This window comes from Coregonus lavaretus (genome assembly GCF_964263955.1).
Source record: "Coregonus lavaretus genome assembly, chromosome: 30".
Lineage (NCBI taxonomy): Eukaryota > Metazoa > Chordata > Actinopteri > Salmoniformes > Salmonidae > Coregonus > Coregonus lavaretus.
Window position 1 is genome coordinate 14,662,874 of NC_140017.1, and position 141,601 is coordinate 14,804,474.

Here is a 141,601-nt window from a genome sequence, read left to right on the forward strand (position 1 = left end):
CATACATCTAACTTATACTCCACAAATGAAACACTTTTATTCTCCAAATATTCTGCTTCACAGTGCCCCGAAAGGGCTGGTATGCACGTTGCCAGTTGAAAGACGTACCGGCTGCTCATCCTCTGATATGTTATCCTGGTCATCCTCGAACCCAGGCAGAGAGAAAGCCACACGCTCCTCCTGTCGCCTTCCCAGTAGGCTGGACCCGAGGCTTGAGAGAGGACCCTTAGGGAGGGGAGGGAGGGAGGGGAGAGAGAGAGAGAGAGAGAATTAAGGACTCTCAACAGCACACTATAAGCATAAGGGTAATAAAGTACAGGTAATGAACTATCATTCTTTTTCATCAAGGTGAAAGCTCTTACCCCAAGGGGACTCTTCAGGGGCTCCAGCCCTCCAGAGCTGCCCAGGGATCCCCTCAAGGACGGGCCATCAAGACCCCGTAGAGGAGCAAGGCTCCCCAGGCTCCCCAACGGGGCCTGCAGGGGCCCAAGGGCCAAGCTCAATGGCTGAGAGAGAGACACATGTGAACAAATATGTTGTGTAGAGAGAGGTCAGGTTAATAGTAATCATCATGATATTCAAGGATCTTATCGAAACAGAGCAAAATTTGGTATACTGCTCCTATCATTTACCTGCTTCTACCAATCCTTCTCCTATGACTACAACAGTTCCTTTACGCTCTGAGCCCATGTCTTACTATTGCCTGTCTGTAATCTGTGGTCCTACCTGCCGACTCCCTGTAATGCCCTGCCCTGCAGGATCGACCATGCTCTCTCCCATCCTGTCTCTCGGCTGAGAGGTAGGGGGACATGGGGCCAGGGGAGAGACAGAGAGGGGCCAGGTAGGGGGATGAGGCCCTGCTCACTGTCCCTGGCATCAAGTAAGTGAACTCCTGGGATGAACTTTCCCTTCTGCTTGGCTTGGCCTTCTCTTCCCTCATACATTTCCGTCATCACTGCCCCAGGTGTAGAATGACCATATGAAGGCATTTGGGGTTCAATAGCCATTCCTTCCTCCACTTCTAAACAGACCACCTTGTCGCTGAAATCACTACTGCTCTCCCTGCCCTCTTCTGCTGCCCCCCTCCATTCCACCACCTCCTCAGTGACAAAGCCCTCTGCTCCCCCCTCGAGACTACCATGACTAACTGCACCAGCTCGGCTCTGTGTTTCATCAGTGGGCCTTAGGCCAAACCCCACTGCCCTGTCCCATTCCTCATTGTATGGCGCTAGCCTCCATGTTTGTTTGAACCCCCTACCAGGGAACCTTTCACTGTTCCCAGGGGTATTGGGAGGATGTGAAGGGGCAGGTGGAGGCTGAGTCTCTGGGTCAGGGAAGGCTCTGGAGAAGCCAGGAGAAAGGCCCAGGATCTCTTGGGCATCCGCTAGGGCCTTACTGCAGCGGACAGACCCACCCAGGGGCGAGAGAGGAGATACAGCCCAGTTGAGAGGAGGGAGGGTGGACAGGTGGGATAGTGGAGCCAAGCTGGGGAGTGCTGTATTAGAGAAGACAGCAAAGCTGACGTTCAAGGGGGAGAGAGGGGGCTGGGTGGGTGCAGAGGATCCCTGTGATCTGAGTAGCCTTCCCTGTTTCTGTCTGGGTCTCCTTCAATGCACGACTTTCCCCTTTGCTAACAGACTGTTAAGAAAGGATACACATAGGAAATGGCAAATGACTTAGGACAATGACTTGTTTATAACTCTATAATCACTACGATAATCACTATATCGGTATAACTGTATCACCTAGTAACTCGGGGGCATGAAGCAACCAAGCATAAGTATGTGACTGCTGTGTTGATGACCAAGACAATATAATAATGTATTGGTTCAGCCAAATCCCTCTAAAGGTCTCATCTTTGTACTTTGTTTCCTTTCTACTATTTACAGTATTTTCTGCTACACCTCAGTGACTAAGTGTAATAGCTGTGCTTCTTTGACATTATTTAGAGTTCAAGTTATTTCCAGACCAATAAATCTACACACAACAGCACTGCAGTGTTCTGAGACATTTGTGAGTCACTTCATGTACATGGTGTATTTCAGAACATAACAACGCCAACTCACTCCTGGTGGTTTCAGGAGCTCTTGGTCTTTCTCCTTCTTCTTTTTCTCCTTCTTGTCTTTTTTCTTCTTCTTCTCCTTTTTAGCGGCGGTGGTGGGGGGCCCGTGGGGCTGGGTGCCGGCTCGTTCGCGCTCCTGTTTTACCAGGCTGCGGTATTGCTCGTCACACGGGTGGTCCCAGGTGGACTGGCCCGAGGAGAAGTTGAAGTAGTACACGTCCCCCGTCACGTCCTGACTGCGAGAGGAGGGAGAGGAGGGGGTCACTTCAGCACCTCAGAGCTCAGCGAAGGGAGAAGAGACCAGTGAACATTAAAATAACAGTGACACTGACAGGTGTGATTTGAGAAACCATTGACTGAACTAGGCCAGCTAGGAAGTATCTTTAGAGTAAGAAAGATGTGGAGAAAGTGGTTTTCTTTTACTTTAAAAGGTAGATTGTAGGTGTATATTGTATCTGGGAATACTGGGCAGTCTACCACTGCTGATACAACACTACTAGGGGCCAGAGATGGAGTCAATGTCAGGCGTCTTCAAATTCAGATCACAGTAAAAAGAATGTGAATCGAGACCACGACCGAGACAAAGCTGATCCATGCAAGAGAAGGGTGACATTGTGACCAGTCAGTATGACCAAATCTGTGTTATTTGTGGTTAATGAATCACTATCAAAAAAGTACTGTTAAAAATTTAATTAAAAGTACTGTTTTACTGCAATTAAAAAAACATGCATTTATGGAAGTCAATGTTGGGGTAGCACAAAAAGCATCCCCCATCTACAAATGTGTTGACCATCCACACAGGTGAGAATATTTGTGTTCGGTTTCAAATTCACTTGAGTGGATGTTACTGACCGACGCCACCAGGTTCAGACTCCATCTCTGGTACAGTGGTAGACGCCTACCTGCTTACCAGGGTTTCCATTCGGGAGGCAGTGGGGCAACAATGCCCTCCCTGGCCAGCCATAGGAGCTCTGGCTCCCGATTGGGATCAATGCCAATCTCTCGTGCGTACTCGTGGATCTCTGACAGGGGAGGGGAAGAAAGCAGGGAGGAAAATCTCCAGGTAACATTAAATGACTTCTCACACAACCAAAATAAGTTAGTGAATGTGTCTTATCTATGTAAAACAGAGCATTGCTTGGTTTGGAGATGTGCCTATGTGTTTGATGCCCACTACAACACTTTGCATCATGCTTGTGTAGTTCTGTTTCAGCAATGTAGCTTACAGTCTACTGATCTGTCAACTAGAAAGGGAGCCATACTACCCCTTCTGTATCCTTCCTCTCTACCTTGTTCAGAGGGGATATAGCTCTCATCGTAGTCCTCTTCCAGGATCAGCTGGTCTCCAATCTGTAGATCAGCAGCTGCTGTCATGGTTACTTGGAGGGGGAAAAGGTCATGTTGTAGATGCCATTTGAAAATTGTAGCTAGGCTATATTGCATTTGCAAGTAGCGCATGCATCGCTACAAACCAAACCCCATATGGGACCTCTGTGTACAGTCATACATCTATGCTACTACGTTTTGCTAAATCTATCCACGTAGCTAGTTGGCTAGCTAGCTAAGTGTAGCTAGCCACAATGAACAACCCTTAACCACAGTTAAAAGGGGAAAGCTTTTCAATTACAAATAAAGGGGGTTAGCGGGCGCTATTGTTGGGTTTAACTACAGTAGCTACGTTAGTTAACTATCTTTGCCCTTTCTTTAGCTACGTAAGTTAGCTAATGTCCGTTTAGTAACCTAACGAGCTAAGTTAGTTGGACGGTTAAATTAGAATAATAACTACCCTACTGTTGTTGACATGTTTTCATAGCTATCTACAGTAGCTGGCTAACGTTAGGTTTCCTGACAGACCAAGGTGGGTGGCGTCACATCTCAGAGGAAAATGTTACAGTAGCTAACTAGCTAGCATTAGCATATTCGCTAGAAACTTCAATTTGGACAAACAACGTACGATTTACCTACCTAACTACAAGTTATTATCCTATCCCAGTAAGGGCAAGATCAGTCAAGTGCAATTATTATTGACATGTTCCCTTACAAATGAGTAGAATGGTTGCACTTGGTCTGCTAGCTAAACAACAACATATCAAAATAGAATCCGCTGATGGAGCTTCCAGGGACGCTTTAGTCCGTTTCCGGTTCCAACACCCCTAGCAACCACGTAGCACCCACCTACCACTCAGACATATCGCGGTAGGTTGGACAAAAGTGATGCAGAGGACACCTCTCATTGTGATTGGTCCCTGAGCCCATAAAATGTATTTTCTCTTTCTGTAAAAACCCTACCTTTAACCATTTCCACTGTTCTCCAAGAGTTAGTTCTGCTTCACTTCAGTTTGCTCCTCAATTCATGCACCTTGGTTGGAGAGTGAGGTAGCGGTTGTGATTCTCCCTTAAACACAGGTCAGATTAGTTCAAATAGAAGACTCTAATTTGCATGCAATTCATAAATTATTGCAGTGCCACTTCCAAATGACATCAACAACAGTCCAACAACAATAGGAGCCTTCCAGTATGAGGAGGTATCAAACAGTTGTCATAAAACGACTTCTCAATGAAGTGGTTCCTTGACGAATGTATCCTGCTTTATTGTGGGCAAAGTGGATATTGACAGCAACCAAAAGGTATACATGCACTCAGTTGGGTTTTAGCCCTATTAATTATTCACCAAAATTATTGCTTTTTTACTGTAATTATATATTGCATTGCAAAACTATAGATTGGTTTGTCTTTTCTGAATCCATGAATTGAGGCTTCCTTTTCAATAGCCTAAAGCCTAACAATAATATAGTTTAAAAGTATCTATCTGATTTCAAAAACATAGTCACAATACCTGCTGAAAAAAACAGCATAGACCACCATATGCTTGGCCAGCTTCACCAGCTAGACCATACTGGTCCGACCAACTTGACCAGCATCAGACCAGCACTGACCAGCATATGCTGTTTTTTAAAGCAGGGTATTGCTACAGTATGCAGTTTGTTTAGCCCGTAATGCAACACCCGCATCTACCATAGGGTGGCAACAAATCAGTCTGAGAAATCCTCTGCTTTCGCCACTGAGCAGTGACTTTGTTCGTTGGCTTTACTCCTAATAAAAATCTGAAAGATGCTCCAGTGTGTCATCATCACTTAGCATCATCGCCCAGTTTCTCTTCAAAAAAACACCCACCAGCCATTTCCTCTGTGGGATCCTCCTAAAACTGCAGAAGACAAATCAAGGAGCTAATTGTTTATAGGCCTTGTTGTGCAAGAAAGCAAAGAATTTAGCCATGAATGCCAATCACATTTAGTGAAATATTATGCTTATGTAGCTGTCTTTGAACATGTCCTCCATGAACTTGAACGTGAGATGTTATCTACACAGTAGCCTAATCTACACAGTAATTCCATTATATGCTTTTCAGTCCTCTGCTATGAGAAATAGATAAAGATCTTGAAATCTAGAAATAGCCTAGATCACTCTGATGGAATGAAAGCCTCACACCCAGTTGGCATGACTGGTTCCGTTTGTGTGGGTAGATGTTTATTTGTTTAATGGCTGTAAAAAAATATGTTTGTGTTCATGTTAACCCTCCTCTGGTATTTTCAGCATATCCCTGATCTAGTGGCCGCCAAATCTGAAGGTCCTTGACTGATGATCAATGTCACAGTTGTGTAAGATCTGTGGCAAAGTTTACCGAATTCTTTCCAAAATGGATAGATGGCATCTACATTCTTAGAAAAAATGGTTCCAAAAGGGTTCTTCAGCTGTCCCCATAGGATAACCATTTTTGTTTCCAGGTAGAACCATTTTTATTTCCAGGCAGAACCCTTTTGGGTTCCATGTAGAACCCTCTGTAAAAAAAAGGATTCTACCTGGAACCAAAAGGGGTTCTACCTGCAACCAAAAAGGGTTCTTCAAAGGGTTATCCTATGGGGACAGCTGAAGAACCCTTCAAAGTTCTAGATAGCACCTTTTTTTCTAAGTGTATATGAATTTGGCATTGCTGTATTTGGCCCCTGAATTGGGCACAGCTTTATCGTTCTTTTCTGTACTACGTATTGTGTAGGTGGTTTGGCCGAGGTCCTAGGTGAATGCCCCCTAATTCCCGGCAGTGATAGGCACTAGTACACAAACATAGGCCTTGGAACTTAAATAACAGCATCTACACAGCTAAACACACAACATCTCTTGCTTATAAATTTGAGTTCTTGCATCTCGAGTACTCAGACTTCAAGGAATTGAAAAAGTAATCGATTATTTTTTTTAAATCAATGTGTAAATTCAAATCAAATGTATGGGTCACTTGCGCCATATACAACAGGTGTAGACTTTTCTGTGAAATGCTTACTTTCAAGCCCATTCCCAACAATGTAGAGTTCAAAAGTAAAACATTTATAAAAAAAGGAAATAGTAACACAATAAAATAATAATGAGGCTATAGTCAAGGAGTACCAGTACCTTGTGTGTGTTGGAGCGTCTGTGTGAGTGTGTGTGTGTGTATGTGTGTGTGTGTGTGTGTGTGTGTGTGTGTGTGTGTGTGTTGGAGTGTCCGTATAGTGTGTGTGAGTGTGTGGGTAGAGTCTAGTGAGTGTGCATAGACCCAATGCAAGAGAGTCGTAAAAAAAAGGAAAAAAAATAGCAAGAAGGACGATTTTGTGTTAATGTTGAACGGCATCTGAAGGAGGAAATAGTTGGACCCACTGATTAGCAACCATAAATTCCCCACAGAGAAGATATCAGTTGAGAATACTGAATACAGAAACTCCACTGTGAGTCGTTGGAACCAAGGTTTCCCTGGTTGTATCCTTATACACACTTCACAGATACGCGTTACCTAGTGCTGGCCTGGTTTACAGATTTCCTATGTGACCATATCTCAACCTAAAGTCTTCTTATCGCCAAGACTTGGCAACATCCAACTGGGCAAAAACTGGTTGAATCAATATTATTTCCACGTTATTTCAACCAAAACAATTCCCTTACGTGAATGACTTTTTGCAAATCAAAGTTGAAAAGTGATTGGATTTGCAAAAAGTCATCAACGTAAGGGAATTTTGTCTTTTTTTCACCAAACTTTTAACCTAAATTCAATGACATGGTGAAATGTTTTGTTGATTTCATATTAGTTGACAACTCAACCAAATGTAAATCAAAATTAGATATTGAACTGACTTCTGTGCCCACTGGGATCCTACCATTCCAGAGGTTATTCAAGTGCAGGGTGGATACAACTTTTGTTGCTTTGCTTCCGTTATCTCTACATGTAGATAAACGTATAGGGAAAAGGGGAACTCAAATCTCTTCTGACGTCAAAGACGTCACCTGGTCTCCAACAGATGTGTGGTTGCAATAGTACTTGTCACAATGGAGATCAATCAGTAAAGAGTGAGGGAGGGGGTCACCATTCAGCCATACGTTCATTTCTAGTGGAAAACCTTCCCTGCACAGGGAGCAGGGGACAGCCGGAGGGAGCAGACTAAACAACTTGACTTTTGAACTAAGGCCAACGCCTGATAAAGTGGTGATTGACTGACTAAATATTTACAGCATATGGCAATTTTACCCCATGTAGTATGACAGTGGAAATACCCCTGACAGTGTTACCCTTTAATTTGTCACTGTGCTTATAATTGCTCTCACAGTTGTCATTTCTAATATAATTGTATAAATATATTCTACTATCTTGTTCTAGGCCTACTATCATAAATTACCTAGCTGAATAATTGTGGCAGTAAAATCAGAGGCTACTTAAATAAAGTCGTTATGGCTCTGTGATCTCGATAGCAACCTCTGTCAGGATAAATGTGGTGCAATGATAGCAGTTTCAAAGGTTGTTAAGATAACACTCATTCAATGAACATGCATGCCTTGTTTATCTGGTCAGCACAACTTATACAGAGTAGAATTTTTGCTGTGATAGTCTACCATCAATGCCAAAATAAGTACGTCCTCATGATCAAGTAAAGCCAGCTCAATGCCATAGGATAGTAAACTGACTGTGGGCCTCTGCAGACCACTAGTACAAGTTCAAGTTTATTTGTCGTACGCACAGGATACACATGGTATACACACAGTTCAATGAAACGCTTACTTGCAGGTTCCCTCTCGATAATGCGACAACAATAAGAAAAGTAAAAGATAAGAATAAAAAACAAAAAACAAAATGAGCTCAGTAGAAATACAGGAGCAAACAAAGTAATAATTCACGCAAAAATTGGCATAAAAAGTCAAGTGGAGTGGGAACCGGCAAGATGCGCACCCTACCCACCGATGCCATCTTACATCTCATACAAAGCCAGTTACGTTTGCATTATTGTCCATAGGCATATGCAGCAGCATAGGATATGTGTTACATAAATGAATTTATAAAAAGAGGTGTGATGGGTTAGTCTTATAAAGCAAAATGTATTAAAACAATTATGACCATGCAATACTTCTGATTGTAGTTTTTTATGAGGAGTGATGATGAGGGGAATGTCTCAGCTATTAGTAGTTATTGCAAGAGATTATAAAGGGTTAGGTTTGTATAGACTACTAAGGATCCCACTGAGCACAGAAGTCAGTTCAATATCTATTTTGGTTAAGTGTCAACTAATGTGAATTCAATGTGAAATAAACAAAACATGTCATCATGACATTGGATTTAGATTAAACATTGGGTGAAAAAAAGACTAAATTCCCTTCCATTGATGACTTTTTTGCAAATCCAATCGGTTTCCCACATTGATTCAACATCATCACATTGATTATTTTTTGTTGAAATGACGTGGAAACAACGTTGATTCAACCAGTTTTTCCCAGTGGGAAGGTTTTGATACTAATATTCTTATTTCCTCTTTTATTTAATCTCATATCAGGTAACAAATGGCAAGTTTCCTATGTGGAGTCATGCAGGCCGGGTCAGGTGACAGGACAGGAGACAGGCCCCATCAGCCACTCTGTCTTCAGCCACTCATAAAACTCAATGGGGTTTCAGTGCACCAACAGGGAGGAATGATCCAGGAAGAATAGATTGAACGAGGGAGAGGTCGGGGTAAAAGAGGACACGGGGGAATGAGTGTGAAAATATGCATAAAAAATAAGAAATTAGAACAGGAAATAGGGCATCTGGATAGGCTGAGAAAGAATAGATGTTCAGTAGAATAACAATACAAAGGTTGGGAAGGAAACACATTCAGATATACCACAGGAGCTGGGTGATACAGAGTGTGATATGAGTCATTACATGCAAAATAAAGTAATCTCACTGATCAATGCATCTCACTGATTTTGTATGGCACAGTTGGTGCTGAGAGTAATGATTGTCAAAGGCGGTGTAAATCCAAGCAACTCAACAATGACAATGTGTTGAGATTAGGGCTGTCAGAGTTAATCAGATAACTCAAGTTAACTTTTTGTAATTTCTGCACACATTTTGTTTTATTGTGATTAATTGCATTGTTTGAAAGCATTCAAAATACACTGAAAACATCCAAAGTACATCTATACAGCTAAAACAATCACAACAATGTGATGTCAAAACAAGTTGACATTGAGGTTAAAGAAAGTGTGCTTTATCAATTTACGTAATTTTGATAACCGTTACTTTTGGACGTCAATATTCTTGTAACGCTTTTTGTTAAATTACAGCTCAATTTGAGCAAATTCTGAATTTGCGATTAATTGTGATTAATCACAGCAAATCCAGCGATTAACTCAATTACAGTGAGGGAAAAAAGTATTTGATCCCGTGCTGATTTTGTACGTTTGCCCACTGACAAAGACATGATCAGTCTATAATTTTAATGGTAGGTTTATTTGAACAGTGAGAGACAGAATAACAACAACAAAAATCCAGAAAAACGCATGTCAAAAATGTTATAAATTGATTTGCATTTTAATAAGGGAAATAAATATTTGACCCCTCTGCAAAACATGACTTAGTACTTGGTGGCAAAACCCTTGTTGGCAATCACAGAGGTCAGACGTTTCTTGTAGTTGGCCACCAGGTTTGCACACATCTCAGGAGGGATTTTGTCCCACTCCTCTTTATATCTTCTCCAAGTCATTAAGGTTTCGAGGCTGACGTTTGGCAACTCGAACCTTCAGCTCCCTCCACAAATTTTCTATGGGATTAAGGTCTGGAGACTGGCTAGGCCACTCCAGGACCTTAATGTGCTTCTTCTTGAGCCACTCCTTTGTTGCCTTGGCCGTGTGTTTTGGGTCATTGTCATGCTGGAATACCCATCCACGACCCATTTTCAATGCCCTGGTTGAGGGAAGGAGGTTCTCACCCAAGATTTGACGGGTCATGGCCCCGTCCATCGTCCCTTTGATGCGGTGAAGTTGTCCTGTCCCCTTAGCAGAAAAACACCCCCAAAGCATAATGTTTCCACCTCCATGTTTGACGGTGGGGATGGTGTTCTTGGGGTCATAGGCAGCATTCTTCCTCCCCCAAACACGGCGAGTTGAGTTGATGCCAAAGAGCTCGATTTTGGTCTCATCTGACCACAACACTTTCACCCAGTTCTCCTCTGAATCATTCAGATGTTCATTGGCAAACTTCAGACGGGCCTGTATATGTGCTTTCTTGAGCAGGGGGACCTTGCGGGCGCTGCAGGATTTCAGTCCTTCACGGCGTAGTGTGTTACCAATTGTTTTCTTGGTGACTATGGTCCCAGCTGCCTTGAGATCATTGACAAGATCCTCCCGTGTAGTTCTGGGCTGATTCCTCACCGTTCTCATGATCATTGCAACTCCACAAGGTGAGATCTTGCATGGAGCCCCAGGCCGAGGGAGATTGACAGGTCTTTTGTGTTTCTTCCATTTGCGAATAATCGCACCAACTGTTGTCACCTTCTCACCAAGCTGCTTGGCGATGGGCTTGTAGCCCATTCCAGCCTTGTGTAGGTCTACAATCTTGTCCCTGACATCCTTGGAGAGCTCTTTGGTCTTGGGCATGGTGGAGAGTTTGGAATCTGATTGATTGATTGCTTCTATGGACAGGTGTCTTTTATACAGGTAACAAGCTGAGATTAGGAGCACTCCCTTTAAGAGTGTGCTCCTAATCTCAGCTCGTTACCTGTATAAAAGACACCTGGGAGCCAGAAATCTTTCTGATTGAGAGGGGGTCAAATACTTATTACCCTCATTAAAATGCAAATCAATTTATAACATTTTTGAAATGTGTTTTTCTGGATTTTGTTGTTGTTATTCTGTCTCTCACTGTTCAAATAAACCTACCATTAAAATTATAGACTGATCATTTCTTTGTCAGTGGCAAACGTACAAAATCAGCAGGGGATCAAATACTTTTTTCACTCACTGTACATTTTTTTGCGTTTGACAGCCCTGGTTGAAAAACATTGCATGTTGCATGAGGAGCTATGCTGCTCTCTATCAAGCTATGAGTTGTTTTGAGGGAAATAGTGGGATGACATCCCACTGGACACAGACATCAGTTCAACATCTAGTTTTGATTTACATTTGGTTCAGTTGTCAACCAATGTGAATTCAATATGAAATCAACAAAAAAAATCACCATGTCATTGGATATAGGGTCAAAGTTGGTTGAAAGGACGAAATGCCCTTACGCTGATGACTTTTGGCAAATCCAATCAGTTTTCCACATTCATTCAACATAATCACATAGATGTACAGAATACGACAGGTGTAGACATTACAGTGAAATGCTTACTTACGAGCCCATTCCCAACAATGCAGAGTTAAAAAAGTAAGACAAACGTTTTCTAAATAAAAAGGAAATAGTTACACAATAAAAACAATCATGAGGCCATATACAAGACTATATACAAGTTCACTTACAATATATCAATGGAAATCTAATGACACACAAACACTATAATGACAGACACTCAATCCTCTATCCCAATTCCTCCGATTCACATGGAGCCACAGTGACAAAGTCTGTTGATGACGGAACAAGTTACAGCTCAACACTGACCCTTTAACCTATTAATCACCATCGAGCATGTGGCAGACACACACACACACACACACACTCTCTCTCTCTCTCTCTCTCTCTCTCTCTCTCTCTCTCTCTCTCTCTCTCTCTCTCTCTCTCTCTCTCTCTCTCTCACTCACACACACACACACCCACACACACAACGGGCAATAGTTTTAATGGAGTGATATAGAAACATTGTGTTCCAATGGAAATTACAACATACTCTATGACACTGGGGTTTATGGCCCTGGACCTGATGCCCTCTCTCTATGTCTTATCAGTGATCTCAATAAAGCCAGCAAACGCTGTCCCACCCCCACACAGGCTCCAACGCAACAGCCAACACACAAGAGAAGCAATCAGAATTGATATTAGGTTGATTGCATTCAACTTACTCTCTTCTCTTTGACAGTGTTCCCAAAGTTCTACCAGATTTATATAACTGGTACATAAACAATTAAGAAAGAGAAACATACAGTTGAAGTCGGAAGTTTACATTCACCTTAGCAAAATACATTTAAGCTCAGTTTTTCACAATTCCTGAGTAAAAATTACCTGTCTTAGGTCAGTTAGGATCACCACTTTATTTTAAGAATGTGAAACGTCAGAATAATAGTAGAGAGAATGATTTATTTAAGCTTTTATTTCTTTCATCACATTCCCAGTGGGTCAGAAGTTTACATACACTCAATTAGTATTTGGTAGCATTGCCTTTATATTGTTTAACTTGGGTCAAATGTTTCGGGTAGCCTTCCACAAGCTTCCCACAATAAGTTGGATGAATTTTGGCCCATTACTCCTGACAGAGCTGGTGTAACTGAGTCAGGTTTGTAGGCCTCCTTGCTCGCACACACTTTTTCAGTTCTGCCAACACATTTTCTATAGGATTAAGTCAGGGCTTTGTGATGGCCACTCCAATACCTTGACTTTGTTGTCCTTAAGCCATTTTGCAAAACTTTGGAAGTATGCTTGGGGTCATTGTCCATTTGGAAGACCCATGTCGTATCGGGTAAATGCTGGCAATTATTGCTGATAAACAAAGGAGTCTGCTCATACTGAACTTGGATCATAAGGTTTATTCATATCACAAGCTTCAGCATAAGTGACAGATGTCATGACATCCGGAGAGCGACGGCCCAGATTGCAATGGTCGCTCTGCTTTCTTCTTCGTCTAGCCCATACTTATAAACAATGTAAAAATATGGGTTGCTCCCTCTGCCGTCCAATCACCTGTCTCCCCTGGGGCGTCACCCTACAAATGGCTACTTTTGAACTAAGATAAACATTCTTTCAGTTCCACTTAAAAACCATTAACAAAGACATAATCCTAATACACTACACCCATTTGCAACCAAGCTTTAACATCCTAACTGATATCTTGAGATGTTGCTTCAATATATCCACATAATTTTCCTTCCTCATGATGCCATATATTTAGTGAAGTGCACCAGTCCCTCCTGCAGCAAAGCACCCCCACAGCATGATGCTGCCACCCCGTGCTTCACGGTTGGGATGGTGTTCTTCGGCTTGCAAGCAACCCCCTTTTTCCTCCAAACATAACGATGGTCATTATGGCCAAACAGTTCTATATTTGTTTCATCAGACCAGAGGGCATTTCTCCAAAAAGTACGATCTTTGTCCCCATGTGCAGTTGCAAACCGTAGTCTGGCTTTTTTATGGCGGTTTTGGAGCAGTGGCTTCTTCCTTGCTGAGCAGCCTTTCAGGTTATGTCGATATAGGACTCGTTTTACTCTGGATATAGATACTTTGTACCTGTTTCCTCCAGCATCTTCACAAGGTCCTTTGCTGTTGTTCTGGGATTGATTTGCACTTTTCGCACCAAAGTACGTTCATCTCTAGGAGACAGAATGCGTCTCCTTCCTGAGCGGTATGATGGCTGCGTGGTCCCATGGTGTTTATACTTGCGTACTATTGTTTGTACAGATGAACGTGGGACCTTCAGGCATTTGGAAATTGCTCCCAAGGATGAATCAGACTTGTGGAGGTCTACAATTGTTTTTCTGAGGTCTTGGCTGATTTCTTTTGATTTTCCCATGATGTCAAGCAAAGAGGCACTGAGCTTGAAGGTAGGCCTTGAAATACATCCACAGGTACACCTCCAATTGACTAAAATTATGTCAATTAGCCAATCAGAAGCTTCTAAAGCCATGACATCATTTTCTGGAATTCCAAGCTGTTTAAAGGCACAGTCAACTTAGTGTATGTAAACTTCTGACCCACTGGAATTGTGATACAGTGAATTATAAGTGAAATAATCTGTCTGTAAACAATTGTTGGAAAGATGACTTGTGTCATGCACAAAGTAGATAGTTTGTTAACAAGAAATTTGTGGAGGGGTTGAAAAACAAGTTTTAATGACTCCAACCTAAGTGTATGTAAACTTCCGACTTCAACTGTATACAGTCTGACATACTGTAGGTCTCCACAAATCAAACCATGGAGCCAACTAATAGTAATAATCCAGTATTTTAAACCTTTAAGTATTTAACTCTCACTTTTTATCTCTTTAGAATCTTGTTATATACGAGCATGTTTCTTTTTGCTTTATTTCATTGCTGAATCGGGGACAAATCTCATGTGTCCCTCATTTGGTAACCCTAATCCTTCCAATAATGTATAATCTATTCTCTTTTTAGAGAACAATGCAGTGAATAAATGAACAAAATATATTGAGGCTAGCAGATGTTCCTCCTTGAATGGTGAATGGTCTTTGGTAGCATCAAGATGCTAATGCATCCTCAGGGTGCTCCTGTCACCTCTCTCTCACCTGCTGTCTGGCCCATCTCCCTGGTTACGGCCCTTTCATGTCTCATGGTAATGACACAGGAGATAGCAGCTCAGATAGTCCAGCAAGGCCAGGCAAGAATGGCCATTGTCCTGGAGGCCAAATGTCCCAGGCAATCATGGAGCACATGGTGATTGTATTGTGTGTGAAAGTTTACCATCACACAAGGTGATTGAGTTGATTGTGGCATTGGGAGCACAGCCAGAGTGGAGATTGTAATTATTCACCTGAAAATTAAATCATATCACAATTAGAATAGCTAGCCATTTAGAAAGACACAAAATAGAATAGAGAATATTTTATTATCCAAGATAATGCACACACAGACAATTGTGTGTGCATGCGAGTGTGTGTGTGCGCATACACTAGTGTGGGAGTGTGTCCACAGCGTTTCACTTCGCTGACTCCCCCTGCATGCACTCTGCAGGTGACCATTGTACCCAGCTCCTCCCTGTGAGACGGTGTGGGGGTGAGGTCCACCTCCACGGAGGCACACAACCTCTCACACCTCTCCCCCCTCCTGCTGCTCCAGCCCTATAAAAAAACAGAGCTGGCCCTCATGTTCCCCAGTCTCATAACGACCAATCAGCCACCAGGTAAGAGAATGAGTGGGAGAGCTAATGGCTGGGGCTAGAGGCAGACGACTTAGGAACTAGTAGAGAGAAAGGCAGACTATATATTTTTTCTGGAAACTTTTTTTGCCTCTTATTTTGTATGCTTATTACTACTTTGATATGAACTGTTACGAATACATTGGGCAGCAGTTATCACTTTAGCAATACTTATTTCAGACAGTTTACTATAATTTACAAGAGAGATGGGAGGGAACAATGGATAAATAATTTTATAAAATGTCCTAGAAAAAAGGATGTAGCTAATTTTCTTCCCAATAGCTTTCAGTGCATCTTTATTACTCTGAACAACTGCTTAAGTGTAACCTCCGTCCAGGGCCACAGTGATCCAGCAATGTGTCTGTCTTAGTGCAGGGATTGGGGATTAGGTGGTAGGAGTTTAGGGTTCATCTCTTTGTAGCTATAAATCTATCCAGCTCTGTGTAATCTAACCAGATTAGAGGTCCTTTTAATAGGCTGACATATGGCAAAGGGTAAACTGATTGAGGGCAGCCTGGAGTTGCGTGTCTTTAGGGGTTTGCTCCTTGTCACTGGAGAATTACTTAAGAGTCGGACTTGAATTATTGTCCTGTTTACTTTTGGTGACATTTAAAGTTTGATTTAGAGTGTTTTGCTATTAGTGATTTGTTGCACTGTTCAAATATTGTTTGCGCTAAATCTATTTTGAACCATTCAGTGTTGACTTCCCATGGTTTACAGTTTCAATTGTGAATATCTGAATTCTTGTCTTGCTCATTGCTCACCATCCGTTCTCTTTTGTCCCCTCAGACCACCATCATGAAATTCCTGGCTCTCGCACTCACCATCCTGCTGGCCGCAGGTTAATATCCCAGCCTTGTCATAGTGCCGCCAAATTGATAATGTAGTAATGACATTTTAATGCATTGTGTGTGTACCATGCTCTGGTATGTTGAACAATTCAAAATGAAATCTTACTCAATTTGATTAAAGTGCTGGGCCATTCACCACTGTTACCCAACCAATGCCTGACCCTCTCCCCTCTCTCCCCTCTCCCAGGTACCCAGGCTGTTCCCATGCAGGCCGATGCTCCCTCTCAGATGGAGCATGTGAAGGCAGCCATAATGGTGTACATGACTCAGGTGAAGGAGACCGCACAGAGGTCCATCGACCTTCTGGATGACACAGAGTACAAAGAGTACAAGTAAGAACATGTTGCATTTCATCTTCTCTATCTTCAATGGTGCCCAACCTCCACAGATAACTAAAACTATCTCTCTCTCTCTCTCTCTCTCTCTCTCTCTCTCTCTCTCTCTCTCTCTCTCTCTCTCTCTCTCTCTCTCTCTCTCTCTCTCTCTCTCTTCCTCCTCTTCTTGGTGTTCCTCTCAGGGTGGAGCTGTCCAAGAGCCTTGACAACCTCCAGCAGTATTCCCAGACCGCCTCCCAGTCCCTTGCCCCCTACAGCGAGGCCTTCGGTGCGCAGTTGACTGATGCCACCGCCGCTGTGCGCGCTGAGATCATGAAGGATGTGGAGGAGCTGCGCACCCAGTTGGAGCCCAAGCGCGCCGAGCTCAAGGCAGTCCTGAACAAGCACATGGAGGAGTACCGTGAGAAGCTGGAGCCCCTGATCAAGGAGATCGTCGACCAGCGCCGCACCGAGATGGAGGCCTTCAGGATCAAGTTGGAGCCTGTTGTGGAGGAGATGCGCGCCAAGGTGTCCGCCAACGTGGAGGAGACCAAGGCCAAGCTCATGCCCATCGTGGAGACCATCCGTGCCAAGCTGACCGAGCGTCTGGAGGAGCTGAGGACCCTGGCTGCCCCCTACGCTGAGGAGTACAAGGAGCAGATGATCAAAGCTGTTGGAGAGGTGCGCGAGAAGATAGTGCCCCTGACTGAGGACTTCAAGGGCCAGATGGGCCCCGCCGCCGAGCAGCTCAAGGAAAAGCTCATGGCTTTCTACGAGACCATCAGCCAGACAATGAAGGCATAAACACGCCCTCAACCGGACCCTCCCTCTCTCCCTTCCTTCCCTTCTCACTCACGCTGACTCACACACCATATGTACCACGCCAATGCCAAACTGATGCACTTCCTCTGCAGCGACATGGCAGGACTCTTGCTCTCTGTAACGCACCACAACATGCGCTCAAGCACACACAAGCGCAGACACTAACACACTATTGCATACATTCCGTTTTGAATTGTGTTCAGGGCCTGTATGCACAATCCTGGGCCTGCACAATCTTGACTGTACTATGAACATCAAGTGTGAATATTATTGTGTTGCTGCTTGTTCAAGATAGCTGTGTGCTTCAAAACAGCTCAATAAACACCATACTGTTTCATACTATTTCATTCTCTGAGTTTGACTTCTTTGGATGTGTTCTATGACAGGATTTTGAACCACAAAATAATTTCATTATTCTTTAAAGTCTCCTATCTCAACATGATCAAAATGAAGTGATACAACTATTATCACTTCATAAGCAATACACACGTATGACAATGAAACAAACAAATGTCTCTTACCGGATATCATGTAATTGTAACAGTGTTTATTCGCATTGGTTTAAAAGAATGGCTCATCTAAAAATGATAACTGATCAAAATTAAAACAAATTGACTTTTATAATAATTTTCTCTGAAAACCAGTGACCATTCATGGAGATCATGGGAGTTAATATGAGTCTTAGTGTTGGTTGCCATAGAGGGTTGATGAATGGGTTAATAAGGAGGAGGTGTCAGTGTATTGGTAGGCTGTGACCCGGTAGAGTTTCATTAGAGACGGTGTTAGATGGATGGGGCGCTACTCTGCACCTCTTAAGCTGAGCCCCATCAACACTTTCCCATCACAGAGTATGTGCGCACACATACAGTCGTGGTCAAAAGTTTTGAGAATGACACAAGTATTGGTTTCCACAAAGTTTGTTCTTAGAGCTTAATGTCAGATGTTACTATGGTACACTGAATTATAATTACAAGTATTCCATAAGTGTCAAAGGCTTTCATTGACAATGACATTCAGTTTATGCAAAGAGTCAATATTTGCAGTGTTGACCCTTCTTTTTCAAGACCTTTGCAATCCGCCCTGGCATGCTGTCAATTAACTTCTGGGCCACATCCTGACTGATGGCAGCCCATTCTTGCATAATCAATGCTTGGAGTTTGTCAGAAGTTGTGGGTTTTTGTTTGTCCACCCGCCTCTTGAGGATTGACCACAAGTTCTCAATGGGATTAAGGTCTGGGGAGTTTCCTGGCCATGGACCCAAAATGTCGATGTTTTGTTCCCTGAGCTACTTAGTTATCACTTTTGCCTTATGGCAAGGTGCTCCATCATGCTGGAAAAGGCATTGGTCGTCACCAAACTGTTCTTGGATGGTTGGGAGAAGTTACTCTCGGAGGATGTGTTGGTACCATTCTTTATTCATGGATGTGTTCTTAGGCAAAATTGTTAGTGAGCCCACTCCCTTGGCTGAGAAGCAACCCCACACATGAATGGTCTCAGGATACTTGGCATGACACAGGACTGATGGTAGCGCTCACTCGAAAAGGGGATTCATCAGAGAAAATGACTCTACCCCAGTCCTCAGCAGCCCAATCCCTGTACCTTTTGCAGAATATCAGTCTGTCCCTGATGTTTTTCCTGGAGAGGTGGCTTCTTTGCTGCCCTTCTTGACACCAGACCATCCTCCAAAAGTCTTCGCCTCACTGTGCGTGCAGATGCACTCACAACTGCCTGCTGCCATTCCTGAGCAAGCTCTGCACTGCTGGTGCCCCGATCCCGCAGCTGAATCAACTTTAGGAGACGGTCCTGGCGCTTGCTGGACTTTCTTGGGCGCCCTGAAGCCTTCTTCACAACAATTGAACCTCTCTCCTTGAAGTTCTTGATGATCCGATAAATGGTTGATTTAGGTACAATCTTACTAGCACCAATATCCTTGCCTGTGAAGACCTTTTTGTGCAAAGCAATGATGACGGCATGTGTTTCCTTGCAGGTAACCATGGTTAACAGAGGAAGAACAATGATTTCAAGCACCACCCTCCTTTTAAAGCTTCCGGTCTGTTATTCTGACTGAATCAGCATGACAGAGTGATCTCCAGCCATGTCCTCGTCAACACTCTCACCTGTGTTAACGAGAGAATCACTGACATGATGGCAGCTAGCCTTTTTGTGGCAGGGCTGAAATGCATTGGAAATGCTTTTTGGGGATTAAGTTCATTTCCATGGCAAAGAGGGACTTTGCAATTAATTGCAATTCATCTGATCACTCTTCATGACATTCTGGAGTATATGCAAATTGCCATCATCAACACTGAGGCAGCAAACTTTGTGGAGACCAATACTTGTGTCATTCTCAAAACTTTTGACCACGACTGTACACACACACACACACACACACACACACACACACACACACACACACACACACACACACACACTGGAGCATTAGGAGTTTATGAGTATACTTCTTGTGTTATAAGGTTGTTAATCAATCATGCCATCTAGACATAAATTGGTTCTCTATAGAGTAGAATTCTTCCACCAATACCAACTTCTGTCCCCTCACATATAATCATACTAGATATTAAGCAAGAGGGTTGTGATGGATGAGGCCTTCAAAGGCTCAGTTGGTAGAGCATGATACTTGCAACGTCAGGATTGTGGGTACTGTTATCTGCACTAACAGTATTATGAAATCATATCTGCTGCTATGTACTGCTAAGTTGTAATAGTTTTGATAATAAACCTATACTAACTGTATTATAAACGTGTATGTGCTTTTTGGTTTTGGTTTGTTTGTAATATGTTTTGCTACGTGATCCTCTTATTGTTTTTTGGTTTGTCTTTAATTATTTAGTTTTTTTTTAAGGATTGTGAGTTCGATTCCCAGGGCCACCCATACGAAAAATATATACACGCATGGCTGTAAGTTGCTTTGAATAAAATGTCCGTACTGTGAGACACCTAAGACAGCGCTACAGGGAGACAGGACAGACAGCTGATCGTCCTCGTAGTGGCAGACCACGTGTAACAACACCTGCACAGGATCGGTACATCCGAACACCACACCTGCGGGACAGGTACAGGATGGCAACAACAACTGCCCGAGTTACACCAGGAACGCACAATCCCTCCATGAGTGCTCAGACTGTCCACAATAGGCTGAGAGAGGCTGGACTGAGGGCTTGTAGGCCTGTTGTAAGGCAGGTCCTCACCAGACATCACCGGCAACAACGTTGCCTATGGGCACAAACCCACCATCGCTGGACCAGACAGGACTGGCAAAAAGTGATCTTCACTGACGAGTCGCGGTTTTGTCTCCTCAGGGGTGATGGTCGGATTCGCTTTTATCGTCGAAGGAATGAGCGTTACACCGAGGCCTGTACTCTGGAGCGGGATCGACTTAGAGGTGGTGGGTCCGTCATGGTCTGGGGCGGTGTGTCACAGCATCATCGGACTGAGCTTGTTGTCATTGCAGGCAATCTCAACACTGTGCGTTACAGGGAAGACATCCTCCTTCCTCATGTGGTACCCTTCCTGCAGGCTCATCCTGACATGACCCTCCAGCATGACAATGCCACCAGCCATACTGCTCGTTCTGTGCGTGATTTCCTGCAAGACAGGAATGTCAGTGTTCTGCCATGGCCAGCGAAGAGCCCGGATCTCAATCCCATTGAACACGTCTGGGACATGTTGGATCGGAGGGTGAGGGCTAGGGTCATTCCCCCCAGAAATGTCCTGGAACTTGCAGTTGCCTTGGTGGAAGAGTGGGATAATATTTCACAGCAAGAACTGGCAGATCTGGTGCAGTCCATGAGTAGGATATGCACTGCAGTACTTAATGCAGCTGGTGGACATGGCAGATACTGTTACTTTTGATCCCCCCCCCCCCCCCCCCGCCCACTTATGTGGATGATGTTAAAAATATTTGTTGGTCTGATGTGATTAATAAGGAGCATCCAGACGCTGCACTTGATGCATTTATGAAATGTCTTCTTCCAATTATTGATAAACATGCACCTTTTAAGAAACTGACTGTCAGAACTGTTAAGGCTCCATGGCTTGATGAGGAATTGAAAAACTGTATGGTTGAAAGAGATGGGCAGAAGGAGTGGCTAATAAGTCTGGCTGCACATCTGACTGGCTGACTTACTGCAAATTGAGAAATGATCTGACTAAACTCAACAAAAAGAAGAAGAAACTGTATTATGAAGCCAAGATCAATGATATAAAGATGATGGGATTTTTCTGTTGTTGAGTACTTTAAATGAAATTATGGGCAAAAAGACAAATCAACCATCTTACATCGAAACAGATGGCTTATTCATCACAAAACCATTTGATGTTGCCAATTATTTTAATGATTACCACAAAGTGGACAAACTTAGGCAGGAAATGCCAACAACGAACAGTGAGCCATCGTATTCATGCATAAGAAAACTAATAATGAAAGAAAAGCATTATACGTTTGTATTTTGTTAAGTTAGTGTGGGAGAGGTAGAAAAATTATTGTTATCGATCAATAACGACAAACCTCCTATCTGTCATATCTTTAATCTGAGCCTAGAGGAAAGTCTTTGTCCTCAGGCCTGGAGGGAACCCAAAGTCATTACGCTACCAAAGAATGGTAAAGCGGCCTTTACTGGTTCTAAGAACCGACCTATCAGCTTGCTGCCAGCTCTTAGCAAACTGTAGGAAAAAACGGTGTTTGACCAAATACAATGCTATTTCTCTGTAAAGAAATTAACAACAGACTTTCAGCATGCTTATAGAGAAGGGCACTCAACATGTACTTCACTGACACAAATGACTGGTGACTGGTTGAAAGAAATTGATAATAAGAAGATTGTGGGAGCTGTACTGTTAGATTTCAGTGCAGCCTTTGATATTATTGACCATAACCTATTGTTGAAAAACATATGTGTTATGGCTTTTCAACATCTGCCATATCGTGGATTCAGAGCTATCTATCTAATAGAACACAGAGGGGCTTTCTTTAATGGAAGCTTCTCTTATGTTAAACATGTAAAGTGTTTAAAATGTTTACCAATGACCTGCCACTGGCATTAAACAAAGCCTGTGTGTCCATGTATGCAGATGATTCAACCCTATACGTGTCAGCAACCACAGCTAGTGAAAACACTGCAACCCTAAACAAAGAGTTGCAGTCAGTTTTAGAATGGGTGGCCAGTAATAAACTGGTCCTGAACATCTCTAAAACTAAGAGCATTGTATTTGATACAAATCATTCCCTAAGTTCTAGACCTCAGCTGAATCTGAATGGTGTGGCAGTTGAGCAAGTTGCAGAGACTAAATTACTTGGTGTAACCTTAGATTGTAAACTGTTCATGGTCAAAACATATTGATTCAATGGTTGTAAAGACAGGGAGAGGTCTGTCCATGATAAATAGATGCTCTGCTTTTTTCACAAAGCAAATCCTGCAGGCTCTAGTTTTATCTTATCTTGATTATTGTCCAGTCATATGGTCAAGTGTCGCAAAGAAAGACTTAGTTAAGCTGCAGCTGGTCCAGAACAGAGCGGCACGTCTTGCTCTTCATTGTAATCAGAGGGCTAATATTAATATTATGCATGCCAGTCTCTCTTGGCTAAGAGTTGAGGAAAGACTGATTTCATTGCTTCTAGTTTTTATAAGAAACAATGTATTGGAAATTCCAAACTGTTTTCATAGTCAACATATATTCAGCACTGACACACAAACTTACACCTCCAGACGTGCCACCAGGGGTCTCTTCACAGTCCCCAGGTCCAGAACAAATTCAAGGAAACGTACAGTATTATACAGAGCCAAGATTGCATGGAACTCCCTTCCATCCAACATAGCGTAAGTGAACAGCAAACCTGGTTTCAAAAAACAAATAAAGCAACACCTCACGGCACAACGCATCTCCCCATGTGACCTACTTTTTGTGTGTATGTACTGACAGATACACACACGCACACTATATGTTAATGTTTTTAAATGTATGTAAATTATAAAGTATTTTGTAATGTCTTTTTCTTTATGTGTCGGACCCCAGTAAGACTAGCTGTCGCCATTGGCGTCAGCTAAAAGCGATTCTGTTAAAATCAAAAATCTCTCTCTCTCTCTCAGATCACCCAGTTGAAGATAGCCAGTAACCCGTTTGCCAGGGGCTTCCGACCTACTGATCCTGACGCCTGGTAAAACAAATAAACATGTTTTTTGTTTGTTAGTGTCTAGAATTTCAGAATTATTTTGGTGATACATTGAACATAAAAGTCAAAGTACAACAACCACATTCAGACATTGAGGACTGATTGTCAGATTCAGGTGGCTTCCCTCCTACAATTAATATAAAATCTAGATTATTCCATGGAAACGCTCAATTAAATAATAACTGCACCATTGTACATCCTTATCGCTCTCTCTCTTTTACCTGATATTCAGGTTAAGGAGCAATCGCAATGTGATACATTAACTTTGACCCTGGCCTCTATATATGACAACACAACAGACACTCAATTAGGCTTGATAAAGTAAGACATCTGTTATTAAGGCCAAGCATAACATGATATGGTAAAAGGTGACTGTTGTTGGTAACCTGTTTTTAACCTGTTGTAATTCTGCCTGACTGTTCTTTGACTCTAATGCGACTGTGTGTCGTTGTGTGGGGTGGGCAGCGCCAGGCCCCTGCCTCACGCTCTGCCCACCTGGCAGCCACAGGAGGGCAACTATGAGCCTGACAGTACATCAGGAGAGCAGCGAGCACAGAACCTAAAGAGTCTATCAAGTGAGCGACTGAGACTCAGGAATCTCCCTGTCCTCCTCCCTCAAAACATCAGTGCCACAATGAAATACTGAGCATGTTTTAGGCAATATACAGCCCTTAATACATCACTTTCACTCCATAATGTGCACTAATCTTGGTCAGAAGAAATGATATTTTACCCTCTTGGTTTTTCCTTCCCTTTCTCGACTTCTTTCTTCCTCTGTGGGACAAGAGGATTCAAACGTTGTCTCTCTGTCAACAGCGCATTGTGAACTAGGCCACCATTGCAGGAAAGACATCAGCTGTACCAGTGAGAGAAAGGACCTGGGATGAGAGGAGGGAATTTCTTCCATAGTTCCATTACTACAGATCTTCCTACAGTAGCCCACATTCTCCTTCAATATGTGTCTGTCTCTCTTCATTATTTATCAAAGGAACGAAGTGAAAATGTTCTGTCATGAGATCAATCATGGATTGTGTCATCTTGGGCTGGTGATTTTAGATATTACTTTTTACAGAAAGAACACAGCTTTAGGGAAATTAATTGTTTAACGTGAAAAATATTGTTATTCAAATTATGTCAATAACGACCTATTTAAAATAATTTGCTATTTTACTTTATCATTTATTATAGGCTATTTTTATTAAAGGCTCTTTTTTATTTTATACCGGTGATTAAATAGAAAAACTACTATACCCATAATGCTCTGTGCACTCCTATTTCCCGACTGAGGTTGTGCTTGCAGGGAGATGCTCAGCTCAGTTACAAGATGATGCAGGATTGATGGAGGAGGCGGGGAATGCGGGAAGGTAGCGGAGAGAATGCACAGAGGAGAGATGCGGATTATGGTGGCCTATATGACAAGGATTTTTGGTCGTGTGACAGAACGATGATCGGACGGGTAACGGGCCTCTGGATTGTTGATATTGGGACCTAAGCCTTTTTGGACAACCTCTAATTCATGCGTTTAACGATTTATTTTATTATCGGCCTATATGCGCAGTTGTTGATTTCATTATACTGAATTTGATTGTTTTGTCGACAGCTATAGGCACATGGATATTTCTGTCGATTATCTAATATTTTGTAAATTGATCATTTTTTTCTCCATTAAATTGAGGACAAGGTGTATGGTCGCGGCAGCAAAGCGCTCGATACCACACCATCTATAAACACGGACAGATCTTCCAATCAAAGGGACTATCTTTTAATAAAGATGTCAACACTATTACATTATGGCTGCAACTGTCAATTTTTGTAGCATCAGCGTTTAATCTTGGTGCTATAAACAACAATTATGCAGCATTTCTAATAATGCCAAACTGAAAGGAGACGGTCGAGTGCGCAAATTAAGTGTCCTAAAATATATAGCCTAAAATAACATTTCAAAATGGAGGCACTCTGTCCTCAATGGATGGTATTTTTATGGACGATTGTCAACCTATTTGTGGGTGTCAGCTTCGGCACCAACGAGGCTGAAGTTGAACCAAACTCCTCAGGCCCACTGGCTATTCACTTCCCACTGCGGCAGGGCCCTCTCTCCGAAACCCAACCACCGCATTTGGCCCGGCTGCGCTCCTCGAGGTCAGCGCGGAGGCGCAGAGCGGTCGGTGGCATCAATTTCGTGGACATGATCGACAACCTCCGTGGGAAATCTGGACAGGGATACTACGTGGAGATGACAGTGGGTTCACCGCCACAGAAGGTGACACTCTCCCCCATCTCTCAATTCAATTCAAAGGGCTGTATTGGTATGGGAAACATATGTTTACATTGCCAAAGCAAGTGAAATAGATAATAAACAAAAGTGAAATAAACAATCAAAAATTAACAGTAAACATTACACTCACAAAAGTTCCAAAGGAATAGAGACATTTCAAATGTCATATTATGGCTATATACAGTGATGTAACGATGTGCAAATAGTTAAAGTACAAAAGGGAATATAAATAAACATGGTGTTTGTTCTTCACTGGTTGCCCTTTTCTTGTGGCAACAGGTCACAAATCTTGCTGCTGTGATGGCACACTGTGGTATTTCACCCAATAGATATGGGAGTTTATCAAAATTGGATTTGTTTTCTTTGTGGGTCTTTTTTAACTCGAGGTGAAATAAGTGTCTCTAATATGGTTATACATTTGGCAGGAGGTTAGGAATTGCAGCTCAGTTTCCCCCTCATTTTGTGGGCAGTGTGAACATAGCCTGTCTTCTCTTGAGAGCCAGGTCTGCCTACGGCTGCCTCTCTCAATAGCAAGGCTATGCTCACTGAGTCTGTACATTGTCAAAGCTTTCCTTAATTTTGGGTCAGTCACAGTGGTCAGGTATTCTGCCACTGTGTACTCTCTGTTTAGGGCCAAATAGCATTCTAGTTTGCTCAGTTTTTTTGTTAATTCTTTCCAAGGTGTCAAGTAATTATCTTTTTGTTATCTCATGATTTGGTTGGGTCTAATTGTGTTGCTGTCCTGGGGCTCTGTGGGGTCTGTTTGTGTTTTTGAACAGAGCCCCAGGACCAGTTTGCTTAGGGGACTCTTCTCCAGGTTAATCTCTGTAGGTGATGGCTTTGTTATGGAAGGTTTGGGAATCACTTCCTTTTAGGTGGTTGTAGAATTGAACTGCTCTTTTCTGGATTTTGATCAATAGGCGGGTATCGGCCTAATTCTGCTCTGCATGCATTATTTGGTGTTTTACGTTGTACGTGGAGGATATTTTTGCAGAATTCTGCATGCAGAGTCTCAATTTGGTGTTTGTCACATTTTGTTAATTCTTGGTTGGTGAGCGGACCCTAGACCTCACAACCATAAAGGGCAATGGGTTTTATAATGATTCAAGTATTTTTAGCCAGATCCTAATTGATATGTCAAATTCTATGTTCCTTTTGATGGCGTAGAAGGCCCTTCTTGCCTTGTCTCTCAGATCGTTCACAGCTTTGTGGAAGTTACCTGTGGCGCTGATGTTTAGGCTGAGGTATGTATAGTTATTTGTGTGCTCTAGGGCAATGGTGTCTAGATGGAATTTGTATTAGTGGTCCTGGCAACTGGACCTTTTTTGGAACACCATTATTTGAGTCTTACTTTGTCTCTCTCTCTCTCTCTCTCTATCATTGACACGCCCATTCAGTTGATTCTGTGTGACGTTTTGCTCACCTGTGCCCTATATCCTCTGCATTGTGGCACGTCAAACCTACCCTCCTATCAAACCTTTGATTAGTGGAATCAGGTGTTTAGTGGTAGGGCAAAAACAAAAATGTGCCTCCCTTTGGGTCCCAGGACCAGAATGAAGAAACACTGGCCTTGTTAAACCTTGGTAACCTGGCCTCTAAAATGGCAGATGGTGACGACAAAGAACAACAAGAATAAATGTGTGTGTCTCTGTGCATGTGAGAGAAGGGAGAAAGAAGGAGAGAATGAAGCCTTTAATTCTGCAGAGAGGGGTGCCGTGGGGTGGGGTGGGGTGGGGGGGGGGGGATGATTCCCAGTATGGTGCAGCTAAGCAGCTGCAGGGTACAGACTGGCACACCAAAGGGATTACTGTGTGACAGAGCCAACGTTATGCCCTGCCTAGGACACTCCCATTGTGCCACTAGGAGGAAAACCATCACTGGCTTCCATCCACTCACTAACATTTATACTGAACAAACATATAAACGCAACATGCAACAATTTCAACGATTTTACTGAGTTACAGTTCATATAAGGAAATCAGTCCATTTAAATAAATTCACTAGGCCCTAATCTATGTATTTCACATGATTGGGCAGGGGCACAGCCACTTGGGAGCCAGGCCCAGCCAATCAGAATGAGTTTTTCCCCACAAAAGGGCTTTATTACAGACAGAAATACTCCTCAGTTTCATCCGCTGTCCGGGTGGCTGGTCTCAGACGATCCTGCAGGTGAAGAAGCCGGATGTGGAGGTCCTGGGCTGGTGTGGTTACATGTGGTCTGCGGTTGTGAGGCCGGTTGGACATACTGCTAAATTCTCTAAAACACTTATGGTAGAGAAATTAACATTGAATTCTCTGGCAACAGCTCTGGTGGAAATTCCTGCAGTCAGCATGCCAGTTGCACGCTCCTTCAAAACATGAGACATCTGTGGCATTGTGTTGTGTCACAAAACTGCACATTTGGCCTTTTATTGTCCTCAGCACAAGGTGCACCTGTGTAATGATCATGCTGTTTAATCAGTTCCTTGATATTTCACACTTGTCAGGTGGATGGGTTATCTTGGCAAAGCAGAAATGCTCACTAACAGGGAGGTAAACAAATTTGTGCACACAATTTGAGAGAAATACGCTTTTTGTACGTATGGAAAATGTATTTTATTTCAGCTCATGAAACATGGGACCAACACTTTACATGTTGCGTTTATATTTTTTGTTCAGTATAGAAACATTGATACAAATACAACCATAGAGATTGATCCAGGATTAATAACTATGTATACAACACACATAGAAGGGAATTCTATTACCATATTACTTTGCTACAGTAAAACAAACCAAACAAATTGCCACATAGGCCTACTGTATAGACTACTATAAGACTCAAATGTGTGACTGTTACAGTAACTTCAAGATGTAAACCAGGGGCTGGATGTATCAATGGTCACAGAGTAGAAGTGCTGATCTAGGATCAGGTCCCCCCGTCCATATAATTGTATTAATGAATTGTGATCTAAAAGGCTAAACTGATCCTAAATCAGCACTCCTACTATGAGACGCTTCATACATACGGCTCCTGATATAATATCTTCAAAAATAATAAATGAGGTTTGCGACAGGGATTCTAGGCTTCTGCCAGAAAGAGGAAGTGTAGCAGGGTTGTAGCAAGTCCGAGGTGTGTGTGTGTGTCAGGATGCAGCCGGGCCAGGCGTCTCGGGTGATGTGTGTGAAGGGAAGCAGGATGCGGGCAGGACAGATCAATTGTGAGGCGTCAGCGTATTCCTCACCAAAATACACCCGCTACACTACAATCAGAGAGAGAGAGGAAGAGAGCAGGCCAAGAGGTTGACTGAGGGAGAGTTTATGCAGGTTAAAGTTAAATTACTCTTTACAGTACTACCTCATAATACTGAGGTGATTCTTTATTTATTTCAATATCATATAACATGCAAATAGTCCACACAGACTGTAATGCACAATCTCTTTAGTAACCCTCTTTGATTTAAATTTGATTTGGGTTTCCCCCACAATTCATTGCAATGTATCTGTGTTTGCATGGCTTGGTGTTTTGATGTGTGTGGAGGGGGTGAATGTGGTGTGGTGGTAGGGCAGGGGCATCATGTCAGCTAAACCTAGGGAATGGATGGCAAAGGGACATTCTCCTCCAAGGAATGTTTATCCAATTGAAGCTAATTTACTGCATTTCTACACAATTTAAAAACGCTAAAATGCAAGTTGGAGAACAGCAAAAACAAGCAAAAATGAGTCCAGACATTATCACCTTCACATCAGTCAATAGGGGACTTAACATTCTAGAAACCAGTGGAGGCTGCTGAGGGGAGGATGTCTCATTTTAATGGCTGGATTGGAGCAAATGGAATGGCATCAAACGCATGGAAACCATTCCACTGATTCCACTCCAGCCATTACCAATTAAGGTGCCACCAATCCTCCTGCACTACAAACACTTCATACAAGAATGAGCTGCTATGCACTGGCTCAGCACCGGGATTAAAACGCTAGTTTAGTTTCATGTCAAGTCAAACAGCAGTTACCTAGCCAAAGCTATCTACTACAGCCATCTTTACCTCTGCACCAGTGGCGGCTCCTGAAATAATTCTCAGGGGGGGCAATTTTTCTGATGATTTAGGTGACCTACACACATTTTTTAAAAGATATGTCCAGCAACAACATGAAGACAGGGGCAGCATATAAGTCAATACCAGAAGCATTTATTGACTGATCTCAAAAGTGTTGGCTTACAAAAGCAAAATAAGTTATCACAGTAAAAATAATCAAGGGTGTTCTTTCACATTCCTCAACACTGCATAAACAATATGTATGGCTTTGTAAAAATGAACAACCATATTCTGGCCAATTGTATAGATTTGTAAATATGAACAACCATATTCTGGCCAATTGTATAGATTTGTAAAAATGAACATGAACAGATTTTTTATTTTTTTGAATGGCAGTACCTTTCAAACATGTCTGCTTGCAGTAAGGTAGCACTCACAAGGTGGCCAGAGAAAGAGAACCTTTCTTTGGTGTGATCCAGGATGGTGTTGCAGACCTCTTCAGACAGCCTCTGCTTCTCCTCTTCTCTCAAAGCTGTTCTGGGTCTTTTGGCTCCTGTTGCTTCTTGCAGCTGCTGTTGAGAGGAGTCCCTGAAGGCAAACAGACCAATGTGTTTGTTGGCTTTGTACAGTATTGTTGTCTATGTGATGCACAGGTATATGCAATGTATTCATGTATAGTACAAATACTTCAGTTCCACTTAAAATGGGCAGGGATGCATAAAGTCTTTAGTGTTTAAGTTAGCCTTTGTGTCTCACATAGCCTGGATGTTCAGCACAGTATACAGTGGTGCTCATAAGCTTATGATCCCATGCTAAAGTTGACTAAAAAGAGGAATAAAAAAGAAAAGAAAATTGGTGTCCTTAAAGGTTGGATTTTCCAACTTTTTTAATTAAGTCATTAAGATCAATTTCCAAAAGATGATTTTTTTATTTTTTTATTCCTCTTTTTAGTCAGCTTTAGAATGTGTTCATACACTTATGAGCACCACTGTACAGTACACATAGTATATAAAATAAGATAGATTACACCACTGGCCATATATAATGAGAATAATGTAATTTCAAACACAAATGCAGTCTCCTTTCATGCATACATTTTCAAATAAAGCTCTGCTTTGAGAAAGATCGAATGATATTGTTTAATCTTTATCTTACCTTATGGCCTGCACACTGCTTGCGAAGCTGTCGAGGGCACGTTTGATAAAGACAGCATCGATGTCCTTCTTCTGTAGCTTCTGGTACGGTGGGCTGGTCAAATGAACCCAATGAACCCGTCCGGATGGCTTCAAAACATTCTATGAGGTCGTCTCGATTCTCGTAGACAGTGTTCACGACTCTGCTGTTGCTAACCTCATCGTTGTGGCGGCGGACAGCTAGCCTGTATCCCTCATCCAGTTGAGTGGCAATATTCACTCTCCCCAAAGCAGACAATCTCAAACAGCTATCAATGTGGGTCTTTGACAGCTCATTTTTCTTAATCTTTTCTGAAAGATGGTGCATGTCGGTTACACCAGTCGCTGTCCAAGCGGTGCTGTCTGCCGTGCCGCCTTCAGGGTGAAAGAGTAGTTTCTTAGTTACGTTCATGGTTACGTTACGTTACGTATGACGAAAGCGCGTAAGTGCAAGCCCTCAGAAACCCATAGAGATTGTATTGAAAGCTCTGAAATTTGAAAAAAAAATATTTTACATTAGAGGCTATGAGAGACTTCTGGGCGATTTTCAACCTGACTGAAATCGCCCCAAAACGGGCGGGGACATTTGAAGCACGACTTTAGCCTGATTGGACATTTAGTGGCTGGCAGATCAGACGTCTAGATTAGAACACTGAACTACTGTTGCCGTGATATAATTGATTAGAAAAAAAATCCCTTCCTTTTTCCGTTTGGCAGTGCGTCGCCCATATCGCCCTATTGAACACACCGCCCCTGCTCTGCACTGTTTTGAGAAAAAGTTGTGCTGTTCCCTGCAGTGATGCGCTCTCCATAAAGCCAGCCAGCCATACAAACAGCCTTCCCCCCTGCTCCCAGGTGTCTGCATGGTCCTAAAGTCAGCCCCCTGTTCTGTTAAACTGCATTTGCCTTTTAATAGGTTGAAAAAAGAATTAGTAGCCTATTTCAATTGTTTTTGTTGTAGGGTATGGCGAAAGCCATACCCAATTGACACCCCTGTGATAAAGGGGTTAGAAGATGACATGGATATGTTTTGGAACAGCAGGATGCATGTTATGTGTGTCTCAAGTGACATGTTTGTGTTGGTGGGAGTGTGTGTGTGTGGGACCAGATGAGCGACTAAGGCAACAGGCTGGGGGTTCTTCCAGGCGCACAGTCCTTGAGGCTCTTGGCTCTGTCACTGAAAATAATAACTTTCCTGGACTGTGTCCCAAATGGCACCCTATTCCCTATACCAAGGCTCCCCTACCCTCTTCCTGGAGATCTACCGTCCTGTGGGTTTTCAGTCCAACCCTAATTTAACACACCTAATTCTACTTATTAGCTGCTCAACAAGACCTTAACTAGCTGAGTAAGATACGCTAAATTAGGGTTGGACTGAAAACCTACAGGACAGTAGATCTCCAGGAAGAGGGTTGGGCAGCCCTGCCCTACGTAGTGCACTTTATAGGAAATAGGGTGCCAGTTGGGGATGCATCCCTGGATATTTCAGGAGCAGATCTATTATTGATCAGGGTCCTGCTGGTCACCAGAGAGACAACATGGCTGCCAGTCTGATTGACTCTCTGACTGCGCAAAATGTGATACTCACACCGAAAGGAGAGGGAAGGAGGGAGACAGAGAGACAGACAGAGAGAGAGACACAGAGAGAGAGACAGACAGAGAGAGAGACACACAGAGAGAGAGAGAGAGACAGAGAGAGAGAGAGAGAGATAGAGAGACATAGAGAGAGAGACAGAGAGAGAGAGAGACAGGGAGAGAGAGAGAGAGAGAGAGAGACATAGAGAGACAGAGAGAGAGAGGGAGAGACAGAGAGAGAGAGACAGAGAGAGAGGGCAATCTGAGAACAGCCTAGGGGTTGGATGCAGAGGGAAAGAAAAAGAGAAGGACATTTGGAGCAAAATAAACCAATACATAGCAACTATCAGTAATATAATGCCAGGAGGTGAGAGAGAGAGAAAGAGAGAGAGAGAGAAAGAGAGAGAGAGAGAGAGAGAGAGAGAGAGAGAGAGAGAGAGGGAGAGAGAGAGAGGGAGACAGAGAGAGAGAGAGAGACAGAGAGAGAGAGAGAGAGAGAGAGAGAGAGAGAGAGAGAGGGAGAGAGAGAGAGAGAGAGAGAGAGAGAGAGGGAGACAGCGAGAGAGAGAGAGAGAGAGAGAGAGAGAGAGAGAGAGAGAGAGAGGGAGAGAGAGGGAGACAGAGAGAGAGAGAGAGAGAGACAGAGAGAGAGAGAGAGAGAGAGAGAGGGAGAGAGAGGGAGACAGAGAGAGAGAGAGACAGAGAGAGAGAGAGAGAGAGAGAGAGAGAGAGAGAGAGGAGACAGAGAGAGAGAGAGAGAGAGAGAGAGACTAAATGGCTGAAATGAAGAAGTGTTTTTAGCAGCAGCTGCAGGGAATCGTTTTATGAATAGGCATGGCTGTCTCCAGGGTAACATAGATAGTGTCCTTATTATCAGTGTATTTCAATGTATTCTGTCCTTTAACCCTGGAAGACGCAAGAACGCACCTACATACACCACATATACCTACTGAATACCTGTGACATTATATAGGCCTAGCTTTGGAAAAATGGCCAGTGAATATGTAATATGGTTTCATAACAACTATGTTGTGTTTGTGTGTTTGTGAATCAGTTGAATATTCTGGTGGACACAGGCAGCAGTAACTTTGCAGTAGGGGCAGCTGCTCACCCTTTCCTCCGCAGATATTACCATCGCTCACTGTGAGTAAAATATGTTTTTTGAATAAACTATCCCTTTAAATATGATATTAAATATGAATCCCATTGAACAGTGAATCTCAGTGGAATCTCTCCCTTTTAGATGACCCTGCACATACTTCCCTTAGTGGACTTATACAGTAAGCACCTTTTCTCCCCTGCTGTTCATAGGTCTAACTCCTACCGTGACCTTGGGCGCAGTGTTTACGTACCCTACACCCAGGGCCGCTGGGAGGGCGAGCTGGGCACTGACCTGGTGTCTGTGCCGCACGGCCCCAACACCTTGCTCCGTGCCAACATCGCTGCCATTACCCAGTCGGATCGCTTCTTCATCAACGGATCCAACTGGGAGGGCATCCTGGGCCTGGCCTATGCCGAGATCGCCCGGGTGAGAGGGGGGGGGGGGAGAGAGGGAGGGAGAGAGAGAGAGGGAAAACAGAGAGGGCTGAGCAGAGATTGCCTGGGTGAGAGTAAGGGAGGGAGGGAGAGAGTGATCAGCTAGAGGGTCACTGGTGAGGGTAGAGAGCCAGCACTATACAGGAATGTGGAAAATGCACGGTGATGGATTTGTGGAGATACAATGTCTGTTTAGGCTTGTTGTCAACAAGATGGCTAAAATCACCACAGGATTGTTTTAGATTTTTTCCCCACTCACTTTAATATAGTTATCCTTTTCCCATCTTTAAATCCTTTCTAAATCCTCCCACTCCCCCACTCTGTCTAGCCTGATGAGACGCTGGAGCCTTTCTTTGACTCGCTGGTGCGGCAGACCCCCGTGCCCAACCTGTTCTCCCTGCAGATGTGTGGCGCAGGGTTCACCCAGAACTACAGCCTGGGCAGTGCCACCGTGGGTGGCAGCATGGTGAGAGAGAGATATAGACATACAGTAGATAGGACAAGGCACAGACACATTTTCTGTTTGAGGGAAATACACAGAAGTGGTGTGTTGTGTTAGTGTAACCAAGAGGGTTATATATAGAGATTGTATGTGCCAAGCAGTTAGGTCTGTATCGTTTCGTTATAATCTGTATTGCAAAGGAAATATGAGATGGAAAGAGTGTTGAGAGTTTGGACCCAGCCAATGAAACTGTCTGATTGCTGTTTTCTTAGATCATTGGTGGAGTGGATACTTCTCTCTATGTTGGGGACCTGTGGTACACCCCGATCCGCCGGGAGTGGTATTATGAGGTCATCATTGTGCGCATTGAGGTCAATGGTCAGGATCTCAACATGGACTGCAAGGAGGTGAGATACTGTAGCTGATGACCCTTTAATCAACATTTTCCTCCCTATTTCATTCCACTTTCTCTTTAATATAATATATGCCGTTTAGCAGACTCTTTTATCCAAAGCGACTTATAGGCATGTGTGCGTACATTTGAAGTATGGGTGGCCCCTTCTATTTTTATATTTTGTTTGCTCCTGTATTCTCTTTAGTTAACACTGAATATCTGTCTGTTGTTTACCTTTTATCACTAATAATGGTGCGGTAAGTGACAGTGAATAAAGAATGACAATTTGTTTCCTCTCTCTTGGCTTGTGTCTCTATCAGTACAACTATGATAAGAGCATTGTGGACAGCGGCACCACCAACCTCCGGCTCCCTCGCAAAGTGTTCCAGGCAGCCGTGAAGGCCATCGAGGCAGCCTCGTCTGTGAGTCCATCCTCACACCTTTTCTCATCTCTCTCTCACTCCCCCTCTCTCTCTGTTGTTTTGTTCTCTCTCTTCTTTGTAGCTGCTAGTTTCAACTAGTGTCATGTGAAATCCCCTTTCTCAGGTTTAATGTCTGTAATAGTTTCATAGCTATCATCTTTCTCTAGTTTCTGCAATTGCTAAATATTATTTCTACCCCCCACCCCCACACGCACACACACATACACGCACAAATGCCATGTCTCTCTATCAGACGGAGCAGTTTCCCTCTGGGTTCTGGTTGGGGGAGCAGCTGGTGTGCTGGCAGGCTGGCACCACCCCGTGGCACATCTTCCCTGTCATCTCGCTCTACCTAATGAGTGAGAACCGCAACCAGTCCTTCCGCATCTCCATTCTCCCACAGGTATGTATGCACACATGACTGTAAGTCGCTTTGGATAAAAGCGTCTGCTAAATGGCATATTATTATTATTATTATTATTAGGTAAGTGTCTGTCTGTGTACTTACCTGTCATTGAATACAATAGATCTTCATTATTCAATTCATCAATTCAATGAGCTAGTGATGATCCTCTCTTAAACTCCTTTCACTTTTCATTCAATTTAGATGTGTTGAGAACTACAGAGAGTATTTGACGTATGTTATTCCAATGAGAGACTGGACCTTGGAGATAGTGGTGATTCATGTAATCACTGTTTCAATGGCAATGAGATAGAAGTGGAGAGCAGCTTATATTGGGACAGTAGAGGCAGCTAGTGCTGGCCTTGAAGCTTCGACAAGCAACAGTTAACATTGATAATAAAAAATGTGAAAGTAGTGCGTATATACCTCACTCATGCACGGACTGGTTATGCATGCTTACACCAAACCCAAACTGCATAGACAAGCACAAAAAAGTGCTGTGAGCTTATTAGCCTATTGCTGTATTTCTCCTGGCTTATTCTTACCATCCATTGTAGGTGTTCTCTGCTGACTGATGTCTGCTGCTTCTTTGTGCCCCCTGCAGCAGTACCTGCGACCCGTGGAGGATGTGGCCTCGGCCCAGGAGGACTGCTATAAGTTTGCCGTGTCCCAGTCCAGCACGGGCACCGTCATGGGCGCCGTCATCATGGAGGGCTTCTATGTGGTGTTCGACCGCCAGAGGAAACGCATCGGATTCGCCGTCAGCACCTGCCATGGTGAGGGGGGATAGAGGGAGTATGAGAAGGAGGGAGAGGGGGAGATGGTGTAAATATATATATATATATATATATATATATATATATATATACACTGAGTGAACAAAACATTATGAACATAGACTGACCAGGTGATCCCTTATTGATATCACTTGTTAAATCCACTTCAATCAGTGTAGGTGAAGGGGAGGAGACAGGTTAAAGAAGAATTACGTTTAGGGTTAGGAGCTAGGGTTAGTTTTAGGGTTAAGGTTAGGTTTAGGGTTAGGTTTTAGGTTTATGGTTAGGGTACAGGTTAGTGTTAGGGGTTAGGGAAAATAGGATTTTGAATGGGACTGAATTGTGTGTCCCCACAAGGTTAGTTGTACAAGACTGTGTGTGTGTGTGTCTGTATGTATGTTGCTGATCGATGTGTATTTCTATGCCACAGTGCATGATGAGTTTCGCACAGCCTCCGTCGAGGGGCCGTTCCATGGCGTGGACCTGGAGGACTGCGGCTACAACATCCCGCAGACGGACGAGTCCACCCTCATGACCATTGCCTACATCATGGCGGGCATCTGTGCCCTCTTCATGCTGCCACTATGCCTCATGGTGTGCCAGTGGCGCTTCTCCCGCTGCCTTCACCCAACTGGATCTGGGGACTTGGCTGATGATATCTCTCTCCTCAAATGATAGAGAGGCATGGACATACAGTACACAGGAAAGGCAAGCCTACCAGAAATGGAGATGGAGGCTTTGCTTATTGTTGTTGAGGGCGCATCAGCCTCATTGAGTAATGCAGAAACAGATTAACATGTAGGATGGTGTTGGTTGTGGCTTGGGCAGGTAGCACAATGACCAAACAAGCCAATGGCCACTTACTTTGAATTCATCAAAGGTGGATATACCAGCAAGCTGGGTTAAATGGCCTCCTGGATTCAGTGGACAACTTTATTGATATAAGGGCATGATATAAATATACAGTACGTATAGGTGTGTGTGAGTGTTTGTGATTGTATGAGGTGTGTGTATATGTATGCATGTATGTATGAGTGTTTATGGTTTATGGATCACATGTACAAATTAGGTGATCTAGAATTTAAAGATGGACCTGATTATTGAATATATTTGATTTGTTCGATTTTACATCAACAGTACCAGCTAAAGAACGCTAATCATGAGTGCTAATTGGGTGAACTTTTCAAGAGAGTGAAATTAGCACTCAAAAATCAGATGCAATTAACTTTTATGGTGAAGCCATGTTACTTGGTGTGCATTAATAAGCTTAGATTATGTATTTAATACAATTAATATCAGATATGACACTTTTATATGGCTCTTGTTGATTAAGTTGGTGCATTACCTCACTGCTAGTGAATGCACTAATTCACACAAAAAGAAAAACACGGACACACACACACGCAAGGATTCTCCCACACGTACAGAGGTCTTCAAAACCTCCAAACAGCTTGAACATCTCAGACAACCCCTCAACAGCTTTATACAAAAACTCACCGACACAGACCCGGACAGTATTCATGTAACCCCAGTCAACTGCACTATCCCTATAGTGCGCTTGAATATAAATAGTTTTGTTATTTTATGTAAATTAACACAATAGTAAAATGTCTCAATGAGGGACAGATTCTACTTTCATCGACCTGCTGTAAATAAATCTGAAATGTATATCTGTCAGATGCACCTGACACTGCACTGACCACAGACTACGAATAAATAAAGTAACAAATATAACACAATCTGTGTCCTGACATTAATTCCCCTTCCCTGATGAGACATCAGGACCTATAATGGCACTGTTGTTTAAATCAATCCTGCGTCTTGTATTGCCACATTTCATGTAGGTTGAAAATAGTCAAGATATCTAAGTAATGGACCAAATACTGCAGTATCATGATTAGAAGACCAATAAGTTGTATTTTTCAAGAATATACACTGAGTATACAAAACATTAAGAACACCTGCTCTTTCCATGACAGACTGACCAGGTTAAAGCTATGATCCCTTATTGATGTCACTTGTTAAATACACTTCAATCAGTGTAGATCAGGGCTGCCCAAACCTCTTCCTGAAGATCTACCATCCTGTGGGTTTTCAGTTCAACCCTAATTTAACACCCCTGATTCTACTTATTAGCTGCTCAACAATACCTTAACTAGCTGAATCAGATACGCTAAATTAGGGTTGGACTGAAAACCTACAGGACAGTAGATCTCCAGGAAGAGGGTTGGGCAGCCCTACCCTACGTAGTGCACTTTATAGGGAATAGGGTGCCAGTTGGGGATGCATCCCTGGATATTTCAGGAGCAGATCTATTATTGATCAGGGTCCTGCTGGTCACCAGAGAGACAACATGGCTGCCAGTCTGATTGACTCTCTGACTGCGCAAAATGTGATACTCACACCGAAAGGAGAGGGAAGGAGGGAGACTGAAAACCTACAGGACAGTAGATCTACAGGAAGAGGGTTGGGCAGCCCTGGTGTAGATGAAGGGGAGGAGACAGGTTAAAATAAGGAATTGTAAGCGTTGAGACATGGGTTGTGTATGTGTGCCACTCAGTGGCTGTTCTGAGAGGGAAAGGGGGGTGCAACTCCATATTAGGAAGGTGTTCCTAATGTTTGGTATTATCATTGTATCATTAATTTTAAAGTCCAAAAATAGATGTAGCAACTTGATCATTCCTAGAGGTTATGATGATCTAGCTGTGGGATATCTGTAAACTTGTATTATATTTCACCTCACCTGTTAGCCTGCCTGGATACCAGTCTGTTCAGCTAACAAACATTCCACTCCTTGTACTCCCTGTCATCTGTCAAATATGTTTAGCGTGGCAGGGAGTGTAATGATGGCTAAACATACTGGTACACATAATAGACGTCTCCCCCAAGTGGATTAAAAAAAACATACATAGAAAAGTTGTTGCGGAAGTGACGACATTACGGAAACTACAGTCTCTCAAGTGATGGTAAATGAAATTGTCGAACACAAACTGTAGAATAAAGACGTCGACGAAAAGGTAAAATACATTTAATCCGTATGAAATGTAGCCATGTTATTAAAGTACTTGCGTGTTGAGAACTAACTACTACTGGCTAATTAACGTCGTTAGCTGGCTAGCTAGTTCTGAAAACATCCGCACGGTCCGTTTATTGCTAGCCCGTAGTTAATTAGCAGCTATCAGACGAACTAAGGAGTGTTGTCTGGCTATTTACATAACTAGTTGTCGAATAAAACGTGTATAGTTCGCTATTTCGTTTCGGTCGCAGTCGTGTTATAAAACGAGCTTCCAAACTGCTGTAACTAGGACTGCAGCTAACTACCTAACGTTAGTAGCTAGCTAGCCTACGTTACTGTACAGCGAGTTACACTCCCGAAACAAACAGTGGGGTTTTACTTCAGTCTAACGTTAGTTAGCGAACTAGCGATGTTAATTCCATCAATTTTTAAATTGGGAGATAGGATGCTGAGTTAGGCCTACTTCTACCAAACTAGCTAACACATACATAGTTAACGTTAGCTAACAAAAATTGTTTTGTTTGTTAATCTGTCAACATTGATATCCATACTAAGTTTTCCTCTACTACTGTACTGAATAACACTTGTCCCTGCCCTAGCCCAGGGATTCCCTAACTCGGACCAGGGTCCGCCCTGGGTGCACGTTTTGGTTTTTGCCCTAACACTACACAGCTGATTCAAATAATCAAAGCTTGCTGATGAGTTGGTTATTTGAATCAGCTGTGTAGCGCTAGGGCAAAAACCAAAATGTGCACCCGTTTGCGAAACCCTGTCCTAGCACAATAATGGACTAAATCAGGGTTTCCCAACCCTCTCCTTGGCCCCCCACAGATGTTTCACATTTTAGTTTTAACCCTACATTGGCACACCTGATTCAATTAGTCAAAGGCTTGATGATTAGTTCACTAATTGAATCAGGTGTGGCAGTTTAGAGTTAAAACAGAGAGGAAGAGAGGCCCAACTCTGTGGAAAATCTGTCTCCCTCAAGCAGGTACTGGGTTTGTTGTTTGTTCACCAAGCGAGGAGTTTTCACCAAGTCAATGAGTGTTGAATTTGGTCAACCCAAAAATTTATGGTTTATTTGATCAGAAGTTTTGTAACGCTTAAGTTAAGAGTGTACTGATAAGTAGGACATATGACTTCCCAGCAAGTTGTCTTGAGATGGCTATGCATATTCAGGGAATAAGTCAGTTTTAACACAGTTGCAGTCAACAGTATTTTTCAGTGACAACACTTTAACAAAACTTCCCCGGCCAGAATATACTATTGTCAGTAAGCACTAAATGTAGTTAGCTTCTATGCATGGGCTACCCCTGCCCTAGTGTTGATGTCCTCGGAAAATAACTTGTTGAACTGGTCTAACAACCCAGAAATGACAACCTGAGTCTTTCCCTTTTTGATATAGTCTAGCTTATTCTGCTTTTAGCTAAATTCTCCCATCTTAATTTACAAGCTTGACAAAATGTGGGTTCAAATGGCCTCCGTCCACACCGTCATAAACAACACAATTTGTGTGAATTCGTGTCACGACAAGTCTGTGTGTGCTGTAACATTAGTCAGGTTATAGTCCTATTCTTTCCTAACAGAGAAAAAGGTGTCAATACTCGGCAAAATATGCATTGTCCACGATAGCTTTGGCATTTTTTACAACTTTAGTTGATTCATACGCTACATGGAGTTGTCCTTGTGTTCTGTGGTTAGACTAGCCTATCATTAGCAGGATCATAGTGTCACATGGATATGGTAAAAAAACGTACCGGCCGCCTCTCCAGTGTCAGTGTCATTAACAGCACAATGTTATATAGGGCTGGTGCAGTGATTGGCTGGAGTTCTGATATGAACAGTGTGCCAATGAAGGGTGTGTACCAGTGCATTACTTTGAGGGCTGTTGAATATGAGAACTGGTCTGTTGTTGTGAAATCTCGCTACTGCCTTTTGAATACCACACTGCAGTGGCCATCTCTCCCTCTTCTGTGTGTTCAGCTACCTTCTCTACTCCTGTGTCTCCTCAGGCTGCAGGTCCTAATGTGGAGGCGGAGAAGAACTTGCGTTGATCACGTGCCTGTGTTGCTATGGGTTCACCCCCCTTGTTCCTGTTCCTCCTGGGCCTGACCTCTATGCTCCGCCTGACTGTTCATACCCTCCACACGTCCGCCCCTCCCCCGGCTCCTCCCCCCTCCTGTGGGCCGGGCCAGTCCTGGGCCGTCCGGCTGCACACAGACTCAGAGCTGCTAGGGACTGAAGGCTCCACCCTGCACGAGCTGGCCAGCAGGGTGGCTGAGCAGGCAGGCCTGGAGAACAGGGGCCAGATAGGGCAGCTGGAGGGCCACTACCTGCTCTGTGCTGGGCCCGAGGAGGAGGGCAGGCCGGGGGACGTGCTGGAAGCCCACCCTCATGTGCTCTGGCACTCCCAGGAGCAGGTCCTCCACCGCTCCAAGAGGGCAATGGCCTTCAACGACCCCAGATACCCCTTACAGTGGCACCTGGTGAGACTTACTGCACACTTAAGCCTATAGAATATTCAGATATGTAAGAATGCACAGTACTTTTTTAACTGAGTCAGCTACAGTGAGGGAAAAAAGTATTTCATCCCCTGCTGATTTTGTACGTTTGCCCACTGACAAAGAAATTATCAGTCTATAATTTTAATGGTAGGTTTATTTGAACAGTGAGAGACAGAATAACAACAAAAAAATCCAGAAAAACGCATGTCAAAAATGTTATAAATTGATTTGCATTTTAAAGAACTGTCAATCTCCCTCGGCCTGGGGCTCCATGCAAGATCTCACCTTGTGGAGTTGCAATGATCATGAGAACGGTGAGGAATCAGCCCAGAACTACACGGGAGGATCTTGTCAATGATCTCAAGGCAGCTGGGACCATAGACACCAAGAAAACAGTTGGTAACACACCATGCCGTGAAGGACTGAAATCCTGCAGCGCCCGCAAGGTCCCCCTGCTCAAGAGAGCACATATACAGGCCCGTCTGAAGTTTACCAATGAACATCTGAATGATTCAGAGGAGAACTGGGTGAAAGTGTTGTGGTTAGATGAGACCAAAATCGAGCTCTTTGGCATCAACTCAACTTGCCGTGTTTGGAGGAGGAGGAATGCTGCCTATGACCCCAAGAACACCATCCCCACCGTCAAACATGGAGGTGGAAACATTATGCTTTGGGGGTGTTTTTCTTACATTTACATTTTAGTCATTTAGCAGACGCTCTTATCCAGAGCGACTTACAGTTAGTGAATACATATAATTTTTTTATACTGGCCCCCCGTGGGAATCAAACCCACAACCCTGGCGTTGCAAACGCCATGCTCTATCAACTGAGCTACATCCCTGCCGGCCATTCCCTCCCCTACCCTGGACGACGCTGGGCCAATTGTGCGCCGACCATGAGTCTCCCGGTCGCGGCCGGCTGCGACAGAGCCTGGATTCGAACCAGGATCTCTAGTGGCACAGCTAGCACTGCGATGCAGTGCCTTAGACCACTGCGCCCTTCTTCTAAGGGGACAGGACAACTTCACCGCATCAAAGGGACGATGGACGCCGCCATGTACCGTCAAATCTTGGGTGAGAACCTCCTTCCATCAGCCAGGGCATTGAAAATGGGTTGTGGATGGGTATTCCAGCATGACAATGACCCAAAACACACGGCCAAGGCAACAAAGGAGTGGCTCAAGAAGAAGCACATTAAGGTCCTGGAGTGGCCTAGCCAGTCTCCAGACCTTAATCCCATAGAAAATCTGTGGAGGGAGCTGAAGGTTCGAGTTGCCAAACGTCAGGCTCGAAACCTTAATGGCTTGGAGAAGATCTGCAAAGAGGAGTGGGACAAAATCCCTCCTGAGATGTGTGCAAACCTGGTGGCCAACTACAAGAAACGTCTGACCTCTGTGATTGCCAACAAGGGTTTTGCCACCAAGTACTAAGTAATGTTTTGCAGAGGGGTCAAATACTTATTTCCCTCATTAAAATGCAAATCACTTTATAACATTTTTGACATGCGTTTTTCTGGATTTTTGTTTTGTTATTCTGTCTCTCACTGTTCAAATAAACCTAGCATTAAAATTATAGACTGATCATGTCTTTGTCAGTGGGCAAACGTACAAAATCAGCAGGGGATCAAATACTTTTTTCCCTCACTGTATATGCTACGTTTATTTTCATTCCTCATTTGTGAACATTTTTTTGACCTTTGTCACTTCCCCGCTCTTCTCCTCCTCCATCCACTCTTTCTACCTCCTCCTCTCCACCCAACCACAGCACAACGATGTCAGGGAGGGCATGGACATCAATGTGACTGGTGTATGGGAGCGCAACATCACAGGGGTAGGGGTGACCGTGGTGGTCGTGGACGATGGGGTTCAGCACACCCTCCAGGACATTCAGTCAAACTATGTGAGTTTCATGCTGGCCACGTCTAGGCCTATTTCCTTTTAAGCATGTTGCTATTAAAAGGCATAGGCTGACGCACACCCCAAAATCTTTTGTAGAGGTTCTGACTAACTGAGCGTAAACTATAAAAAGAAAGTAAGTTGCACACTCTTATGTTCCCAAATATTTCATGGGTATTGCAACCAACGTTCCGGCACGCAGTGCTTTCTTCAGGGTTAGGGTTCAGTGCCGAAATGTTGCTATACCCATAAAATATTTGGGAGCATAATTAGTGACTTTGTTTCTTTTTAAAGCTTTTTACAATTGTCATCATGTAGTATGTTATTTTCCAAATTCACATTCTCACATGCTTTATTCTTCCCAAATACAAATGTTCTCGTGCTTCATTCTGTCCCTTTAGAGTCCAGAGGGCAGTTATGACTTGAACTCCAACGACCCGGACCCCATGCCCCACCCGGACGCCCACAGTGACAACCACCACGGCACACGCTGCGCCGGGGAGATCGCCGCCGTCTCCAACAACAGCTTCTGCGCTGTGGGCGTGGCCTATGGCAGTAAAGTGGCGGGTACGTTGTGTGTTTGGAAAGCTTGGTTATTTTCCAGGGTTTTATTCATTAGTGCACACCATAGCAAATAGTTTTGCACGGAAAATGAAATGTAGTATTGCTTTTTGGACAAGTTCAGGTAGTCCCTCCCTATTTGTCAGTTTTATTCTGTTTGGTGTCTAGGGGGGAAATCAGACCCAAGTTACGCGCGCATAAATTGAACTTTATGCACTTTTCTCTCAACAAGTATTCTGATTTTGAACATGAGCATTAGGAAACGCATGTGACAGCCAGCTAAACGTTTGGGGTGGATATCATAGAAATTGAGGTGGCGGAGATGTACGCCGTATTCTGACCTTGACTTAATTCCCTCATAATTCCAGCACCTTTACGCGCAAGGAAACCATGACTAATGTCGAGCACCTGTCGGTTCCAAGTGGAAAAACATCTACAATTTCCAATAGAAATAACACCATTCTCCATGCATAGTAATGTCTAATTGATAAGAGCTAGGTAAATGAGTATTCGTTTGGAGAAGGGGACTGTAATTACAAATAGCAATTGTTTTAGATGATTTTTCCTTATGATCGCTAGAGACGAATGTGAAACCAGTCATGGAAGCAAACTGAAAATAATATCAACATGACGTATTTCGGCCCCTTTTCCTCAGTGAAGTAAGCTATAAATAGCTGTGCCGTTAAATCAGAATTTATTCTATGTCCTATAGACCCAAGCTATATGCTTCTGTAGCATCAAACCTACTGAGTTGATTGATGCGCTCTAGAATGTTTTAATTATATGCCCGGGCTTTTCTCCATGTAAATCTTTTTTTGTCTCATGCTTAATATTAGCCACTATTGGTAGCCACCGTCAGTAATTCCCACATGCATGTATTTATAACTGTAACTTTAGTGTTCGTTTCCTTCAATTTGTAGCCTACATTTAGCATCATTCCATTCTGTTTACCTTTCTTTCCTCTGTCACGTCCGTGTAGTTGTTTCTGAGGATTGCTAGTAATAGTGGAACATTTAAGGCTAACTAATTTGGGACATGGTAACCTATTTCAGGGTTTCCCAAAATCGGTCCTCAGGACCCCAAGGGATGCACGTTTTGTTTTTTACCCTAGCGCTACACAGCTGATTAAAATGATCAAAGCTTGATGATTATTTGAATCATCTTTGTAGTGCTAGGTCAAAAAACAAAACGTTGCACCCCTTGGGGTCCCGAGGACCGAGTTTGGGAAACCCTGGCCTATTTGAATCATTATGGAACTCATACCACACTTAGCAGTTTGAGCCTGGTGCACATTTCACGACCACTGGATCGTTGTCATACAGTTCCATGATTAGTTGATTTATAGGACTACTTTTCAACCCCTATTGTACACTTTTCTCACCTTCCAATATTTTATGAATTGAACAATTGAATATGGCAACTTTCAGTATGAATCAAACCACTGTATTTTTCATTAATCAATATATTTTGTGTGTAAAGGCTCTCCAAACCTGTTTTTTATGATTCATTCCCTTTCCTAACCCTAAATTATCTACAAGATTAGAGTATTTTAAAATCTACCAATTGTTGTTGAAACGGAGACAAATATGCATTTATTTAGATGTTTTTATTTTATTGATCCCTAATATTCTGAACCCGTTCTCTATATATTATATTGTCTGTCGAGAAAATTCAAATTAAAGGTACACCATATTTAAAGGGAGGGCTAGATAAATGTGCTGAAAACCCCATTGAATGACAACTCCATGAGGAAATCTGTTGGCCAGCAAGTGGGAAGGTTTTCAGCAGTTGAATTAAATGTATTCAGTGCGCATAAGGGAGCCACTCCCAAAGAGCTCGTTGTGCATCTGCATAAGGTACGTCTGAATACCAAATACTGAGAAGTGCTTAAATCAAAACGTGTAGGAAAGGTATACATTTCCTAAGTCTGAATCGGGCCCCTAGTGAATACAACCCTGGTCTGGTCAGGTGCTGAGGAAAATCTCATGGCCCTAGTTATGTAGATTGTGCTGAGATTCTTATATTTTGAAATCCTCGTCATATTTTGTCTGTTCAGGTATCAGAGTCCTGGATGGGCCGCTCACAGACAGTATGGAGGCAGTGGCTTTCAACAAGCACTACCAGATCAACGATGTCTACAGCTGCAGGTACAACCGTGTACAGCTCAGCCTCACCTGACTCTGAACATGCTTGGTTTGCTTATAGTCTCAGCATAAAGCAAACTACTAACAGGAATATACAGCCAACCACAGCTCTAAGCGTGGTTATAAAGATATGCCCTTCTCTCTCTCTCTAGATTTTTCCTCCGCTGCTCTTCAGTGGCTGTAGGAAAAAATGTGTCTGACTCAACTGTGCTCTCCTCTTCCCTCTCCTCCTCCTCCTCAGTTGGGGTCCTGATGATGATGGCCGCACTGTCGATGGACCACACCCCTTGGGCAAGGTTAGCATGGATACAACATACGTTACTACACACAACCCATTTCTAACACGTATTGCCAGCCCTAGTCTCCTTATAGAAATGCATTATGAGAACGCATTTCTGCACCACTCTCCTGTACCAGCAGAGGGAAGTATACTGTTGCACTCTACAGGGCACAGTTTGTGTGAGTGTCTTATGAGACCAAGAAAAGAGAAGGCCCATCCCTTACACACGTACATGCACATACACACACACTCTGACTCGAGACAGAGTGTCTGGCTTTTTCTGATCATGTTCGTTGCCTAGGTGTGTCTCACTTCCTGAATGGCTTTGGCAGGCACTGTGGAAACGAATCAGAACTACCAAATCCCCTCAGCCAGTCCTCATGGTCTAATAGAAATTCATGCTAGCTGCGGCTTCCAGCTTTTCACAAACCTATGAATGGAGGTATACACACAGGATAGGATTATAATGACATACACTGAGTATACCAAACATTCGAAACACCTTCCATGGACGCTACAAGGTGTCAGAAGCATTCCACAGGGATGCCGGCCCATGTTGTCTCCAATGCTTCCCACAGTTGTCAAGTTGGCTGGATGTCCTTTGGGTGGTGGACCGTTTTTGATACAAACGGGAAAGTGTTGAGGGTGAAAAACCCAGCAGCATTCCAGTTCTTGACACAAACCGGTGTGCCTGGCACCTACTACCATACCCCGTTCAAAGGCACTTAAATCTTTTGTCTTGCCCATTCACCCCCTGAATGGCACACATGCACAATCCATGTCTCAAGGCTTAAAAATCCTTCTTTAACCTGTCTCCTCCCCTTCATCTACACTGATTGAAGTGGGGATTTAACAAGTGACATCAATAAGTAGGGGTGTAACGATTCGTTTTAACAACGATTCGATTTGTATCACGATTCGTGGTTGTCGATACGATTCAAGGACGATATTGGTTCATTTAGAACGATACGATCCGAAACGATTCAGTGACTTGAAATCGATTCAGTAACCTTTTAGCCAAAAATTCAACCAGTGTGACTGAAATAAATACCTGGATACTGGACAGTGCAGGTGAAGTTTCCTAGATTCCTGTTTCTTGTAAGGACCGCAATGGTGGCTTGATAATTTCTCGCTCGTCGGCTTCTCCTCTGTTGTCCGCCATGCTTTGTTTTGTTGTCTTGGCGCCTTTGCGCTGCTGCTGGCGCGATGACGTCACGGATAGGCAGACTGTATCGAGTAATGTTTAAAGCCTTTATCATTAAAAGTGCTAAGAAAAAACATCCATATAAAGTCTGACGTGCTTAAATCCAATGGGTTATTTCCTAGTATCGATACAATCGATTTATTACATTTTAAAACGATGTTAGATCGATATATGTTGTCCAAAAGGCCAACTCGCCGAGCACAGATCGATGTTGTTGGATCATAGGAATATAAATCGATACATCGATGTAGTAGATGGATCGTTACACCCCTATCAATAAGGGATCATAGCTTTCACCTGGATTCACCTGGTCAGTCTATGTCATGGAAAGAGCAGGTGCTCTTAATGTTTTGTATACTCAATATTGAATATTCAGTTATGACTAGCCCTGTGAATGCTGCTCACCAATGAGGAGCCTTGTTAACCATTTTTAAATGTTGCTATATACTCTGGTTGGCTGTATTAGTCTACAAGAAGTTATTAGGCGTGACTAACTGAAGCGAATGTTTCCTTGTTTTGCCTATAGGCGGCGCTGCAGCACGGCGTGATTGCTGGCAGAAGGGGCTTCGGCAGTATCTTTGTCGTCGCCAGTGGCAACGGGGGCCAGTACGAGGACAACTGCAACTACGATGGCTATGCTAACTCAATCTACACTATTACCATTGGTAAGTGAATAAGAGCAATGTTGTCTATCTGTGTGTTGTGTGTTTCTAATCGTGTGTATGTGTGTCTCTTGTAGGAGCAGTAAATGAGGAAGGGAAGATGCCCTTCTATGCTGAGGAGTGTGCCTCCATGCTGGCTGTCACCTTCAGCAGTGGGGGCAAAACGCTGCGTAGTATCGTGAGTCTGTACTGATAGTAACACACACCATTTAGAGGGCGTTTTCACACATAGTTCTGAGCTATAGCTCGATTCAGAGTTTGATTATTTGTTCCGTTGTATTTTTTCCATTTGGTCCGTTTGGTTTCACATTACCAAACGTCAAACAAACTAAAATGACTAAACAACCATGTGTTCATGCAAGTCATTAGTTTATTGGAGAAAAATGCCCATGTTAAATCCATCTATGATTATCAAGAAGCATAACTTGTATGTCCCAAACTTCATATTACTTTCGCTTTGGTCTTCCAACAACATGCGGGAGTAAACTGCGCAATAACCGCTCTAACACCGACGTGAATAGGCTATATTCCATAGCCTATATCCCAGCCCCCCTCTCCCCTAATCTGCATCGGATGTGCTCGTAAATGCGCTGCTACTTACAGAATGTTTCAGAGATACCAAGTTATGGTACTGCTTGCATTTCATCAAATGCTCGCAGTCAAACAGCCAATAATACCGCGCACCTTCCTGAGTTTGACTGCGTTCTCACCTGCAGTGAACTGCACCATGGTACGAATGGAATCCCCCTTACAAAGACTGGTTGTGCCTAGGCCCTGAAGACATAGATTGATGAGAAAGTTAGACAGTCGGATAATGACAGATGATACTGTACTGTGCCAATCAGACATCTTTGAATGAAGCGGAGAGAAGGACACATTGATGGCTAGTGAGTTAAAGGAAAACTCCACCCAAAAACTATCTTTTGGTATTTGTTTCATTAGTCCATTGTTGATATAACCCCAAAATGATTTTCATGTCAGCAATCAAGTTTTCAAGATGCATAACTTTCAAAATACAGAAATACAGCTGGTATGATGCATTTTGCATCATATGGTTCTGCGTTTTGAGCAAGTGCATAGGAGAGGGTTTTAGGAAGCTAGAGAGGAGAGCTGTAAGGCAAAGCTCTCTGTTTGCTGCTGTTTGTTGCCATCTCCTGGGTGACATGGTTTGGCTGGGTGACGTAACCCCTAGGTCAAAACCCTCAACTGGCATCCGTGACTTCCTGAAAAGCCAAATCCACCACTAAACACCAGGCCAAGTGGTTTTAGGGCTCTTCTACCCTGTTGCACGAGTGTGTGTGTCCCACATGGCACCCTATTCCCTATATAGTGCACTGCTTTTGACCAGTAGTGCACTATGCACGAACCCTTTGGAATGCAGCCACTGTATCCACCCACCAGCCAACCGCCTCTAGCTGCCATGTGCTATGCTACAGTGCCACCACTGCTATGTACCATTCCCTCATCACATTCACAACACATGGGTCCCATTTGATGTTGAGCAGTGCTGAAGTCTGTGCGCTCTCTGCTCTGCTCTGTGCTTTCATGGCAATGACAGCTGCATTAAATGAGAGAAGGCGTTTTAGTTAACATATGTCTGTGGATTCTTCTCAGTCCCTTTCCCTCCACAGCAGAGAGCCTGTAGTGTTCCTGTCAAACTGTCTCTCCTCTCTGTGTCCGACCAGGCCTGTCGTCACCTATGGTCAAACAACCCTAGCTGTGTGTCTGTGTCACCAACGCTTCAGAGAGGACCCTTACTCCTTTGGAAGACAAGCTGTTTAGACAGCACTGTCTGCATGGTCTGGATCTATACTGCATGGGTGCGTCCCAAATGGCACCCTATTTCCTTTTATAGTGCTCAAAAGTAGTGCATTATATATTTTATACACTGCTCAAAAAAATAAAGGGAACACTAAAATAACACATCCTAGATCTGAATGAATGAAATAATCTTATTAAATACTTTTTTCTTTACATAGTTGAATGTGCTGACAACAAAATCACACAAAAATGATCAATGGAAATCAAATGTATCAACCCATGGAGGTCTGGATTTGGAGTCACCCTCAAAATTAAAGTGGAAAACCACACTACAGGCTGATCCAACTTTGATGTAATGTCCTTAAAACAAGTAAAAATGAGGCTCAGTAGTGTGTGTGGCCTCCACGTGCCTGTATGACCTCCCTACAACGCCTGGGCATGCTCCTGATGAGGTGGCGGATGGTCTCCTGAGGGATCTCCTCCCAGACCTGGACTAAAGCATCCGCCAACTCCTGGACAGTCTGTGGTGCAACGTGGCGTTGGTGGATGGAGCGAGACATGATGTCCCAGATGTGCTCAATTGGATTCAGGTCTGGGGAACGGGCGGGCCAGTCTATAGCATCAATGCCTTCCTCTTGCAGGAACTGCTGACACACTCCAGCCACATGCGGTCTAGCATTGTCTTGCATTAGGAGGAACCCAGGGCCAACCGCACCAGCATATGGTCTCACAAGGGGTCTGAGGATCTCATCTTGGTACCTAATGGCAGTCAGGCTACCTCTGGCGAGCACATGGAGGGCTGTGCAGCCCCCCAAAGAAATGCCACCCCACACCATGACTGACCCACCGCCAAACCGGTCATGCTGGAGGATGTTGCAGGCAGCAGAACGTTCTCCACGGCGTCTCCAATCTGTCACGTCTGTCACATGTGCTCAGTGTGAACCTGTTTGAGCAGACACATGCACATTTGTGGCCTGCTGGAGGTCATTTTGCAGGGCTCTGGCAGTGCTCCTCCTGCTCCTCCTTGCACAAAGGCGGAGGTAGCAGTCCTGCTGCTGGGTTGTTGCCCTCCTACGGCCTCCTCCACGTCTCCTGATGTACTGGCCTGTCTCCTGGTAGCGCCTCCATGCTCTGGACACTACGCTGACAGACACATCAACCTTCTTGCCACAGCTCGCATTGATGTGCCATCCTGGATGAGCTGCACTACCTGAGCCACTTGTGTGGGTTGTTGACTCCGTCTCATGCGACCACTAGAGTGAAAGCACCGCCAGCATTCAAATGTGACCAAAACATCAGCCAGGAAGCATAGGAACTGAGAAGTGGTCTGTGGTCACCACCTGCAAAACCAGTCCTTTATTGGGGGTGTCTTGCTAATTGCCTATAATTTCCACCTGTTGTCTATTCCATTTGCACAACAGCATGTGAAATGTATTGTCAATCAGTGTTGCTTCCTAAGTGGACAGTTTGATTTCACAGAAGTGTGATTGACTTGGAGTTACATTGTGTTGTTTAAGTGTTCCCTTTATTTTTTTGAGCAGTGTATTATTTAACTATTATTTTGACAGGGAGTCAATGCTGAGACCAAGGTCTATTTTCCTGATGAGCCCTGTATAGCACCACAATATACATAAAAATACAATAAACACATTAAACTACACATTACAATACACAACAAAAAATAGCAAAACACAATAATAAAAAATAGTCTGAAATGCCCTAGAGGCACCAATTCTTCCAATTCTAAAGTGTATTGTAGATCATTTCACATGTAAGGTGCAAAAAAACTAAAATCAGATCTACCCAACTCAGTAGAGATGGAAGTGATCTCCAGAGTTATCCATCCCTGAGCCCGGGTCCGGTAGCCCGTACATCTATAGGTTAATAATGAGGTAAGGTACGGCGGAAGTTTATGCAAGAGGGCTTTATAGACAAAAAGAGCGCAATGCATCGATCTACAAGACTTCAAGGAGGGCCAGCCCACATTCTGATACAAAATGCAATGATGTGTACTGAACCCATCACCCATAATTAAGCGCAATGCGCTATGATAAACTGTGTCCAATGACTTCAATACAATGGCAGCTGCATTCATATAAACGTATATAGGGAATAGGGTGCCATTTGGGACCATATATGAATGCTGTACACCTCAGTCTATACCATTGTCATGCATATTATGCTCATAAGCTACTACATATGCAACAATATACGCTACATTCTAACCCAAAACTCTACACACATCACAGAGCTTATTCTCTCTTTGTTTACGTCAAATATTGAACCCATGACTATCCAGGGTATTTTCCACTGAAGTCCTATAGGGAATAGGGTGCCATTTGGGATGCAACCATAGTCATTTCTCTCCATTGGGAAGGGCTGTGGGATCTATGCTAGTATGCAGGTCTGACATGCAGTGATAATTCAGTAAGGCTGAAACAGTGCCTATAGAGCCGCTACCTCTCTTCCCCCCTCGCAGAGATCATGTTTACCAATGAGTCCATCAGCAGCCCGATTCTCCCTGTCCCTGTATTCCTATCAATCTCTCTCCCTCCACTTCTCTCCTTCACCCGTTCCTGTCTGTCTGTTTTAGCACTTCTCTCTACTTTTTATCCTCCTTCAGCCCCTCTATCTCCAACTCTTTCCATCTTTTCTGTCTCTTTTCCTCCCTAGTCGTCACATAGCTCCTTACCACTGACTGTTTGTAATAGTGTGTGAGATTCGTATACATGTTTATGACTCTTCTGTGTGTACTGTGTAGGTGACGTCAGACTGGTCACTGCAGCAGGGCACGGGCTGTACTGACGGGCACACGGGCACCTCGGCGGCAGCGCCCCTGGCGGCTGGCATGGTGGCGCTGATGCTGCAGGTCCGGCCCTGTCTCACCTGGAGAGACGTGCAGCACATCATCACCTACACAGCCACACAGGTACAATGTGCCATTCAGAGGGTGAATGCCTTTGAATGTGGAATGGTACTAGGTGCCAGGCGCACCGGTTTGTGTCAAGAACTGCAACGCTGCTGGGTTTTTCACGCTCAACAGTTTCCTGTGTGTCTCAAGAATGGTCCACCACCCAAAGGACACCCAGCCAACTTCACACAACTGTGGAGTCAACATGGGCCGGCATCCATATGGAACGCTTTTGACACCTTGTAGAGTCCATGCTCCGACGAATTGAGGCTGTTCTGAGGGAAAAGGGGGGATGCAACTCAATATTAGGAAGGTGTTCCTAATGTTTGGTAGACTGAGTGTATGTTTATTAAAGTAGTAAAAAGTGAAGTATTTGGTCCCATTCATAGTATGCAATGACTACATCAAGCTTGTGACTCTACACATTTGTTGGATGCTTTTGCTGTTTGTTTTGATTGTGTTTCAGATTATTTTGTGCCCAATAGAAATGAATGGTAAATAATGTATTGTCATTTTAGTCACTTTTATTGTAAATAAGAATAGAATATGTTTCTAAACACTTCTACATTAATTTGGATGCTACCCCTACGGATAATTCTGAATGAATCGTGAATAATGATGAGTGAGAAAGTTACAGAGGCACAAATATCATACCACCTAGACATGCTAACCTCTCACCATTACAATAACGGGAGGTTAGCAATTTTGGGAGGGGTATGATATTTGTCCCAATACTTTTGGTCCCCTAAAATGGCAGGACTAAGGATAAAAAGTGCTGTAATTTCTAAACGGTTCACCCGATACGGATGAAAATACCCTCAAATTCAAGCTGACAGTCTGCACTTTAACCTCATAGTCATTGTATCATTTCAAATCCAAAGTGATGGAGTACAAAGAAAGAAATGTATGACTCACCTTTATGTACTGTGTCATTAATCACTGCTACACAGGCACATACAGTTCCTAATTGAGTGTGTGTGTGTGTGTGTGTGTTTCTGTAGTATGATGTGCAAGGGGACTGGAAAATCAATGGCGCTGGCTTCCACCACAGTCACCAGCACGGCTTCGGCCTGCTCAACGCCTGGAGGCTGGTCAACGCTGCCAAGGTACCACTCCACCTCACCCACTCCCTTCCTAATGTCTCAGCAGCACACTAATGTCAAGCTTAACCAACTACACTACTGATACAGTAAGGAGTGGTAGGGATTTTCTTTCAGCTAAGTCAATATTCTGCTCATTTAAAAAAGACTGAAGGTATACATGTGGAAAGTCTTTTTTTTTTTCTTTTTTTTTGTGTGTGTATTAATCAGGTGTGGGAGATGGTGCCATTCCTAGTGTCCTATCAGAGCCCAGTGCTGAAGGAGGAGGAGCTTATCCCAGCCTATCCGGAGCAACTCAATCTAACCTGGAACGGTTGGTAGCGTGTGTGTGTGTGTGTGTGTGTGAGAGAGAGAGAGAGAGAGAATGAGCAAGCAAGCGAGTCTCATAATATGCAAGTCTGAATATTTGCTGTTTCTCTTCTCTCTGTTAGTGCTCTCCAGAGAGAACCTCCCAACAGGCAATCAGCAGTCTGCCCTTATTAGGCAATGTTCTTCAGAGTCTCTCTGTCACTGGGCACACTGACTAAACTATGGAGGAGAGAACACATCCCTACGTTCCCTCCCCTCCCTTACCCTACCCTCTCTCTTTATCTGTATTTCTCTCTCTTCCTCTCTCCCTCTCTTACACACACACACAGTGACCTCATCACAGCAGAGATATCTGTATTCCTCCCTCTGTTCTTCTCTCTTTTCTGGCCTCCCTATCGCCTCCTGGCCCAGCGTATGCAGCCTGTGTGTTGCCTGTTCTGTGGTCAGGAGCAGAGCCAGAAGCAGTGTGTTTCCCTGCTGTAGCACAGCCCTTTGTGTGTGTGTGTGTGTGTCCAGTCTCACGTGACTAGGGTTTCTAAGGACAAAGCAGTGGAAGAGTTGCTGACAAAGGCTAAATGTTTTAGTCCAAGTGAAACATGTGTTTTGAATTAATGAAATTCGAGATGTAAATCGACTTTGTATTTATACATGGAAATTCTATTTCCATTCATTGAAAAGTAAGCTAGTTTTGTTTATTCCCAACGATACATGAAGCAGGTTGTTGTGTTTAACTACTCAATCGCTAGGCTATTTGTTGACCTTGTTGCTATGTGTTTTGGCCGGTCCGTTAGCTTAAGGTCCAGCGGTTAGTATGAGCACTATTTCCTTCCCATGTGAAAAGGGAAGACGAGAGTTCCGATGTTCAGTCCCAAACGTTAGATTCCCAAAAGATAGGGGTGTGTTATTATTAAAAAGAAAAACAGTTGTTAAAAGTGCAAAAAGTTTAAAATGTCTAAGATGTTTGAGCTAAATGTCAGGAGAGGAATGTATGGGGTGCACGCCAGGCCAAACTGTGGCTCCCAAATGGCACTCTTTTCTTATAGTGCACTACTTTTTACCTGGGCTCCTCTGATCAAAAGTAATGCAAATATGTAGGGAAACGGGTGCCATTTGGGATGCAGACAAATCACTGGCTTATTTATCTTCCCTTGTTCCTTGTGTGTGTCTCAGAGGGAGAGAATAATATTCACAGAGCATAGCCAGAGCCTTTGGCATGATATTTACCATCCATTTACTGCCATTGTATTGATTTAGCTTTATTGAGATGATTATGCAGACCTAGATATTGGTGAAAAAGATTGTATCATTTCAGAGCTGGAGCATTTGTGTTGCAACAAGTTTGTGCTTGATTTAATACCAAACTTTTATGAGAAGGCAGTAACACACTCTTAAGACCCACAAGTCGTGATGTTTTTTTATTTTATTTTATTTCACCTTTATTTAACCAGGTAAGCCAGTTGAGAACAAGTTCTCATTTACAACTGCGACCTGGCCAAGATAAAGCAAAGCAGTGCGATAAAAACAACAACACAGAGTTGCATGTGGATGAAGAGTGAGATTCTCATCAAAGGTCACTGTCTGTGTGGGAGGGTCTCTGAGGAACTCTTACGAGTCCTGTACGTTTGGAAGAAGATGGCTGGACTCCAAGAAGTCCCCCCCCCCCCCCCCCCCATCCTACTCTACCCCTCTTTCTGCCCTCCTTCACCACCAGTCTCTCTCCCTCCACACCTTTGTATGTCCCTCTCTCTTCCTCTACTTCCTTGGCCTGGGGAAGGGTTTTTCCCTACATGGTAATGGAGCATTAAGGCCCATTAGCAAACAGGGGGCGAGGAAATGCCAGTGAATTAGAGTACGCTGCAGGTCAGGAATCCAGAGAGAAAGGGAAGAGGGTGACTCCGCTGTGAGGGACTACAAGTCTGTCTGCTCTTTGTGCATATTCTATGACTGAGACATATTGTATTCCTCTGGGGTGGGTGGGTGCACGTTTTACTACACTTGTGAGTACCAGAAGTCCTCACAATAATTAGCTGTAGAATATCAGCAAGAGAGCCATTGCACAGTGGATGGTGTAGTGAAAACTGTTGAAGGCTTCGGGGGGGGGGGGGGGGGGGGTGTCTGGGAATGTCTGAGGCGTGTCTGGAACAGATGCATATACAAAATACAGTTTCATACTAAATGGAATGTCTTTATATGGCCTTTAATTAAGATTGGACCTATGGGCTACCAGAGTAAAGGTCAATCAATTGTGTCCATAGCCGACCCTTCACTGTTATATGTAGTTTTCATTGGCTCATCTGCTCTCCTCCTCACTCTGCCATTCCTATAGAAGGACATACAGTGGGGAAAAAATGTATTTAGTCAGCCACCAATTGTGCAAGTTCTCCCACTTAAAAAGATGAGAGAGGCCTGTAATTTTCATCATAGGTACATGTCAACTATGACAGACAAAATCACATTGTAGGATTTTTAATGAATTTATTTGCAAATTATGGTGGAAAATAAGTATTTGGTCAATAACAAAAGTTTCTCAATACTTTGTTATATACCCTTTGTTGGCAATGACACAGGTCAAACGTTTTCTGTAAGTCTTCACAAGGTTTTCACACACTGTTGCTGGTATTTTGGCCCATTCCTCCATGCAGATCTCCTCTAGAGCAGTGATGTTTTGGGGCTGTCGCTGGGCAACAGGGACTTTCAACTCCCTCCAAAGATTTTCTATGGGGTTGAGATCTGGAGACTGGCTGGGCCACTCCAGGACCTTGAAATGCTTCTTATGAAGCCACTCCTTCGTTGCCCGGGCGGTGTGTTTGGGATCATTGTCATGCTGAAAGACCCAGCCACGTTTCATCTTCAATGCCCTTGCTGATGGAAGGAGGTTTTCACTCAAAATCTCACGATACATGGCCCCATTCATTCTTTCCTTTACACGGATCAGTCGTCCTGGTCCCTTTGCAGAAAAACAGCCCCAAAGCATGATGTTTCCACCCCCATGCGTCACAGTAGGTATGGTGTTCTTTAATTGCAACTCAGCATTCTTTGTCCTCCAAACACGACGAGTTGAGTTTTTACCAAAAAGTTATATTTTGGTTTCATCTGACCATATGACATTCTCCCAATCCTCTTCTGGATCATCCAAATGCACGCTAGCAAACTTCAGACGGGCCTGGACATGTACTGGCTTAAGCAGGGGGACACGTCTTGCACTGCAGGATTTGAGTCCTTGGCGGCGTAGTGTGTTACTGATGGTAGGCTTTGTTACTTTGGTCCCAGCTCTCTGCAGGTCATTCACTAGGTCCCCCCGTGTGGTTCTGGGATTTTTGCTCACCGTTCTTGTGATCATTTTGACCCCACGGGGTGAGATCTTGCGTGGAGCCCCAGATCGAGGGAGATTATCAGTGGTCTTGTATGTCTTCCATTTCCTAATAATTGCTCCCACAGTTGACTTCTTGAAACCAAGCTGCTTACCTATTGCAGATTCAGTCTTCCCAGCCTGGTGCAGGTCTACAATTTTGTTTCTGGTGTCCTTTGACAGCTCTTTGGTCTTGGCCATAGTGGAGTTTGGAGTGTGACTGTTTGAGGTTGTGGACAGGTGTCTTTTATACTGATAACAAGTTCAAACAGGTGCCATTAATACAGGTAACGAGTGGAGGACAGAGGAGCCTCTTAAAGAAGAAGTTACAGGTCTGTGAGAGCCAGAAATCTTGCTTGTTTGTAGGTGACCAAATACTTATTTTCCACCATAATTTGCAAATAAATTCATAAAAAATCCTACAATGTGATTTTCTGGGGGAAAAATTCTCAATTTGTCTGTCATAGTTGACGTGTACCTATGATGAAAATTACAGGCCTCTCTGATCTTTTTAAGTGGGAGAACTTGCACAATTGGTGGCTGACTAAATACTTTTTTCCCCCACTGTATAGTAATTTATTAGGATATCTGTGCTCCTCTCACCCCAGTGACTGCAGCTGACCTCAGGCAGTCCGGAATGCAGACCTTGGAGCATGTGTCTGTCACTTTGACACTGGCCCATACTCGCCGCGGCAATGTGGAGATCATGCTGCTCTGCCCCAGTGGCATGACCTCACTCATCGGGGCGCGCCGTACTCTGGATACGTGAGTTTGCGCATGCACACACATAAAAGTTTATTGGTCGCGTACACATATTTGCGTATGTTATCGCAGGTGCAGCGAAATGCTTGTTTCTAGCTCCAACAGTGCAGTAATAACAGATACAGTTGAAGTCAGAAGGTTACATACACCTTAGCCAAATACATTTAAACTCAGTTTTTCACAATTCCTGACATTTAATCCTAGTAAAAATTCCCTGCCTTAGGTCAGTTAGGATCACTACTTTATTTTAAGAATGTGAAATGTCAGAATAATAGTAGAGAATTATTTATTTAAGCTTGTATTTCTTTAATCACATTCCCAGTGGGTCAGAAGTTTACATACTCTCAATTAGTATTTGGTAGCATTTCCTTTAAATTGTTTACCTTGGGTCAAACGTTTCGGGTAGCCTTCCACACGCTTCCCACAATAAGTTGGGTGAATTTTGGCCCATTCCTCCTGACAGAGCTGGTGTAACAGAGTCAGGTTTGTAGGCCTCCTTGCTCGCACACGCCTTTTCAGTTCTGCCCACAAATGTTCTATACGATGAGGTCAGGGCTTTGTGATGGCCACTCCAATACCTTGACTTTGTTGTCCTTAAGCCATTTTGCTACAACTTTGGAAGTATGCTTGGGGTCATTGTCCATTTTGAAGACCCATTTGCGACCAAGCTTTAACTTCCTGACTGATGTCTTGAGATGTTGCTTCAATATATCCACATCATTTTCCTTCCTCATGATGCCATCTATTTTGTGAAGTGCACCAGTCCCTCCTGCAGCAAAGCACCCCCACAGCATGATGCTGCCACCCCCGTGCTTCACGGTTGGGATGGTGTTCTTCGGCTTGAAAGTTCCCCCTTTTTCCTCCAAACATAACGATGGTCATTATGGCCAAACAGTTCTATTTTTGTTTCATCAGACCAGAGGACATTTCTCCAAAAAGTACAATCTTTGGCCCCATGTGCAGTTGCAGACCATAGTCTGGCTTTTTTATGGTTGTTTTGGAGCAGTGGCTTCTTCCTTGCTGAGCGGCTTTTCAGGTTATGTCGATATAGGACTCGTTTTACTGTGGATATAGATACTTTTGTACCCGTTTCCTCCAGCACCTTCACAAGGTCCTTTCTTGTTGTTCTGGGATTGATTTGCACTTTTCGCACCAAAGTACATTCATCTCTAGGAGACAGAACGCGTCTCCTTCCTGAGCGGTATGACGGCTGCGTGGTCCCATGGTGTTTATACTTGCGTACTATTGTTTGTACAGATGAACGTGGTACCTTCAGGCGCTTGGAAATTGCTCCCAAGGATGAACCAGACTTGTAGAGGTCTACAATTGTTTTTCTGAGGTCTTGGCTGATTTCTTTTGATTTTCCCATGATGTCAAGCAAAGAGGCACTGAATTTGAAGGTAGGCCTTGAAATACATCCACAGGTACACCTCCAATTGACTCAAATGATGTCAATTAGCCTATCAGAAGCTTCTAAAGCCATGACATCATTTTCTGGAATCTTCCAAGCTGTTTAAAGGCACAGTCAACTTAGTGTATGTACATTTCTGACCCACTGGAATTGTGATACAGTGAATTGTAAATGAAATAATCTGTCTGTTGGAAAAATTACTTGTATCATGCACAAAGTAGATGTCCTAACCGACTTGCCAAAACTATAGTTTGTTAACAAGAAATGTGTGGTGTGGTTGAAAAACAAGTTTTAATGACTCCAACCTACAGTGAGGGAAAAAAGTATTTGATCCCCTGCTGATTTTGTAAGTTTGCCCACTGACAAAGAAATGATCAGTCTATAATTTTAATGGTAGGTTTATTTGAACAGTGAGAGACAGAATAACAACAACAAAATCCAGAAAAACGCATGTCAAAAACGTTAGAAATTGATTTGCATTTTATTGAGGGAAATAAGTATTTGACCCCCTCTCAATCAGAAAGATTTCTGGCTCCCAGGTGTCTTTTATACAGGTAACGAGCTGAGATTAGGAGCACACTCTTAAAGGGAGTGCTCCTAATCTCAGTTTGTTACCTGTATAAAATACACCTGTCCACAGAAGCAATCAATCAATCAGATTCCAAACTCTCCACCATGGCCAAGACTAAAGAGCTCTCCAAGGATGTCAGGGACAAGATTGTAGACCTACACAAGGCTGGAATGGGCTACAAGACCATCGCCAAGCAGCTTGGTGAGAAGGTGACAACAGTTGGTGCGATTATTCGCAAATGGAAGAAACACAAAAGAACTGTCAATCTCCCTCGGCCTGAGGCTCCATGCAAGATCCCATCAGAGGAGAACTGGGTGAAAGTGTTGTGGTCAGATGAGACTAAAATGGATCTCTTTGGCATCAACTCAACTCGCCGTGTTTGGAGGAGGAGGAATGCAGCATATGACCCCAAGAACACCATCCCCACCGTCAAACATGGAGGTGGAAACATTATGCTTTGGGGGTGTTTTTCTGCTAAGGGGACAGGACAACTTCACCGCATCAAAGGGACGATGGACGTGGCCATGTACCGTCAAATCTTGGGTGAGAACCTCCTTCCCTCAGCCAGGGCATTGAAAATGGGTCGTGGATGGGTATTCCAGCATGACAATGACCCAAAACACACAGCCAAGGCAACAAAGGAGTGGCTCAAGAAGAAGCACATTAAGGTCCAGGAGTGGCCTAGCCAGTCTCCAGACCTTAATCCCATAGAAAATCTGCGGAGGGAGCTGAAGGTTCGAGTTGCCAAACGTCAGGCTCGAAACCTTAATGACTTGGAGAAGATCTGCAAAGAGGAGTGGAACAAAATCCCTCCTGAGATGTGTGCAAACCTGGTGGCCAACTACAAGAAACATCTGACCTCTGTGACTGCCAACAAGGGTTTTGCCACCAAGTACTAAGTCATGTTTTACAGAGGGGTCAAATACTTATTTCCCTCATTTAAAATGCAAATACATTTATAACATTTTTTTACATGCGTTTTTCTGTATTTTTTTTGTTGTTATTCTGTCTCTCACTGTTCAAATAAACCTACCATAAAAATTATAGACTGATCATGTCTTTGTCAGTGGGCAAACGTACAAAATCAGCAGGGGATCAAATACTTTTTTCCCTCACTGTAAGTATATGTAAACTTCAACAGTATGTACACACACAGATTTATACACTGGTTTTAGTTTTACATTTCTTCACTTACTCTTAATTGTTTGGGGCATAATGTATAACACTCACCCCCATTTATTAGCATCCTTGCCTCTGTCCTGTTGTGTGTCACTCCAGGGATACCTCGGGTTACTCAGACTGGACGTTTTCCACTGTGCGCTGCTGGGGAGAGAGAGCCGAGGGCCAGTACAGGCTGCAAGTCTCTGACCACAGTAAGGGTCAGTCTCTCTCTGTCTGTCATTCACCTGCGTTCCACTGACTACTACATGACCACAGCTACACTATAAGCTCTCTCCTGCTCATTCAGTCTTCATCTCTTTCTCCCCCCCCCTATCTCTCTGTCCCTGTTCCCTCTCTGTCTCTGTTCCCTCTGTCTCTGTTCCCTCTCTGTCCCTCTCTCTCCGTCTCTGTTCCCTCTCTGTCCCTCTCTCTCTTTCTTTCTTTCTTTTAGAAGAGCCTGCGTTGCCGCTGGGCTCTCTGAAGCACTGGAAGCTCACTCTGTACGGCTCCTCTCTGTCCTTCGAAGAGGTCAAGGAGAGACAGAGGTCAGGAGACACACATCACTGTTAAAAGAGCAGCCTGGGTTATATAAATAGAAAATATGTGTAAAAGTAAAAAATATATTATGTGTTTCTGGATCCTCTATTTTTAAAGGAAAGTGATGTTTTGTCATTGGCGTTCCCTTAGTGGATGTGAGCATTGATTGTTTGTGTGTTTTGATTGACAGTGTGGTGGAGGAGGCTATGGGAGGGCAGTATCTGGACAGCAGTTTCTCCCTGCCCTGTCCTGCAGGCATGGACATCCCCCCTGAGATGGTCAGCCCGTTCACCTCCAACAGCCTCAAGGTATGTTACACACACACACACACACACACACACACACACACACACACACACACACACACACACAATATGCCTCATTTAGTAATTTCCTCCCCTCTCTCATCACCATGTCTCTGTGTAGTCTCTGCTACTGCTGGGCTGCTTCGCTCTCTTCTGGTCCCTGTACTACACCCTGGAGGTGACCCTGGCCAACCTGGACTTTAGGGGGCTGTGTCGGCGTGGCAGGGGGACGCGGGGCTCCCGCGGGGGCCGGGGGAGGGGCACTGGAACTCTGGGGGACAGCTCTGAGCTGGAGATGCAGAGCGTGTTGGACTCAGAGGAGAAGTTGCCCTTCATCACTGGAGACGCTGCCACATAACACTGGAGAAAACCTCTGTCCTCTCACCCTACGACCTCCCACCCGCCTCTCATCAGTCTAGGCCTGGCGCCCCCCTGCGGTGACCCCAGTGGGTCCAACTAAACTGGACTGGAGACTGAACTATGTGGGCTGGAACTGTGAACTTACTGGCCCACCCATCGCTCCCCAAGCCTGTGGCCTTTTATCAGCGTTGCAGCGCCCCATGCGTGTGTGAGTGAAGTGTGAGTAAGTGTACTGCGGTGGAGCAACCTAGACCCTCTGGATCTCTCAGGACCCTCCGCTCTCACCTAGCACTGCTATAGAGGTGGTAGTTTGGCCTGGTCTTTGGGTTGGAGTATGTATCACTAGTTTGGTTCAGTCCCTTACCTGGGTCTTTGAGCGTGGGGTTAGAAGGTGTGCTGGACAACCAAGCAGAGCAGCACTCCTGGGGTGGTTTCCTGGACAACGATTAAGCCTAACCCTGGACTAAAAAGCAAGATAAATTACGAATATCTGTTGGAAATGTTTTTTAGTCCAGGATTAGGCTTAGTCTGGGTCCGAAACCGGCCCTTGAAGTTTAAGTCAAACTTCCTACGTTTATTAGGTGTGCACAATGGGAAGGCATTACAATGCTGTGCGTGTGGATGTGTTTTAAAATGTAAATGGTGTTTGGTTTTGAGGATGTGTGACGGTGTGTGCATGTGTGAGTGATGGAGTGCTCTTAAAATTTTTTTTGCATTTTAATTTCAGAAAATGTCCATAATACACTGTGTACAAAACATTAAAGACCTTCCTAATATTGAGTTGCCCCCCCCCCCCCCTTCTGGACAGCCTCAATTCGTCGGGGCATGGACTCTACAAGGTGTCAAAAGCGTTCCACAGGGATAAATGTCCCACGTTGACTCCAGTGACTCCCACAGTTGTCAAGTTGACTGGATGTCCTTTGGGTGGTAGACCAAGTTGCTTTCAGTTTTGGTCCACCAGCTTCAAACAGCTGTAAAAAATATATTATGGACATTTTCTGAAATTACAATGCAATTTATTTATTTTTTTATCCTGTGTATGTAACAATATGTAACTTTTTGGGAAACCTGACCAAATTCACATAGAAATGTGAGATCTTTCATTCCCGTTGAAAGCAAATCTAAGAAGCGGTAGATCTGTTCTATGTGCGCTATTTCTATGCTTCTCGTTCTGAAGTTTAGTTTTTGCTTCTTTTACTTTCTGTTTTGTACACCAGCTTCAAACAGCTGAAAATACAATATTTTTGGTTATGGAAAATATATTTCACAGCGGTTTAGATGGTACAATGATTCTCTACACAATAACTGCTTGTTTTGTCACAAACTGAAATGAAGTAAACTATTCTCATTTTAGCAACCGGGAAACGGCAGAGCGATTTCTGCATAGTGCATCTTTAAGTTAATTATTTTGTAAACAGACCTCCCATTTGGGTGTGGTCATTTTGGGATTTTATTTTGTGCAGACTATATACATTTTTCCGGTACTTGAACTTGATTTGGGATCTGAGTGTGGGGTTGAATGTGTTTTAGTTTTTTTATCAACTGTAATATATACACACGTTACAGTGTGTGTGTGTGTTGTACATCTATATATCAGAGTTTGATGATTTTTATTAACTGAAACATTAAAGATTTTATTTTTATTTACTGGACTGAACTGGAAGCCTGTGTTTTGCTGTGCAAGTCACAGCTTGATTGAGTAAAATAAATAAAGATTGTTGATGGAGTTTCGGGCTGTATCATTCCCATAATTTCCCTTGAAATCGAACCACAGGAATTTAGCACAAAGTATTTCAAAATCATTCTTGAGTCCCACTATCGCTGGCGCGTTTTGGACTTTTAACCCCTTTTTAAACATTGTTTGAGCTACAGCAGCTGGGTTGTTGCATTAGTCTAGAGCCAGAGCGTTGTTTGTGAGACCAGGGCAGATCACGAAAATGGTTCTTCTCACAAAAATGTGGGTAAAGTATTATGACCATCTATAAAAAGCTGACACGAGTCGTTAGAAGGTAAGAGGTTCTTCCACATAGAAGAGCCTAGGGAATCCCAGGACATAGTGTCTATAATACTGTAATAAGCTCACAGTTGCTGTCACAAACTCTTAACTCCACACAGTTGTCACTGACTAATTAGATATTCATTTCCCACTGAGCAAACAATTTATAATCATTCTTATAAATTAATTTTAATATCAGGTTTTTGCTCAGTGGACCTTACTGTGTATTGATATTTGTCAATAAAACTCATGAATTGTTATTGTTTTGTTTTCCACTTGTAGCCCTGGTTGTCCTGAATAGACATGGGGAAAACACTTCAATGTGAGGCTAAATATGAGGACAGAGCAAGCAGATGAATGAAAGTTGTGAATTTCAGCTTTTTCAATGTACAAACATATGGGGCTGTTACAGAGGTCATAGGAGTTGGCAGGGATCGGTACATACAGTTTAGCACTGTTAACTTGAAAAACTCATCCATAACACGTGACACAAAGAACTTCAACCTCATTTCCTTCCTTTTATTTGGTATTTTTAAAACGATCTCTCAAGCAATCTCTCAATGTTTCTACATTTTTATAGAATGTCCTTGTACTAAGAAGGCATAGCTTGGTTGCTTCAGTGCCATCTTTATGATTCAGATATCAGTCTCATGTAAACATGATAATTGCATTTGAGGATGAGTGATTGACAGCTGTAAATGCATGTTGCCCCTTTCAACTTAAGACTCAAATTTCACATATGGTATTTGCAACGTAGATTTGGGTTGTAATATTGGGCTGGACAAGTTTGGTCATAGTGTTGTGTGCTACTAGTGAGACTGTTTCTACTACACTGGGATAAGGTTGAGTTGAGGCATTAAGACTTCATCTGTGGGACCTGTCGTAGCTGCAGTGAGAGGGCGAAGGGGAGAGGAGGGCAGTGCAGGGTGTGGTGGAGAAGGGAGGGGAAAGGGCATGGGTCAGTGGTTTGGTTGTTATTATTGGATCTGTCTGGTGGCCCCGTACGACATGCCAGTCTGGCTGGCCCCTTTGTTGGAGCCCATCTGCAGGCCAATCACACCCTTCCCCGCCTTCATCTGGTCGTCTGTGAACTCCCTCCGGTTCTCCTGGGCTTTCCTGCAAGGGTACGTGGACAATGAACTCAAAAACACACACTGGCACAATACATACCCCACACTGACTGAATACACCAGCAATCCAACACCATCACTCTTCACATTCTTCTAACTCACTTGAAGAACCAGTTGGGGTCACCGCGGTAGTTGCCGTCATCCTTGGTGACAGCAACGCTGCCGAGGGACATCAGTGTCCTCTGGACTGCAGCCAAATCCTTCCCTGTCACCACAAAATCACAGCAGGGTCTTTAAGTCCCCACGCCATAGCTACAGCACACCACACCGTTGTATGTGCCCCCCACTACATCCGCTGTTATTTGTGGTATATGTAATGCCCTGTGTTGTGATTGTTTGATGAGATGCAAGATGGACATGCTTTGCGAACCTTCCCAGAGGTCCACGGTCTGGAACATGTCGGTCTTGATGACACCGTAGCTCTCGGCAGCAGTTAGGAACTGCGAGATCTGCTCCATCTGTTTGAAGGCCATGCTTGAGCTGGCTATCTTCTTGATGGGCTTGTTGTCCTTATGCAGACTGTTAATGAGCTCACTCAGGACCTGGGGAATAAGAACATAAAGCCAAGAGTATGTTGGCAGAAAGTAACCAACTGTACTGTCATATACTCTTGTGGGGTCCCCCAAGGTTCGATACTTGGCCCATTGTTGTTTTTAAATGTACAGGTATATGATCATCATCTGATTTCCAAAGTGTTTGTTTCTCCATTCTCTTTGCTGATGACACATCTTTACTCTGAATAAAGATGGTCCAAATAAATGGCTAATATGAATTCTGAATGCCGTTAAGTTAAAATGTACGTTTCAGTTTGAGGGGTCTTAGGCATTGGGTTGGTACTCACACATCCGTCCTTAAGCCAGTCCTGGAAGCCCAGTTTGCCAGCCTCGGGTTTCCCAACTCCAGATCCACACTGGGCCACAATCCACTGCACCACAAGCTCCTCCACCTCAGTGTCGTACTTCTTGTCAATCTTGTCCTGCACCACCCGGCTCATGCCATAAGATGGACCTTTGTTGGCCATGCCTACCTGAGGTCCCTTTCCCACCGAGAGGGAGAGAAGGATGGAGGGAGAGGGAGTGGAGTAGAACAGATATTAAATATATGGATATGTATGTGAGGAAAGGGTGTTGTTCTGTAATAGGGTTCCCCAACTGGCGGATTTTATTTGGAGCATTTAAAAAATATATATACAGTGGGGAAAAAAAGTATTTAGTCAGCCACCAATTGTGCAAGTTCTCCCACTTAAAAAGATGAGAGAGGCCTGTCATTTTCATCATAGGTACACGTCAACTATGACAGACAAATTGAGAAAAAAAAATCCAGAAAATCACATTGTAGGATTTTTAATGAATTTATTTGCAAATTATGGTGGAAAATAAGTATTTGGTCACCTACAAACAAGCAAGATTTCTGGCTCTCACAGACCTGTAACTTCTTCTTTAAGAGGCTCCTCTGTCCTCCACTCGTTACCTGTATTAATGGCACCTGTTTGAACTTGTTATCAGTATAAAAGACACCTGTCCACAACCTCAAACAGTCACACTCCAAACTCCACTATGGTCAAGACCAAAGAGCTGTCAAAGGACACCAGAAACAAAATTGTAGACCTGCACCAGGCTGGGAAGACTGAATCTGCAATAGGTAAGCAGCTTGGTTTGAAGAAATCAACTGTGGGAGCAATTATTAGGAAATGGAAGACATACAAGACTGATAATCTCCCTCGATCTGGGGCTCCACGCAAGATCTCACCCCGTGGGGTCAAAATGATCACAAGAACGGTGAGCAAAAATCCCAGAACCACACGGGGGGACCTAGTGAATGACCTGCAGAGAGCTGGGACCAAAGTAACAAAGCCTACCATCAGTAACACACTACTCCGCCAGGGACTCAAATCCTGCATTGCCAGACGTGTCCCCCTGCTTAAGTCCAGGCCCGTCTGAAGTTTGCTAGAGTGCATTTGGATGATCCAGAAGAGGATTGGGAGAATGTCATATGGTCAGATGAAACCAAAATATAACTTTTTGGAAAAAACTCAACTCATCGTGTTTGGAGGACAAAGAATGCTGAGTTGCATCCAAAGAACACCATACCTACTGTGAAGCATGGGGGTGGAAACTTCATGCTTTGGGGCTGTTTTTCTGCAAAGGGACCAGGACGACTGATCCGTGTAAAGGAAAGAATGAATGGGGCCATGTATCGTGAGATTTTGAGTGAAAACCTCCTTCCATCAGCAAGGGCATTGAAGATGAAACGTGGCTGGGTCTTTTAGCATGACAATGATCCCAAACACACCTCCCGGGCAACGAAGGAGTGACTTCGTAAGAAGCATTTCAAGGTCCTGGAGTGGCCTAGCCAGTCTCCAGATCTCAACCCCATAGAAAATCTTTGGAGGGAGTTGAAAGTCCGTGTTGCCCAGCGACAGCCCCAAAACATCACTGCTCTAGAGGAGATCTGCATGGAGGAATGGGCCAAAATACCAGCAACAGTGTGTGAAAACCTTGTGAAGACTTACAGAAAACGTTTGACCTGTGTCATTGCCAACAAGGGGTATATAACAAAGTATTGAGAAACTTTTGTTATTGACCAAATACTTATTTTCCACCATAATTTGCAAATAAATTCATAAAAAATCCTACAATGTGATTTTCTGGATTATTTTTTCTCATTTTGTCTGTCATAGTTGACATGTACCTATGATGAAAATTACAGGCCTCTCTCATCTTTTTAAGTGGGAGAACTTGCACAATTGGCGGCTGACTAAATACTTTTTTTCCCCACTGTATATTGTTAGACATAAAAGACTAAAAACACAAGCCAAGTGATTTGAATTTTGGAAAATTGTCCCAAAGTATTCCCACGCATAATAGAGAGATATACAGTATGATATTGTATACTGTCACGACTTCCTCCGAAGCTGCCTCCACTCCTTGTTCGGGCAGGCTTCGGCGTTCGTCGTCACCGGCCTTCTAGCCACTGCCGCTCCATATCTCATCATTCCATTTGTCTTGTCTTGTCAATTACACACACCTGGTTCATATTCCCCTCATTAGTACATATAAGTGTTCCCTCTGCCCCCTTGTCCTTGTGGGTGATTGTTTCATGTGAGATGAGTGTAGCTCGGTGGAGCTACCTGTACTTTGTATTGCCGGGGTATATTTTCCCCGTGTGCCTGTATTTGTTCCAGTGCGCCTGTTTTGCGCACTGGACTGTTGACGCTATTCAGCGTAACTGTGTACTACGGAATAAACTCTGTATTCTGTGATTTACCCTCCTGCGCCTGACTCCTTCAAATCACACTCTCACATATACAAAATGTAAGCAAGGTTTGAAATGATTATGTTTTAGTCAAATATTATATCAATTTCGGCTTCTTGAGGTCAATTTGCAGTTTACAAATTATGTTCCGGCCCCCTGACCATCCGCTTGAGAAAAAATTATCCCGACGCAGAATCTAGTTGATGATCTTTGTTCTATGATGTCTGAGATCATCTTGATCTGGAATTAGACCTCAAAGTATTCCGTGATTCAGATGACATTGTCACATTGACTATGTATAATGTATGACAGTTTCTATATCAGTAGCGCCTGAGGTGACCATGTACATTACCATTTGCATGTCACTTGTGCTATGATCTGCTATCGTAACTAATACAAACTGACTCCTTTTTCCATTGGCCTTTGGCTGAAACAGACATTACCTTAGTTGCAAGTCAAGCCATTTCCAACAGCTCTGTGGATGTATAGGCAGATTCGCATGCGGACACATGCACACATGAAGACATTGGACAAATGGCACATTCACTCACAAACAAATACGCCTGCGAACACTTACACACACACATATAGATGTCATGCATTTATAAAGGCGTGTATTTGAGCCGCTCCCTCCCAAAGATGATTGCATGTCTCCGAATGCACACCAGTTTAGTCCATCTGCATTAATTACAGAACTAAATATCAGGAGCCAAAGTGCTGTACAATGGGAGCCCTAGAATCAGCAGAATTTCTCTTTTTGTATTTCTCTGCCTCTCTCTTAAACACACTAGGTGCCACCAACACCATTGCTTGCAAAACTGTTGCTTTTGGGCCAAGCTGCCAAGTGCAAAGCCCATATCAATGCACTCTTAGCACTCTTGTCACCTTGTTTGCCATCTTGAGGTCAGGATACCACGACGTGCCTGGGGGTTAAAGGTCAAATGTTAAATGTTACCACCTGGAGTTCACTTTCATCCTGATTGGACGTCATGCTGGGTCCTTCCCCAGACTGCTGTTGGATGGGGTAGCCAATGGCAATAGTAAAAGTAAGATCTGGCCACTTCATGTATGTCTCATAAGGAGACAGTTCCCTTATCTACACAGAAGGGTTATTCGGCTGTCCCCATAGGAGAACCCTTTTGGGTTCCATGTAGAACTCTCTGTGGAAAACGTTCTACATTGAACCCGAAAGGTTTTTACCTGCAACCAAAAAGGGTTCTTCAAAGGGTTCTCCTATTGATACAGCCGAAGAACCCCTTTAGATTCTAGATAGCACCTTTTTTTCCAAGTGTGTATTTGCACAGTTGGAGATGATGCCGAAACAGATCTCTTTCTCCACCGAACTACTCACACTCCACCACAAGGTCAGCGTGGACCCTTCCATGCCTACTATTTGAATGATAACCTGTAGCAAGCTCAAAAAACCTTACTAGCAGCAACACAAGCAACAAAAGGAAGACAATATTTATTCTTCAATCTTTATGCTTATTCATTCTTGTTTTCCTACAAAAAGATTCATTTGAAACTCAGCTCCCGTTTTTTCTCCAAGAGTTCCTGAATCCACGTTATGTGCCTCCATTTCCTCATTCCCATATTGACTCATCAGTTTAAGTCAGGCAACACTTAACAGAAAATGTATCGATCAGCTGCCATTAACCTAGTTTTCTGAGCCAGCAGTCATGTGTTGAACATTGGCATTAAGAGCATGTATCTGTTTCACCACATTGTGTTGGATTGGTAGCCATCAACACACAGCCCTGGACTGTCTGGCACTTGGCCCAGTCACACATGACTGCTGCTCCATCATCCAAAGAAGTAGACTAAGGCATAGGCCTTCTAGACACTATTTGCCAACAATCCAGTCACATGATTATGAAGCCTTCAAAATACAGAAACTTGAGAGGAGTTTTTTTTCAGTGTTTTCAAGCTGCTGGGTTGTTTCATGGTACCTTATTGCCAGACTGCTGTAGTACACAGGAGATCAAATGAACTCTTAACCATGAAGACAAGAAAAGTGTCTAATATATCCCTCCTCCTCCTCCTCCTCCTCCTCCTCAGACCACAATAAGCTACCAACCTCACCCTTACACACACTCAGTCAAACCCTCGCACAGTGCATCATTATAGAAACATTACAGAGGAATGTGAGGAATGTCGGGCTGGTAGCTCTGTCATTACCTTTTTGCCCCAGTTGGTCTAGACCTATGCTTCATAAACAAGCATTTTGACCATCAGAAATTAGGCTGATGTTCTTCCAATGTGGAAAGCACCATTCTTCTGTGTGCCACTGCCAGTACAGGTCACTGCCTTCCACAGAGGGGATATGGATGGCCTGAGAGGTCAGTTCATATGGGACGGGACCCTGGTTCCATTATGGTATTTATGTGTGCTAAGGGACCTACTGTACTGTTGGGTTTGGCATCAGGCCCTGTCTCTGATATCTCCAGATCAGTATGTCAGGCTGGCCTGTGGGTTGGCGTCAGTCTGGGTTGTGTGTGTGTGTGTGTGTGTGTGTGTGTGTGTGTGTGTTAATTACGTAGCTATGTTTCTATTTTGACCTGATTATAGTGAGTTCTACATTTGGTAGGATATGTGGACTATGTGTTTGGAGTATTGTCATTCGGTCTCTGAACTACATGTTGCTTCTCAACTACTGGTACTACAGTATGAAACAGTGTCCACTTATCCTAATGGAAATATGACATCACCATCCATCTCTCCTTTCATGTCTGTTTTACTTCTGTGTTTCTGTCTTGCCATGGTAACACAGCTGGCTGTCTCGCCATAAAGCACAGTTTGAAAGCTGTGGTCTGTGAACTGTGGCTAAAGCCATGACGTAATGCCAGCGGCTCTGCAGTGCCACTGAAATGGAGCTCAAGATAGTCTTATCTCCTGCTGCTGGTCAGCTCTCCTCTGAGACTTTGCTACTGCTCCTGCTAGGCCTCCTGTCCTGTAGATAACTCCACAGCTACTGAAGCTGCTGCTGGAGTTTTCTATTGTTATCTCTGTCTCTCAAACACAGACTTCTGTCCACTCACAGCAAACATTAGGATGAGAAACTGTATTGATTAATCCCATATAATCAATGAAAGCCGCTGTGTTTCTGTGTTACTTGTTTGCATCTTTGTCTGTGTGTGTGCGTGTCTTTCTTCTTTGGAAAGTGTGTCTGCCGTGAACTTTTGTTGGCTATTGAATTCCTAGCCAAAGCCCATGTATGGCAGTCATATATTTGCAAGTGAAAACTGAGCTATGCTGCCTATCCCAGATCTCTCTCTAGGACCAAACTGGTCAAACTGTTTTCGCTATTACCTTTACATCTTTGTGACTGATTCGGATGGGTATTCTACAGTAGAAACACGCTAGCTCATATCAGAACTACAGATCCCATCCTTCTCAGAAGGTATGCTCTGGCACCCAGTACACCATTGACCAAGACATCAACCCACATAGAGTATTAGTATTAGTATGTGTGTCTATTTACACACACAGTCACACACAGGATGGAGTATGAGACACACAGACATACAGTATGGATGATTAGAGAAACAATGAAAACATGGTTAGAGAAACACAATGCTCTGACAATGTTATTTTTCTCAAAGTCTTAATCGATGACATAGCTGACAGACAGCCATATGCGTCTTCTGGTTCTATACACTCAGGATAAGGCTTCCATCATAGGGCTGATAGACAATGCTCTCAGCAAAGTGTTCTTCTGACTGGAACCCAAAAGCAGCAACAGTAAAGAGAGATATACTCACTGTGTTAAAGTATGTAGCGAAGAGTCTTTCCTCTGTACAAGCGCTGGGTCAGGAGGTGTGTGTGTCCGTGTGTGTGTGACTGAGTGTTTGAATACTTCTAGCTCCAGCAAAGTCCTCCTTCGGAAAAGTGCTGGCTTAAAAGGACCAGACAAGCTGAAATGACTTCACTTCTCTTAAGCCTCGTTTACACCTTGTGCTAACATGTGAGTTTCATGATCTCATCAGTATGATCCAACCACTATCTGATCTGAAGGTTTGTCGCGTCTACACATTGTATTAAAATGTGTCTCTTATTCGTCCACTGTGTCCACATTGTGACCAGATTAACTGGTGCCTCCCTGTATGCAAATTATTTGAAAGATATTTTTTCAAAATAATTTGTATGTATTTACGGAAGCCATATTTACGGAAGCCATAAGTCAATGGTGCTACCTGTCAATGATTTTAAAGGACGGTGTAATGATTATTTAAATGGTTTGACCATCCAGATCTGTTTACACTTGATTGATATCCAGACACAATGCATGTCTGACTACCTCCAGAGGTGGTCAGGAAGATCTGATCACTATCAGATCACAATCTCTCTTTTATTCTACACAAATCTAGAAAATTGGGCACAATCGAAATGTGGACAAGATCAGGACAGGGCGCATGTTAGCACAATGTATAAACAGGGCTTTAGCTAAGAAGGCGAGAGGAAGAGAGAGAGGAAAAAGGAAACCACCGCCTTAAAAGGGCATGGGCTTTCTGTCTACTCTCCTTCCATCCCTCCCTCCTTTCGTCTATTACTTTCCCTCTCTCCTCCCCTCTTTCTTGTTTTTTCTCTTTTTTCCTTGTCCATTAAAAAAGTGCATCCTTATTTGGGAAGGCCTGTTCAGTACGAGGGGAGCTCTGCCAGGAGGCTCTGGTTTGGTCAGCAGGAATACTCCAAATACTTCACCACACCACTCCATCAGCAGAGGAGAGAGAGAGAGAGGCGCTGCCTGGGAAGAGAGGAGGATGGAGGGATTGAGAAAAAGAGGGGATGGAAAGTGAGGCTTGAGCTAGAGTAGGAGGAGGTGATGGATAGAGGTGGTGTCGTTAAGGGCCCATCAGGATATCAGGCCCATTGATAGTGGCACAGACTGTTACAACAGACTCTGTCCATTGGGCCCTAATACATCATATTAACACAACATCTGTTCTTTCCCCCCTTCATATTTTCGAAAGTCTGTTATTGATTTCAGAAATTTGATGAGGGAGCGAGAGAGAGGAGAGAGGGGGATGTGTGACCACAGAGATGGGAGGGCCATGCGAGAGAAGGAGGAGGGGGAGGAGTAGTAAAGGGAGGAGGAGGGGGAATCTGAGGTTGAGAGAGATAAATGAGTGAAGACAGGAGTCATCTCACCATCAGAGCACAGCAGACCTTTTATGTCCAGGATGCTCCTCAACTGGCCTGCTGAGTTGTGTTTGGGAAAGCGTGTGTGTGTGTGTGGTGAGAGAGAAATGGGGGTGGGGAAGAGAGGATGTGTATGTCGTAGTTAGTAACACATTCCCTCCTTATTACCACCACCTCTTCTCTTGCTAGACCCCAGTAGTGTAAATTCACTTTGCCTCACACCCAATGCCAACCATTGTTTCCTACATTAAGTCAGTTGTTGGGGCTTCTGTCTCACTGTGTCTCCTCCCATCTCATGAAGGTATCACTAGCCCGTTTAAACCTGGTGCTAACATGCGCCCTTTGTTCTGATCTTGTCCACATTCTGAATGTGGCCACATTTTTTGAGAGGTGTAGAAGATTAAACGACACATTGTGATCTGATTGTGATCGGATCTTCCTGACCACTTCGGGAGGTAGTCAGACACGCATTGTGTCTGGAATCTGGAAATCAATCAATCAAGCGTAAACGGATCTGGATGGTCAAACCATTTAAATAATCATTATACATCATTATATAAAAGTATTGACAGGTAGCACCATTGACTTATGGCATCAGTAATTCTCTTAAAATAAATAAGTCCATATTATTTTGAAATAATATTGATCAAATAATTTGCATACAGGGAGGCACCAGATAATCTGGTTACAATGTGGACACAGTAGACGGATAAGAGACACATTTTAAAATACAATGTGTAGACGCGACAAACCTTGATCAGATAGTGATTGAATCATATTTATCAGATCGAGAAACTCACATGTTAGCGCAAGGTGTAAACAAGGCATTTGTCTCAATGTGTCTCATCCCATGTCATCAAGGTATCACTGATGTCATTGGGCTGCCCTGACCCTCTCAGGCATGCTGATGTCACAGACAAGGGATGCCATGTTGTTCCATGTGTGGACTTGTGGAAGTAGGGCTTAATTGGTCGTAGCACTTCCTTATGCTGTTAGTACCATAGAATGAGCAGGTAACTATTCAAACTGAAATTATAATTGAATCCTTAGTCATTATTAAACATTTAGGAATAGGCTTTAGACTTTTCCCCCATTGCTTTTTTCCGCTTCAAGTGGTTTTTCTTGTGAAAAAATACTGTGCACCTGAATTTCTAGGGAATTTCTAGTAAAACACAAAGGCCTTCAGATATGTAAGTAAGCTTTGGACAAATTCACATTTTCAAATGTATTTATTTATAAACGCCCTTTTTACATCAGCAGATGTCACAAAGTGCTTATACAGAAACCAAGCCTAAAACCTCAAAGAGCAAGCAATGCAGATGTAGAAGCACGGTGGCTAAGAAAAACTCCCTAGAAAGGCAGGAACATAAGAAGAAACCTAGAGGAACCAGGCTCTGATGGGTGGTCAGTCCTCTTCTGGCTGTGATGGGTGGAGATTAGAAGAGTACATGGCTATTAAGGCCAGATCGTTCTTCAGAATGTTTAAACGTTCATAGATGAGAGAGTGAGAGTGAGAGTGAGAGTGAGAGTGAGAGTGAGAGAGAGAGATGGGAGAATTAGAGGGAGCATGCTTAAGTTCACACAGGACACCAGATAAAACAGGATAATTTCCCCAGATAGGACAGACTGACCCTAGCCCACCGGCACATAGACTATTGCAGCATAGATACTGGAGACTGAGACAGGGGGGTCGGAGGACACTGGGGCCCCATCCTATGATACCCCTGGACAGGGCCAACCAGGCAGGATATAACCCCACCCCCTTTGTCAAAGCACAGCCCCCACACCACTAGAGGGATATCAACAGACCACCAACTTACTGGCCTGAGACAAGGCACAAGCCGGATGGGACGCAAAACCAGACAGGAAGATCAACCCACTCAAGTCGAGTATAGCAAAAAAAGCCTGGCACAACGTGATGCACCCCTCCTACACATAAGCTCTGTCCAAGCCAGAATGGCACATAGGACAGAAGCCTACCATTTGCTGCGTGAGACAGCTTTAACTCCTGGACAGGATGTTAGTTTGCCAAGCAGGTCCCATTTTTGGAGTCTTTGGTATGACTCAACCAGGGATCGAACCTCCAATCTTTCAGGTCGGTAACTAACCACAAGGCCACTGATAGTTACATATAAATACCTGGTAATTGCATAGTGAAAAGTCCTGTAAAACCTCAATATGTGGTATTGACCTCTGATCCTTCACAAAAAAGCATCAGACGCATGACCTCTCCACTCTCTTACTCCCTCTCTATGTGAAGCAGTGCCGCAACAAATTATATTTTAGCGCGAATGCTGCAGCAGAAGCTGAACTCATTCGTCCCTGTGCGCCCGCTTCACAGTTTCCCGCCCAAATACAGGTAAACTCTACATATTGCTACTGTATTGTACAAACCGTGTTCATTGAGTGTGCGCGAGGGGAATTGGGTCTATACACAGCGTAGTACTTTCACTGACAAGTTTTTCTTGACAAAAAGACACGTAGCCTTTCTATGCAACTAGACTGTCACGGTTTCGGCCGAGGCTGCTCCTCCTCCTTGCTCGGGCAGGTTTCGGCAGTCGTCGTCCCCGGAGTACTAGCTGCCACCGTTGTATGTTTCATGTTCATTTGGTTTGGTCTTGATGTTGTACACCTGTTTCTAGTTAGTCTTCATTAGTGTCCTATTTAGTTCTCGTTGTGTGTGTCAGGTGTTGTGTGTGATTACGCTTCTGTTTGGTGTTCTGTGCTACGTGTTTCCCTCCGTTGTTTGGAGAGGTTTTTCGCACATGTTAGTGCGCCTTTTGTTTGACGCCTGTGTGCGCCTTTATTTCGCATCCGGGCTTGTTGGGCTCGTGTACTACGTGAATATTTCACTAAAGTCTTTTGGACTTAGTTTCTGCGTCCTGCGCTTGATTCCTGCACCACACCCACCTTCAGCACCCGTGACAGAATCACACACCATAATTAATGGAATCAGCAGGAGCAGCAGCTACACCTGAGTCGCTGGAGGAGCATGTCCGCGGCCAAGATGACCAGATCAGACAACTGGGGACCGCTCTACAGGATGTCATCAACACCCTGCACCGATGGGAGTCCAGAGGGGTACCCACACCTCCACCTACCTTGCCACCCCCATCGGCCGGTCCACCAGTCCCAGGTCCGGAACCCAGTGGGATTCGGCTCTCGCTCCCGAGGGCGTATGACGGCACAGCTGCCGGGTGTCAGGGGTTCCTCCTGCAGGTAGAGCTCTACCTGGCCACTGTACACCCGGTGCCCTCGGGACACGAGAGCGTTTCCGCCCTCATCTCCTGTCTCACGGGCAAGGCGTTGGAATGGGCCAACGCAGAGTGGAGGAGGATAGACGCCACCACCATCTCCTACGCAGAGTTCTCCCATCGCTTCAAGGCCGTGTTCGAACATCCACCTGAGGGCAAAGCGGCGGGGGAGCGTCTATTCTACCTGAGACAAGGGAGGAGGAGCGCACAGGCGTTCGCGCTGGAGTTCCGGACTCTAGCGGCAGACGCAGGGTGGAATGAACGGGCCCTCATCGACCATTTTCGATGTAGCCTACGGGAGGACGTTCAACGTGAGTTGGCCTGCAGGGACACCAATTTCACCTTCGACCAGTTGGTCGACATGTCCATCCGTCTGGACACCCTGCTGGCCACCCGTGGACGTTCCGAGTGGGGTCCGTCCATTCCACCCTCTGGCACCTCCGAGCCGAGCCCTATGGAGCTCGGGGGTGCTGGCGCTAGAGAAAGGAGGAGGAGGAGCCCGAGGGGGCCTGTCCCCTGCACCAATTGCGGTCGTGGAGGGCACACTGCGGCCAGGTGCTGGGGAGGGTTCCCAGAGGGAGGAGACAACAGGCCAAGCACTGGGGAGCCTTCCCAGGTGAGTAGAAGCCCCACTTACCCAGAGCTCTCTGTTGTACACTTTTGTATACCTGTTTGTTTTCCACAGGTTGCACCTCATTCCCAGCATAAGGCGCTAGTAGATTCAGGCGCAGCTGGGAATTTTGTTGATCGGAAGTTTTGTTTAGATTTAGGGATTCCTCTCCTGCCTGTTGACAAGCCTTTTCCCGTTCATGCTTTAGATAGCCGCCTGTTGGGGTCGGGGTTGATTAGGGAAATCACAGCGCCACTTAGGATGTGTGCGCAGGGGGGTCATGAGGAGACTATACAGCTATATCTGATCGACTCTCCTGCGTACCCGGTGGTGCTGGGAATTCCCTGGTTAAGTACCCATAACCCTGCCATTTCGTGGCAACAGAGAGCTCTCAATGGGTGGTCTGCTCAGTGTGAGGGGCGATGTCTGGGTGTTTCCGTGGGGGCGACTTCGGTGTAGAGTCCAAACCAAGTGCCCGCACTGCACATTCCGCCTGAATATGGGGATTTGGCTATCGTGTTTAGTAAAGCTAGGGCGACGCAGTTGCCTCCTCATAGACAGGGGGATTGTGCGATTGATCTCCAGGCAGGAGCAGCGCTCCCACGGAGCCACGTGTATCCTTTGTCTCAAGAGGAGAGAAAAGCTATGGAGACTTACATAGCCGAATCTTTGAGACAGGGATACATACGGCCCTCCACTTCTCCCGCATCCTCAAGCTTCTTTTTTGTGAAGAAAAAAGATGGAGGGTTGCGCCCGTGCATTGATTACCGTGGTCTCAATCAGATTACTGTGAAATACAGTTATCCACTCCCTCTGATTGCGACCATGACGGAGTCATTGCACGGAGCGCGGTTTTTCACAAAACTGGATCTCAGGAGCGCGTATAACTTGGTGCGCATTAGGGAGGGCGACGAATGGAAAACAGCGTTTAGTACCACGTCGGGTCATTTCGAGTATCTCGTCATGCCATACGGGTTGATGAATGCTCCATCAGTCTTCCAATCCTTCGTGGATGAGATTTTCCGGGATATGCAGGGGCAAGGGGTGGTCGTGTACATTGATGACATTCTAGTGTACTCGTCTACCCGAGCCGAGCATATAGCCCTGGTGCGTCGTGTATTGAGGAAGCTGTTGGAGCACGACCTGTATGTCAAGGCAGAGAAATGTCTGTTTTTCCAGGAGTCGGTCTCCTTTTTGGGTTATCGGTTGTCCGCGTCAGGGGTGAGAATGGAGGTGGACCGTGTGTCAGCCGTGCGTAATTGGCAAACCCCAACCACTGTCAAAGAGGTGCAGCAGTTCTTGGGCTTTGCGAATTACTACCGGAGGTTTATCCGGGGTTTTGGACAGGTGGCAGCTCCCATCACGTCCCTTCTGAAAGGGGGTCCGGTGCGCCTGCAGTGGTCAGCTGAGGCGGACAGGGCTTTTGGGAGACTGAAGGACCTGTTTACGTCGGCTCCGGTGCTGGCGCATCCGGATCCCGCCTTACCCTTTCAGGTCGAGGTGGACGCATCTGAGGCCGGTATCGGGGCCGTACTCTCTCAACGGTCCGGCACGCCACCTAAACTCCGCCCCTGTGCTTTTTACTCTAAAAAACTCATCCCGGCGGAGCGAAATTATGACGTCGGGGACAGGGAGCTGTTAGCTGTAGTTCAGGCCCTTAAGGTGTGGAGGCATTGGCTTGAGGGGGCTCAACACCCTTTCCTCATTTTGACTGACCATCGGAACCTGGAGTACATCCGGGCAGCGAGGAGACTGAACCCTCGCCAGGCTCGATGGAGTATGTTTCTCGCCAGGTTCGTATTTAAAATCACGTACATCCCTGGGTCCCAGAACGGTAAGGCAGATGCACTGTCCCGGCGGTATGACACGGAGGAGAGGTCCGTTGAGCCTACTCCCATACTACCGGCGTCTTGTCTTGTGGCACCGGTTGTGTGGGAGGTCGATGCTGAAATCGAGCGGGCGTTGCGTGCCGACCCTAGCCCTCCACAGTGTCCTGTGGGTCGGAAGTACGTTCCGCTCGAGGTTCGGGATCGACTTATTTACTGGCCTCACACGTCACCCTCCTCTGGACATCCGGGTATTGGCCGGACAGTGCATTGTCTTAGCACTAAATACTGGTGGCCCACGTTAGCCTGGGATGTGAGGGTTTATGTCTCCTCCTGCTCGGTGTGCGCCCAGTGTAAGGCGCCCAGACACCTGCCCAGGGGTAAGTTACAACCCCTGCCCGTTCCACAACGACCATGGTCCCACCACTCAGTGGATTTTGTGACAGACCTTCCCCTCTCTCAGGGGAATACCACCATCCTGGTCGTTGTGGACCGGTTCTCTAAGGCCTGTCGTCTTCTCCCTATGTCGGGTCTTCCTACTGCCGTACAGACCGCAGAGGCACTATTTACCCACGTCTTCCGGCATTACGGGGTACCCGAGGATATAGTGTCTGATCGAGGCCCCCAGTTTACCTCCCGAGTCTGGAGAGCGTTCATGGAGCGTTTGGGGGTCTCGGTGAGCCTTACCTCGGGGTACCACCCGGAGAGCAATGGGCAGGTAGAACGAGTCAACCAGGATGTGGGTAGGTTTCTGAGGTCGTATTGCCAGGACCGGCCGGAGGAGTGGGCTCGGTATATTCCCTGGGCCGAGATGGCCCAGAACTCTCTCCGCCACTCCTCTACCAACCTAACCCCCTTCCAATGTGTGTTAGGTTACCAGCCGGTTCTGGCACCTTGGCAGCAGAGCCAGATCGAGGCCCCTGCGGTGGATGATTGGATGAGGCGCTCGGAGGAGACGTGGAACGCTGCACACGTCCACCTGCAGCGGGCCATCCGTCGACACAAGGCGAGCGCCGATCTCCACCGCAGTGAGGGCTCTCAACCAGAAACCTGCCCCTCCGCCTGCCCTGCCGGAAGCTGGGTCGGCAGTTTGTGGGGCCTTTTAAAGTCCTGAGAAGACTGAACGAGGTGTGTTATAGGTTACATCTGCCTATTGAATATAAGAATATTAACCCCTCCTTCCATGTGTCTCTTCTCAGGCCGGTGGTAGCTGGTTCACTCCAGGAAGGTGAGATAGGAGAGACTCCTCCGCCCCCACTGGACATCGAGGGGGCTCCGGCGTACACCGTTCGGTCCATCTTGGACTCTAGACGCTGGATGGGGGGTCTCCAGTATCTCGTGGAGTGGGAGGGGTACGGCCCGGAGGAGCGGTGCTGGGTGCCGCGGAGGGACATCCTAGACCCGTCTCTCCTGTCGGAGTTCCACCGGGGCCATCCCACGCGCCCTGCTCCGCGTCCTCCTGGTCGTCCCCGAGGCCGGGGTCGGCGCACGGCTGGAGCCGCGCGTCAAGGGGGGGGTACTGTCACGGTTTCGGCCGAGGCTGCTCCTCCACCTTGCTCGGGCAGGTTTCGGCGGTCGTCGTCCCCGGAGTACTAGCTGCCACCGTTGTATGTTTCATGTTCGTTTGGTTTGGTCTTGATGTTGTACACCTGTTTCTAGTTAGTCTTCATTAGTGTCCTATTTAGTTCTCGTTGTGTGTGTCAGGTGTTGTGTGTGATTACGCTTCTGTTTGGTGTTCTGTGCTACGTGTTTCCCTCCGTTGTTTGGAGAGGTTTTTCGCACATGTTAGTGCGCCTTTTGTTTGACGCCTGTGTGCGCCTTTATTTCGCCTCCGGGCTTGTTGGGCTCGTGTACTACGTGAATATTTCACTAAAGTCTTTTGGACTTAGTTTCTGCGTCCTGCGCTTGATTCCTGCACCACACCCACCTTCAGCACCCGTGACATAGACTGTTCTTACTGTTGTCATCACCTTCTGAATGGTAAGCTTACAGGGGATTCTTAGCATATGATACTGTACATTATGTATCTATTACCATACAATAAGCATCAATGCATTTACTGAAACAAAACGAATCTGTAACCGTATCCATATTATCGTGTCAAAGCAGCACCCTCTCATTCACTTTAAATCCCAGTCCTCTGGAATAATTCCCATGTCTGTTCAAAACTGTTCGCTGCTCTGGCACCCCAATGGTGGAACAAGCTCCCTCACGACGCCAGGACAGCGGAGTCACTCACCACCTTCCGGAGACATTTGAAACCCCACCTCTTTAAGGAATACCTGGGATAGGATAAAGTAATCCTTCTACCCCCCCTTACCCCAAACCCCCCCCCCCCAAAAAAATAAATAAAAATAAAAATAAAAAATAAAAAACATTGTAAAGTGGTTAGCCCACTGGCTATAAGGGGAATGCACCTATTTGTAAGTCGCTCTGGATAAGAGCGTCTGCTAAATGACGTAAATGTAAATGTTAACCCTCAAGCTCTCTTGAGACTTTCAACTGATGTGTGTATGTGCGTGCTTGTGTGCATGTGTGTGTGGATGTTCGGCATTTGTGTATGCGTGCGTGTATACGTGTGTGTGTAGGGTCATACGTCAGAGGGAGTTTACAAGAGTGGGGGAGTTTGCTTACATCCAGGCACTCACTGGTTTATAATCAATTAGGATAAGCAGTGAGAGACGACATATGTTTACAGGGTTACACAATGCCATCAGAGGACATTATGTCATCCAATATCCCCCATAATCTCTCTAGCTCAACATCTCTCATTGCTCTTTTTCCATTTCAGGAAACACAGTATTTGGGGTTTCATGTGCTCTCTAGTGGGCAAAATGAGTCAACAGTGAGCGTATACTATGTATCTGCTGTGGCTGGTAAAGTTACAGTGGGGCCTATTCAATCAAAGCTGGTTTCTGGGTTTCTGTCTGACATCCTTTTATACACTGCATTTTGGTGAATAAAACAGTGTTAAATATGTTTAGGTTTACATTATTTTAGATACTAAGATATACTTATTTTAACCAACTCAGTGGCCTTGTGGTTAGAGTGTCAGCCCTGAGATTGGAAGGTTTGATACCCGGTCGGAGTCATACCAAAGACAATGAAAATGGTACCCGATGCCTCTCTGGTTGGCACTCAGCATTATAGAGATGGTTTGTTGGTAAGGCCCTCCGATAGTCTAGTGTCCTGTCCAGAGGGTATACTTGTACATCAAGCTGCCTCACGCTACAGAATCAGGAGATAGGGTTCCTGCCCTATGGGCCATTCTAGCTCAGATAAGGCAAGCTTACTAACTTATACCGTTTCTGATTTAATAGGGCCCAAGGTGTTTCACCACACTTCGGTTCAAGCGTAAATTACCTTTAGAAGTCAAGTGCAGTGTGCTTCCTCGACAATGAGCCTTTGATTGAATCCTGGCCCAAGTTACAATAGAGTTTAAATTGTTTTTCAATATTCTGATTTGTTTATGTATTGCTTTGTAGCCTACTTTATCACACATGATTTATGTATGTAATCACCTCACATACTTACCTGAATTTGATATCATCGAACACTTTGATTATAAATTGTTGTTTTGGTTTGATTTGGTTTGATTCATTTTTTGAGATGAATTAAATGGTTCTAATTACATGTTGCTGTCCCTTTCACCAATATCCACATGCAATGCATCCCTCTTGTAAATCAGTTTGCTGTAATACTCTCTCATGATGTCATAGGTCTCATCCCAGCTCTTAGTGTAATCCACAACAGATCTGTAAAACTCCTCCAGAGACATGGTAGAAGCAACAACATCAAAATCATACTCACTCACCCAGGTACTGACAGCCGGGTCAGCTGAGCCTGGGACTTGCGTAGAACTGTGATCTTCCATCAGTCAGAACTTGGTGAATCAACTATAGTCCTATGGTCCAATGATGCATATCTTGTTTCTCTTTTAGCCGACCACCTCATTTCGTTCAGAGGACAAAGTTTGTTATTGTTAATTTTATCAAGGCCAGGATTCAATCAAAGGTGTGTTTTCGACAAGCGCAAAGCACTGCATTGTTGACAACGCGCCTTTTAAAGGCAATTTCCCTGACATTTGCAGAGGTTGCATTCCCAAAGTGCAGTGTGCTTGTCGAGAATGCGCCTATGATTGAAACCTGGCCCAAGTTACAATAGAGTTTGAGGCCGGAATTCAATCCGATTGCGTCTGTCGACAATGTGCCATTTACAGTGGCGACCCGTCATTCAGGGCAGGTGCCTGTTTTGCATTTTATTTTGGCATTAATACGTGTCTGTCACGACTTCCGCCGAAGTTGGTGCCTCTCCTTGTGCGGGCAGCTATTGACGGTCGTCGTCACCGGCTTTCTAGCTGCCACCAATCTACGTTTCTGTTTTCCATTTGTTTTGTCTTGTTTGTACACACCTGGCTCCCATTGCATTATGATTATTTCCCTATTTAACCCTCTGGTTCCCACATGGTTTTGTGCGTGTTTGTTCGTTGTGTTGTGTCATACACTTTTGTGAGCTGGTGTGTTTCCCTGCGTGGAAATTAGTGTTTGTTTTTTCTGAGTAAAGTACGTTGTGTCCTCAGTTCTGTGTCCTGCGCCTGACTCCGTCCTACCGCTGCACATTTGACACATGACAGATAAACGCACCAAATATGGAGTCAGCAGGTGCAGCCAGTACTCCGGTACCAGTGGAGGAGCGCGTCCAGCAGCACGCGACAAGGCGCCAAAATCTTGGCACAGCTATGGATCGCGTGTTGCAGAACATGGAGCGATGGGAGAGAGGGGTTTTTCCCAGAACCCCATCAATTTCAGGTCAACCCACACCGATGTCCACCCCTCCGTCACCTGGACCCAGTGGGATTCGGCTCTCGCTCCCGAGGGCATATGATGGGACGGCTGCCGGGTGCCAGGGGTTCCTGCTCCAGGTGGAGCTCTACCTGGCGACCATCCACCCGGCTTCCTCGGGATACGAGAGCGTGTCCGCCCTCATCTCCTGTCTGTCGGGGAGAGCGCTTGAGTGGGCCAACGCCGAATGGGGAGGAATAGACGCAGCGTTGGTTCACTATGAGGATTTCACCCACCGCTTCCGGGCGGTCTTCGATCATCCACCTGAGGGGAGAGCGGCGGGGGAACGCTTGTTCCACCTCAGACAGGGGAAGAGGAGCGCACAGGACTTCGCACTGGACTTCAGGACTTTGGCAGGCAGCACGGGATGGAATGAGAGGGCCTTGATCGACCATTACCGGTGTAGTGTACGTGAGGACGTTCGTCGGGAGCTGGCATGCAGGGACACCACCCTTACCCTCGACCAGCTGGTGGATCTATCGATACGGCTGGATAACCTGTTGGCCACCCGCGGACCTTCAGATCAGGGCCCATCCATTCCATCCCCAAGCACCTCCGACTCTACCCCTATGGAGCTCGGAGGTGCTGCTCTCCGGAGGGGGGGCCGTTTCCTGCACCAACTGTGGCTGCAGAGGACACACTGCTGGTCGGTGCTGGGGAGGTTCCCCAGGGAGTCGAGGCAGCAGGCAGGGCACTGGTTGATCATCCCAGGTGAGTAGGCACCTGACTTACCCAGAGCTCCCTGTTGCGCACATGTGTGTCTGTATAGAATTTCCTGAGTTTTCCCCTCATTCTCAGCATAAGGCACTAGTAGATTAAGGCGCAGCTGGGAACTTTATTGACCGTTCATTTGCACATAGATTAGGGATCCCTATTGTTCCTGTTGATGTGCCCTTCCCTGTACATGCCTTAGATAGTCGTCCTTTAGGGTCGGGCCTGATTAGGGAGGTCACAGCTCCACTATGTATGAAAACGCAGGAGGGTCATGAGGAGAGAATTAGTCTCTTCCTGATCGATTCTCCTGCGTTTCCTGGTTGGCCTCTCATGACCCCACTATTTCATGGCAACAGAGGGCTCTCAAGGGATTTTCACGTCAGTGCTCAGGGAGGTGTGTAGGTGTTTCCATAGGTGCAACTACGGTGGAGAGTCCAAACCAGGTCTCCAATATGCACATTCCCCCCGAATATGCCGATTTGGCTCTCGCCTTCTGTAAAAAGAAGGCGACTCAACTACCACCCCATCGACAGGGGGATTGTGCAATAAATCTCCAGGTAGGCGCAGCACTTCCCAGGAGTCACGTGTATCCTCTGTCTCAGGAGGAGATGGCGGCTATGGAAACATATGTCTCCGAATCTCTGGGACAGGGATACATTCGGCCTTCCACTACACCTGCCTCCTCGAGTTTCTTTTTTGTGAAGAAGAAGGATGGAGGTTTACGCCCGTGCATTGACTATCGAGGTCTAAATCAGTTACCCACTGCCTCTCATAGCCAGTGTGACAGAGTCATTGCACGGGGCACGCTTCTTCACCAAATTGGATCTCAGGAGCACTTACAACCTGGTACGTATCCGGGAGGGGGATGAGTGGAAGACAGCATTTAGTACCACCTCTGGGCACTATGAGTACCTCATCATGCCGTACGGGTTGATGAATGCTCCATCAGTCTTCCAATCCTTCGTAGACGAGATTTTCAGGGACCTGCACGGACAGGGTGTAGTGGTGTATATAGATGACATTCTAATATACTCCGCTACACGCGCAGAGCATGTGTCCCTGGTGCGCAAGGTGCTTGGTCGACTGTTGGAGCATGACCTGTACGTCAAGGCTGAGAAATGTCTGTTCTTCCAACAGTCCGTCTCCTTCCTAGGGTACCGCCTGTCCGCGTCAGGGGTGGAGATGGAGAATGACCGCATTTCAGCCGTGCGTAATTGGCCGACTCCAACCACGGTAAAGGAGGTGCAGCGGTTCTTAGGGTTTTCCAACTACTACCGGAGGTTTATCCGGGGCTTTGGTCAGGTAGCGGCTCCCATTACCTCCTTGCTGAAGGGGGGACCGGTGCGACTGCAGTAGTCAGCTGGGGCGGACAGGGCTTTTGGTCACTTGAAGGCTCTGTTTACCTCGGCTCCCGTGCTGGCTCATCCTGATCCCTCCTTGGCATTCATAGTAGAGGTGGACGCGTCCGAGGCTGGGATAGGAGCTGTGCTGTCTCAGCGCTCGGGTACGCCACCAAAGCTCTGCCCCTGTGCTGTCTTTTCGAAGAAGCTCAGCCTGGTGGAGCGAAACTATTATGTGGGGGACCGGGAGCTGTTAGCTGTTGTCAGGGCTCTGAAGGCGTGGAGGCATTGGCTTGAGGGGGCTAAACACCCTTTCCTCATTTGGACTGACCACCGCAATCTGGAGTACATCCGGGCGGCAAGGAGACTGAACCCTCGCCAGGCAAGGTGGGCCATGTTCTTTACCCGTTTTGTTTTCACCCTATCCTACAGACCAGGTTCCCAGAATGCTAAGGCAGACACTCTGTCCCAGATGTATGACTCAGAGGAGCGGTCCACGGATCCCACTCCCATACTTCCGGCTTCTTGCCTGGTGGCACCGGTGGTATGAGAGGTTGACGCGGACATCGAGCGGGCGTTACGTACGGAGCCCACTCCCACCCAGTGTCCAGTGGGGCGTCTGTACGTTCCACAACGGCCGTGGTCACACCTATCGGTGGACTTCGTGACGGATCTTCCTCCGTCACAAGGTAACACCCCGATCCTGGTAGTTGTGGATCGGTTTTCTAAGTCCTGCCGTCTCCTTCCTTTGCCCGGTCTCCCTATGGCCCTACAGACTGCGGAGGCTCTGTTTACCCACGTCTTCCGGCACTACGGGGTGCCTGAGGATATAGTGTCTGATCGGGGTCCCCAGTTCACATCGAGGGTCTGGAGGGCGTTCATGGAACGTCTGAGGGTCTCGGTCAGCCTGACCTCAGGTTTTCACCCTGAGAGTAATGGGTAGGTGGAGAGAGTTAACCAGGGTGTGGGTAGGTTTCTGCGGTCCTATTGCCAGGACCGGCCGGTGGAGTGGGCGGCTTTCATCCCCTGGGCAGAGATGGCCCAAAACTCCCTCCGCCACTCCTCCACTAACATGTCTCCATTTCAGTGTGTACTAGGTTATCAGCCGGTCCTGGCACCATGGCATCAGAGCCAGATCGAGGCACCTGCGGTGGATGAATGGTTTCGGTGCTCGGAGGAGATCTGGGACGCTGCCCATGTTCGCCTGCAACGGGCCATCAGGCGACAGAAGGCGAGCGCCGACCGCCACCGCAGTGAGGCCCCGGTCTGGCTCTCGACCCGAAACCTGCCCCTTCGCCTGCCCTGCATTATCCGCTCGTCGTCCCCTTATACCATAGTTTGTACATCTCAATTGTTATTAGAAACCACATTTGTTTAAGCAAGTCAGCCATATCAGCTATGTTTTTTTTTAAAGGCAGTAAATGAGGCTCAATGAAGTGTTTCACTGCCAGACAACGCTCTGCTGATATGCAGTGGTAAGCTGTTGGGACAGCTTTATGTAGGCTCTAAAAGTTTGTGGGCACCGTTTGTCACCGTTATAGTCCAATTAATGTATTGTTTAGTGTTGTGTTATGTAGTGGCTTTGCTAGCATGCATCTTAAACACATTTGTGGGGAGTTTGCCCCACCAAGATTTACATGCTAAAATTGCCACTGGCCATTTAACCTTTTACTGCAGTGGGCTAAATCAGGGTCACACAGAGTGTTTCTTGGTAGTCTTAAACAAATCTACTTTGAAACAAAAGTATACACCTCACACACATGGTTATGGGCTTAAAAGACACCTGTACCATGTCAGGTATAGAGTTGAAATGTATTCCATTTTGAGTTTGCATCCCAATATTACACTTTATATACATCACAGAAGACTGAAATATGACAAAACCCTTTGACATAGAAACACTGGATTTTCAGTGTAAAAAAAAGTAGTTTTTTAATTATGAACAATATGAATAACATTCCACCCATGAGGCCACTAGGTCATTTGACTGCAAGACAGGGCTACAGGTAATTTCCGATTGAGCCGACATCTGCAGCGTTTACTGTGAACGCAATGAACCTGAACACGGGAACTTTGCCTTTAAAAGCAGCATTGTCTGCAAAGCGTATCGGATTGAATCCCAGCCTAAATTGTTTTGAGATACTATGATTAATGTGTGTATTGTTATGTAGCCTACTTTATCATGTATGATTTATGTATATGTAATCGCCTCACATACTTACCTGAATTTGATAGCGATATATCCTGTGATTCTAAACTTATGTTTTTCATTTTTCTTTGTAAAGAACAACAGAATTCAAAACTCCTTTTGTATTAGTTATTATTTAGTAAACACCCATAGTGCAACTCCCCTTGTGGATCTCAAACCCGGTTATCTCAGTATGTAGACAGACCTGCAAACCACTGCTCCAATGACAGTTAACCCTTTTGGTGGGGATTGTAACAGGCCTTCCAATCAAGTTATTGTTATGTAGCCTACTTTACATGATTTGCTGTTTGTAATCACTGTGGTGGAATCCAAAACACATTTGTAAAACTCCTCCAGAGAAACGGGAGAGGCAACAACATAACAATCATACTCACCCTCACTCTTACCTGTACCAATGGTGAAGATCACAGGCTCAAACTTTCCAATGGTGTTGAAATTGCAAGAACATAATTGATTCAAGTTGTTCCAATGAAGCTCTGTAATAATCCACCAGAGAGACTAAAAAGTCAGCTGAATATTAGCTTGCCCAGTGAGGGTTGAATTCAGAATTCACAACTTCTCTGCTTTCCTCAGTGTACTATGCATGACAATGCTACTACCATGGCAACTATGAAGCGTCATAACATAGGCCACTTGCTTTGATCTGAGCAGAGAGTGAGTTCTATGCATAGAATTAGAATGATTATATTTCTATCATTCTATTTCTATGGTTTTATGGGTCTTCCTCAATTAATTTCAATTTCAAGACTTTAATCTTAACAAAATAATCAATAGTTAAGTGTTTAGTCAATTATAAATTATGATACCAAGTCCTATAGGACATTAACTAAGATAAACTGCTAATTTGGCTAGCGGTAAACAAATATAATTCCCTAATATCAGAGATAAACTACTAAAAACATAGGCTTGTCTCTGGGGGACGAGGTTAGGCAGATAACGCCATATTCTTTACTCAAGTAGGCTACTGCCAATCTCAAAGGGCCTCAAACCAATTCAGCAGCACCATGGCGCTGTCCACCAATGAATTGACATGTGTCGAACTATAGCACACTCACACAGTTGACACCAATTTCATTGGTATTGTAGCCTATGCAAATATATTTTCCCTTTCTCTGTTCATCTCATTCAGATGAAGGCCAAGATGGACGAGTACAACAAGTATTTTTAAGAGCGAGACCTGCGCTTTTCCCGAGAGCTTTGCCGCCTATCCCCATGTCAATCCTATTCACCTCATTAAAATGTAGGCCTACATCACGTGTCTTGTTACATGCTTAACTTGAAAACTTAAGTTATTGACTACAATCATTATCCTACCGTTTTTATCAGAACTTGAAGTAAAGATACCTTGCCTGAGCAAGCCTGCTCTGATCTGACTTACGCGCCACAACCATTTTGCTGTCCAATGAAAGCGTTATGCGTCTATGTCGTCAAAATAGAGGTGGGGGCGTGGTTATGGAGACAAAATTCCCTTCAGCAGCTGAACGCATGCCGTCTCATCTAAATTTGATCTCGCTTTTTAAAAATTAAAAAGGTTTCCCATTCATACATAAAAAAGTCCTTGCCTTGCGTTTACAGTTAAGAATTTTAAAGACCAAAAGCACATTGGGCAATGCAATGTGAAAAAACAACAGAAAATACAAGATAGGCTTATTTCGTTTCCAAACGGTGATTCGTATGTAGACCTACAATTAAATCGCGTTACTTTTCCAGTCTGAAATGCACATTTAAACATGCCATGATATTACATAAATTCCGACTTGTAGGAACCCTGATTAAATTCAAAATAATAATGCTAACTACAACAAAATACAAGCCAATGATAATAACACGTAGGTTAGCTAGCCTACGGTTCATTATCATCCAATTATATTCCTATTTGGTGGTAGGTACCATTATTATTCATTAACTCAGCATTCATTTAGAGATTCATCAATTAATTTAGACCCCATGGAAAGACCACACCTGTGAAGGACAATTTTTTTTAAATACTGTAAACAGCACAATATGACACATGTCCTGCTTCATGTAACAAACCAGCTTTTATTTTGTTCAAAGCAATACTATTTCACAAGCAGACTGTCTGAATTCACTGTACATGGAATATAATTGGTTACAATGGTGCACAGACACACACACACACACGATACACACACTTGGAACATTGTAATTGCATGATTAATTTGAGGCTCTGGCTCTTCGTAGAATTGCATTTGAGTTTTGATGTCAATCAATGTTTGAATATCTGCTTCCGTTAACAGTGTCAGAATTGTATAATTTCATCAAATTCGTATTGTCATTCTCAGTATGCCAGTGAGTTGATCTGTTATACAGTATGTTTGTGTATGTGTCTGTATGTACAGTACCCGTCAAAGTTTGGACACACCTACTCATTCAAGGGTTTTTCTTATTTTGACTATTTTCTACATTGTATAACAATAGTGAAGAGATCAAAACTATGAAATAACACATATGGAATCATGTAGTAAGCAAAAAAGTGTTAAACAAATCAAAATATATTTTGATTAGGGATGAGTTGAGATGGTTTGGGATGAGTTGGACCGCAGAGTGAAGGAAAAGTAGCCAACAAGTGCTCAGCATATGTGGGAACTCCTTCAAGACTGTTGGAAAAGCATTCATTATGAAGCTGGTTGAGAGAATGCCAAGAGTGTACAAAACTGTCATCAAGGCAAAGGGTGGCTACTTTGAAGAATCTCAAATATAAAATGTATTTTGATTTGTTTAACACTTTTTTGGTTACTTCATGATTCCATATGTGTTATTTCATAGAATTGATGTCTTCAATATTATTCTACAATGTAGAAAATAGACAAATAAAGAAAAACCCTGGAATGAGTAGCTGTGTCCAAACTTTTGACTGGTACTGTATGTGTGCGTGTTTATGTGTGTGTGTGTGTGTGTGTGTGTGTGTGCGTGTGCATGTGCGTGCCATAGCCGTATGTCTTTTTGTATGCATGTATGTTTGTGTGTGTGTGTGTATGTATTCATGCATGTACGTGTGTGTTCATGTGTGTATGACTCTCTCCTCTACTCCTGTGTGAAGGGGTAGACCAGGTATCCGCTGAACCTGTTGAACTCCTTGGTGTTGCCACACAGACTCCTGCCGGAGAGCAGCTCCACGTACACCTGGTCGCCCTGGCGAAGAGACACCAGCACCGACTGGGTGCTGCTGTCCTCCATGTCCTCCCGGTTGTCCTCCCACACAGAGGCCACCACCTCGTTGTTCTTTATCAACTGCACCTTGTGGTAGAGACGCTCGCCGTCCACACCCACGTTGGAGTAGGCCGTGAAGGAGAAGGAGTAGAGGCCGGCGCGGGGGGCGGTGAAGGTACCTGGATAGAGGACACACACAGGGAGATGGAGAGTGTGTGTAAATGGGTGTGGGGGTGAGTGTGTGTATGTGCATGTGGGTTTTATGTTGTGTTGTGTTATTTATCCAGTAAGTATGTGGGGAAATGATGTGACAGCGCAGTGTGGTGTCCTACCCAGAGCATCATTGTATCCATTGCCCTGGTTGAGAGAGATAGTGTAGTAGCGGATGGGCACGTTGCTGGTGAAGGGCCCGAAGCAGTCGCTTCTAGATTTCATCGCCGCGGTGAACGCAATCTTATTGTTCCCTGAGTCACAGAAAGAGGGAAGGAGAACAGAAGAAGTTAGGAGCCTGGGACTTGAACATTAGGGATTTGTCAAGCTTTCTACAATGGTTCCTGACTTAATCTGACTAGGAAACAGATGTATTTTCCAGTACCTGTGACTTCCTCTATGTCGTTGTCCAATCGGATGAGCTGCTCCCACATGTCCACCATGCGCATGAAGGTTTGGTCCTCAAGCGTACTCATCTCATTGGCCACACAGCAGCAGCCCTGCTGGCTCTTGAAGGCACACTCACAGTCCCACTTCCCACAGGGCAGGACCCCAGTCCAGGCCACTGGGGACACGGGGGAGAATAGGGGAGGAAGGTGAGAGGGGAGGTAGAGGAAGGCAGAGAGTAGGGGTCAAAACTTGTCGAAGCAGGACCAATAGTTTGACATTACATTTGATTGTTAAGATATGTTTGGGGTGGAGAACATACAAAATAAAAGAGAAAAACTGAGGCGTCATGAGGTTTTCTGTTACCTGCTGCATCTCGCATCAGCTCTAAAGTCCCAATGGCCTTCACACTGGCACAGAGACACAGCACCCCCCACAGGCACAGAGCAGACACTGCAACTAACTTCATTCTCTGTAATACATAGATAGTTACGGTTGGTGATACAGCATACCTTAAAATTACAATGAAAAGATACTTTTTAAAATGTTAATAAGCATTGCATGGCTATGCTCTCTGCTAAGAACCAGCTGTATGAAACAGAATCTCTTTGTAGTTAATGTACTGGTCATGATGACTGACTTTCACAGTCTACTCAACCCATTCAGAACTCTGAAGTTTTAGTTAGTTTTTTGAGTATGCCTTCTCAAGATGGTGCTCTAAAGTTACATCAACCTCCATCATTACCTTACTGGTTTAGTCAACTGCAAAATGGTTGACATTCATAGGTCACTCCACCATCTTTGAAATAAAATGTTGAATCAATAGTTGATCTCGGTACCCAAATTTGATATTCTGCATATAAAGCCTTTCGCTAAAGCAGCCTACATCTATTCAAAAACTTTTTTTCACCTACAGTTATTTTTCTAAACGGATTGGTTTCACCTTTCAAATAACATATTATCAACACAGTGCCTTCTTGCTTAGCCAAAGCTGTCTCTCATCCAAATAGACAATATAGAACTTCAGCATCATTAGTGTATTGCTTTATGTATATTCCATAATCATTGGGTAGCTCCTATCTCATCAGATCTGAGAGCCTCCAGACAGTCAGAGTATAAAGGGAGGGAAGGTTGTAGGTACTTACTGTATCGCTGTAAGAAGCCCACGTCTCGTTTCCTTGTTCTTACAGTAGGTGAGCAGACTTGGGAATCCTCCTAAGACTATGTAGGAGTTTAATGCAGAGGGGGTGGTGCTGCCGTGCTATTGATTCCCTGTCTGAGGCCCCACCCCTCCGCAGGTGGATGAGAAAAGCTCCACGCACATTCCATGTACACAAACCCCAACCCCAAAAACACAGGTTGAGGTAGAGTTCCTAACGGAGGGCACCTAGAACACATTCAATAGTCTCCCATGTGACAAGTGAAAGACAATGCCATGTCAGTGTTTCTTCCTTGGGTGTGAATGTAAGAAGCCAGCTCACCTTTGCTGTTGTGTGAAAAATAGTAGGTTTTTAATAGGACACCGGTGTCTGGTTTCCCTAAAAATCCCAGTGGACACAGTGTTTCGTGTTACTCTTGAATAGATTGTTATGGAGGATTTTGAATGGAGTTTCCCAAATATACGTGGGTTTATTGCTGTCTCATTGAGAGGCATTATCAGTGGATCAGGAGACCCAGATATAGGAGAGAAGGAGATATAGAGTGTCACCTGGTTCTCACCCCTGGGTTTGGGCGGAGGTGGTGGAGAGAGTTTCTGTTCTCTACTTATTGTTGACCATCATATACAGTATTGATTGTTGTTTTGTCAGCGTTGCTGACTGTCACATGTCCCCTGTTGAGCGACCCGGTTCTTCAGATGTTATCCATTTCCTTTGAGGCGAATCAGAGAATGGAGGTCAATGTATTGTGTTGGTTTATGTCATTAGATAACCTCATCCAAATGTGACCCTAGACAGAGAATAAACAGGGAGGTCTACCCTCAAACTATGACGCGTCAACTTAGTTTGAAAGTGTTTATGAATGTAAAGGCCCCAGTGTAGGTGATTATTTCAAAGTAGTTTGATATGAAAATGTCATGTTTGACATAGGTCTGGAGAACCACAAAATAAGTATTTGTGTATTTGGGGTTGAGTTGGGATCACAGGGCTTATCTTACAGTAGTGCTGCTGATGATGATGATTCCGAATTACTTTTTAAAATGCACAGACATACAGTATATGTTTATATAAATGTTGCATTGTATGTCTGTTTGTTGAATTTGTATGCTATATGATACATAAATAATGGTTAGAGTCCCGAGGACTGGTCGTGCCACATACTGTAGCTAGTATATAATATTTAAGTAATGTGCTGCTGAATGTGACATAAGAAAAGCTGTAAAGATATTCATATGTCAGAGGCACGCCACTACTGTTGAGCCAAATACACATTGTATTGTACTTGTGCACCTCTATTGTTCAGATTCATGCATATTATATTCTAGTCCATAGCAGACTCCTCCCTGGATTTTCTGTCACATTATCTCTGATTCACTGAGGTCATTGAGGTTAAATCTGTCTCATGTGGAGTCTGATGGCAATAGAGATACAGTGCATTCGGAAAGTATTCAGACCCCTTGACTTTTTCCACATTTTGTTACGTTACAGCCTTAATCTAAAATGGATTAAATACACATTTTTCCTCATCAATCTACACACAATACCCCATAATGACAAAGCGAAAACAGGTTGTTAGACATTTTTGCAAATGTATTAAAAATAAAAAACATGAATACCTATATTTACATAAGTATTCAGACCTTTTGCTATGAGACTCGATATTGAGCTCAGGTGCATCCTGTTTCTATTGATCATCCTTGAGATGTTTCTACAACTTGATTAGAGTCCACCTGTGGTAAATTCAATTGATTGGACATGATTTGGAAAGGCACGCACCTGTCTATATAAGGTCCCACAGCTGACAGTGCATGTCAGAGCAAAAACCAAGCCATGAGGTTGAAGGAATTGTCCGGAGAGCTCAGAGACAGGATTATGTCGAGGCACAGATCTGGGGAAGGGTACCAAAACATTTCTGCAGCATTGAAAGTCCCCAAGAACACAGTGGCCTCCATCATTCTTAAATGGAAGAAGTTTGGAACCACCAAGACTCTTCCAATAGCTGGCTGCCCGGCCAAACTGAGCAAAACCTGGCACCATCCCTACGGTGAAGCATGGTGGTGGCAGCATCATGCTGTGGGGATGTTTTTCAGCGGCAGGGACTGGGAGACTAGTCAGGGTCGAGGAAAAGATGAACGGAGCAAAGTACAGAGAGATCCTTGATGAAAACCTGCTCCAGAGCGCTCAGGACCTCAGACTGGGGTGAAGGTTCACCTTCCAACAGGACAACGACCCTAAGCACACAGCCAAGACAACGCATGAGTGGCTTTGGGACAAGTCTCGGAATGTCCTTGAGTGGCCCAGCCAGAGCCCGGGCTTGAACCTGATCGAACATCTCTGGAGAGACCTGAAAATAGCTGTGCAGCGACGCTCCCCATCCAACCTGACAGAGCTTAAGAGGATCTGCAGAGAAGAAACTCCCCAAATACAGGTGTGCCAAGCTTGTAGCATCATACCCAAGAAGACTTGAGGCTGTAATCGCTGCCAAAAGTGCTTCAACAAAGGACTGAGTAAATGGTCTGAATACTTATGTAAATGTGATATTTCAGTTGTTTCGTTTTTAATAAATGTGCAAAAAATTCTAAAATCCTGTTTTTGCTTTGTCATTATGGGGTGTGTGTAGATTGATGAGAGAGAGAAAAAAACATATTTAATCAATTTTCACAAAATGTGGAAAAAATCAAGGGATCTGAATACTTTCTGAATGCACTGTAGATACTGATACAGAGATAGATACAGTATTTGTATTTATTATGGATTCCCATTAGCTGCTGCCAAGGCAGCAGCTACTCTTTTTGGGGTCCAGCAAAATTAAAGCAGTTATATACAACTTTTAAAAAATTACTATACATTTCACAACAGATTTCACAACACATTAAGTGTGTGCCCTCAGGCCACTACTCTACTACCACATATCCACAACACAAAATCCATGTGTACGTGTGTGTATAGTGCGTATGTTATCATGTGTGTATGCATGCGTCTGTGCCTGTGTGTGTGTGTCTCTTCACAGTCCCCACTATCCCATAAGGTGTATTTGTATCTGTTTTTAAAAATCTGATTCTACTGCTTGCATCAGTTACCTGATGTGGAATAGAGTTCCATGTAGTCATGGTTCTATGTAGTGCTGTGTGCCTCCCATAGTCTGTTCTGGACTTGGGGACTGTGAAGGGACCTCTACTGGCATTTATTGTGGGGTATGCATGGGTGTCTGAGCTGTGTGCTAGTAGTTTAAACAGACAGCTTGTGCATTCAACATGTCAATACTTCTCACAAATACAAGTAGTCATATTGTTACTGTTAGCTCTCCGTGTACATTTAAGGGCCAGCCATGCTGCCCTGTTCTGGGCCAATTGTAATTTTCCTAAGTCCCTCTTTGTGGCACCTGACCACAGTATTAATGCTTATGGCTAAACTTTACTGCTCTGTACACCCCTAGCCTGTACATCACTGACAACTTGTTGAGCATAACTGTATGGTACGGAGGTCAGCTAATAGCAACAAGTTGAAAAATATTATCAGATTACATAAAGTGGTGTCAAATGAATCCTTGTCACTCAAGAGGATAATGTATTATTTCAATTTGTGACAATTTAGTCTTGAGTGATGCACTGAATTCATAGCGATACAAATGTGAGTTGAGTTGCCTGTTTGCGCTTATTGTCACTTTAGTGATGAATTTGATTCATTCAAGGAAAAGGTTAAAGAGAGAGGGGCAATATAACCCTCTACGGTTGACTCCCCAAATAAAGTGGAAACATTACTTCTTTTCGAAAATGCTCATTTGGCATTTATCTTTATTGCGTGGAGGCTGTGCTTCTACCTCACTCATCCCAGTACATGAAATATTTGTGTCTATTTGTGGACCCTTAAGATCATTAAGTAATGTTAGTATTAGTATGAATACAGTAGTACAATAACACAGAGAGATATAAAAGATATACACAGACCAAGTACTTGTTGTATAATCATGGTTTATTTTCAATTTCTTCTCAAACGCATGCAAATGCCTTTTTTCCCATCACAGAATACATAATTGGTTAACTTGATTGGGTAAGAACTTGTAACCCAAAGTTGTTGGGGGGATGGTCAAGGCTGGGGGGGAGCCTAGTTCTGTTACTGGAAGGATGGATGGGGTTCTGATTGACATTCACTAGAGGAGCTGGCCCCTGATCAAACTCTCATCACAGAGCCTGAAGACCAGCTCCAAGTTCCTTTCCAGAAGCAGGACTGGGCAAAGGAGTTAAAGACAGGGCGAAGGTGGTGGGGTGCGGTAGCCTCAGCTTAGACTTAGTCGATGGCATAGAGCAGGAAGCCGGAAAAGGTGTTGTAGTGGCTCTGGTCGTCGCACAGGAAGCATCCGATGGGCAGGGTGACGAACACCTTGTCCCCGGCCTGCAGCTGGACGGCCATCACCGTGCTGGTGCTGTCCTCCTGGTCCTGCTGGTTCTGCTCGCTGCAGCCCGCCACCTGGCGCCCGTTCACCATCAGAATGGCGCAGGCGGCCAGATTGGCACTGGGGGCGCCCGAGTCGCTGTACACGGTCAGGGCCAGGCTGTAGACACCGGAGCGGGGCACAGTGAAGATGCCAGTGCGGTTGTTGTAGCCCTCGCCCAGGTTGATGAAGATGTGCTGGTAGACGATGGTCTTAGCTTCACGGAAGGGGCCCTCGCAACGGCGTGTATTGGTCAGGGCCACGGAGAAGGCACTGCGGCTAGCTGTAGATGGAAAGAGCGAGAGAGAAAGAGATAGATAGAGAAATGAATATACAATGAGACAAAATAACAGCAAGCCATTTGGTTTCTAGTCAGAATGTAATACATTGGCCAGTGTTGAGGTGGTAATGGAGATGGTGGTTGATAGTGGTTGCGGTCAGGTGGTCTCACCACGGACGTTGTTGAGCACAGCCTTTGCCTTCTCCAGGCCCCTCTGCAGCTCATTCAGACTCATGTTGAAGAACTGCTCCATCCTCCACATCTGCTTCTGCATCAGGCAGCAGCCGCAGGAGGCCTGGTCCGTCAGACACACTGTGTGGACACAGACACACACACACACATACACAGACGGACAGACACACAGACAGGACAAAGGATTAGACAGTGGTTCTCAATTATCCTTGCTCTTTGCCATCCTCAATGTGTTCAGTGTCTCCCTTTCACCCCTTCCTACTCTCTCTATCCCTTACAGTTCTCTGTTTTGGGGTCCTTTGTTGTCTCTCCAGGGCTATTCCAGCTGAATTCATTGGCCAGAGCGGCCCCCAGCAAGCACAGCAGTACGGTAGCTGTAGGAGAAGAGAGCATGTTAGTTACAGTGATGGAGAGTAAAGCGCACAGTTACACCACAGTATGCACTCTTCCATATACTGTACACACACCATTTATCTTAGACAAATGGTGCGTGCAGAGAATCAACACTACTCACAACCAAACAGACTGTATTTGAATAGGGAAAGTATAAACATAAGAGCCATGGAATAGTCGTTGTAACTTGAATCTCTCATAGACTACCTGATCTAGCAGCATGTTCCAGTGATATTTTAAATTGTACCCTAGTGGAGCCCATTTCCCCTTACAAAAAGCAGGAGGACTGCTGCCCTCCAGGACAGGAGTTGTGCACCCCCTTGGCTACTCTAGACCAAAAGCTTAACTCCTCTGTCCTCATTCAACCACTCTGGAGCCTAAATCTTCAGTATCCTTCCCTGTCATATAGGAAACCCTAGAGATGCCCACCTCTCATTTTGCAGCTTGGAGATGGCAGTCGATGTTCACAGACAGCTGGATGGGATGGATAGACTGTCACCAGGAGAGGCGCTTGGCCTATAAACTCTGAGTAAACGCCACCTCCCACTATCTGTCCTCTGTGGGCTGGGCTGCGGCAGGCTTTGTGTCTTGCATATATGGGACAGGTATTGTCTGTCACCCGGACCATGGAGTTCCCAATGACTGCAACAACACTTTACCTGTGTTTTCAGGTGTCAGGCAGCTTCCACCTGCTCATTGTGTATGTTAATAGAAGATGGAGATAGTGTCAGGTAGTCGGCAGGGGAACCTTTCCTGATGCAACGGGCGATAGGCGTTTATGTTGGATTTGCATGGTGGGCAGGGGCGGTGTGTTCATTAGGGCGATATGGGCGACGCACTGCCAAACGGGAAAAGGAAGGGATTTTTTTTCTAATCAATTATATCACGGCAACAGTAGTTATCAGTGTTCTAATCTAGACGTCTGATCTGCCACTAAATGTCCAATCAGGCTAAAGTCGTGCTTCAAATGGCCCCGCCCCTTTTGGGGCGATTTCAGTCAGGTTGAAAATCGCCCCAGAAGTCTCTCATAGACTCTCATGTAAAATCTTTTTTTTTCAAATATCAGAACTTTCAATACAATCTCTATGGGTTCCGGGAGGGCTTGCACTTACGCGCTTTCGTCATACGTAACATAACCATGAACGTAACTAAGAAAAGAGCGGGTAGCAGCGTCAATCAATTCACGTACTACTGTCAAGATGGCTAGCGTTCAGTGCAACTCGATTGTCTCTTTGAAAGAAGTTCCTTTTTGTCGGCGAACAAATCAAGATAAATTGGCAACGAAACAATTAGGACCTCCCAGACCAAATGTAATAATTCAACAGGTTTCTACTAAAGGGGGAAAGTCCTACACCCGAGGATTTTCCAAAAATTGGTACGAACGAAAAACCTGGCTAGCAGGCTGCGATGTAGCTAATGCAGTCTTCTGCTACCCCTGCTTACTCTTTCACCCTGAAGGCGGCACGGCAGACAGCACCGCTTGGACAGCGACTGGTGTAACGGACATGCACCATCTTTCAGAAAAGATTAAGAAACATGAGCTGTCAAAGACCCACATGGATAGCTGTTTGAGATTGTCTGCTTTGGGGAGAGTGAACATTGCCACTCAACTGGATGAGGGATACAGGCTAGCTGTCCGCCGCCACAACGATGAGGTTAGCAAGAACCGCCACATCCTCAGCCGGCTAATCCAGTGTGTGAAGTTTTGCGGAGTGTTTGAGTTAGCTTTGCGAGGCAAAGATGAAACTGAGGGCTCCACCAACCCTGGTATTTTTCTTGGACTTGTCAACTTTGTGGCACAATTAGATGAGGTGTTTTATGGAAATGCATATTGTTTATGCAGTGTTGAGGAATGTGAAAGAACACCCTTGATTATTTTTACTGTGATAACTTATTTTGCTTTTGTAAGCCAACACTTTTGAGATCAGTCAATAAATGCTTCTGGTATTGACTTATATGCTGCCCCTGTCTTCATGTTGTTGCTGGACATATCTTTTTTAAAATGTGTGTAGGTCACCTAAATCATCAGAAAAATTGCCCCCCCTGAGAATTTTTTCAGGAGCCGCCACTGATGGTGGGTGTGCTGATGAGCAAGAGGTAAAAAACAGTGAACTCATTCCCAGCATAGCATGTTGGGAGGGGAGCGCAGAGGGCAAGGGGAGTAGGTTGTCAGGGTGTTCGGTGTTTGATTAAAGTACACTATATATACAAAAGTATGTGGACACCGCTTCAAATTAGCAGATTCGGCTATTTCAGCCACACCCGTTGCTGACAGGTGTATAAAATCGAGCAAACAGCCATGCAATCTCCATAGACAAACATTGACAGTAGAATGGCCTTACTGAAGAGCTCAGTGACTTTCAACGTGGCACCGTCATAGAATGCCACCTTTCCAACAAGTCAGTTCATCAAATTTCTGCCCTGCTAGAGCTGCCCCGGTCAACTGTAAGTGTGAAGTGGAAACGTCTAGGAGCAACAACGGCTCAGTCGTGAAGTGGCAGGCCACACAAGTTCACAGAACGGGACTGCCGAGGACTGAAGCACATATTGCATAAAAATTGTCTGTCCTCGGTTGCAACACTCACTACTGAGTTCAAAACTGCCTCTGGAAGCAAAGTCAGCACAATAACTTTTTGTCTGAGCTTCATGAAATGGGTTTCCATGGCCGAGCAGCCACACACAAGCCTAAGATCACCATGCACAATGTCAAGCGTCGGCTGGAGTGATGTAAAGCACCGCCATTGGACTCTGGAGAAGTGGAAACGCGTTCTCTGGAGTGATGAATCACACTTCACCATCTGGCAGTCCGACGGACGAATCTGGGTTTGGCAGGAATAATGGTCTGGTGTTGTTTTTCATGTTTTGGGTTAGGCCCCTTAGTTCCAGTGAAGGGAAATCTTGACGCTACAGTGTACAATGACATTCTAGACAATTCTGTGCTTCAAACTTTGTGGCAACAGTTAGGGGGAGGCCCTTTCCTGTTTCAGCATGACAATGCCCCCGTGCACAAAGCGAGGTCCATACAGAAATGGTTTGTCGGGCTCGGTGTGGAAGAACTTGACTGGCCTGCACAGAGCCCTGACCTCAACCCCATCGAACACCTTCGGGATGAATTGGAACGCAGACTGTGAGCCAGGCCTAATCGCCCAACATCAGTGCCTGACTTCACTAATGCTCATGGCTGAATGGAAGCAAGTCCCCGCAGCAATGTTCCAATATCTAGTGGAAATACTTCCCAGAAGAATAGAGGCTGTTATAGCAGCAAAGCGGGGGACCAACTCCATATTAATGCCCATGATTTTGGAATGAGATGTTCGACGAGCAGGTATCCATATACACTGCTCAAAGAAATAAAGGGAACACTAAAATAACACATCCTAGATCTGTATGAATGAAATAATCTTATTAAATACTTTTTTCTTTACATAGTTGAATGTGCTGACAACAAAATCACACAAAAATTATCAATGGAAATCAAATTTATCAACCCATGGAGGTCTGGATTTGGAGTCACCCTCAAAATTAAAGTGGAAAACCACACTACAGGCTGATCCAACTTTGATGTAATGTCCTTAAAACAAGTCAAAATGAGGCTCAGTAGTGTGTGTGGCCTCCACGTGCCTGTATGACCTCCCTACAACGCCTGGGCATAATCCTGATGAGGTGGCGGATGGTCTCCTGAGGGATCTCCTCCCAGACCTGGACTAAAGCATCCGCCAACTCCTGGACAGTCTGTGGTGCAACTTGGCGTTGGTGGATGGAGCGAGACATGATGTCCCAGATGTGCTCAATTGGATTCAGGTCTGGGGAACGGGCGGGCCAGTCCATAGCATCAATGCCTTCCTCTTGCAGGAACTGCTGACACACTCCAGCCACATGCGGTCTAGCATTGTCTTGCATTAGGAGGAACCCAGGGCCAACCGCACCAGCATATGGTCTCACAAGGGGTCTGAGGATCTCATCTCGGTACCTAATGGCAGTCAGGCTACCTCTGGCGAACACATGGAGGGCTGTGCGGCCCCCCAAAGAAATGCCACCCCACACCATGACTGACCCACCACCAAACCGGTCATGCTGGAGGATGCTGCAGGCAGCAGAACGTTCTCCACAGCGTCTCCAGACTCTGTCACGTCTGTCACATGTGCTCAGTGTGAACCTGCTTTCATCTGTGAAGAGCACAGGGCGCCAGTGGCGAATTTGCCAATCTTTGGTGTTCTCTGGCAAATGCCAAACGTCCTGCACGGTGTTGGGCTGTAAGCACAACCCCCACCTGTGGACGTCGGGCCCTCATACCCCCCTCATGGAGTCTGTTTCTGACCGTTTGAGCAGACACATGCACATTTGTAGCCTGCTGGAGGTCATTTTGCAGGGCTCTGGCAGTGCTCCTCCTGCTCCTCCTTGCACAAAGGCGGAGGTAGCAGTCCTGCTGCTGGGTTGTTGCCCTCCTACGGCCTCCTCCACATCTCCTGATGTACTGGCCTGTCTCCTGGTAGCGCTTCCATGCTCTGGACACTACGCTGACAGACACAGCAAACCTTCTTGCCACAGCTCGCATTGATGTGCCATCCTGGATGAGCTGCACTACCTAAGCCACTTGTGTGGGTTGTAGACTCCGTCTCATGCTACCACTAGAGTGAAAGCACCGCCAGCATTCAAAAGTGACCAAAACATCAGCCAGGAAGCATAGGAACTGAGAAGTGGTCTGTGGTCACCACCTGCAAAACCAGTCCTTTATTGGGGGTGTCTTGCTAATTGCCTATAATTTCAACCTGTTGTCTATTCCATTTGCACAACAGCATGTGAAATTTATTGTCAATCTGTGTTGCTTCCTAAGTGGACAGTTTGATTTCACAGAAGTGTGATTGACTTGGAGTTACATTGTGTTGTTTAAGTGTTCCCTTTAATTTTTTGAGCAGTGTACTTTTGATTTGATATACAACATAATACTAACTATTCCATCAAATCTACTTACAAGTTCTATGTGATGAGGTAGTCAAAACACGTGAGTGATTACATGTATATAAATGTAACACTAAGCAACAAACTGGATAATAAAGTAAGGGGTGGAGAAGAGAAAAAATAGATATTGGGTTATTGGAATTCCATTTTCCAGTAGGTATAGATGGAACTGGATTGACATGTCTTCAACACTGTATGTGTGACTTCCCCAAATGTTACAATTTGCATGTCATTTTTCCTTAAAATGCATGCAACTGTATTCATCCTTGCCAATTATGGTGCAGTGTTCAATAATATATAAGGACAATGATAGTCTCTTCCAAACAGTTATGTATCAATACAGATTTAGACAAGGATTTCTAAATATAAGCTCAAAAGATCACTGTCATGGCAGTGCATTGTGGGGTGGTGGGACAAATCTTATCTCAAACCAGGAAAAATAAGAACAGTGGGCCAATGAGTGACAGGTATTTCAGTGCTGATCTTCCTATATGGAAAGCCATGGGGAATAATGCAGATGATCAGAATAGACTGAGGCAGAACGACTGGAGTAAGGTCAGCAATTATGATGTAGAGATCAAGGAGTTTCCTGTCATAAACTGTTCATCTTATTATATAATAAGGCAAATGCCTATCAGCAATTTATGTAAGCGAGCTAAGTGGACAGATTTATATAACGGGCTAGTCCTATTCACAGTCTTACTGGCTGCCTGAAACTCATTTGTGTTAAACTGAAAATGGCCCTGGCCTAATTTCAAAACAGAAGAGAAGTTACTACTGGCATTTTGAAAACAATTCAAATTCACTTCAAGCAACTTTGTTTATGCTCATTTCTTATTTATTTATCATGCATTTGAATATAATTCTTACAAGCCAAAAGGGCACATGGTAATAGGACAGCAGCTGAGATATGGCTGCAACAAGCTATCAGCAAATCAGCATCTAATACTGGAACTTTCCTATCAGTTATATAAACTGTTGTTGAGCTCTGAGCACTGTACTGTCATTGCTGACATCCTTCTCATGGCTTCCAGAATGGATCTGAACTACCAGATGCCAACCTAGTCCAGTTGACATAGGGTCACAGACGTCCCAACCCCTGACCAGAAGCGGAACCCGGGATAGAGGGGGCCAGTAAAGACTGTCTGGAGGGAGTGGATGAGATGGGCCTGGTTGTTGGAGATCCTGTAGAAGGCCAGTACTCCTTCATGTTGGTCCAGGTACACCCCCAGCCTGCGAGCCTTGGTTGAGCCTAGCTGGGTCTCCTTCCCAGCGTGCCACATGGAAAAGCCCTTCCCAGACCAGTTCAGGCTCCAAGACTGCTTGTTGTAGCCCAGCCTGCTGCTGTCGTCAGCCTCCTTCCTGTCCAAGTCTCTGTAGGCCACGCCGATAGTGATCTGAGTGACAAACAATAACAACCATCACTAAGTAAAATACTCATAGCCAAAATAGTGAATACTAGTCAATTGATGACAGATTTAAATCAAGGGCATCTCAAGAACATAACATAAGTTGACGTGATCTTAATGATGAGGGAGCAACCATAGAAATATAATTATATTGAGTGTGTACCAGTGGAGGCTGCTGAAGGGAGGACGGCTCATAATAATGGCTGAAATGGAGCCAATGGAATGGTATCAAACACGTGGTTTCCATGTGGTTGAAACCATTCCATTGACTCCATTCCAGCCATTATTAGGAGCCGTCCTCCCCTCAGCAGCCTCCACTGTTGTGTACCCATGAGTGTTCCAGTCAAATGTGGTCGTAGCCTGAGACGCTTTGTCCCTTCTAGTAATTATATTTCTATGGCAGTAATAACCCACCTTCTGGCCCGTCCACTCTGTCTCCCAGTAGTAGGGGCTTCCAGCCAGGGGCTCCCTGCACAGTATCTGTCTCCAGTAGATGAAACGGTCGGGGTGCTCCGGCTGATTCTGCTTCTCTGCCTTCAGAGTGGCTTTACGATCCCCATCAGCCAGTTTCAGGTGGTGGTACGCAGTGTTGGGGTCAAATGTCGGATTAAAGTGAACTACATGGAGAAAGACAGGAAAGACAGGCGATGCTATTGTCTTCCTTTGTAGTCCACACTCACTTTTTTGTTCAAGTGTCCAATTGTCTGAAGACGCTTCAATGCTGCTTATGACTACATTTCTGTAACTCTTTAAAGGGTGAAAAGCAGTAAAACGGGTACTCACATTTGAGCATTTCTTCTCTTGTTTTCAGCTCTGGGTTTGCCAAACCAACAGTGGTCACCTGTTTCACTAAATGTTGTGAGAGAAAATAAACCATTTTATTGGCATTATAATGCCAACTTTGGAACTACACTGAAAAATCCTCAGACCGCTGTTCATATACCTTGAGGTCCAGTTGGAGGTAATGGAGGTTGAGGTAGAGAGTTTGTTGATGTCACCTCATTTACTAAAGAAAATCAATAGAGGTGAGAAAATAAGAAAGCTGTTTTTACGGTTATTCTGAAATTGTATTGAACTATTTTCAGACCACTCTCAATGCATTTACCTTGAGGTAGCCGACTAAACTCAACGATTTACGATTGAGTTGAGCATGGGCGGACTGGAGCTCCAACGTCACATAAAATTAAGTTATCAAAAATTACTGACTTCAGTACTAAAGAATAGCCCGCAATTACACAGACCAATGTGTGTAATTGCGGGCTATTCTTTGGTTGCTGAAATCAGTAGGTTTTTATAAAAACGTCATTATATGTGACGTCGTAAACTCCAGTCCGCCAACACTAGTCGCCACGCAACTCCATCTTAAATCGTGGAGTTGAGTTTAATTGGATAGGTGGAGGTAGAGGTGAAGGGTTTGATGTTATTTCACATACTAAAATGCAATAAGGGGAAAGCATCTTTAGTCTGTTATTAAAGGTTGATGTACTTGATAATCTTCTCATACAAAGGCTGAATTAAACATTTACCTGTGTTAAGTTGAGGGTTTGATGGCACCTTGGATGCTGCAGAGATGAATGAGAAGAAAGAAAAGACTAACATTCTGATAGAAAACGCACCTTTGTGTTTTATTTTTATTTTAACATGACTTGTAGATGCTTACCTGCGTTTTGTGAAGCCACCTGGTTGTTGTCAGTAGATGCTCCGTTCCCTGCAGCTTGACCACTGAACATTTGAGACGGACTAAGACTGGCATCATTCACTACAAGCAAGAAAACAGGCTCAGTAATATTTAGATCCATATATACTGCTAAACCATTGAGCAATCTCAACAGAACCAGCACAATCAAAAGGGAAAATAGTAAAACAGATCCTAATCTCCCTGTATATGTTTTAGGCCATTGAAAATGCCGATAGACTCACCAGTTCTGAAGATCTTGGCCATGCTGGATTTACAGAGTTCCTGTAGTCCATCTCTTAGCTCTCCCATCACGGTTTGAATCTCAGACACAAGGGCCTCCTCACCCAGCCCTACCCCCTCTCTGCTCCCATTCTGTGTGATGGGCTCCAGGGTGAAGAAATTCTGTGGAGGACAATAGATGAAGACAATAACACCTGGTGGTGAGGATGGTCATTGACACTTGTCCGAATTAAACTGTTATCATCTCAATCCCATGATCTTTTCCCTGTACCTTTAAGAAGCAGATGTGGTCCTGCATTCTGGCCAGTCGGCTGAGTTCTTGGTCTTTCCTGCGGAGCTGGGCCAGCTCCTGCTCCAGCTCATGGATGTGGCCCTCGGTTCGACTGCCCATGGATGCCTCATGGGCACAAAGCAACTCCCCGACCTGGGTACCCATCAGCTCCACACTCTTCACCAGCTCAGAGAAGAGCTCCACACCCTCCTTCTGTAGGGCCTGGACTGACCTCTGAGAAGATAGAGAGGACACAGACATGGAGAGAAGCAAAGCAAAAATGGAGGGATGAATAGAGGGGTAGAGACGAGGAAGTGAAAGAGGGGGCTAACAACATATTTGCCATTGATGTGGGGTTTCCTTACTTTGTGGAGCTGGGCAGCTTGTGGGAACTCCTTGAGCTCGTTCTCCATCTCTTGGATCCTCCTCTGTATCTCGGCCTGCATCGGAACTAGCTCCCTCTGCACATAGGGACACAGTATACAGAAACACAGGATTCTCTCTAGCACCCAATGTTTTCTAAAATTCTAATAAAGCTGTTATAATCAAATAAAATAGTTGTGGCAAGACAAAACAACACAGTCATGGTTCTTTACCCGTTTCTCCTTCCTCTCCTCTTCTGGCTTAACCACACGGTGGCCCTTGTGTCCATGACGACAACACTCGTCACACACACACTCCTTATCGTCATGGCAGTAGAGCTCTAGGGGCCGCTGGTGTTGAGGGCAAAGCCTGGGGCTGACGACGGGCAGCTGGGGGTACATCTCCCCTTGGCGAAGGCCTGTGTCCGCACACCCCGCCAGATAGATCGGCATGGAGGGTGGGGCAGACGAGATGGAGAGGTAGGGATACTCCTGGATGCCCTTTATTCTCAGCTTCTCCATGGCCTCCACGAGCACTGTGCTCTTGGCAAGAGAGGGTCGTGGGGTGAAGACCTGCCTACACTGGGGGCAGTTAAACTGACCCTTGGCCTCATTCCGGTCCCAGTGCCCCTGGATGCAGGGCAGGCAGTAGGTGTGACCACAGGGCAGCGTGGCAGGGTCACGTAGCGTCTCCAGACAGACAGAGCACACAAACTCCTCCTCTGGCCATGCGGCAGTGGCCATGCTGCTGGGAAATGTAGGTCCTGCAGACTGAACGATTGTGGTCCACTTTGTAAGTAAGACTGCCAATGCTTCCGAAATGTCATAGCATGCTGGTTAAAACCAAAATGGGCTGGGCTTGGTAGAGGCAGGAAAAACAGGTAAGACCGGTGAGGAGTTTCCAAATCATTCTGACTGATGTCAGAGTCACATGGATGAGGCAGAAACACTGTAGTTGCAGGCCAGCCTCAGTTGTCTAGATATTTAAATAATCTCAAAGTGGTAGACCGACAGGTTTTTCACCTTCTCCAAGAAGGAACCACATTTTCACCTTCTTTGTGGATATAAATAGCCTAGTTATTGTTATAAAAAACACACTGTGTGTCCACAATAATGTGGTTGTACCAACAATGATAAACAATACAATGGATACAGAAATGGCTATACTGTGTAAGCTGCTGGTCCATGTAAAGGACCCATGACCACCAACATGTGAATTTAATAGGAGCATACCAAATTTGGTGTCAAATGAAAACTAAGAGTATATTCTTGAGAAATTAAGGCATATATACTGTAGACTTTTCAACCCCCCCCAATTTTCATGTTGGTGCTCATGGGTCCTTTTACATGGAAATGACCAGCAGCTTACACAGTATAGCCATTTCTGGATCCATTGTATTGTTTATCATTGTTGATACAACCACATGTTCACCTTCTCTGTGGATATAAATAGTAAAAAATAAATAAACACTTCAAAATAATGTGGTTGTATCAACAATGATAAACAATACAATGGATACAGTTTATCAATACAATGATAAACAATACAATGGATACGGACCAACTGGCAAGAGTCTTCACTTACATTTTCAACCTCTCCCAGACCGAGTCTGTAATACCTACATGTTTCAAGCAGGTCACCATAGTCCCTATGCCCAAGAAAGCGAAGGTAACCTGCCTAAATGACTACCGCCCGTCGCACTCATGTCAGTAGCCATGAAGTTCTTTGAATGGCTGGTCATGGCTCATAACAACACCATCATCCCGAAAACCCTAGACCCACTCCAATTCGCATACTACCCCAACAGATCCACAGATGACGCAATCTTAAATCGCACTCCACACTTCCCTTTCCCACCTGGACAAAAGGAACACCTATGTGAGAATGCTGTTTGTTGACTACAGCTCAGCGTTCAAAACCATAGTGCCCACAAAGCTCATCACTAAGCTAAGGACCCTGGGACTAACCACCTCCCTCTGAAACTGGATCCTGAACTTCCTGATGGGCCACCCCCAGGTGGTAAGGGTAGGCAACAACATGCTGCCACGCTGATCCTCAACACGGGGGCCCTCAGGGGTGCGTGCTTAGTCCTCTCCTGTACTCCCTGTTCACCCACGACTGCGTGGCCAAGCACGACTCCAACACCATTATTAAGTTTGCTGACGACACAACGGTGGTAGGCCTGATCACCGACAACGATGAGACAGCCTATAGGGAGGAGGTCAGAGACCTGGCAGTGTGGTGCCAGGACAACAACCTCTCCCTCAACGTGAGCAAGACAAAGGAGATGATCGTGGACTACAGGAAAAGGAGGGCCGAACACGCCCCCATTCACATCAACGGGGCTGTAGTGGAGCGGGTCGAGAGTTAAGTTCCTTGGTGTCCACATCACCAACAAACTATCATGGTCCAAACAAACCAAGAAAGTCGTGAAGAGGGCACAACAACGCCTTTTCCCCCTCAGGAGACTGAAAAGATTTGGCATGGGAACCCCATATCCTCAGAAGGTTCTACAGCTGCACCATCGAGAGTATCCTGACCGGTTGCATCACCGCCGGGTATGGCAACTGTTCAGCATCCGGCCGTACGGTGCTACAGAGGGTAGTGCGTACAGCCCAGTACATCACTGGGGCCAAGCTTCCTGCCATCCATGACCTATATACTAGGCGGTGTCAGAGGAAGGCCCAAAAAATAGTCAAAGACTCCAGTCACCCAAGTCATAGACGGTTTCTCTGCTACCGCACGGCAAGCGGTACCGGAGCGCCAAGTCTAGGTCCAAAAGGCTCCTTAACAGCTTCTACCCCCAAGCCATAAGACTGCATAACAATTAATCAAATGGCCACCCGGACTATTTACATTGACACATCTTCTTGAGAAATTAAGGCATATATACACATTACACTCCAGCAGCTACAATTTGTCCATCCACAATTCAACTATGGGAACATGGCGATCTCACCAGGCAACAGAAAGAGCTGGCCACTACTATACAAGAGATTGTTTGTGAGGAGATTACCTCTGCCATCGACTTACAATTAAAACACCCACTTTTCAAGATGGTTGGCAAGCATGTATTTTTTTCTGATCAGTTTTTGTAGCTGAAAAGCTTTTAGGATTTTTGTCTCCATTTAGCTTTGTTTCATCTGGCTGTGAACATATTGGACAATAGCACAATATTGCATACAGAGTTTTTAAGGAGACATACAAAACAGGTCTGCTGAAACATTTGGGCACCCTACTCTGCAGACACCTGCCTACTGCTGCTTTTATCCTGCCACTTGACATTGTGCCTTGGATGTTTTTGGACTACTGCCGAACTTGAACTCCCCTTGGTTTAGCCTACAATTTTTTACTCTCCCGCGGCCCCGGTGTAGCGCTTGCCTCCCTCCCGGCTTCCACTGGCCCGTACTGGAAATTACATCCCCTCCAAGGTGATTCTCTCCTGGCTATCATACTGGTAACACAGCCTCCGTTGCGTTGCTGTTTTGATGGGCCCCGGCATTTAAATCGCATTAAGTGAGTCACCGCTCTCTCCTTGCAGTTGTTATGCTGGCAAGTTTTGTGCCTTGATTGTGTGGATCCTAGTGCTGGCTGTTTTCTAGTCTGTGGTTGGGTTTTGGTTTACTGCCTATAACTGTGGTGATCCTACAAACTGTGATTCAATATAACTAACCATCATACTGTGTGGATTGATTGACTTTTAGCTGACTCCTCGCCAACCTACACTATATATACACAAAAGTATGTGGACACCCCTTCAAATTAGTGGATTCAGGTATTTCAGCCACACCCGTTGCTGACAGCTGTATAAAGTTGAGCACAGAGCCATGCAATTCCCGTAGACAAACATTGGCAGTAGAATGGCCATACCGAAGAGCTCACTGATTTTTGACGGAACACCTTCATAGGATGCCACCTTTCCAGCAAGTCAGTTCGTCATATTTCTGTCCTGCTAGAGCTGGCCCGGTCAACTGTAAGTGCGGTTATTGTGAAAAGGAAATGTCTAGGAGCAACAATAGCTCAGCCGCGAAGTAGTAGGCCACACAAGCTCACAGAACGGGACCGCAGAGTGCTGAAGCGCTTAAAAATAATCTGTCCTCGATTGCAACACTCACTACCAAGTTCCAAACTGCCTCTGGAAGCAACGTCAGCACAATAACTGTTTGTCTGGAGTTTCATGAAATGGGTTTCCATGGCCGAGCAGCCGCACACAAGCCTAAGATCACCATGCGCAATGCCAAGCGTCGGCTGGAATGGTGTAAAGCTTGCCGCCATTGGACTCTGGAGCAGTGGAAACGCGTTCTCTGGAGTGATGAATCACGCTTCACCATCTGGAAGTCCGAAGGAAAAATCTGGGTTTGGCGAATACCAGGAGAACGCTACCTGCCCGCATGCATAGTGCCAACTGTAAAGTTTGGTGGAGGAGGAATAATAGTCTGGAGCTGTTTTTCATGGTTCGGTCTAGGTCCCTTAGTTCCTGTGCTACAGCATACAATGATATTCTAGACGATTCTGTGCTTCCAACTTTATGGCAACAGTTAGGGGAAGGCCCTTTCCTGTTCAGCATGACAATGCCCCCATGCATAATGCGAGGTCCATACAGAAATGGTTTGTGGAGATCGGTGTGGAAGAACTTGACTGGCCTGCACATAGCCCTGACTTCAACCCCATCGAACACCTTTGGGATGAATGGGAACACCGACTGAGAGCCAGGCCTAATCGTCCAACATCAGTGCCCGACCTCACTAACGCTCGTGGCGTCCCCGCAGCAATGTTCCAACATCTAGTGGAAAGCCTTCCCAGAAGAGTGGAGACTGTTATAGCAGCAAAGGGGGGGGGGGGGGGATCAACTCCCTATTAATGCCCATGATTTTGGAATGAGATGTTCGACGAGCAGGTGTCCACATACCTTTGGTCATATAGTGTATTTCATGTGTGGATTTTAACTGACTTTTCCAGATTGGCGGCTACCACCTCAGAGACTACGGTGATCATTTCATCCCATGTAGGAGTTGCACCTATTTTGCACAGTTCCACGATAATATTGACAGGCCAAATTTCAAATGTGGAAACTGTCAGCTTATTGAGGAATATATGTCTGAGCTGGACATAATAATATAATAATAATATGCCATTTAGCAGACGCTTTTATCCAAAGCGACTTACAGTCATGTGTGCATACATTTTACGTATGGGTGGTCCCGGGGATCGAACCCACTACCCTGGCGTTACAAGCGCCATGCTCTACCAATTGAGCTACAGAGGACCACATCCAGAGTAAGCAAATTAATACTGCAGCGCATTCTGGTTATGTCCCACTCGAATACCTTTTCTACTCCCCAGCCTGGTCGTTGTGCCACAGTGTCGCCACTCTACGACTGACTGGCCAGGTCTGCCCTGCCCTGCCCTGCAGAGGCCCCTCCCTAATGAAGTCCCCCCCCCTTGGAAAATAAAGGAGCAAGGACGCTTTATGAGGAGCTGGTGGATGCCGTGGTTATCCCAGTGGAGGCACGTCACACACCGTAAGCCCAGCGCAAGGTAGTGGTATTTGGTGAATGGGGCTGAAATGGCTTTGAGGGATCCCATCCTGCTGACCAACAGTTTCACCCACCTGCTTCCAGAGATTCCTGCTCCTTCATCCTCTACCTGTCTCCGGAGGGTCCAGCTCAAGGGGTTTCTCCCACAGGCCAGTACCCCCCGGGCTCCCTCTCACATAAGGCCTCGAGGGTGTCTGACTTACATGGGTGCAACCAAAGTCCATGTACTGAAAGTCAGTTTATAACATTCCATCATTGGTTACTCAGAGTTCCCCATATTGACATTGGATGCGGCATCAGGCCCTATGGTACTAACCTTGGAAAAGTAATGACTATTACTAATAGGGATAGACCAAATGGTGCAGTTCTATGCAATCTTATAGTCATACCAACCTTATTAATATCAACCATCAGACAGCTGGTGACTAACTCTGATTAATCTTATTTTAACAAATACACCACAGAAATTGTGTTTATACTGGTGTCATCACCCAAGACATTAGTGATGGTTGCCCAGTTGTTTGTGTTAGAGATGTGAGAATACAAAAAGCTAAGCCTTGTTTCATCACAAAGAGGAACTTTAAAAACTTCAATGAACAGGCTTTTTTTGTATGTTCATCATTTTAGTGACCTTGATTGCATTTCAGCTATCCCTGAACCTGATTTAGCTTTGAGCCTTTTGCAGATGTCTTCAATACTATTGTGAATGATTATGTAACCGCTCTTTTTGATTGTAATGGGAACCCGGCTAAATTCTGGAAAACTGTCAAATCCCTGAAGGGTTCTACTTCCACCTCTTGGCCACAACCAATTAATTCAGACACTGGCCTCATTACGGGAAAAAATTCCATCTTTGATACATTTAATCGAGTTCACATGACTGGTGACGCATCGCACTTCCGCATTTTATTCGTACTTTTTGTTGCTACTTGGCTACCTGCCAAACTTGTTTGTTTTTTACTCTTAACTATTGAATCTAATTCTGTATGTAACAAGTTTACCAACATCTTAGTTTTGTCCTCAAATTTTTTTTTTATTCAACTTTTTCCACACGGGACGCTTTATCTGGACGTAAGGTTAACATTACGCCTTCTCATTACAGTCACTGTACAGGAGAACTATCGCCTTCTGGTGAGGATAGCCGAGTTGCAAGCCCGGCTTCAGACGCAATCATTAGGCAAGGGTAATTTAAGTGAAGGAAAGGATGATTCAGCGTCTGTGCCACCAGTAAATACAGCAAGTAGTGTTGAGCCCCCTACACAGTCCCTGCAGCCAAACAACTTTCTCACGGCTTCTGGAAAGAAATGCTGTCTGCATGCTCAACCGGTGTCGCTCTTTCAGCGGATAGAAACTTTCGTCCGGTTTTCCCCACTAAGCAACGAGTCGGAGTCAGAGCCCAATCCTTCTCAGGTCTCTCCTCCACCCGTTATGGGGTCTGAGCCACCAAAGCCTCCCACCATTAGCGCTGACAAATTGAAAATCCTTGTCATTGGTGACTCCATTACCCGCAATATTAGACTTAAGCAATAAGGCATGAGGGGGTGTGGTATATGGCCAATACACCACGGCTAAGGGCTGTTTTTATGACGCTTCGCTGAGACAGCCCGTGGTATATTGGCCATATACCACAAACCCCAGAGGTGTCTTATAGCTATTATAAACAGGTTACCAAAGTAATTAGAGCAGTAAAGCGGTGTGTGCTCGATTGTATACACCTGTCAGCAACAGGTGTGGCTGAAATAGCCGAATCCACTAATTTTAAGGGGTGACCACATACTTTTGTGTATACACACACGTATAAAAACAATAAGGATTACATGTTAGGATTATGACATACTAATGGCATAAGATTGGCAAGTCTGGAAAAATATTGGGAACAAATGGGTTAAGAGTTTTTAGAAAACGTGGTCACATAATAAAAAACTGAGGGAGATTTTACAGAAATTCTGTTACCAAACTTGGCATCTGCCCAGTTCTTTCAGTAAATGTTTTGTGAAATATTCAATGTAAATTGTTCAAAGTTGTCATTGTGCTTAGAGTTGTATGGTTTGTTAAACTTTAAAAAATCGGAGTCTCAGAAATTCTGTCACCTTGGAATTGCCCTGCTTCAAAAATAAATGATTAAACTCCTAGTTATTCTCTTTTGAAAATCATAATGTCACACAAATGTATAATAGTTAATGGTTTGACAGGCCTTACATTATTTGTGGTAGGACATCTCTAAATGGGTTATATCGGTTTAGTTTGTGAGGGCAAGTGATTGCCATTAAGCTTTTTCAGCGACATATTTGGTACATGCGCAGTAGCTAGCGTTGATGTTCAAGGTGAGTTGTCTACCACTATGTAATATTTATTTTAGTTGTTTAGGGAGGTTGTTGGGAGGTGCACCGGGGGTTTCATTAATCTCCGTTTTTACCATACCAGGAATAAGATTGGGATCCTTGTAAACTGTGGTTATCGTACTAGTTGAATGCTAAAACCTGCTAGCATTTGCTAACCGGCTAACAAAATGTTTTTGACAGCTTGGTAACATTGCCTAACTAGCTAGCTACAACAACTGCAACGTTAGCTATAGCCAGCTAGCCACCAATGACCCGAATCGGATTTGTTTGACAACTTTGGTAATAGCTAACGTCAACTTTAAACAATTTTGAAAGTAGCTGACTAAGAGATTTAACGTAACGTTGAATGGTGTTGGTTGTAAAACTAGCTAGCCATTTGCCAGATTGAGTTTACATTGGGCTAGTAGCTAACGTTAGCTAGCTTGCTTGCTGACAGCAACTTGAATTTGCTGCGTTGTTGCACAATGTTAGCTACAGAATGTGCAATCAGGAAAATGACCTATGTTACTTTTTTTTTTTTGTAGTCTAGAATAGCTGTTCTCAAACCTCACCTCGGGGACCCCCAGATGTGTCAAAATTGTGTTGTAGCCCTGAAGTAACGTTAGCACACCTGATTCACTTAAGTTAATTAAGGGCTTGATTAATTGGCAAGTTGAATCAGGCGTGCTAGCTCTGGAAATGCATGGAACTGCGGGAGGTCCCTGAGGAGAGGTTTGAGAATCACTTCTGCAGGGAAGAGTGAGGACAACCTATTTATTTGTACTGTACTCATGTCAAAATAGGCTTACTTTTTTATTAACATAACCATTGAGCCTTGTTTAGTGGAGCAAAGTAAATTATTATTTTGTCTCGTCTCTGTTTTCAAGAATGTTCAGGAGTCCACAGATTCTGGCCTTGACATGCCCTGTCAGGACCCTGCTGTTGTCAGTCAGAGACCCCCGAGTGCCTGCCCTACCTGAGCATGCCTGTCAGAGGTGGACTGGACCCAAAACAGGGAGAAGTCTCTGTCAGGGGGGTGGAGGGGAGGAGGCAGTATCCCTCTCTTCAGCCATCTCTTCACACCTTGTTAGCAGAGGCACCTCCGGTTGTGAAAGCTGTCTCCTAAACACTGCACCTCAACACCCCTTAAAAAAAGACACCCCTCCCAACCGGCCTCAATTGTCTCAGGACTCTAGCTTTGTCTCTTTGAAACGTACACCACGACTGCCGGTGTTAGTATCATGTGACCCTTGGAAAACCACTCTATTGGAACATTTGGACAATTCTAAAGCCCCCGAATGTTCTAGCGACCTCAAGTGCCTTCTACAAAGGAGGCAAACTGACAATGGTAGCCAATGTTTATCTGCTGAGGTGACGGTGAACGTCACATTCAGTGTTAAAAGGAATAGTTACAGTCCTGTTCGAAGTGGCAAGATTGACCTTTTTCATAGACTGCTTGTGTACACACCAATACAGTGGACTGTGGATTCCCAGCGAAGCCTTTCACTCCAGAGCCGTGGCCTGCACCAGACTGCTGCCTCCTGCCCTGAGAGTGCCTTGAGGGAGTGCCTTTCGCTGGTGAACGAGGCGCGCTGCCGACAGAGCCTGGGGCCTAATGTGGCTCTGTATGAGAAGGACGTCCGGGGGAAGAGGGGGGCCAGTGAGGCCGAGGGGAAGTGGGCGTCCGTGCTGGTCTCTCTTTGCTCCGTGGAGGGAGAGCCCGCCTTTCTCTTCACCCTCAGATCCACAGAACTGAAGGGCAGACACAAGGGCGACGTCAGGTAACCACAGACTCCTGCACCATTCCCACTGCTTTGAACTTAACAACTCTGAAAATGACAACTTTGTTAGTGTGATTTGCGAAAAACATTGTCGTGTAAATGAATGTATGAAGTTGTATGAAAAAAAAAAAAAATTATGCACTCACTAACTGTAAGTTGCTCTGGATAAGAGCGTCTGCTAAATGACTAAAATGTAAATGTATAGAAAGCTGGAAATTGACAAAGTGCTGTGTGAATGTCCAGTTTTGCAGGGGGCAAGCGTGACCCTTCGGACAAGGACGTTGTGGACACCGCCCTGAGAGAAGCTCGTGAGGAACTGGGCATCACTGTGGCAACAAACCAAGTGTGGGGCGTGCTGAAACCACTCAGGGATATGGTGAGACCCTTAACCCTACCCATAATCCTTCATGATCCCCATCCATCTCACAGCTAGGAGCTCCCCTCTGCTCTTGATCAGTTGAAATGGGGTAATATTATTTCAGTGAAACATTTCTTAATATGAGTATGTCTTCATTATGTAAATTGTTGATCTGCTGCTTTTCCTAATCATGGCACATTTTCTCTCAGTCTGGAATGATGATAGCCCCTGTACTGGCCAACCTCGGCCACCTGGAGGCGCTGTCGTTCAAGCCAAATCCTGCCGAGGTACAGTTACAAGAACTCAGTTTGCAAACGTTACAATCACTCTGTTTGCGTTTGGGCTGAACTAACACGAATACCACCTAACATGGAGTTAAAATGACATTCTCCTTTCTCTCTCAGGTATAAGAGATCTTCACCCTGTCGCTCTCCCACGTATGCAGTCCCCAGAATCGGGGATACACCCACTTCCGTACCGGTGAGCGCTACGGATACACCCTGCCCGTGTTCCGCAACGGGAAGCACCGCGTGTGGGGCCTCACTGCCGTGGCCGTCGAACACACACTCAAACTCATCGCTCCGCCATGACAACCAGTCATGCCAGACTTCACCAATCATGCCAGCCATCACTACTGTTTTTTGTAAAGCATAGTGTATGTGTGATTACGGAATAATTTGATTGATCAATTTCACATATGAAACAAATAATGGGGCTCATGTATCAATTGAGGACTTCTTACAGTCAATGTATCCCTAATAAGCATACATGTCAGAAGTGATATATTGAATATATATATATATATACATACATACAGTGGGGGAAAAAAGTATTTAGTCAGCCACCAATTGTGCAAGTTCTCCCACTTAAAAAGATGAGAGAGGCCTGTAATTTTCATCATAGGTACACGTCAACTATGACAGACAAATTGAGGAAAAAAAATCCAGAAAGTCACATTGTAGGATTTTTAATGAATTTATTTGCAAATTATGGTGGAAAATAAGTATTTGGTCACCTACAAACAAGCAAGATTTCTGGCTCTCACAGACCTGTAACTTATTCTTTAAGAGGCTCCTCTGTCCTCCACTCGTTACCTGTATTAATGCCACCTGTTTGAACTTGTTATCAGTATAAAAGACACCTGTCCACAACCTCAAACAGTCACACTCCAAACTCCACTATGGCCAAGACCAAAGAGCTGTCAAAGGACACCAGAAACAAAATTGTAGACCTGCACCAGGCTGGGAAGACTGAATCTGCAATAGGTAAGCAGCTTGGTTTGAAGAAATCAACTGTGGGAGCAATTATTAGGAAATGGAAGACATACAAGACCACTGATAATCTCCCTCGATCTGGGGCTCCACGCAAGATCTCACCCTGTGGGGTCAAAAGGAAAGCATGAATGGGGCCATGTATTGTGAGATTTTGAGTGAAAACCTCCTTCCATCAGCAAGGGCATTGAAGATGAAACGTGGCTGGGTCTTTCAGCATGACAATGATCCCAAACACACCGCCCGGGCAACGAAGGAGTGGCTTCGTAAGAAGCATTTCAAGGTCCTGGAGTGGCCTAGCCAGTCTCCAGATCTCAACCCCATAGAAAATCTTTGGAGGGAGTTGAAAGTCCGTGTTGCCCAGCGACAGCCCCAAAACATCACTGCTCTAGAGGAGATCTGCATGGAGGAATGGGCCAAAATACCAGCAACAGTGTGTGAAAACCTTGTGAAGACTTACAGAAAACGTTTGACCTGTGTCATTGCCAACAAAGGGTATATAACAAAGTATTGAGAAACTTTTGTTATTGACCAAATACTTATTTTCCACCATAATTTGCAAATAAATTCATAAAAAATCCTACAATGTGATTTTCTGGAGAAAAAAAATTCTCATTTTGTCTGTCATAGTTGACGTGTACCTATGATGAAAATTACAGGCCTCTCATCTTTTTAAGTGGGAGAACTTGCACAATTGGTGGCTGACTAAATCCTTTTTTCCCCCACTGTATATCAGGTAGGGTCATGTAAGGAACAATCACCTTCTATGTCAAAGCCACTTTGGATTGTAATGTCACTGTATTTTGTCATACTGACATGTTCATCTGCAGTTCTCCCTGGAAAGGTTAAATCTCGACAGTTCATTCATTCACTAACCTTATGAAGGTAAGGCACCATGTTTCGGTGTGTCAGAAAATGCAATAAAAATGTTTTACGATTCTATCCTTTTTAAAAATGTTATTATTTTATATGACATGCAGACAGAAATAAATATAGTGCCAAAAAAATAGCATTTGATGTACAGGTATTGTCTCTGGTTGTTGAATGGGACCTTAATTCAGTCAAATTCATTACACAAAAAATTCATGGTTCAATCACATACATTTGCAAAACATCAAGCTACAGTATGTCAAAATCAGTATTGTTTTCGTTAATATGTACATTTATTTTCTATTCCCATGTAAACTCCAACCAGTTCTGTTCCATACATCTGTATAATGCTGTACAAGGCTAGCACCATATTGAATCTGCAGAGTGCAACATTGATTCTTTATTGTATGTAAAGGTCCTTAGATGATGATGATGTACAGTGCCTAAGAGCGGCTGCAAGGTTCCTTGAAAAGATTGGCGCTTTGATGGTATTTTTAAGAGTTCTTAAAGTCCTGTGTTGGCTTCATCTCATTACTATGGTTGTACTGTAGCAAATTCAGGGGCTGGAGCACTCCATAGGGTCTTGGGAGTCAGGCAGCAGGTGGCAGTTGAAGGGCCAGCTGAAGGTGAAGACATCCAGGGCCTGACTACACTGCTGCTCTGCCCAGGAGCACACTGACCGGCAGGGCTGCAGCACCCCACCCTGAGGGCTGCAGTGGGGCATGAACATCCCACACACCAGCTTGCGCAGGGGCTGGAAACATGCCAGCTCCATCAGCACCTAGTAATAACCACAAACCACATGGGAGAGAGTTAGAGAGCGGCTGTACATTATCTACCTCCATCAGAATCAAACACTTAAGGGGGGTCTGCACATCCCATATATGGCTCATAATAATGGCTGGAATGGAATGGTATCAAACACATGAAACCCATGTGTTTGATACCATTCCATTCCGGCCATTATTATGAGTCATCCTCCCCTCAGCAGCCTCCACTGCTATGCACCTATATTATGTTACAGATAATGTTCATGTTAACTAAAAATCCATTAAAGAAAATGTGATATTGTTCTGTGTGGTTGTGTGTTGACAGGCCAAGTGTGCGGTCTCACCATGTACTGGCGGAGCAGTGTGGCTGCCTCTCTCTGGTCAGCAATGGACAGCCAAATGTTGGGGAAGGAGGTGAGGTTGTAGCTCAGGCCCTGACACATCTCCACCTCGATGGGCTCACAGGACGAGCCTGGGGGAGAGGTATGATACAGACACAGAAAAGGTTACTAGTCTGTCCTAATGGAGTCATTCTACTTGAAAGCTTAGCAGTTGTGTTACTGCTTTAGGAATCATACAAATATGATGTGTGTGTGTTTTGTATTGTTGGCTCACTGAAAGGGGGATATGTTGAGTTGTCACAGTCGTGCTCATCTGTCCCGTCTGCACAGTCAGTCCAGCCGTCACACAGCCACTCCTGGTGCAGGCACTCCCCACTGCTGCAGGCAAACTGAGTAGGACTGCATGTTCCTGTCACAAACAAGGAAACAGGTGATCCACTCCTCATATTTCCAGTGTAAATCCTTTAACTAAACCACTGTTAGATGTTTTAATAAATTGCCTTATTTTCTACGTTTACAAGAGCCATAACAGACTAGATACAGGGAGACCGATCTGGGTCGTGTTCTGTAAGGAGGAAACGTTTTGAAACAGAGTGAAATGGGAAGGTACTACCTGATCTTGTCCAATAAAACCGGAGTTTTGTTTATTGTTGCTAAACTTTTTGCTACAGTTTGTCCTACTGAACACTACCCCTGTGTGTGGTGGGGGGAGGGTTGACTCACTCTCGGTGAGGGAGATGGCCTGGTAGGAGGCGTTGAAGCCACTGTCTGCCACGCCCTCGTCAGCGACAAACAACACGGTTATCTGAGGCCCAGAGGAGGTCAGCTCAGGAGGCAGGCTGGTGCCACAGTACCTGGGACAGGAAAGAGAAGGAACACTAGAGCTGGCTGTGGTACAGTAGGTACAGTAACAGTTGTACTGTGTTACAGAATGTGGTACAGTAGGGTACAATTAGCCTGGTCCCAGATCTGTTTGTGACCATGTTCTGTTTTACAACCATAGGAGTCCCCACCACAGGCTAGGCTACTACAGGCTACAGTACACCGTCTTATCAAGGAAGAGTGCTGTTACTGTTGTGAATGTTTTATGGTACACATACTGTATCAGTCAAAAGTTTGGACACACCTACTCATTCAAGGGTTTTTCTTGATTTTTTACTATTTTCTACATTGTAGAATAATATAGTGAAGACATCAAAACTATGAAATAACACATATGGAATCATGTAGTAACCAACAAAGTGTTAAACAAATCAAAATATATTTTATATTTCAGGTTCTTCAAAGTAGCCACCCTTTGCCTTGATGACAGCTTTGCACACTCTTGGCATTCTCTCAACCAACTTCATGAGGTAGTCACCTGGAATGCATTTCAATTAACAGGTGTGCCTTGTTAAAAGTTAATTTGTGAAATGTATTTCCTTCTTAATGTGTTTGAGCCAATCAGTTGTGTTGTGACAAGGTAGGGGTGGTATACAGAAGATAGCTCTATTTGGTAAAAGACCAAGTCCATATTATGGCAAGAACAGCTCAAATAAGCAAAGAGAAACGACAGTCCATCATTACTTTAAGACATGAAGTTCAGTCAATCCGGAAAATGTCAAGAACTTTGAAAGTTTATTCAAGTGCAGTCGCAAAAACCATCAAGCGCTATGATGAAACTGGTTCTCATGAGGACCGCCACAGGAATGGAAGACCCAGAGTTACCTCTGCTGCAGAAGATAAGTTAATTAGAGTTAACTGCACCTCAGATTGTAGCCCAAATAAATGCTTCACAGAGTTCAAGTAACACACATCTCAACATCAACTGTTCAGGGGAGACTGCTTGAATCAGGCCTTCATGGTCGAATTGCTGCAAAGAAACCACTACTAAAGAACACCAATAAGAATAAGAGACTTGCTTGGGCTAAGAATCACGAGCAATGGACATTAGACCGATGGAAATCTGTCCTTTGGTCTGATGAGTTCAAATTTGAGATTTCTGGTTCCAACCGCCGTGTCTTTGTGAAACGCAGAGTATGTGAACAGATGATCTCCGCATGTGGGGTTCCCACCGTGAAGGATGGAGGAGGAGGTGTGATGGTGTGGGGGTGCTTTGCTGGTGACACTGTTGGTGATTTATTTAGAATTCAAGGTACACTTAACCAGCATGGCTACCACACCATTCTGCAGAGATATGCCATCCCATCTAGTTTGCGCTTAGTGGGACTATCATTTGTTTTTCAACAGGACAATGACCCAAAACAGACCTCCAGGCTGTGTAAGGGCTATTTGACCAGGAAGGAGAGTGATGGAGTGCTGCCTCAGATGACCTGGCCTCCACAATCACCCGACCTCAACCCAATTGAGATGGTTTGGGATGAGTTGGACCGCAACGTGAAGGAAAAGCAGCCAACAAGTGCTCAGTATATGTGGGAACTCCTTCAAGACTGTTGGAAAAGCATTCCTTGTGAAGCTGGTTGAGAGAATGCCAAGAGTGTGCAAAGCTGTCATCAAGGCAAAGGGTGGCTACTTTGAAGAATCTAAAATCTAAATTTGTTTAACACTTTTTTGGTTACTACATGATTCCATATGTGTTATTTCATAGTTTTGATGTCTTCACTATTATTCTACAATGTAGAAAATAGTAAAAATTAAGAACAACCCTTGAATGAGTAGGTGTGTCCAAACTTTTGACTGGTACTGTATATTTGTCATATATTGTCATACAACACCTATGCTTGTTTTAGATGTACTTACTTCGAGCATTCCTTTTTGTCCCCTTCTGACCTAATGTATTGGTAGTGTATGAAAAAAACACATTGTGAAGCTAACATAATAAGTCTTACCGTCCGAGTACTCTGCTGGCCCCGGTATCAGCACTGTCATGCACCTCCACATAGTCAAACTCACACACGTCCTGAGTCTCCAGACTGAAGTTACGGAAACTCAGTCTGATCACATGACCCTCCTCGACAGAGATACGCCATGTGCACAACTAACGGAGAGATAAGAGGAAATTAAACATTAATTATCATGGTAGGATTTGATATATTCTGGGTAAATGGCTGGATATGTCAATTAGATACGATGCATGTTGGTGATGTTGATGATGGTTTGCTTGATCAGGTGTAGGTAGGTACCTGTTGATGAGGGTAAGGCTTTGGGTGGTTTGGACTCGCCAGGTAGCCGTAGGGTCCAGTCTTTTGGCCCCCACACTCTGTTCAGCAACATAGCAAAAAACGATGATAATTAGTTTCGTATAGATAAGCAAACGATTGCCCTTTTACTAAAATTGATTACCAGGCTTCCTCACGACTTTGTCCAATTGATGAGCAAGACTTAGGAGGATGGCATCGTGAGACTACCATTTTACATGCAGGCATTCTTTTTCTTGTAGCTGCTGTATGTATTCAGTTAAGTCACTATGATGATGAGTGTGTACTGTGCTGTACACCCTGTTCTTACCTTTGTGCTTGTGGCTGCAGTTGGCCTCATCAGAGTGGTCATGACAGTTGGGCTGACTGTCACACACTGACACAGGCAGGATGCAGCGCCCGTGGTCACACATAAACTCCTCCCTGGAGCAGCTCTCTGAGAACAGACGTACACACACACATTGCTGATGTTATGTGTTAATGTACTGTGAAAATACATGTTTCCTAAAGCAAAGATCAATTCAGTGTATCTGTTGATTGTACCTCTGGCCCAGTACTCACTCTGTTCAGATGTGATGGTGTGGTACTGGGCGGTGAAGCCACTGCCTCCGATGCTCCCGTCAGAGCGGAAGGTCACCCACACAGTGCTGCTGTTGGTGTTCACAGTAGGGGGTGCCACGTTGCCACAGAACCTAGGGTGGAGATAAACGTTTTAAAATGTCAGCCCCAAAAGGCAATCATAATGTGTCTTTATTCTTCACCTAAAATCCCTGAACAGCAGAACCGCAAACCATCAGGGCCAGAAAGTATGCAGAGTTGCTATCTATACAGAACTTGTATGCCACCTAGCTGCCACAATGTGTCATGAAGAGTATGCTTTTTCAAGAGGCTGCCATGCACTAGTAGGTTCAGAAGTACACTACCGTTCAAAAGTCTGGGGTCACTTAGAAATGTCCTTGTTTTCGAAAAAAAATCTTTTTTTTTGTCCATTAAAATAACATCAAATTGATCAGAAATACAGTGTAGACATTGTTAATGTTGTAAATGGCTATTGTAGCTGGAAACGGCTGATTTTTAATGGAATATCTACATAGGCGTACAGAGGCCCATTATCAGCAACCATCAGTCCTGTGTTCCAATGGCACGTTGTGTTTGCTTATCCAAGTTTATCATTTTAAAAGGCTAATTGATCATTAGAAAACCCTTTTGCAATTATGTTAGCACAGCTGAAAACTGTTGTACTGACTAAAGAAGCAATAAAACTGGCCTTCATGAGACTAGTTGAGTATCTGGAGCATCAGCAATTGTGGGTTCGATTACAGGCTCAAAATGGCCAGAAACAAATAACTTTCTTCTGAAACTCATCAGTATGTAAAACGTGCCCATAGTCACTATATGTTACATCCCCTTCAGCATAGGTTAATCTGATCCTAGATCTGTGATTAGAGGCATCTTCTACCTCGAACAGGTTTAGATACAGTACGATTGACCCACCTGGTGACAACAGAAGGTTGCTCCGTCTCCTCCTGAACCTCCAGCCAGTCAAAGAGGCAGGGGGACGGTCCTTCTATGGTCAGAGAGGACACATGGATCTGGACCAGGGATGGAGGGCGCGCCCGGATCACCCAGACACACAGAGTGTCCGGGGGATACGACCCAGGATGGTTGGGGGAGCTAAAGCTGCCCTCTGAGTCTGTCAATACGCCCCCACATCCTGAGACAGACAGACAGACAGACAGACAGACAGACAGACAGACAGACAGACAGACAGACAGACAGACAGACAGACAGACAGACAGACAGACAGACAGACAGACAGACAGACAGTGAGAAAAGTACAGGGTAATGTATTACAGTATTATTATTGTATTGTACGTATATCTGTAGGTAAGTACGTATCTGTAAGGTACAATCATTGGAATATAACTACTTATTCTATTTCTATGGATACAACTGTAGTAGGAAAATACCCACTAGTTTCAGGGGTAGGGTATCTGGCTGGCTGTGGGGCCACTGTACTGTCCCTCTGACTGTGGTTGGTGGGGGTTGTGGGTAGACCACGAGGCAGTCCATCTCCAGTCAACAAGTCCAGGGGATTGGTCGACACCACTTCCCCATCCACACTCTGCCCCTTTAGTTCTGTGGGGTGAAGAACACAGTGAGAGATAGAGTAAGAGGACATTAGTGAATGACACAAGCTTGTGATGTGCAGAAGTACTGCAATGCTATTCGATGCTCAAGGGACCATAAAGTGTATGAATTGGCAATGTTAGTTTAAATAAGGACATAATTACAGTGGGGAAAAAAAGTATTTAGTCAGCCACCAATTGTGCAAGTTCTCCCACTTAAAAAGATGAGAGAGGCCTGTAATTTTCGTCATAGGTACACGTCAACTATGACAGACAAATTCAGAAAAAAAAATCCAGAAAATCACATTGTAGGATTTTTAATGAATTTATTTGCAAATTATGGTGGAAAATAAGTATTTGGTCACCTACAAACAAGCAAGATTTCTGGCTCTCACAGACCTGTAACTTCTTCTTTAAGAGGCTCCTCTGTCCTCCACTCATTACCTGTATTAATGGCACCTGTTTGAACTTGTTATCAGTATAAAAGACACCTGTCCACAACCTCAAACAGTCACACTCCAAACTCCACTATGGCCAAGACCAAAGAGCTGTCAAAGGACACCAGAAACAAAATTGTAGACCTGCACCAGGCTGGGAAGACTGAATCTGCAATAGGTAAGCAGCTTGGTTTGAAGAAATCAACTGTGGGAGCAATTATTAGGAAATGGAAGACATACAAGACCACTGATAATCTCCCTCGATCTGGGGCTCCACGCAAGATCTCACCCCGTGGGGTCAAAATGATCACAAGAACGGTGAGCAAAAATCCCAGAACCACACGGGGGGACCTAGTGAATGACCTGCAGAGAGCTGGAACCAAAGTAACAAAGCCTACCATCAGTAACACACTACGCCGCCAGGGACTCAAATCCTGCAGTGCTAGACGTGTCCCCCTGCTTAAGCCAGTACATGTCCAGGCCCGTCTGAAGTTTGCTAGAGTGCATTTGGATGATCCAGAAGAGGATTGGGAGAATGTCATATGGTCAGATGAAACCAAAATATAACTTTTTGGTAAAAATTCAACTCATCGTGTTTGGAGGTCAAAGAATGCTGAGTTGCATCCAAAGAACACCATACCTACTGTGAAGCATGGGGGTGGAAACATCATGCTTTGGGGCTGTTTTTCTGCAAAGGGACCAGGACGACTGATCCGTGTAAAGGAAAGAATGAATGGGGCCATGTATCGTGAGATTTTGAGTGAAAACCTCCTTCCATCAGCAAGGGCATTGAAGATGAAACGTGGCTGGGTCTTTCAGCATGACAATGATCCCAAACACACCGCCCGGGCAACGAAGGAGTGGCTTCGTAAGAAGCATTTCAAGGTCCTGGAGTGGCCTAGCCAGTCTCCAGATCTCAACCCCATAGAAAATCTTTGGAGGGAGTTGAAAGTCTGTGTTGCCCAGCGACAGCCCCAAAACATCACTGCTCTAGAGGAGATCTGCATGGAGGAATGGGCCAAAATACCAGCAACAGTGTGTGAAAACCTTGTGAAGACTTACAGAAAACGTTTGACCTGTGTCATTGCCAACAAAGGGTATATAACAAAGTATTGAGAAACTTTTGTTATTGACCAAATACTTATTTTCCACCATAATTTGCAAATAAATTCATTAAAAATCCCAAAATGTGATTTTCTGGAAAAAAAAATCTCATTTTGTCTGTCATAGTTGACGTGTACCTATGATGAAAATTACAGGCCTCTCTCATCTTTTTAAGTGGGAGATCTTGCACAATTGGTGGCTGACTAAATACTTTTTTTCCCCACTGTATGTAGGTGTCTATGAGAATGAGATTTTTTAAATTAGGGTTCTTCATGCTTTTTTGAGAGATTAGTGAAATGTATGTATACCATGTATGTACACCATGCTCTGTGAACACTTCCTGTTGAGGATCAGAGGTCCCACTGTTCCACCCATAGAATTACATGGATTTATAGTTTCTGTGTTGGCCCACTCCTCCCACTGTCACCCCCGTCACTCACGTGTGAAGATGAGCACCAGTGCCAGGCCCAGGGCTGCTACCAGGAGCACAGCAGCAACAGAGACCACCACGGCCCCCCAGCTACACAACGGACCCCACAGACGCATCACACACACACTGAACACACCTCGGGCTGGGACACATACACATACACACATACGCAAACCAACACGTGCACACACACACAGGGAGGAAGATGGGTGGAAAGACATGGGTGGTTGAGGAGACCCTCCAAGAATCTTTGTTTCCACTTTCCAATGGTGTAAGACAACAACTAGGTCCAATTGAAAAGGTCTTGGCATTTGGAAACAACCAATCCTATTGCATATCCAACTCCGGTGTTACAGTGGGGAGAACAAGTATTTGATACACTGCCGATTTTGCAGGTTTTCCTACTCACAAAGCATAAAGAGGTCTGTAATTATCATAGGTACACTTCAACTGTGAGAGACGGAATCTAAAACAAAAATCCAGAAAATCACATTGTATGATTTTTAAGTAATTAATTTGCATTTTATTGCATGACATAAGTATTTGATCACCTACCAACCAGAAAATAATTCCGGGTCTCACAGACCTGTTAGTTTTTCTTTAAGAAACCCTCCTCTTCTCCACTCATTACCTGTATTAACTGCACCTGTTTGAACTCGTTACCTGTATAAAAGACACCTGTCCACACACTCAATCAAACAGACTCCAACCTCTCCACAATGGCCAAGACCAGAGAGCTGTGTAAGGACATCAGGGATAAAATTGTAGACCTGCACAAGGCTGGGATGGGCTACAGGACAATAGGCAAGCAGCTTGGTGAGAAGGCAACAACTGTTGGCGCAATAATTAGAAAATGGAAGAAGTTCAAGATGACGGTCACCCTCGGTCTGGGGCTCCACGCAAGATCTCACCTCGTGGGGCATCAATGATCATGAGGAAGGTGAGGGATCAGCCCAGAACTACACGGCAGGACCTGGTCAATGACCTGAAGAGAGCTGGGACCACAGTCTCAAAGAAAACCATTAGTAACACACTACGCCGTCATGGATTAAAATCCTGCTGCGCACGCAAAGTCTCCCTGCTCAAGCCAGCGCATGTCCAGGCCCATCTGAAGTTTGCCAATGACCATCTGGATGATCCAGAGGAGGAATGGGAGAAGGTCATGTGGTCTGATGAGACAAAAATATAGCTTTTTGGTCTAAACTCCACTCGCCGTGTTTGGAGGAAGAAGAAGGATGAGTACAACCCCAAGAACACCATCCCAACCGTGAAGCATGGAGGTGGAAACATCATTCTTTGGGGATGCTTTTCTGCAAAGGGGACAGGACGACTGCACCGTATTGAGGGGAGGATGGATGGGGCCATGTATCGCGAGATCTTGGCCAACAATCTCCTTCCCTCAGTAAGAGCATTGAAGATGGGTCGTGGCTGGGTCTTCCAGCATGACAACGACCCAAAACACACAGCCAGGACAACTAAGGAGTGGCTCCGTAAGAAGCATTTCAAGGTCCTGGAGTGGCCTAGCCAGTCTCCAGACCTGAACCCAATAGAAAATCTTTGGAGGGAGCTGAAAGTCCGTATTGCCCAGCGACAGCCCCGAAACCTGAAGGATCTGGAGAAGGTCTGTATGGAGGAGTGGGCCAAAATCCCTGCTGCAGTGTGTGCAAACCTAGTCAAGACCTACAGGAAACGTATGATCTTGGTAATTGCAAACAAAGGTTTCTGTACCAAATATTAAGTTCTGCTTTTCTGATGTATCAAATACTTATGTCATGCAATAAAATGCAAATTAAATACTTAAAAATCATACAATGTGATTTTCTGGATTTTTGTTTTAGATTCCGTCTCTCACAGTTGAAGTGTACCTATGATAAAAAATTACAGACCTCTACATGCTTTGTAAGTAAGAAAACCTGCAAAATCGGCAGTGTATCAAATACTTGTTCTCCCCACTGTATATGATGTTATGGAACAGGGAAACTAGGTTGTCAGACTCACTGCTTGCTGCTGGGCTCTTTACTGGCTCTACGGCCAAGGCAGTACTGGCAGAACTGAGTCCTTCCACTTTCTCCTCACGCTCACCATCAAGCTCAAACGCGGGGTTGCAGAAAACATTCTGGGAAAAGCAAAGACAATTGGTATAACATGGAACGCCAAGTAACTTCCCACCATGAAATACAAGGTTGATATCAAAAAGTGGAACCAGAATTCCAGGCACACACAAGCTGTCACTGTCCTCACCTTGTAAATGTCAGAGGATTCTGAGTAAACAGATACTTCGGTGAGGTCCGTCATCTTTGGTTAAAGTTCAGTTTCAGTCTTCCAGGGAAACATTGAGCATCCACATCCTAATACCCACGCCAATGTAGTCTTGTGTTGTTGTTTTTAAGAGCACACTTACAACATGTTTGTTGGAATGTGAAAGGTGAAAAGGTCACTTTGGATCGTTTCAGCAGAACATCTCAATGTGACAGATAAAAGAAGCCTGTATCTTCCCAGAGAGATTGATTCATAATTTTGTTACGAATACCCAAAAAATATCTATTTCTATATACATCCACAATGTAAAAAATCCCACAAGAACAAAATATTTAGTCCACCAATTTGAGGTTTAAAATCCAGTGAAAGTGCCCCAAGTGTTTATAGTCCGCTTCTCCTTCCATCACTTTATTAAGTCATGGTGTGTCTGTGTGTGTGAGCTAGGTAGATGTGCAGTCTGTTCTTGTTTTGTTGAGGGTGAGTAATTTGTTATAAAAGACGCCTAGATCTCCCTTCACAGTGTTCCACAAAGCCGAGTCAGCTGAGAGGACTGAGCTCTGAGGCAGGAGGGGGTGGGGTGGAGTGAGGTTTGGGGGCACTCAGAGTAAATTCTCTATAATATGCATAATGATCATCTAATCTCCTAAAATGTTTCTCACACACAACCAATGGCAAGCACAAATTGAGTAATTTACTAATTATACAGTGTATTGGCAACATGGCCCTAACTTGGGGTGAAGTTGGGACCCTGGAGTAGTGGAACTGGGTTAAAATAATTGTTGTTTTCATTTTACAACCACATTTCTGCTTTCCATTCATAGTTGCCCCCTTTATTACTGACTCGGTAGAGGATGCAACCATTTCTAAATATCATAGGCTATTTGAGTCTCGAAGTAAAATATTACACTTAAAATAAAGATACCAACACATGAATAATAATTTTATATGAATCCTAAATTAAAAGTGTAATCACCCAGTTCTGAGTTCAATCCATGCTTTTGTGTTTGCTGTGGTTCGTTAATGGATAATCACTCATCAAATAAGATAACTACTTAGTAGCATGTAGAGATATACACTGCTCAGAAACATAAAGGGAACACTAAAATAACACATCCTAGATCTGAATGAATGAAATAATCTTATTAAATACTTTTTTCTTTACATAGTTGAATGTGCTGACAACAAAATCACACAAAAATTATCAATGGAAATCAAATTTATCAACCCATGGAGGTCTGGATTTGGAGTCACTCTCAAAATTCAAGTGGAAAACCACACTACAGGCTGATCCAACTTTGATGTAATGTCCTTAAAACAAGTCAAAATTAGGCTCAGTAGTGTGTGTGGCCTCCACGTGCCTGTATGGCCTCCCTACAACGCCTGGGCATGCTCCTGATGAGGTGGCGGATGGTCTCCTGAGGGATCTCCTCCCAGACCTGGACTAAAGCATCCGCCAACTCCTGGACAGTCTGTGGTGCAACGTGGCGTTGGTGGATGGAGCGAGACATGATGTCCCAGATGTGCTCAATTGGATTCAGGTCTGGGGAACGGGCGGGCCAGTCCATAGCATCAATGTCTTCCTCTTGCAGGAACTGCTGACAAACTCCAGCCACATGAGGTCTACCATTGTCTTGCATTAGGAGGAACCCAGGGCCAACCGCACCAGCATATGGTCTCACAAGGGGTCTGAGGATCTCATCTCGGTACCTAATGGCAGTCAGGCTACCTCTGGCGAGCACATGGAGGGCTGTGCGGCCCCCCAAAGAAATGCCACCCCACACCATGACTGACCCACCGCCAAACCGGTCATGCTGGAGGATGTTGCATGCAGCAGAACGTTCTCCACGGCGTCTCCAGACTCTGTCACGTCTGTCACATGTGCTCAGTGTGAACCTGCTTTCATCTGTGAAGAGCACAGGGCACCAGTGGCGAATTTGCCAATCTTGGTGTTCTCTGGCAAATGCCAAACGTCCTGCACGGTGTTGGTCTGTAAGCACAACCCCCACCTGTGGACGTCGGGCCCTCATACCACCCTCATGGAGTTTGTTTCTGACCGTTTGAACAGACACATGCACATTTGTGGCCTGCTGGAGGTCATTTTGCAGGGCTCTGGCAGTGCTCCTTCTGCTCCTCCTTGCACAAAGGCGGAGGTAGCAGTCCTGCTGCTGGGTTGTTGCCCTCCTACAGCCTCCTCCACGTCTCCTGATGTACTGGCCTGTCTCCTGGTAGCGCCTCCATGCTCTGGACACTACGCTGACAGACACAGCAAACCTTCTTGCCACAGCTCGCATTGATGTGCCATCCTGGATGAGCTGCACTACCTGAGCCACTTGTGTGGGTTGTAGACTCCGTCTCATGCTACCACTAGAGTGAAAGCACCGCCAGCATTCAAAAGTGACCAAAACATCAGCCAGGAAGCATAGGAACTGAGAAGTGGTCTGTGGTCACCACCTGCAAAACCAGTCCTTTATTGGGGGTGTCTTGCTAATTGCCTATAATTTCCACCTGTTGTCTATTCCATTTGCACAACAGCATGTGAAATGTATTGTCAATCAGTGTTGCTTCCTAAGTGGACAGTTTGATTTCACAGAAGTGTGATTGACTTGGAGTTACATTGGGTTGTTTTAGTGTTCCCTTTATTTTTTTGAGCAGTGCATTTTTAGTCAGACACCAACGGAGACTGAAAGGAATAAACAGATACTTGCCATGTATGATGTGACTCTGTTGTTGTGTGCGGCCTTCTCCTTCATCTCTGTCAAAGAGGGTGAGGACTGAGATGGTCAGGGAGATACAAGAAGTTACTGTAACAAACAACACCATTCATGATCTCTCAATAATGTGTTTGTATTTCAGTCATGTCTGTATTTCAGTCATATGTCCGTCTTTATTTCAGTAATGTGAATGGGTCGTTCCACCAACTAGATGCCTTTTGAGAAGTGTACCGTGGTCAATAAAACTTTACATTTCACCTATTTTTAACATTCTGTCATAAAGAGCACATGTTCAACATCATGAAAAACACGTTTTCCCATCTGAAGATGTTATATAAAAAAAAATCACAATAGTAAGTGCCTATTAGGTGCCAAATAAAGTAACAGGGTTGACTCTAACAGGGTTGGCGATTTCATCATAAATCCATGAATCCCTTTGTAACAGGGGGAAAAGAAGCTTGTTGTGTGCAACAGGGAGTGACAACTGAATGCATGCTTAATGATTTCTAGCCTGTCTATCTATGGGTAATAGGGTAGAAGTATTATGCGCGATCCTCGGTTTTCTGCCACAAAACACCAGAAAATGGCCAAAAAGAGTATAACCAGGTCACCTACTTTTACATGATTTGACTGTTAGATGTTCATTGTTTATTTTGAAAAAAATATTTATAAAGGAAGGTTTTACCATATTAAAACGAGAGTTCAGTTCACGTCACAGGGTTGACCTTAAAATGAGGGACAGAGGTAAATGATTCACGAGGGACAGAATTTTGGCACATTAGCAAGTCTTTATTAATATAGAAAATCGGACTTACTGAATTCCCCATGTGGTCTATATTAAAGGGCACTTCATTTAATATAACAGGCTTTTAAAATTCAATATTGGTGCACAATTACTACTTAAAATATCAAAGTGACTATTTCAGTAATATGTGACTATATTTCAGTAATATGTGACTGTATTTCAGAAATATGTGACTGTATTTCAGTAATATGTGACTGTATTTCAGTAATGTGTCTGTATTTCAGCAATGTGTCTGTATTTCAGTAATGTGTCTGCATTTCAGGAATATGTCTGTATTTCAGTTATGTGTCTACATTTCAGTCATACGTATGCCTGTATTTCAGTGTGGATGTAGGGGGAAGACTATGGGGACTATGAGGAGGAACAGCCCCAGAACTGTTCCATCGCTGAGAAGATCGGAGGAGGCAACGTGTCCTACTCTCAGGTAGGTACTGGGCTGCCCTATCACTGTAAGGCAGGACACTGCCCGTACCCCGTCAGCCAACGGGTGTGCAGCACTGATGGGGAGTGGTCCGCCATGAGGCTGGCCAATGGCAGATGAGTGTAGCGAGCATCCTGTAAAAGTAGTGTTTTGGGTGGATACGGAAGGAGGCAGGTAATCAGTTAGTATTTGATAAACTACTGCTGTATTCTCCTCTATCTCTCCATCTCACTCTCTCTCAAAATGTGTTTCTCTCGCTCTCTCTCTCTCTCTCTCACAAAGATAATGTGTCCAGGCCAGCTCCAATTGGACCATGGTGAGTTCTGGCCCAGGGAACAGTGGTTGAAGCATGGGGAGAGCCAGACTTTCTCCTGCCACAGTGGCTTCACCCTGTCTGGGTCGGCTCAGAAGAACTGCACCTCTCTAGCAGACTGGACAGGCACCATTTCAGTGTGTGATAACCGATGTGAGAAGCCCTCACCATTGTACAACATCTGCCAGATAAGGTAAGCTATTGCATGTTTTTCTCCATATCGGGCACAAAGAGAGTGGACTTTACCTGTTCAGACAGGAAACGCCACATATTCGTTTAACCATTTATTAGAAGATTACAAGACATGTACTTAGTCTTGGCGTTAGGCTCTGCTCCTTCAGGGTAGCTCACTGACAGTGCATAAATAATGTAAGATATAATAACAGGCAGTGAACAAGGTACGCTATACCAATCCCCCTGACCGAAACAAAAGCAGAGCCCAAACAGGTGAAGGCTGGGGTGGGTGGTGGGAAAGCAGAAAACAGACATGCATGGCGAGTAACGCATGTTACAGGATTAGCATGTCACCAAGAATACTAGCACATAGAGAATGTGTGTGCAAACCTGGTTTACTAAATAGACCGTCATATTAAGGTAGTGAGATTAATCTAATTGGTGCAATATCAGCTGATGCTACACTCAGGTTTCCTGTATGAACCTGCTGCGCTTGATGTATTAATCACTATATACCCTGTGGCCGAATGTAAAACATTATGACTAAGCACTACTGCTCTATTTACAGTACTACTACATAAACACATCCTTTACACTGAAGACATAGGTTACGTCCCAAATGCCACCTTATTCCCTTTATAGTGCACTACTTTTGACCAGGGCCCAGTGCACTATTTAGGGAATAGGGTGCCATTTGGGACACGGTCATAGTCGTAAAGTAGTAGCTGTCATCATGGCCTCCTGAATGGGCCATTGATATTCTATGCATTCAGGCAAATACCCACTCTTACAGATGTGTGGTTGGTGTGAGAGGGCATTTATTAGTTGAGAGTTAGCAGCACCAATTGTGTTCAAGTGCATACAGGCGTGCATAGAGCCCCGCTTACTTCGGTATAATGCTTACTTTGGTATAAGAAGCTTTTTGAATCTTAGAAACACATTGATTGATAGGCACCGAGATGAATGGCGCTTTTCATATTATATTATATCCTAACCGACTTGCCAAAACTATAGTTTGTTAACAAGAAATTTGTGGAGTGGTTGAAAAACGAGTTTTAATGACTCCAACCTAAGTGTATGTAAACTTCCGACTTCAACTGTATGTACAAACAATAGTACGCAAGTATAAACACCATAGGTGTCACGTCTCCTCCCGTTGCTCCCCTCCGACGCTCTGATTCGCCAGTCTACTGAGCCACTGGTCTGAGCGCACCACCTCGGCAACACCGGAATGGGAACCCAACGCACCCTAATCACCTCCAGCGCACCTGCACCTCATCACCACCCCTATTTAGCCGTGGACTGTTGTGGATGATGTTGTGTGTGATTGTTTAGCTTCGTGTCGTGTACTTTATCTTTGTTATTGCTCTTTGTTAAGTAAACCTTGACCTTGTTAATTCCTGTGTCTGCCTCTTCGTATACTCGGTACGCGTCACAATGGGACCACGCAGCCGTCATACCGCTCAGGAAGGAGACGCGTTCTGTCTCCTAGAGATTAACGTACTTTGGTGCGAAAAGCGCAAATCAATCCCAGAACAACAGCAAAGGACCTTGTGAAGATGCTGGAGGAAACAGCTACAAAAGTATCTATATCCACAGTAAAACGAGTCCTATATCGACATAACCTGAAAGGCCGCTCAGCAAGGAAGTTGTTCCAAAACCGCCATAAAAAAGTCAGACTACGGTTTGCAACTGCACAAGGGGACAAAGATCGTACTTTTTGGAGAAATGTCCTCTGGTCTGATGAAACAAAAATAGAACGGTTTGGCCATAATGACCATCGTTATGTTTAGAGGAAAAAGGGGGTTGCTTGCAAGCCGAAGAACACCATCCCAACCATGAAGCACGGGGGTGGCAGCATCATGCTGTGGGGGTGCTTTGCTGCAGGAGGGACTGGTGCACTTCACAAAATAGATGGCATCTTGAGGAAGGAAAATTATGTGGATATATTGAAGCAACATCTCAAGATATCAGTCAGAAAGTTAAAGCTTGGTCGCAAATGGGTCTTCCAGAGGGACAATGACCCCAAGCATACTTCCAAAGTTGTGGCAAAATGGCTTAAGGACAACAAAGTCAAGGTATTGGAGTGGCCATCACAAAGCACTGACCTCAATCCTATAGAAAATGTGTGGGCAGAACTGAAAAAGCATGTGCGAGCAAGGAGGCCTACAAACCTGACTCAGTTACACCAGCTCTGTCAGGAGGAATGGGCCAAAATTCACCCAACTTACTGTGGGAAGCTTGTGGAAGGCTACACGAAACGTTTGACCCAAGTTAAACAATTTAAAGGCAATGCTACCAGATACTAATTGAGTGTATGTAAACTTCTGACTCACTGGGAATATGGTGAAATAAATAAAAGCTGAAATAAATAATTCTCTCTACTATTATTCTGACATTTCACATTCTTAAAATAAAGTGGTGATCCTAACTGACCTAAGATAGGGAATTTTTACTAGGATTAAATGTCAGGAATTGTGAAAAACTGAGTTTAAATGTATTTGGTTAAGGTGTATGTAAACCTCCGACTTCAACTGTATGTGTATGTGTATATATATATATATATATATATATATATACTTGCGAGAGAAAAAAACATATGGGGGATTGGAAGTGATGCAGACAATTACATTGATGGAAGTTACAATCTATCTGCAATATGAAAGCTGATCTACCCCTAAAAAAAAAAAAAAGTTCCATTATAGTGTGTACGTGCTTGCATGTGTGAGTATGCTGTATCGCTGTAATAATATAATAATAATAAATAATATGCCATTTAGCAGACTCTTTTATCCAAAGCGACTTACAGTCATGCGTGCATACATTTTTGTGTATGGGTGGTCCCGGGGATCGAACCCACTACCCTGGCGTTACAAGCGCCATGCTCTACCAGCTGAGCTACAGAGGACCACGCTGTACCTCTGTATACTCTGTGTGTCATATGTGTGACTCTAAGCTGAGACCATTACACTCCCTATCTTGTCCCTGCTTTATAGGAGGAACCTTTGGTAGGACCCTGCGGGTTGCTAATGGTCGTATGAATGTGTTCATCCTGATGGATACCTCAGGCAGCATCTCCAAGACCCACTTTGACCAGGCCATTGCTGATCTCACGCAAGGTCTTACTTTAATTTATGTCCCCACAAACATTGAGGACACATATTAAGCCTACTCCTAGACAGAAAAGCACTTTCAATGCAGTTTAATTTCTGTGTCTGCGAAATCAGCCCTGAGAATCCTCAGAATTTATGAACTTCTCACGAATAATAAACAACACATTATTCTATGATATGCCGCTAAAAGACGCTAACGTCTAACTAACATCCCTAAATAATGCTTACTAGTAAGTATCAAACCAATGCCAATGTCCCCCAGGTTTTGAAGGAAAGCAGGTAGCAAAGGTGTTGTCTGTAATCCCGCACCCACAGTCCAACGTTGATGGACTCAGCGACAAGAACGTGAAAGAGTTCTATGACTATGACATTGCTCTGGTTAAGGTTGAAAAAAATCAAGCTGTCATGGACGGCAAGGTGGGTTGAGCAGCAACACTAGCTCATGAAATGATTCCCTTATAAATCGCTCTTATTCCAAACCACCACGATTCCATCTACTTGGTCAAATCATTCACCAGCAATGACATTCTTAAGCATTGTTACAATATTAACATGAGTACTTTATTGCACTCTATTCTTGTCTAACTACATGACTTCTTGTACCTCCCTGTGTTGTTTATCTGGTATGTCTTCTCTACAGGCCCATCTGCTTGCCGTGTACCAAGCCCGCCAGCCTAGCCATGAAGATGAGTCCCAACTCCACCTGTGAACAACACGGTAAGGTGACTACCACTCCTCCTGAACAAGCAGACAGAGTGCAATAATTGTTTCGCTTGACATGCCCAACTCAACTAGTTAACCAAGTTGAACTTGTTCCTGATAAAGCAAAAACAATCACAGTACTGCTGGCCATGACTGGTGTCATCCACCCATGAATCATGTCTTGACTTGACTCAAGTTCTATTTCTAGTATATACACTCACCGGCCCGTTCACGAAAATGGATAGCTCAGACAGAGTCGCGTGGCCGTGGCTTGCTATATAAAGCAGGCAGACAGGCATCCAGTTACTGTTCGATTGAACGTTAGAATGGGCAAAGTGACCTAAGCGACTTTGAGCGTGGTATGATCATCAGTGCCAGGCGCGCCGGATCCAGTACCATACAAAAAACATCAAGTCAGCGGTAGTCCTGTGGGCGAAATCAACTCGTTGATGTGAGAGGTCGAATAAATAATAAACTGGTGAATGTATAATAACTGGTTAATGGAGCGCGTTAGTGTCTGCAGAGAAAGCATTGCTGCCCCTGGAGGAGACCAGGGCCTACTTCATCAACAAGGGCTTCAGTCAAGGATGCGAAACGCAACCAAACACACATTCACAAAGGTCATAGGTCAAATCCACAGGCCTTCTATAGTATAATCTCTATCGTTGGCTCTATGTTTACCACGGTTTGTGTCTGAGGAGTGAACAGTTGTACAAATGTACTTTGTGAATAAGACTGTCTTCATGTATGCCTGCAAATGATGTCTAATTGATGTGCATGTTTGTGAAGGGTGGCATGTGAAGGATGGAGTGTTAATTAGTAGCACCATTGTTTGATGTTCCTATTTGCAGAGGCCTGACTGTAATTAACAAGCAGAGAACACACTCCTAACAGCGCAACTTTGAATGAATACGTGCCAGACAGGTTTCTGTGTTCGGGCGGATCTGCCGAATATATAGATGCAGTAAGGCGCAAAGGTATGTTTGTAGGAATACACAGCATGGGAAGTCACATTACACAACTCGGAACACATACATTCATTCATATACAAATAATACGATAAACCTTTATGTTATTCTCATGTTTCCCTACTTTACAGAATAGGACCCATTGTAAAACAAATCAAATTAATAACAATTTATTAAAATATAAAATTAATAAAACATTGCTCATGTTTTTTTACTTTTTTGGCTTTCTGGAAACAAGTACTGTATATCTGACAAGAAAACATGATATGAAAATATGAAACTCAAGCCAATCAAAGAAAAATACTGATGTGTTCTGTCTGCTGTGGTTACATTTAATACATCTGTACCTTCAAATGTATGTAGTGCAATAGCAATGATTTGTTGATTAGCAGCAGGTAACTAAATAGTTTGTCTACATACAGCCACAGCATAGAAAAATGTTGGACTGGTACGACTGCTAAATTATTTTCCTGAAATGACTCTGCACCAATAACAATCTGACAAATCTTAGGTTAGAATACTGTTAGAATGCCAGCCACCCAATCAGCCTTCAGAGAACTGCCTGAAGAGAGCCTCTGATTGGCTGTCTGTAAAGGTTGGGACAAAATGAACTTGCAGGATTTCTGAAAAGCCTTCCGAGAGACTGGGCACCACAAACTTCTTCCTGTGTGTAGAGAAAAAGTCTGTTCAGAGTGGGCAAATACCTTCAGACATGCATTTATTTTACATGACATACAGTGAGGGAAAAAAGTATTTGATCCCCTGCTGATTTTGTACGTTTGTCCACTGA

At 44.5% G+C, this 141,601-nt stretch overlaps 11 protein-coding genes across 15 annotated transcripts in view; 4 read left to right on the forward strand and 7 right to left on the reverse strand.

Moving 5' to 3' along the window:
* LOC311106102 (uncharacterized protein) overlaps positions 1-5,141 on the reverse strand; it is a 23,878-nt gene extending 18,737 nt beyond the window's left edge. Inside the window, 7 exon segments of the mRNA XM_084148414.1 lie at positions 109-225; positions 363-506; positions 2,067-2,298; positions 2,973-3,084; positions 3,352-3,441; positions 4,352-4,457; positions 5,078-5,141. Of these exon segments, the coding sequence (XP_084004540.1) occupies positions 109-225; positions 363-506; positions 2,067-2,298; positions 2,973-3,084; positions 3,352-3,441; positions 4,352-4,361 (705 nt within the window). The 5' untranslated portion in view covers positions 4,362-4,457; positions 5,078-5,141.
* Positions 5,142-15,352: 10,211 nt separating this feature from the next.
* Positions 15,353-17,742, forward strand: LOC311105818 (uncharacterized protein). Its single transcript, XM_084148022.1, has 4 exons — positions 15,353-15,398; positions 16,203-16,254; positions 16,452-16,596; positions 16,782-17,742. The coding sequence occupies exons 2-4, from the start codon at positions 16,212-16,214 to the stop codon at positions 17,380-17,382; spliced, it is 789 nt and encodes a 262-aa protein (XP_084004148.1). The 5' UTR covers positions 15,353-15,398; positions 16,203-16,211; the 3' UTR covers positions 17,383-17,742.
* Positions 17,743-24,905: 7,163 nt separating this feature from the next.
* On the forward strand, positions 24,906-38,312 carry LOC311105619 (beta-secretase 1-like). The gene is made up of 9 exons (XM_084147820.1): positions 24,906-25,850; positions 33,683-33,771; positions 33,940-34,156; positions 34,493-34,630; positions 34,879-35,013; positions 35,321-35,422; positions 35,676-35,825; positions 36,430-36,601; positions 37,032-38,312. The coding sequence occupies exons 1-9, from the start codon at positions 25,536-25,538 to the stop codon at positions 37,274-37,276; spliced, it is 1,563 nt and encodes a 520-aa protein (XP_084003946.1). The 5' UTR covers positions 24,906-25,535; the 3' UTR covers positions 37,277-38,312.
* Positions 38,313-39,505: 1,193 nt separating this feature from the next.
* Positions 39,506-65,130, forward strand: LOC311105870 (proprotein convertase subtilisin/kexin type 7-like). Of its 2 annotated transcripts, none has more exons than XM_084148091.1 (16): positions 39,506-39,618; positions 41,630-42,103; positions 43,885-44,019; positions 44,417-44,582; positions 46,633-46,723; positions 46,962-47,016; positions 48,731-48,869; positions 48,944-49,044; positions 53,389-53,556; positions 54,540-54,644; positions 54,849-54,951; positions 58,905-59,061; positions 62,319-62,413; positions 62,653-62,746; positions 62,929-63,046; positions 63,165-65,130. In XM_084148091.1, the coding sequence occupies exons 2-16, from the start codon at positions 41,690-41,692 to the stop codon at positions 63,399-63,401; spliced, it is 2,178 nt and encodes a 725-aa protein (XP_084004217.1). In that variant the 5' UTR covers positions 39,506-39,618; positions 41,630-41,689; the 3' UTR covers positions 63,402-65,130. The 2 variants fall into 2 exon arrangements, with proteins under 2 accessions (XP_084004217.1, XP_084004216.1); XM_084148090.1 differs by having other exon boundaries at positions 39,508-39,618; positions 62,319-62,419.
* Positions 65,131-65,897: 767 nt separating this feature from the next.
* LOC311105871 (transgelin-like) lies at positions 65,898-73,854 on the reverse strand. Of its 2 annotated transcripts, XM_084148092.1 has the most exons (6): positions 73,546-73,674; positions 70,670-70,707; positions 67,371-67,565; positions 66,900-67,071; positions 66,632-66,734; positions 65,898-66,515 (listed from the first exon to the last, which is right to left on the reverse strand). In XM_084148092.1, exons 2-6 carry the CDS (start codon positions 70,679-70,681, stop codon positions 66,377-66,379), a joined length of 621 nt encoding a protein of 206 aa, XP_084004218.1. In that variant the 5' UTR covers positions 70,682-70,707; positions 73,546-73,674; the 3' UTR covers positions 65,898-66,376. The 2 variants fall into 2 exon arrangements, with proteins under 2 accessions (XP_084004218.1, XP_084004219.1); XM_084148093.1 differs by lacking the exon at positions 70,670-70,707 and having other exon boundaries at positions 73,546-73,854.
* An 18,908-nt stretch (positions 73,855-92,762) lies between these two features.
* LOC311105750 (cerebellin-1-like) lies at positions 92,763-93,954 on the reverse strand (the record flags this gene model as incomplete). Its single annotated transcript, XM_084147958.1, has 4 exons — positions 92,763-93,067; positions 93,221-93,352; positions 93,484-93,663; positions 93,852-93,954. The coding sequence occupies 4 exons, from the start codon at positions 93,952-93,954 to the stop codon at positions 92,763-92,765; spliced, it is 720 nt and encodes a 239-aa protein (XP_084004084.1).
* Positions 93,955-98,929: 4,975 nt separating this feature from the next.
* On the reverse strand, positions 98,930-100,375 carry LOC311105751 (cerebellin-1-like; the record flags this gene model as incomplete). The annotated part of the gene is made up of 4 exons (XM_084147959.1): positions 98,930-99,357; positions 99,526-99,666; positions 99,825-99,920; positions 100,369-100,375. The coding sequence occupies 4 exons, from the start codon at positions 100,373-100,375 to the stop codon at positions 98,930-98,932; spliced, it is 672 nt and encodes a 223-aa protein (XP_084004085.1).
* Positions 100,376-105,717: 5,342 nt separating this feature from the next.
* On the reverse strand, positions 105,718-109,666 carry LOC311105516 (tripartite motif-containing protein 16-like). Its single transcript, XM_084147691.1, has 10 exons — positions 109,093-109,666; positions 108,862-108,957; positions 108,497-108,730; positions 108,228-108,387; positions 107,968-108,066; positions 107,834-107,869; positions 107,251-107,313; positions 107,091-107,156; positions 106,722-106,924; positions 105,718-106,295 (listed from the first exon to the last, which is right to left on the reverse strand). Exons 1-10 carry the CDS (start codon positions 109,600-109,602, stop codon positions 105,960-105,962), a joined length of 1,803 nt encoding a protein of 600 aa, XP_084003817.1. The 5' UTR covers positions 109,603-109,666; the 3' UTR covers positions 105,718-105,959.
* A 7,267-nt stretch (positions 109,667-116,933) lies between these two features.
* Positions 116,934-119,347, forward strand: LOC311105621 (uncharacterized protein). Its single transcript, XM_084147823.1, has 5 exons — positions 116,934-117,017; positions 117,605-118,498; positions 118,742-118,874; positions 119,066-119,143; positions 119,261-119,347. The coding sequence occupies exons 2-5, from the start codon at positions 117,606-117,608 to the stop codon at positions 119,264-119,266; spliced, it is 1,110 nt and encodes a 369-aa protein (XP_084003949.1). The 5' UTR covers positions 116,934-117,017; position 117,605; the 3' UTR covers positions 119,267-119,347.
* Positions 119,348-121,077: 1,730 nt separating this feature from the next.
* On the reverse strand, positions 121,078-132,083 carry LOC311105620 (membrane frizzled-related protein-like). 2 transcript variants are annotated; one of them, XM_084147821.1, is made up of 13 exons: positions 131,587-132,041; positions 131,344-131,461; positions 129,356-129,487; positions 127,220-127,384; positions 126,740-126,959; positions 125,807-125,937; positions 125,556-125,681; positions 125,231-125,307; positions 124,937-125,085; positions 122,832-122,962; positions 122,383-122,517; positions 122,112-122,239; positions 121,078-121,778 (listed from the first exon to the last, which is right to left on the reverse strand). In XM_084147821.1, the coding sequence occupies exons 1-13, from the start codon at positions 131,638-131,640 to the stop codon at positions 121,554-121,556; spliced, it is 1,791 nt and encodes a 596-aa protein (XP_084003947.1). In that variant the 5' UTR covers positions 131,641-132,041; the 3' UTR covers positions 121,078-121,553. The 2 variants fall into 2 exon arrangements, with proteins under 2 accessions (XP_084003947.1, XP_084003948.1); XM_084147822.1 differs by lacking the exon at positions 129,356-129,487 and having other exon boundaries at positions 131,587-132,083.
* Positions 132,084-140,965: 8,882 nt separating this feature from the next.
* The window catches only part of LOC311105911 (bifunctional polynucleotide phosphatase/kinase-like), a 24,784-nt gene continuing 24,148 nt past the window's right edge, over positions 140,966-141,601 (reverse strand). For both annotated transcript variants that reach the window (XM_084148141.1, XM_084148140.1), the window contains exon 18: positions 140,966-141,475. In XM_084148141.1, the coding sequence (XP_084004267.1) occupies positions 141,355-141,475 (121 nt within the window). In that variant the 3' untranslated portion in view covers positions 140,966-141,354. The remainder of the gene's footprint in view (positions 141,476-141,601) is intronic.

What these genes read in the sequence shown, in the direction of transcription:
- LOC311105818 (XM_084148022.1), top strand. Translation starts at nt 16,212, where the DNA reads ATGAAATTCCTGGCTCTCGCACTCACCATCCTGCTGGCCGCAG. An exon ending in CACCATCCTGCTGGCCGCAG is followed by an intron (nt 16,255 to 16,451) that starts GTTAATATCCCA and finishes CCCCTCTCCCAG; the next exon opens with GTACCCAGGCTGTTCCCATG. An exon ending in ACAGAGTACAAAGAGTACAA is followed by an intron (nt 16,597 to 16,781) that starts GTAAGAACATGT and finishes TGTTCCTCTCAG; the next exon opens with GGTGGAGCTGTCCAAGAGCC.
- LOC311105619 (XM_084147820.1), top strand. Translation starts at nt 25,536, where the DNA reads ATGGAGGCACTCTGTCCTCAATGGATGGTATTTTTATGGACGATTGTC. An exon ending in CCACCGTGGGTGGCAGCATG is followed by an intron (nt 34,631 to 34,878) that starts GTGAGAGAGAGA and finishes CTGTTTTCTTAG; the next exon opens with ATCATTGGTGGAGTGGATAC. An exon ending in CCATCGAGGCAGCCTCGTCT is followed by an intron (nt 35,423 to 35,675) that starts GTGAGTCCATCC and finishes TCTCTCTATCAG; the next exon opens with ACGGAGCAGTTTCCCTCTGG.
- LOC311105871 (XM_084148092.1), bottom strand. An exon ending in ACTGGCTTAAGGACGGATGT is followed by an intron (nt 67,072 to 67,370) that starts GTGAGTACCAAC and finishes CTTATTCCCCAG; the next exon opens with GTCCTGAGTGAGCTCATTAA. An exon ending in GACCGTGGACCTCTGGGAAG is followed by an intron (nt 66,735 to 66,899) that starts GTTCGCAAAGCA and finishes TTGTGGTGACAG; the next exon opens with GGAAGGATTTGGCTGCAGTC.
- LOC311105870 (XM_084148090.1), top strand. Translation starts at nt 41,690, where the DNA reads ATGGGTTCACCCCCCTTGTTCCTGTTCCTCCTGGGCCTGACCTCTATG. An exon ending in GCGCGCCGTACTCTGGATAC is followed by an intron (nt 59,062 to 62,318) that starts GTGAGTTTGCGC and finishes GTGTCACTCCAG; the next exon opens with GGATACCTCGGGTTACTCAG. An exon ending in TCACCTCCAACAGCCTCAAG is followed by an intron (nt 63,047 to 63,164) that starts GTATGTTACACA and finishes GTCTCTGTGTAG; the next exon opens with TCTCTGCTACTGCTGGGCTG.
- LOC311105516 (XM_084147691.1), bottom strand. Translation starts at nt 109,602, where the DNA reads ATGGCCACTGCCGCATGGCCAGAGGAGGAGTTTGTGTGCTCTGTCTGT. An exon ending in AAGCTGCCCAGCTCCACAAA is followed by an intron (nt 108,731 to 108,861) that starts GTAAGGAAACCC and finishes CTATCTTCTCAG; the next exon opens with AGGTCAGTCCAGGCCCTACA. An exon ending in GGTGGCTTCACAAAACGCAG is followed by an intron (nt 107,870 to 107,967) that starts GTAAGCATCTAC and finishes TCATCTCTGCAG; the next exon opens with CATCCAAGGTGCCATCAAAC.
- LOC311105620 (XM_084147821.1), bottom strand. Translation starts at nt 131,640, where the DNA reads ATGACGGACCTCACCGAAGTATCTGTTTACTCAGAATCCTCTGACATT. An exon ending in ACTGGTGCTCATCTTCACAC is followed by an intron (nt 127,385 to 129,355) that starts GTGAGTGACGGG and finishes TTCACCCCACAG; the next exon opens with AACTAAAGGGGCAGAGTGTG. An exon ending in CTCAACATATCCCCCTTTCA is followed by an intron (nt 122,240 to 122,382) that starts GTGAGCCAACAA and finishes CCTCTCCCCCAG; the next exon opens with GCTCGTCCTGTGAGCCCATC.
- LOC311105621 (XM_084147823.1), top strand. Translation starts at nt 117,606, where the DNA reads ATGTTCAGGAGTCCACAGATTCTGGCCTTGACATGCCCTGTCAGGACC. An exon ending in AGACACAAGGGCGACGTCAG is followed by an intron (nt 118,499 to 118,741) that starts GTAACCACAGAC and finishes GTGAATGTCCAG; the next exon opens with TTTTGCAGGGGGCAAGCGTG. An exon ending in TGAAACCACTCAGGGATATG is followed by an intron (nt 118,875 to 119,065) that starts GTGAGACCCTTA and finishes ATTTTCTCTCAG; the next exon opens with TCTGGAATGATGATAGCCCC.